This window comes from Colletes latitarsis, chromosome 10, assembly GCF_051014445.1.
Source record: "Colletes latitarsis isolate SP2378_abdomen chromosome 10, iyColLati1, whole genome shotgun sequence".
Classification (NCBI taxonomy): Eukaryota; Metazoa; Arthropoda; class Insecta; order Hymenoptera; family Colletidae; genus Colletes; species Colletes latitarsis.
Window position 1 is genome coordinate 29,524,152 of NC_135143.1, and position 122,053 is coordinate 29,646,204.

Genomic DNA, 122,053 nt, shown 5'->3' on the forward strand with positions numbered 1-122,053 from the left:
TGGTGCATAAATATTCGAGTGCTCGAGTGTTCGAAAGATAGTCGTCGACTATTCGAATAGAGAAAGATTCGACGAGTAGTCCCCACCCCGAACTCGACACATGGTGTGTACGTGTCTACAGGGCGTTCGTCAGCATTTACAATCTTTCGACAAACGATAGTTACGTATGAAACATATCAGTTTCCTGTTCGCCAAATTAAAAGTAAACGTCACGCGTTACTATTCATTGTGAAATTTCGTTAAAAAAAAAGCGAAGATTATCGTTGCAAGTAATTGGCGACAGAGAATCGATCATAGATGGCGTTACATGCTGGACACCCTGCATACATCTGTATGTGTCACATGCTCCCATAGAATCATCGGACTGTGCTCCGCAAGTAACTTTTAACGACGATTTTTCATCGCTGACTAAACCCTTTTGTCCATCTGCGTAAACGAAGTTCGAATGGACAGCCACTCGAGTGACTCTGGCTATTTAGACGTTTAGGTTTAACGTGTGTGTTACTTGCGATCGCGAGAATTTTTCGACGCATCGACGATTGCAGGCAAGCTTACGAGCGTAATCGTTCGGATTTTAGATTTTTTATACTTTTTTAAGCGTCGATCTACAGCTGTACGATCTTAGACGATTAATCCTCCCTCTATTCACATCTTTACCGATCGTTCCGTTTGTTGTACAAAACGTGTATACATGGTGAATATTATATATTCCGGTGAGACGTTTCTTAGTCCGTATAGTTTGTCGTTCGCGCGTTCGTCTTTCATAGAACGATTTTATTCGACGTTTTTAACTCTCCATCGATAGAATGATTGATCGTCATATCAATAGAGGTTATGTTCATTGTCCGTGACCCGTGTGCGAGTCGTAACAACTACTCGATACGCCGCCTAAAGACTGGACAGTGAAAGATATAATCCATGCGTAACGTCCATCACTTTGATTGCACTTTAGAAAGAGGAACTAATAATCTCTGTAGATTACTTATATCGTGTACAGCTCGTAAGATTGTCCTGTCCAATTTGTACAAGAATATTCGGCCAACCGTGGGAAATATTTTAATGGGGGATTCTACGGACCAAAATAAGACGAAAATCAAGAATACCAATTTGTCGATGGAGGCCTCGTTAAAAAGTTATTAACATTTAAAGTTCCGCCCTTACTGAATTTTTTTCTCGAAAACGCGTAGGATTTCAGGAGTATTTGTAACGACCAAAAATGATTGTAATTTACCCCCGCAACCAAAAATAATTTTTCCAAAACGATTTGAAATTTTTTTTTTCACCGGAAAATTTCAACACCTTTTCGAATTTTTTTCTAAAAAGTGGGTAGGATTTCGAGGGTATGTGTAAAGACCAAAAATGATTGAAATTGACCTCCGCACCGGAAAATAATTTTTCCAGAACGATTTGAAATTTTTTTTTTCCTGTCGAAAAATTTAGGCATCTAATTAAATTTTCAGTAATGAATTTTTTTCTCGAAAATGCGTAGGATTTCAGGAGTATGTGTAATGACCAAAAATGATTGTAATTTACCCCCGCAACCGTAAATAATTTTTTTAGAATGATTTGGAAAATTTTTTTTTTACCATAAAATTTCAACATCTTTTCGAATTTTTTTCTAGAAAGTGAGTAGGATTTCGAGGGTATGTATAATGACCAAAAATGATAGTAATTGACCCCTGCAATCGAAAATAATTTTTCCAGAACGTTTTGAAATTTTTGAATTTAATTGTTAATAACTTTTTAACGAAGCCTTCATCAACAAATTGGTATTCTTGACTTTCGTCTTATTTTGGCCTCTAGAATTCCCCATTAAAATATTTCCCATGGTTGACAGAACACTCTGTATGTAAATTATTTAGTTGGATCGCGTAAAGCGCCTGGCATCGTGGCAGTCGAGTACTGCGCCTTGTACGAACTAAGACTTAATGTTTTATCTCGCCCCGTCGTCGACAGTCCTTGTACGCACTGTGATTTTTTTATTTACCGTAAGCGCACGTTGATTTTCGCGAATCGTCGAATTCAGGAAACTCTGGTTTCGTGTCTTGGTATAAACGAAAGGAAAAACGATAAAATAAGAAATGGCGTCGCTCGTAATTTTATCTCTAATTGTATTTGGTGCGATCGCGTCGCTTAAATGTTGATAAAAATTTCCTCGTCTCGATGCGACAAGAATCTCTCGCTCGACCAATTCTACGACTGGCTATAATTTTATTGGTGTGCCTTTCCGTGCGAGAACGCGATGCGATTGGTTTGTAAATCCTCTCTACTTGAAAATGAAATTCGAAGACTAAAAAAAAAAAGAAGAAATTTCAGCATATTGATAGCCAAACTGTTCTAGGACCAAGCATTTTCTACAGGGTGTTCTTGAAATCGAATCTCGCCTGTAGTCAAGACGGAATCAATTTTTCTGCCAAGGTCACTGCCCTTATCAACCCACTGACGAATTTATAAAAAATTTAGAGGTTATTTAGGGGTTTTACGTCGAAGGAACTGACCTCTACAGGGCAATTTCTTCCGCCTCGATTATAGCCCAAAAAACGTCCTATCGCGTCTCCGTAGAATCCTGAATAACATTAGTCATTCCCCTCATCCTAAAAAGTCAGCATTCGACGATTCGTTCCAATAGAAACACTAGATAAATATAATCGACCATCGTCGGTTTAAAAAATAAAATCTGGACGATCAAAATTGCTTTTCTCGACCAGCGATTATATGTATATATTTTCTTCTGTTGCACAATTCCATTAACAAGAGAAAGAACGTATCGCCGATGCTGTCGTTTACATTTAATATAGTTTCTGTCGTTTAGCTATATTTTTTAAGGGACACGATTCGACGATCACAAACTCCCACGGAACATTCATCAGAGTGTCTATCGAGGCGTGGATTGGTTGATCCTTGGTAGCACTAGTATTTTGTCTAGATCGCGGTTTAGAACAGTGCTGTTCCCTTCCTCTGTTGCAATGACTTCTAAAGCTTCTTGGGAGGCTCAGCCTAAAAGAAGGAATTTTTCTATTCGAGATAAGTGGTGGGTTTAAATTTACTGTAATTGATCGTAACAATTTACAATTATAAGCGTTTATTTTAGACTTTCCTTTCGCGTTGTTAGGTATCGTGGAGTGGGGGAAGGGGTCCAAGCTGCGCGGTGCAGCTTGCGCGGAACAGCACCGATTCATTCGTTAAACCGCCTGGCAGCGGAAAGGTAGTTTTAGAGCGCGTGGAAGGTCGTATATTTTTGCATCACAATGAATCAAACAGCGTCGACAGGCACTCTGGCATATGTGACAATAAACATCTACTAATTAATTAATTAATCAGAAGTAAGCGAGGTGGAAAGCTGAGAAAAAGGACGAGAGAAAATGTTACCAGAATCTGAGAGTGTTTTAGTATTATTATTCGCGTTTAAAAATTCTTTTTTTTTTTTAATTACGTCCCTGGGTCGGCGAAATACCAGTGTATACTTGAAATGGCTTGTTGAAGGGGAACGAGTGTGAGGAACGCGTCGAGGGGAAACTGTTAGGACTCTTTACTCTCTGAAATCCTCGTAAATCGTGGTTGCATCTTTCTCGCACGTGACTTCGAAACTTAACCTCAAATGTTTAACCTCTTGGCGCGCGGAGAATATTGATCATTCAACTTGACGATAACCATGAAAGAAAGAATGCATTGAGTCTAATATAATCGTGAAAATAACGCGAGATTGATATTTAAGAAGGTAATGTATTATCCCGATGCCTCGAGGGGTTAAATCTTAGCACTGAAAGAACGTTGTATTAGTTTTATATTGTGTGAGTATTTAAATGGTCGTCCATTTTAAGCAAACTTCTTTCCAGCGATTCCAGAATAAAAATGAACACAGCAAAGCTGTTATTTACAGAGATACTTAACATTATTTTTTGCATTTCTATAAACAGTAGGCATTTTATCACCCTTTTCTAGTAGTTTCCGATATCTGCTTATTTTTGCACTGGACTCGCCAGGAATAAGTTTTAATAAAATTGTTATTAATACTGTTTCTACCAAAAGGCACATTTTGAAATTATTTTAATCGCGGTTTATCAATTTACTTTCCGACTTTATGAAAGTATTTCTCAACGATGTAAGTTTAGTTGTTTGATGCAAATGCAAAGGCGTCGAGAGACACGTTTTGGCCGGAAATGGCGGGGAAAAGATGTTGCAACCACTTTGTTACGACGAGTAAGGAACACGCGCATTCGTTTTTTGTCGAATACGCGTGCAGTGCCTGCGACAAGGTTACGCGACACGAACAGCAGTAGCTTAGGATCGAATTAAAGCAGTGGAACGGAAACTAGAGGTCTAAGGGACAAGCGAACTGTGACAATATATTATATTGCATAAATGTTGTGTGTTATTTACGCAAACCCCCTTTCATCTTGTAAGATAAGTTTGTCAAAGTAAATCAGCTTATTGCCAAGGACGACAAAACGTTTGGAGTGTCGTTAAAAATACAGCTCCTTAAAATTAATCGAAACTTTTTTGTCTCTGACACGGAACAGTAAAATACACATTGAAGACGTTTAAATAGTGATGGGAAATAGCAATAAATGACGAACACTTAATTACATATGCGTCTATATTTGTATAAATACGTATAAGTTATAAATATACAGGGTGTCCGGACAACCATGGGAAAAATTTTAATGGGGGATTCTAGAGACCAAAATAAGACGAAAATCAAGAATACCAATTTGTTGACGGAGGCTTCGTTAAAAAGTTATTAACGTTTAAAGTTCCGGCCGTTCTGAATTTTTTTCTAGAAAGTGGGTAGGATTTCGGGGGTATATATATTAACCAAAAATTATTGTAATTAATCCTCGCAACTAAAAATAATTTTTTTAAAACGATTTGAAATTTTTTAATTTTACAAACTATTTCACCCATTTCTCATCCATGAAAAGAGGTTGCTAAAATCATCTCCGAATTTTCAGGTCAGTATTGCAGTCAGATTGGGCCACGAAAGTCCATAATAAGGTGAAAGGTCTACTCGTATACCTCGTCTGTGGCATAACGATTACGACTGGCTTCTGCTGCCCTCTGCTGACCACTGCTTATATTTCTGACAACGTGTGACGATTACTACTGACTTTTATCAGCCTCCACTGGCCTCTGCTAACTACTGCTGACCACTCCTGTTACTTCTGACAACGTATAACGATTACGACTGGCTACTGTTAGCCTCTCCCAGCCTCTGCTGGCCCCTGCTGACCACCGCTTATAATTCTAACAACGTATAACGATTACTACTGACTTCTGCCTGCCTCCGCTGGTCTCTGCTGACCACTACTGACCACTCTTGATAGTTCTGACAACGTATAACGACTACAACTTGCTACTGCCTGCCCCTGCTGGACTCTGCTTGCCACTGCTTGCCACTGCTAGCCTCTGCTGACCTCTGCTGACCACCCCTGATGCTTCCGACAACGTATAATGATTCCTACTTGTAACTGCTTGACCCTGCTGGACTCTACTTGCCTCTGCATGCCTCTGCTGGCCTCCATTGGCCTCTGCTCACCGCTGCTGACCACTGCTGACCACCGCTTATATTTCTGGCAACGTACAACGATTACTACTGGCTACTACCACCCTCTGCTGACCTCTGCCAACATCTCCCGACGTCAGCTGACCATCGCTGACCAACGCTCACCTCTGCTGGCCTCTGCATGCCTCTGCTGACCGCTGCTGACCGCTGCTGACCACCGCTTATATTTCTGACAACGTATAACGATTACTACTGCCTACTGTCAGCCTCTCCCAGCCTCTGCTGACCTCTGCTGACCACCCCTGATGCTTCTAGCAACGTATAACGATTACAACTTGCTACTGCTTGCCCCTGCTAGTCTCTGAATGCCTCTGCATCCCTCTGCTGACCTCTGCTGGCCCCTGCTGACCACGCTGACCTTTGTTAACAATTTCTAACGTGATGTACATGTATTAAAACTTTGTATAATGTAAATCTATGACAATAAATGATATAATTTCAAAGAATTCTATGTGTTCTCATCACTTTTACCTTTCTTTTCCTCTCCCCATTATTCCCTTAGTTATAAGAAACCGTTTCTCTACTTAAAACTGGAATTCCAAAGTGCCCGGAGCGTTTTCTGAAATGCCGGTGACCTTGACCCACTTTCGAAACTGGGTCAAGGCCAAATCCTGATTCCCAAAGTGCCCGGAATTTTTCTAAGATTCGATGGCCTTGACCCACTTTCGAAATTGGGTCAAGGCCATCCGGATTTCCAAGTTGGCCGGAAGATTTCTGAAATTTCGAATGGCCTTGACCCACTTTCGAAATTGGGTCAAGGCCATCCGGATTTCCAAGTTGGCCGGAAGATTTCTGAAATTTCGAATGGCCTTGACCCACTTTCGAAATTGGGTCAAGGCCATCCGGATTTCCAAGTCGGTCAGAAGATTTCTAAAATTTCGAATGGCCTTGACCTACTTTCGAAATTGGGTCAAGGCCATCCGGATTTCCAAGTCGGCCAGAAGATTTCTAAAATTTCGAATGGCCTTGACCCACTTTCGAAATTGGGTCAAGGCCATTCGGATTCTCGAAGCGGCCGAAAATTTTCTAAAGTTCGGATGGCCTTGACCCACTTTCGAAATTGGGTCAAGGCCATTTGGATTTTCGAAGCGGCCGGAATTTTTCTAAGATTCGAATGGCCTTGACCCACTTTCGAAACTGGGCCAAGGTCAAGGTCAAATTCGGATTTCCAAAGTTCCCGGAACATTTCTAAAATGCTGGTGAACTTGCGAAGAAGGTGGTACGCATCTTATAGGTAAGAGAATGATGTGGAGAGGAAAAGGACGGTAAAAAATGATGAGAATACATTGAATACTTTGAAATTATATCATTTATTGTCATAGATTTACATTATACAAAACTTTAATACATATAAACATATTATATTATATTATATCATGTCAGAAGTTGTCAGCAACGGTCAGCAGTGGTCAGCGATGGTCAGCTGACGTCGGGAGATGTTGGCAGAGGCCAACTTAGGTCGGGAGATGCTGACAGAGGTCAGCAGAGGGTGGTAGTAGCCAGTAGTAATCGTTGTACGTTGCCAGAAATATAAACGGTGGTCAGCAGTGGTCAGCAGAGGCCAACTTAGGCCAGGGGACGCTGGCAGAGGTTAACAGAGGAAGGCAGGAATTGTAATAATCGTTGTACGTTGCCAGAAATATCGGCGGTGGTCAGCAGAGGCCAGCGGTGGCAAGCAGAGATCACCAGGGGCGAATAGTAGCAAGTAGTAAGCGTTATATGTTGTCGGAAGCATCAGAGGTGGTCAGCAGTGGTCAGCCGAGACGAGCAGAGGCATGCAGTGGCAAGCAGAGGTCAGCAGGAGCGAACAGTAGCATGTAGTAATTGTTATACGATGTCAGAAGCATCAGGGGTGGTCAGCAGTGTGGAGCAGAGGCCAGCAAAGGCATGCACAGGCAAGCAGAAAGCTGCAAAGGCAAGCAGAGACTTGTAGGGGCATGCAGTAGTAAGTATTAATCGTCATAGATTATCAGAAATACCTGCAGTGGTCAGTAGCGTTCGGCAGAGGCCAGGAAAGTTCAGCAGAGACAAGCACACGCTGACAGAGATCAGCAAAGACCAACAGAGGTTAGCAGAAGTCAGTAGTAATCGTTATAGGTTGTCAGAAATATAAGCGGTGGTCATCAGAGGCCAGCAGAGGCCAATAGAAAGCAGGGTTCAGTAATTGTCAGCAGTTGTCAGCAGTGTCCAGAAGTGGCCAGCAGTGATCGCTACTACATCACTGCTTAGACGCTATGTTTTGTACCTGTAAAAATCCGACCCATACTTTGTATTAAAATGTCATATAATATTTAGTTCTTCATAATAAATTGACACAATTACCTGAAAACATATGGAGGAAAAACATTATTAATTAATTTCTGCGTCAGTCAACTCCTCTGTTTTGTTCATATTATAAAAATAAGAACACTTCTTATTGGAACATGCTGCAGCGTGCACGATACTGGCGAAGAATGGACTCTCATTTTAATTTATTAATCTTCAATCTTGAAGTATTTTGATCTTGAAAAATCGTATTAATAATATACATACGTACGCTCATACACAGGAATAAAAAAAAATTTCTTTTCAATAATTAACATACGATCAGGGGGTCTTAAAACGTGTATTTCCGTAAAAAAAATTTCACAAAATTTTCTTTCCATTATGGTACTTCGCTTATGTAAGTTTACATAGGTCGGAACGTAAAAATGCCTGGGCAGTCGAGGTTCCAAATCGTACGCCGTCGACGTGAGCTCGGATTTCAGTTGTTCGAGAGCGAGAAGGCAAACGCGAGCTTCTCTCTCGACTCCCACGAGACGGTCCGAAACTGCTTCGGGCAGCTTCGGGGAATCGAGAGAGAGGGCACGCGTCAGTTCGTCCTTATCCACTCCCCGAAACTCCACGAGCTCACGTATGTATGCACGCGTGACCTGGCACAGCGTGAGAAAGTGGAATGAGGCGTCCCCGGTGCATCCGGAGCGCCGTCTGGCGTCTCTGCCGTGCACTATCATTTTACCCCCCCCCCCCCAACTGTGCTCGCTCCACGCAAAACGCGTCTATACATTTAACCTGACTTTTACGATAGCCTTTCACACGAATTAGCGCGTGGCAGCGGGTTAAAAAGGAACGTGGAAGATATACGATATAAATACATTGACAATCTCACGCTGGTGTTACCCGTCGTCTCGCGATTAATTATTCCCGACGACGAGAGCCACCTACCGCCGTTTCAAATCTTTTGCACCTATACAAACACGCATCTACGAACTAACTTTAATCGCTTTACTAGTTACCGTTAATATCGTTACTATCGTACGTACGTATGTACAAAAGAGAAGTTTTCGCACGTTCGCAGAGCTTTCTTGCTTGTGCTTGACAACCATCGAGGTACTTATGCAAGGTCAAACTCCATCGATATTAACTGTGGGTACTAAATAAGAAGAGAACGTTACAGGATCAGCCACGAGAGTCTCCGTACACCCCACGAAAATAATCACTTCGCCTATTACCATATGCAATAATATTAATCGTTCTAGAACAAAATGTACGCGAGTATGAGGCTAACAAGTCTAGTAGATCTAGTAAGAATAGTTAATATTATCTCAAGCGTTGACAAATAAAGATGATATTGTACAAAGTTCTCGTTCATTTCTCGTTTAGCCCCCTAACGCTCGTATTTTTCAGGTTAAGAATGATCGGTTTTTTTTACAATGTTGTATACAACGTGTAATTTGAAAAAAAACATGTCTTATCGTCCCTTAACACGTTCACTGCCAGATCAAATCCGTACAATATTCTGCACGAGTGAAATTTTGATTTTAGATTGTAAGCTACATAACCTAAAATTTGTTTCGGTACTTGTTTTCGTAACCTTATTAAACTTTACAAATTCTATTCAAATTTATTTCCTTCGACGATTTAATTTGAGAATTTATTTTTCTAGTATTCGTAATGGTAAATCCAGTCAAAGTGTTAAACTATTAGATTAAACAAATATCGTTTCTCAAAGCAGTCAGACTCAGGCATGAACGTTAACCCTTTAACACTCATATTTTTTGGGTTAACCAAGAATGATCAGTTTTCTTTATTGGATTTGTTTCTAAAAATGTGGTTTTTGTTACTTACAATGTTGTATCCAAAGTATAATTTGAAAGAAAACAAATATTATCATCTCTTAAACCATTAGATTAAACAAATATCGTTTTTGAAAGCAGTCAGACTCGGGCATGAACGTTAATGCCTTTTTCACGGCGCGTACGAAGACTTTCGTAACCGACTGTACACGGACGCTACAGAGAAAAGGATATGTTTTCTCGAAATACCTCGTCAGTCAGCTTAATCGTAACGAAAGATTAATAATGCCAGGTCCGAGACACTCTCAGATACGAATCAACGAAGAAATTGCAGCATAGTTGAGCCGTCTATTTTGAAAGTGGCGTAAGTCCATTTTCGAACAAAATCGAGTTAGCTACCTTAATAGTTACATTTTTACACGATCGTTTGTGATCAGGGATTACACAAATTATACAGGGTGTTCCACCACCCTTGGGAATAATTTTTGGATTTCTAGAAGCCAAAATAAGACGAAAATCAAGAATATCAATTTGTTGATGGAGGCTTCGTTAAAAAGTTATTAAGTTCCGTCCGAATTGAATTTTTTTTTCGAAAATGCGCAAGATCTCGGGGGTATGTCTATTCACCAAAAATGATTGCAATTGACCCCCGCAATCAAAAATAATTTTTTTAGAACGATTTGAAATTTTTTAATTTTGTCGAAGAATTCCATATCTTCTCGAATTTTTTTCTGGAAAGTGCGTAGGATTTTGGGGGTATGTCTATTGACCAAAAATGTTTGCAATTGACCCCCGCAACTGAAAATAATTTTTCCAAAACGATTTGAAGTTTTTATTTTCCGTCGAAAATTTTCACACCTTCTCGAATTTTTTTCTCGAAAGTGGGTAGGATTTCGAGGGTATGTCTATTCACCAAAAATGATTGCAATTGACCCCTGCAACTGAAAATAATTTTTCCAAAACGATTTGAATTTTTTATTTTCCGTCGAAAATTTCACACCTTCTCGAATTTTTTTCTCGAAACTGAGTAGGATTTCGGAGATATGTCTGTTGACCAAAAATGCTTTCAATTGACCCCTGCAACTAAAAATAATTTTTCCAAGACGATTTGAAAGTCTTTTTTTTCACCCAAAACTTTCAGCACTTACTCAAATTTTTTTCTCGAAAGTGGGTAGGATTTCTAGGATATGTCTATTCACGAAAACTAATTATAATTGACCCCTGCATCCGAAAATAATTTTTCCAGAACGTTTTGAAATTTTCGATTTTAATTGTTAATAACTTTTTAACGAAGCCTCCATTAACAAATTGGTATTCTTTATTTTCGTCTTATTTTGGCCTCTAGAATCCCTCATTAAAATTTCTCCCAGGGATGGCTGAACACTCTGTATACCACCATAGTTATTTTAAATCCCTCCCTTATACACAAACTGGAGAAGACTGAATAATAATTAATAAAACAATATTAATTATAATGTATAAATTATTTAACAAAGAATTAAAGTTGAATATTTTTTTGATTTTACAACACAAAAGTGGATACATTCATTTTTATTTCAAGGGAAATTTAGTTTTCCTATGGACTTGTACTTTCTTAAGAATTGAAAATGTCATTTCATTGATTTTGAAAATGATGCAAGTCTAACCATAGTTATCAAAAACATATTATTTCTTAAATAATGTTAACACATTAACGACGGGGCATTTTTATTAAAACTTTACTATAGGATGATTTCAATAACGTAGAATTCCTTCAACATGTGTATACTAAAAATGTGATAAGCGTTTTTGTAATTAATATAGTTTATTAAAATTTTCAGAAGTTATACGTGGATAATAGAATTTTTTTATTGTCGGAGGAATTACTAGAAACACATTTGTCGAAAAACGAGAATATTCATTTCCCGTCGATAATGTGTTAATTATGCTAATTGGGATGATAAATTTGACACTCTTAGAAACCCAAAAACATTATTCTACTATCTATTAGCCATGTTTTTACATTTAATCCAACGCAACCCCTTCGATATCTCGATTCGAACATAAATGGACATACGCCATTTTCAAAATAAACGGCTCAGTTACGTCCACCGTCGGTTTCAGTGTGATTTGTTTGTCACAGGTGCCTCGAGAGATGCCTAACCTCTGCTCTCACGGTTTCGACATTGCACTTAAAAAGTCGCGAGAAGGTAAAAAACAATTACAAACGGACACCTGCGCGAGGAAAAAAAAACTGGAATGATCTCTTTTACTGTTACTCGCGTTGTAACGGTAAAGCTAGTTTAAAACTAAATAAAAGCTAGTGCAGCAGAATTAGTTTACGGAACCGCGCTAAGAACTCCGGGGGAATTCTTTCTGGACAGTCAACCACAGCCACAGAAATATTCATTCGTAAATTCAAGGAACCGCGCATCACGGAAAGTAAAAACCATTTTTGTTTTCATAACGGTTGACAATGCAAAGAGACCTTCAGATTTTCCATACGAAGGTCCCTACGAAATAGTAAATCGATCGTCAGACGAGGTTTTTGAGGTTATGGTGCAAGAAACAGTTTCGACTGGAAGGTTAAAACGCGTGTATTTCGGGGCAACAGGAGCCGCGGGAATCGGTGTTTCCAATTGAATGAACGTCGGAGACATGAAAATTTCGCGACTTGACAGTCCCAAGTCGCTGGAACGGGAGCAACGTAACGCCATCTACGTTTCGCGAGCGAAACACTTCTTTAAACGTTCCTGTTCCTCTCATTCAGATTTCCGTTAATCTGATACCGCAATGTCGAAACGTCGAAGTTAGACATCGAATACAGAGAAAAATCAAGCAACCCCAGCCCCCTGTTTGACGAGTTTGTTCTCGCCTCTTTTGAGCAAAAGACACGCGCGAGCATCGTCGTCTTTCCTCGTCGAACGCGATCCGCCCGATCCGGCTCGCGGGATTCATAATAAATTAATAAACGGTGTGGAGAACATCGGAAAAAAGAAATCACAGTTGAAAGCGTTGACAAGGAGACCCGCGACATCTATGATCGCCGAGCGGTACCGGCGAACCAAAATGTCGGCAAGGCATCATTGCGAGAGATTGTTCACGAAAGTCGGAAGTGTTTTTTTGACCCGCACTTTGGCGGTGTGACGCGACGAAAGATGAAACTATCGCAGCCTCCGTTACACGATATTCTTTTTCTCCCCCGTTAATAATAATTATACTAGCTTACGATATACGGAGTAATGCAAAATTATATCGCTAAGTTTGGAACCATCTCGACGATTCGAGAACCCTTTTCGCGTTTCCGACGATCATTATTTTCACAAAATTTTAACTTTTTATTTTTAAACTATAGCTTTTAAAAAACCAACTACGGAAATAGACGGACACGTCTGCAACGAATGAAAAGTAATTTTTCCTCTGTCGAATAAAAATTAGAATTTTAGTAATGTTACGGAACGGTTCAGCGATCACACGGTGATTACACAGTAATTAAACAGTCACATGCCTCGAAGATTTATACGATTATGATTAAACGGTAATTACCGTGCGATTACAGTGTAATTACAAGTCTGATTACTTCGAGTCGTTTCTGTTACGAATTTTGTAGAAAATCGAGGACTCTGGAAATCGAACGGTTCTCGAGATCGCCTGCGGTGGTGGTATTAATGATAATTCTACCGCAATTTGTACGAGTGACACGGTTTATCGTGTGCGATTGAAAATTCGCGATTCGATCGACGAATGTTTACGATTTTTCGCGCTTGTGGACCGTTAAAATCGATCGACGCTCCTACGACTCAACGACGGAGCCTTTCGAAACGTTCACCGATCGAATTAAGACGAATGATAGATATGATATATCGCGTTCGATTGATAGGTCGCACCGTTATTCGTGGATTAATTAATAATACGTTTAAATTACTAGATCGTTACCGCTTACTCAGCCATATATCGCCGTTCGCTTTAAATACGCAATAGTAGTCTTCCACCAGAAGATGGCGCAGCGTATTTACATCCCCACTCCTGTTGCAGTCCGCTGACTCACAGGCATTGGTTGAAAATGGTGACAGCCAATCAGCGAACTGTAGCAAAAGTGGGGATGTAAACACGCTGTGCTTTCTTCTCGTTGAAGGACGATATTCTTCTTCCACCAGAAGATGGCGCAGCGTGTTTACATCCCCACTCCTGTTGCAGTCTGCTGACTCATAGGCATTGGTCGAAAGCGATGACGAAGATTCGGTGACAGCCAATCAGCGGTCTGTAGCAAGAGTGGGGATGTAAACACGCCGTGCCTTCTTCTCGTTGAAGGACGATATTCTTTTTCCACCAGAAGATGGCGCAGCGTGTTTACATCCCCACTCCTGTTGCAGTCCGTTGCCTCACAGGCATTGGTCGAAAACGGTGACAGCCAATCAGCGAACTGTAGCAAGAGTGGGGATGTAAACACGCCGTGCTATCTTCTGGTGGAAGGACGATACATAAATATTACTAACGAATGGATTGCCGATAATAAGACGCTACGCTCTCTCTGTCATTGATTAAAATCATCGTGTTTAATTAAATCGAGATTCTTCACACTCCAACTGAAATATATTCAGAAACTATTTTACTTGATCTTTGTTTCAGTCTGCAGTTTCCCTTGACAATCCGTTCGTATTGTATGATAAAATTTGCCTTGGCAATGACGTATGTATAATACAATTCTTCTTTTCTAACAGAAAAATTAAAAAAAACTAAACCGTACAAAAATGTGCGGGAATCGAAGACTGATAAAACGAGCCTCGTTAATTCGGACGATGATTCGTTAAAGTCGAACTTGTGCTTTGCACTTTGGACGTGCATCCCGGATGACCGTCCAATCCGCGGTTTCCTTTGACAATCCATTCGTATTGTATGATAAAATTTGCCTTGGCAATGACGTATGTATAATACAATTCTTCTTTTCTAACAGAAAAATTAAAAAAAACTAAACCGTACAAAAATGTGCGAGAATCGAAGACTGATAAAACGAGCCTCGTTAATTCGGACGATGATTCGTTAAAGTCGAACTTAGTGCACTTTGGACGTGCATCCCGGATGATCGTCCAAAAGCAAAGAGTTAAACTTTTCGGTGCCAAGGTGCCTGTGTGCGGAAAACACCTATAGGCGTTTAGCGTACATGTTCGATGAACATGACTATCGGATTCCCGCACACTGTGCACGTCAAACGTTGCAAACCCTAGCACCGAGGTAATTAGGATAAACTATTACACCCGAGATCGAAAAAAAAGAAAAAAAATGAAAAAATAATTTCATATCTCGCGTCTACAAGCATCTGCGTTTTTCTCGACTTTGTATAAATATATGCTTTCGTGTGTGCGCGCGCGCGCGCCTGTTCGAAACTGAATCACGCTTGGACGCAGACAAGAGAAAGAAAAACAAAGAATCGCTACTCGTTTTGTGCGTATCTCAGGACGGGTTTCTCGTTTAAAATTAGTCGTACTAAATAGGAAGAATTATGTACACGAGGCGTCTGTCGCCCAGACGGCAAATAAATCGTCGGGAAAGCGAAAGCGTCGCCAAAACGCAGACTTTCTAGGCTAAATTGCGTGTCTATTCCGCTAGAGTCTCGTGCGTCGGTGATATCCGAACGACATTAGAACCAATCGACGATCAATATGATTCGAAACAATTAGAGGATCGCAATTTTGAACAATTTAAACATCAGGAATGAAACGAAACAAATACCATACGTATTATTCGGAGACGAAACGTTTAAACACTACTCGCGAATAACACTTCGACAGCCGCTGCTTTTACAGTTCTTTACGGTAATGTATATTTCGCTGGATCATTGAAGTATTTAAAAAATATTTATAAAACGTTGAATCGCGTGGCAAAAAGTAGTTTGGAGGCTTTTCATTGTGTCGAAATTTTCGTGGGACGCGCAGCCATCGAAGTGCTGATGCAGCAAGTAGTATCGTATAGCTTCTGCGACGATGAAATCGCCCATTGATTATTTTGAGCACCGTCGATTGCCTCTAGGCCAACTGGGAAAATATACTGGGGTTTATCGATCAATTAAGGGCACATGCATCGCATAAAGCTACGGATCAATCTTAGACCGTGTTTACCCGTTGCTCGGAATAATCAGTGGACCTCGTGAACCAGGAAATTCCGGCTCCTCTGGCCGTGAACGGATTTAAAAATATTAGGCGTCCCTCTAATCAATTTGAGCCAAAGTATACATTCAGCGAATGAGACTCTTCGATCGACGAATCTTCTGAATTCACGAAAAAACAAAGGAGCGTTCCTTAAATGCAATTTTTTTATGATATTGCGATTTCTACGCGTACACCATCGTTCGATAACAACGTCGCTATACATATGCTCGACACACGCGTGGCAGCGAGCAAACATCCGTCAGGTTCGTAGAGGAAAACTTTGGCCGCTCGAGGCCCCCACTCGCCTCGATTCTGCCCATCGCTCCGCCCACCGCTCCGCCCGCCGTCTCTTTCGCCCCGCCCCATTACTGAATTTCAACAAAATCTCACACGACTCGTTTGCGAGTTAGCTAGGAACTTTGTTAGGGATCGTCTTCCACATTCGATGTCCTATCGTACGCGAATATTACATTAATACCTTGAGCCTGTTATTTGTATAAATCGTTGCTCTCTGATTCAGCCTTACTCGAAGTACAGCGAATACGTTTTAAACTAAGTTGTTCTGTAGGCCCTTTAAAAAGAGAAGCGAAGTTGGAACGAAACAAACGTAAGTTTCTTACGACTCGATCCAATGGTTATTTGCGGGGGGCGGGGCGTATAGTTCGAGGAAACGCTGTTTTCCACTGCACGCGTGAATCGATGGCAAATGTACTTAGACAGAACCGACAAAATCATGCGAAGATCTTTTTAGATGCGTACGCGAATATTTGATTCGATGTGTAACTATATGTGTGATTGCGTATAGTTGCTCGTTCGCAGTAAGAACGACACGACCCGAAAGCCGTTCGATTCTCAGATTCTTACGTTTCAAGGTGCCGTGTTAAAAGACAAAAGCGTACACCGATCGTCCCGGTCGTGTCGTTCTTACCGACAGGGAGCGATATGCGTGACCGACAAACCCGCTTAAGTGTAAATCCTCGCGGATCCGCGAGTCGCTCTCCGCTTCGAAAAACCTGAGTAGAGTGTGTTTGACGTGCTCGTCGACGGGTGGAGCTCGGATCGCATTGCCCCTCCCACTTCCTGGCGTCGGACCGCCCATTCCTCCACGGGCGAGTACCGCACGCGCGCCAACGTTTGCGTGGGAATCGCCGCCAAAGCCACGGGGCAGCCGTTTGTCCGTTCCTGTTTAAAGCAACTTCGGGCAGCATCTTAGCGCTCGTCGGCGTCGCCCGCAGCGTCGACGTCGCATGGACGACGACGTCGGTTGATTCAGACTACTCGCGTTCATTTTGGATCAGCTGGCTGGCATCTCGGAGTTCTGACTCTGGGACAGCTCCAGCAAATGGCACTCCGATAACGGTATCTGTCTTGTGCGGGCGCTTTGCTTTTTCTGGGAACGAAACGATACATATCTTTGTAAATTACCAGAGAACTGAATAAAATCTGCGACCACTCTTAAGTATAAACGTTGACCGATAAAGTAATTTGTAATAAGAGATTTTGTGATTTATTTCGAGCAGCGTGCTTTGCACCAAAGGTCTGCAATAAGCTTAGAGTAAACAGAAGGAGAATTCACCTGTCTTCGAAACGGGAAACAGCCTCTGTTCTCATTGTTAGGTGGAGGATGATTTATCAGTAAATCTGGAGTCGGTGTGTTGTTAGGACCTAGTACGTTCAGCTCCTTAAAACACTCAGTCTCTATCATCTGGAACAAAGAATAGATTTGTTGGTGGAGAAAATAGTAGGCTCTTTGATCGTGGACGCTTTACGTCTTCTCGCGATAAGCGCAAACCGCGGTTTGATGGTTCCGCTTTGAAAGCTAAAACGAGTTCGATTTTAACGAAAGCAACGATAGCGTGTGCCACTTGCTGCCTCTGACGTACGAGAACACTCTAAGCAAGCTATATTTTTCGGCTGTGAGTGGACGAGGCCGACGCGCGGCCGTTTTGGCGTACGATGATGCCAACGATTGACGTGCTCTCTCAACGAAGCCCCAATATAGACGGGAGTAGTTAAAAGGCTCACCTCGTACTGCCAAGGGATGGACACGCTGCCTGTATTGAATTTACTGTAGAAAGTGTCGTCCGTGGCGTCCAGATTGACACCTTTCACGGTCGAGAACTGCTCGATGTCCAATACATCCTTAGCGTAAACTGCGTGCGGCTGAAAGCAAAATTGTTCTACGATAATGAACCCTGCTGAGAGATACGCAAAAGTAATATGTATGCAGTATGTATACAGGGTGTTCGGTTAACCCTGGGAAAAATTTTAATGGGGGATTCTAGAGGCCAAAATAGGACGAAAATCAAGAATATCAATTTCTTGACTGGAGCTTCGTTAAAAAGTTATTAAAAAATTAAATTAAAAAATTTCAAATCGTTCTAAAAAAATTACTTTTGGTTGCGGGGGTCAATTACAATCATTATTGGTGAATAGACATACCCCCGAAATCCTAAGCATTTTCGAGAAAAAAATTCGAAGTGTGAAATTTTACGACAAAATTAAAAAATTTCAAATCGTTCTAAAAAAATTATTTTTAGTTGCAGGGGTCAATTACAAGCATTTTTGGTCATTACACATACCCTCGAAATTCTACGCACTTTCGAGAAAAAAATTCGAGTAGGTGGACAAATTTTTCGACGAAATTAAAAAATCTCAAATCATTCTGGAAAAAATATATTCGGTTGCGGGGCTCAATTACAATCATTTTTGGTCGTTACACATACCCTCGAAATCCTACCCACTTTCGAGAAAAAAATTCTGTTCCAAAAATATAATGTGAGGTTAGGAATGTTACCCTGAAATTTCATGCATACGTTTAAAAAATCATAACTTCTGAACGGATTGAAGGATTTTAATGATTCTAATGATATTCTAGAGCCCCATAAAAATGGTCTGAAAAAATACATTGTATGTAAAATCTACTATGCCTCGTCTGTGGTGAGAACTACTATCGCTTGCACGCAGCTTTTCGCAGATTACTATTCTACAGTCGGAACTTTAAACGTTAATAACTTTGTAACGAATCCATAATCAACAAATTGGTATCGTTAATTTTCGTCTTGTTTGGCCTCTAGAATCTCCCATTAAAATTTTTCCCAGGGGTGGCCCAACCTCCTGTATAAAAATTAATATCTATGACACGCAAGGCATCTTTGTGGACCTTAAAAGTCTATTTTTAATAGCAAGAAACTCGACACAGGCATTTTCCTCCGACGGAAGAACACTGTGCATTTCTATCAGATTCATTCGACTTTTATTAAGAAGAGTCATGCTGCAAATGCAAAGGAAGGGGAATGCCTGATCGTTTGTAAGAAGAGGACAACGAAAAGAGAATCGATTTGAACGACACCTACTCACATCCGGTACAAACGGCGGTTCCCACATACCGGCCTCCACCCTCTTCCAGTTCAAGCACTGGAAGAAACCATGAAGCTTGACTTCCTTGGCGCCGTGTCTGCCGCACTTGCAACCAAGCCTGTTCTTCGGGCTCTTCTTCAACAGCTGTTGACAGAGGCTTTTCGCTTCCTCGGTGAACTTTGTCGAATACCTCTCCATATCCTCCTTCACTCTCCTATCGACCTCCTCCCGCTTCACTTTCTCCTTCCTGGCACGGAACGGGGCCTGGCCTTCTATCATCTCGTACAAAAGACAACCGAAGCTGAACCAATCTGGCGAAAATGTGTACTTCTCATTGTCGATCACTTCCGGAGCCATGTAGCCTACCGTGCCCACTCTTCCCCTCACCATGTCTCCCTCAGTAATCTCAACGGCCAGCCCTAGGTCCGATATCCTCACGTGGCCGTGATCGTCCAGCAGTATGTTCTCCGGTTTACAGTCCCTGTAGACGATCCCTTGGAGGTGCAGGTGCTCCAAACCGCAGACCACTTCGGCCGCGTAGAACCTGGCGCGGTTTATGTCGAAGCCAGGCTCGCCTCCCATGTTGTAGATGTGGAACTTGAGGTCGCCGCCGTTCATGATGGTCAGCACCAGGCACAGAGCGTCCTTGGTCTCGTACGCGTATGCCAGCGAGACCACGAACTTCGAATTGATCTTCTGCAGTATGTTCTTCTCGATCAGTACCATCATCTCTCCTTTACGTTTCTTTATCCGTTTCTTCTCGAGCTTCTTGCAGGCGTACATCTTCCCTGTCGCTCGTACCTGGCAGGCGCATACCTCGCCGAAACCACCTTTACCCAACACCCTGTACATGCGGAAGGTCTTGTACGTGACCGGCTGCGCTTCCAGCCACTTCCACTGAAGGTACCTGGGGACAAACAAAGTCGTTGATAAACAATTTGCTATTGTTAGGGGCCGCTAACTGGGGCGGATGGACGTTTACTGCGTCCAGCGAGTCTTTAACGACCCGTCGTTTTTTGCTCGTAAAGATAAGTCGGAACAGATTGACTCTTTCGTTGCTATTGGTTCTTAGCGCAAACCTGAGACCTTAATAAACGCGTTTATGTCGCGCTGGATTGTCATTTGCTTTTAACGGGACTCTGAGTACGAGGCGATTACAATGTTACTTTTTTAGATAATGGGGCGCAAGGTCGTCGATCTAGACCAGTGGCTCTTGATACATTAGCGCTGGATGTTAATAATGAATTGATAAAGCGCTAGTAACGATGCAGTCTCTTTTGAGATATGTCACGACGGATGACGTTTACTTACAGTATATTGATTTTGTACAGGCGTTATTAAATTTACAACGAAACAATAGCAACAGTCGCTTCAGAAAATTGTATCTGGTACTTTAATTTACAAATGTCCAGTAACTTATAGGCTAATGGTAGGGTGTGTTTGGTAGATGTAGGACAGAAGGGTGTTGCCTGCACTTGGGTGTTCAGGAATTACCTATAGAAATAGAAGCTAGTTTGGAAAGCTGAAAAAGGTTCCCCCGCCAGGAAGTTCTTCACGGTCTGTGCGATCTCGACAAAGAGTTCCTTCCCACCGGTACCAAGACGTTCCTCGCACTGAGCTATCAAGGAGTCGTTGAGGATGTCGACGACCTCCGAGCCCTCTCTCTTCAGGTACTGCTCAAACAGGTCCTTCGCCAACTCGGTGCGATTCTCGTCCATCTCGATCTCGTACTTCTCGATTGAGTCCAGAAAGAGATTGTACCGATGGTAGGATGGCTTTTTGTCCTGGCAGTACTGCCTGAACAACAGTCGCCCGATCGGCTGCTGGTCCACGACATAGCTGTACCTGATGTCTGAACAAAAATAAAAAACAAAAATTAGATCGATCCGACGATTCGTCCTTTTGTCTGTCTGTGCGTTCCCAAATTTATCGGACCACTTTTGAATAAACCACCAAAATACAGGGAGTGTTCGGCCATCCATGGGAAAAATTTTAATGGGAAATTGTAGAGGCTAAAATACGACGAAAATCAAGAATACAAATTTGTTGATGGAGGCTTCGTTAAAAAGTTATTAATGTTTAAAGTTCTATCTGTATTGAATTTTTTTCTCGAAAATGTGCAGGAATTCGGGGGTATGTCTATTCACCAAAAATGATTGTAATTGACCCCCGCAATCGAAAATAATTTTTCCAGAACGATTTGAAATTTTTTGATTTTGTCGAAAAATTAGTCCATCTATTCGAATTTTTTTCTCAAAAACGCGTAGGATTTCGGGGTTATGTCTATTCACCAAAAATGATTGTAATTGAGCCTCGCAACTGAAAATAATTTTTCCAGAACGATTTGAAATTCTTTTTTTTTTGTTGAAAAATTTAGGCAACTAATTAGATTTTCGGTAAGGAATTTTTTTCTCGAAAGTGCGTAGGATTTCGGGGGTATGTGTAATGACAAAAAATGATTGTAATCAACTCCTGCAACTGAAAATAATTTTTCCAGAACGATTTGAAACTTTTTAAATTTATCGAAACATTTCACAACCTTCTCGAATTTTTTTCTAGAAACCGGGTAGGATTTTGGGGGTATAGCTATTCATCAAAAATAATTATAATCGACCCTCGCAACCGAAAATAATTTTTCCAGAACGATTTGGAACTTTTGAATTTAATTGTTAATAACTTTTTAACGAAGCCTCCATCAACAAATTGGTATTCTTGATTTTCGTCTTACTTTGGCCTCTAGAATCTCCCATTAAAATTTTTCCCAGGGTTAGCCGAACATCCTGTATAATAAATAATTTAATAAATGATATTTAGAATATAATAATGCACGAATGATATTAAATTATTCGAGTAATGGTGAAGAATCGTAATGGATGGATTCGATGAAAAATGTATGTTCAAATCTATCGAACCAATGTTGATCAAATCGCCAAAATATAATAAATAATTTAATAAATGATATTTAGAAAATGATAATATATGAATGATATTAAATTATTCGAGTAATGGTGGGGAATTGTAATGGATGGATTCGATGAAAAATGTGCGTTCAAATCTATCGAACCAATTTTAATCAAATCACCAAAATATAATAAATAATTTAATAAATGATATTTAAAAAATGATAATATATGAATGATATTAAATTATTCAAGTAATGGTGAAGAATCATAATGGATGATTTCGCTGAAAAATGTGCGTTCAAATCTATCGAACCAATTTTAATCAAATCACCAAAATATAATAAATAATTTAATAAATGATATTTAAAAAATGATAATATATGAATGATATTAAATTATTCGAGTAATGGTGGGGAATCGTAATGGATGATTTGTATGAAAAATGTGCGTTCAAATCTATCGAACCAATTTTAATCAAATCACCAAAATATAATAAATAATTTAATAAATGATATTTAAAAAATGATAATATATGAATGATATTAAATTATTCAAGTAATGGTGGGGAATCGTAATGGATGATTTGTATGCAAAATGTGCGTTCAAATCTATCGAACCAATTTTAATCAAATCACCAAAATATAATAAATAATTTAATAAATGATATTTAAAAAATGATAATATATGAATGATATTAAATTATTCAAGTAATGGTGAAGAATCATAATGGATGATTTCGCTGAAAAATGTGTGTTCAAATTTATCGAACTAATTTTAATCAAATCACCAAAATATAATAAATAATTTAATAAATGATATTTAAAAAATGATAATATATGAATGATATTAAATTATTCGAGTAATGGTGGGGAATCGTAATGGATGATTTGTATGAAAAAGGCGTTCAAATCTATCGAACCAATTTTGATCAAATCGCCAAAATATAATAAATAATATTTAAAAACTAATAATATACGAATGATATTAAATTATTCGAGTAATGGTGAAGAATCATAATGGATGATTTCGCTGAAAAATGTGCGTTCAAATCTATCGAACCAATTTTGATCAAATCGCCAAAATATAATAAATAATATTTAAAAACTAATAATATACGAATGATATTAAATTATTCGAGTAATGGTGGAGAATCGTAATGGATGGTTTCGATGAGAAATGTGTGTCCAAATCTATCGAACCAATTTCGATTAAATCTTCAAAATATAATAAATAATTTAATAAATAATATTTGAAAAATAATAATACACGAATAATATTAAATTATTCGAATAATGGTGGAGAATCGTAATGCATGGTTTCGCTGAAAAATGTTATTCCACGGCGCGATTAGAGGTTAGGTTTCCACCATTGGAACCTCATTCGCATAATTACGCGTCGCGTTAACGTCCTCGCGAACGAGACTCCCATAGCTTCTCAATTACGTAACATTACGTCAAGAACCGTGGGATTCGTAGATGGGGGATTAATTGTACCGCGAGGGAATTATTCTCGTCGAACTCTCTCGCCTGCCTCTGCATCCGTCGAATGGAAGCCAAAGGGACTCTGATATGATTTCGCGATTACCGATAATCGCGTATGCTTTCAAATTTCTCTACACGCTGGTTCGCGCTGGCAATTAATTTCCGGAACGTCTGCGATACTAATCTCCACGCTACTACGTTTTTTCCCCCAGTTACGAGACAATTAAAATTAATTAATTAGCGCCCGATAAATACATTTCCGTCTAATGCTAAATAGATTCACGCAGCGGACGCACGACTAACGTTTACGATTTATTATCGCGAGGTACAAGTCCTTTCAAGCATTCTTAATCAGATTTCATAAATTTATAATTGAACCCGCCATTTTGATTCGTAATGCCACCCAAACCTAACCCACTTGTTACGCGCACAAAGATTTAGAGTAAAATAAATTGTACGCATACTATTTGTAAGATACTGTCCCGATGTCGAGTTGGCCAGTTCTCGGTATATTTATTTTACTGAAACTCGAGCCATTGGTTCTGCTTCGTGTTTTGGTCGCGGCTCCCGGTCGTTCAGCGGTCGCAACGCAGCGTCACGAATCGAATTCGATCGTTGGGTCGTCGAATTCTCGAGAGGAGGCAGTCCTCGTCGCCCACGGCGACGAAACAACGATCGAGCATTACGGTTTAATTAACTGAAACAACAAAGCCCGACTGCTTCTGTCGCCGAGGGGAGCCAACGATATCTCTGCCCGCTGCTTTTCCTTCTTCTTCTTCTTCGTCGTTTTCCTTTTTCACGACTTCTCAAGTCCACTGTGCCGCGAAATTCGTTGAAACTGTCTACCTGGAACTTTGCGTACGCCATCTGGATCCCATTGGATTCCAAAGAGAGAACAGAACGAAATTTTTTAATCCTACGATAAACGGTCAGAATTCTTCGAGAACTTCGACGAAACGAAATCTCTATAATTCGAAGATTCTAGGAAGGGGGGAATCGTACAGGGCGCGTAATCGGTGTCTGGCCGTTTTGCTATCTTCTCGTCCACTTTACTTTACTCTCGTTTCCTTCGTTTTTCGCATTCCCAGCGCCGCGAGACTCGCTCGACGTGATTCAATAATCCGAGGCGGGGTCAACGGAGAGGTCGTGCGTCGATTAGCCACGGGATTCGTGGGGAGGGGAAGCGTCAGCTAGGATGAAGCCTTATCCGACAAGGAGATATCGTGTCCCAGTTTCAAAAATGAGCCAGTCAACCGCCGGGAAATCACGAGAATCTAGATTCGAAGAAAATACACTGGCGACCGTAGCTTCGAATTTTTCTGGCGCCTCTACGGTATTAATTTAAAATTCACGATCTGTGTGTTTGTGATTTTCGTGCGGGACAAATTTCATTTGGCACTTTGCGTTCCATAGGAACGTTAATAATGGCGATTTAAGGAGGTGTTGCTGTTTAGACTGTCCATTTCACGGCCCTTTCTGTGATTTTTTTTTAATGATAGATAGGTTGTTTTGTACTGAGACTTTGTATATACAGGGTGTTCGACCACCCTGGGGAAAAATTTTAATGGGGGATTCTTGAGGCCAAAAAAAGACGAAAATCAAGAATGCCAATTTGCCGATGGAGGCTTCGTTAAAAAGTTATTAACAATTAAATTCATCAATTTCAAATCGTCCTGGAAAAATTATTTTCGGTTGCGGGGATCAATTACAATCATTTTTGGTGAATACACATACCTTCGAAATCCTATCCACTTTCGAGAAAAAAAATCGGATAGGCGCTGAAATATTTCGGCGAAAAAAAAATTTTTCAAATCGTTCTGGAAAAATTATTTTCGGTTGCGGGGGTCAATTACAATCATTTTTTGTCATTACACATACCCTCGAAATCCTACCCAGTTTCTAGAAAAAAATTCGAGAAGGTGTGAAATTTTTCGATGGAGAGAAAAATTTTCAAATCATTCTAAAAAAATTATATCTAATTACAGGGGTCAATTACAAGTATTTTTGGTCATTACACATACCCTCGAAATCCTACCCACTTTCTAGAAAAAAATTCGAGAAGGTGTGAAATTTTTCGATGGAGAGAAAAATTTTCAAATCATTCTAAAAAAATTATATCTTATTACAGGGGTCAATTACAAGTATTTTTGGTCATTACACATACCCTCGAAATCCTACCCACTTTTTAGAAAAAAATTCGAGAAGGTGTGAAATTTTTCGATGGAAAGAAAAATTTTCAAATCATTCTAAAAAAATTATATCTTATTACAGGGGTCAATTACAAGTATTTTTGGTCATTATACATACCTCTGAAATCCTACGCATTTTCGAGAAAAAAATTCGAGAAAATTGGAATTTTTCGATAAAATTAAAAAATTTCAAATCGTTCTGAAAAAATTATATTTAATTACAGGGATCAATTACAAGCATTTTTGGTTATTACACATACCTTTGTAATCCTACGCATTTTCGAGAAAAAAATTCGAGAAAATTGGAATTTTTCGATAAAATTAAAAAATTTCAAATCGTTCTGAAAAAATTATATTTAATTACAGGGGTCAATTACAAGTATTTTTGGTCATTACACATACCTCTGTAATCCTACGCATTTTCGAGAAAAAAATTCGAGAAAATTGGAATTTTTCGATAAAATTAAAAAATTTCAAATCGTTTTGGAAAAATTATGTTCAGTTGCAGGGGGCAATTACAATCATTTTTGGTGAATAGACATACCCCCGAAATCTTATGCAGTTTCGAGAAAAAAATTCGAATAGGTATTGAAATTTTTAGACGAAATTAAAAAATTTCAAATCACACGAAAAGAATTATATTTAGTTACAGGGGACAATTACAATCATTTTTGGTCATTATACATACCCCCGATATCCCACCCACTTTCTAGAAAAAAATTCGAGAAGGTGGGAAATTTTTTGACGGAAAAAAAAATTTCAAATCGTTCTGAAAAAAATATCGCTAGCTGTGGGGGCCAATTACAATCATTTTTGGTGAATAGACGTACCCCCGAAATCCTGCGCGTTTTCGATAAAAAAATTCAGTAATTGCGGAACTTTAAACGTTAATAACTTTGTAACAGAGCCTCCATCAATAAATTGGTATTCTTGATTTTCGTCTTATTTTGGCCTCTAGAATCCCCCATTAAAATTTTTCCCAGGGGTGGCCGAACACCCTGTATATTTATTCATCTTATAAGCATGTACAATATTTTTTTCATGGAAAAATATTAAAAATCGTGGGAATTATAACTTCTTATTTAATGGCTCTTTTGGAAAAGGTGCTCCCCAATGGCTTCCAGGATTCCAGATAATTTGAAACAAAAGTGGTTGTAATTGGCCCCACAACCGAAAATAATTTTTATAGAATTAATTAAAAATTTTTTTTTTCGTCGAAACATTTAAGCACCTACCCCCTGTCGATTTTCTTTAAAAATTCCTTTTTCATTTTTAGTAATTTTGTTTGACGCCCAACAGAAAAGTTGTCTAATACTTTTTTGTAGGTACCCATGAGCTCTTCTTCAGGAAAAAGTTTCATTGAAATATATTCACAATTGTAGGAGTTATGGCTGTTTGAAAATTGAACCATTTTTATGGGGTTTTTGTAACATTACGGGGTTAGGGAACAATTTTTTCAATATTTTTATAACTCCTACATATTCTATACTAAAATACGCGTCGTTTGCCTTTTTGAACATTGAAATCGTCCAATCCGTTCAGAAGTTATGACATTTTAAAGATTCGCATGAAATTTCAGGGAAGCATTTCTGGCCTGTAATTAGATTTTCGGTAAGGAATTTTTTTCTCGAAAGTGGATAGGATTTCGTGGGTATGTCTATTCACCAAAAATGATTGTAATTGACCCCCGCAACCGAAAATAATTTTTCCAGAACGATTTGAAATTTTTGAATTTAATTGTTAATAACTTTTTAACAAAGCCTCCATCAACAAATTGGTATTCTTGATTTTCGTCTTATTTTGGCCTCTGTATATCTGCAAAATGTCACTACAAAACAACCTACCTGTCGTTAAAAAAAAATCACAAAAAAAGGCCGAAGAAATGACAGCCTAAACAGCAATACCTCCCTTAATCAAAATTGGTTCGATAGTGTTGAAGAGTAACCGCCTAATCTTTATAAAACAAAAGACATACGCGAGCCGAATGCTCGTTGAGCCCCCCCCCCCCCCCTCTCTATTACAATTGCCACTCTGTCGTGTGGTCGTGTAACACGTGGTGCGCCTACTTAAAAATAAAAATCTGTTTAAAATTGTTTAACACGCTTCTTCTAAAAATACTATAAAACCCTAAAACCTTTCAACAGATAGTTATTAATTTAGTATAGCAGCGCACAGTGTGGTGGTTAGGCGTCGGAATCGCTTAAAAATTTAAAAAAACGTACCAAGTTTATCTTTTAGGCCGATGCACTGGGAGATGTGTGGGAACTGAAGTATCTTCCGCCATTTCTTGCTTTTACCCTTGTTGCTGTCACCACCGCCTGCAAAAAAAAAAAAAAGTATTAAAAATTGCCAACCACGTAAAATCATCTGTAATTGGAACTCCAACCGCGCGCATTTCTTTAGGCGCTTTTCGACGGTATACTTCGTCACGAATCCACGAATACTCTTCCCGAGACAATTCGATTACGTTTCGTTGGCAAATGGATCTGCCCAGATACTCGGCCCCGCCCGTGCAATTACGTTTTTGACGTCTAGAACCCTTTCTACGCTTTCACCCTTCGATGTCACCTGCATCCCTCTCGATTCGACGCCTATTCGTGTACTCCACCTAACCTATTTCGGCCATCCGTACCACAAAGTTCAACAAAGTTCGGCAGAATTGTATTTAACAAATAAAACTTGTAAACAATTTATTCGCAACGTTCGTTCCAATTTTATTTACCGACCTACTCTCCCTAATTTCGTTCGTTCTTCGGAGTTAAGTCTAAACAGTATTGGGAGGGAAGCACATGAAATTCGACACTTTCCCCTGGAGGCTTCCTCGAAGTGGACAGTTCCAGGAAATGGCCGAACTCGCAGACAGAATGGGGGGTCTACCATAAGGTCACGCTGGGTTCTATTTTTAGCCGTAGTTTTGACTGGACTAGTCGATGCAGTTTTTTAACCTCTGCGAAACAGATCGAGTTACTTATGCCTCGACAACTCTGCCAATTAATCGTAAAGAAATCTCTCTTCTTCTGAAACAAAATGGACAGCGAACGACCGTTTTTAATCGCACGCTGTGCATAATTTGATTCGTAATATTTGCTCGAGTACATTTCCTTGCCATACGAAGGTATGACATATTCGAAAATATTTGCGTGTGAAATTTCATTTTATCGCTGATGAGTTTCGTTCGTTTTCATTATTAAAATCGAAAATTAATGTTTACTTTGGACCAGTTTTCCCGCCTACGTCCAGCAAACGCTTTCTGCTCGTTTCGTTGGGCGAAAAATTGATCGCCAGGCTGCGTTGTTTTACATTCAAACGCTTAACAAATATTTCTAATATTCCCTGCGATTAAATATGTAACCGTTACCGGGGCGATACAATCGCGAAGCGAATGAATAAATAAAATTCGCGGGCGGTTTTCGACCCGGTCGCGCGAACGGAAAGCGGTTTCGGTGCATAATCAATACGCGAGGCGGTAGTTGAAAATAGTTTCCGAGTTCAACTAACCACAGGTGAAGTGGCACGGTTCCGTTTTCCGAGCCCGTAATTATCAGTTTCCGGAGTTTCGACGAGGCCACCGGCTTAAAGACCCGTAAATTACGCAGCTTTTAAAGGGTTGAAGATGCTACGGAATAATTGAATTCAGATGGCGCCATCGTAGATGATTAGGAACATTAACTTAAACGTTATCGTAGGCTAAGAAACTGTTGAAATATGTGTGGCCGGAATTTTGAAAAACGTAACTGATATAGAGGGTGTTCGGCCTGGAAAAAATTTTAATGGGGGATTCTAGAGGTCAAAATAAGACGAAAATCAAGAATATCAATTTGTTGATGGAGGCTTCGTTAAAAAGTTATTAACAATTAAAGTTTCAACTGTATTGAATTTTTTTCTCGAAAATACGCAAGATTTCGGGAGTATGTCTACTCACCAAAAATGATTGTAATTGACCCCCACAGCTAACAATAATTTTTCCAGAACGATTTGAAATTTTTCTTATTTCGTTGAATAATTTAGGTACGTAATTAGATTTTTGGTAAGGAATTTTTTTCTCGAAAGTGCGTAAGATTTCGGGGGTATGTATATTCACCAAAAATGATTGTAATTGACCCCTGGAACCGAAAATAATTTTTTTCGTACGATTTGAAATTTTTTAATTTCGTCTCAAAATTTCAGTACCTTCTCGAATTTTTTTCTCGAAAGTGGGTAAGAATTCAGGGGTATGTATATTCACCAAAAATGATTGTAATTGACCCCTGCAACCGAAAATAATTTTTTTAATATGATTTGAAATTTTTTAATTTCGTCTAAAAATTTCAGTACATTCTCGAATTTTTTTCTCGAAAGTGGGTAAGAATTCAGGGGTATCTATATTCACCAAAAATGATTGTAATTGACCCCTGGAACCGAAAATAATTTTTTTAGTATGATTTGAAATTTTTTAATTTCGTCTAAAAATTTCAGTACCTTCTTGAATTTTTTTCTCGAAAGTGGGTAGAATTTCAGGGGTATGTGTAATGACCAAAAACGATTGTAATTGACCCCCGCAACCGAAAATAATTTTTTTAGTATGATTTGAAATTTTTTAATTTCGTCTAAAAATTTCAGTACCTTCTCGAATTTTTTTCTCGAAAGTGGGTAAGAATTCAGGGGTATGTATATTCACCAAAAATGATTGTAATTGACCCTTGGAACCGAAAATAATTTTTTTAGTATGATTTGAAATTTTTTAATTTCGTCTAAAAATTTCAGTACCTTCTCGAATTTTTTTCTCGAAAGTGGGTAAGAATTCAGGTGTATGTATATTCACCAAAAATGATTGTAATTGACCCCTGCAACCGAAAATAATTTTTTTAGTACGATTTGAAATTTTTTAATTTCGTCTAAAAATTTCAGTACCTTCTCGAATTTTTTTCTCGAAAGTGGGTAAGAATTCAGGGGTATCTATATTCACCAAAAATGATTGTAATTGACCCCTGGAACCGAAAATAATTTTTTTAGTATGATTTGAAATTTTTTAATTTCGTCTAAAAATTTCAGTACCTTCTTGAATTTTTTTCTCGAAAGTGGGTAGAATTTCAGGGGTATGTGTAATGACCAAAAACGATTGTAATTGACCCCCGCAACCGAAAATAATTTTTTTAGTATGATTTGAAATTTTTTAATTTCGTCTAAAAATTTCAGTACCTTCTCGAATTTTTTTCTCGAAAGTGGGTAAGAATTCAGGTGTATGTATATTCACCAAAATTGATTGTAATTGGCATCTGCAACTAAATATAATTTTTTTTTTCGTCTTATTTTGGCCTCTAGAATCTCACTTTAAAATTTTTCCCAGGGGTGGTTGGACACCCTGTATTTTAGCACAAAGGAACGATACAGAACAATACGATCATGGTTACACCGCGACGGTCTGAACAAGAAGAAGGGTCTGTTATACAAGCGACGGGTAGATCGCCCAGAGACGAAATAAACAACTGAATTATTTACAGTAGGAATACGATAGATGTCGCGATTAGTAATATACAAGGTGTTCGGTCAACCCAGGGAAAAATTTTACTGGGGAATTCTAGAGGCCAAAATAAGGCGAAAATCAAGAATACCAATTTGTTGATGGAGGCTTCGTTAAAATGTTATTAACAATTAAATTCAAAAATTTCAAATCGTTTTGAAAAAATTATTTTCTGTTGCGGGGGTCAATTACAATCATTTTTGGTGAATAGACATACTCCCGAAATCCTACCCAATTTCTAGAAAAAAATTCAAGAAGGTACCGAAATTTTTAGACAAAATTAAAAAATTTCAAATCATACTAAAAAAATTATTTTCGATTGCGGGGGTCAATTACAATCATTTTTGGTCATTACACATACCCTCGAAATTCTACGCACTTTCGAGAAAAAAATTCGATAAAATGCCTAAATTTTTCGACGAAAAAAAAAATTATTAAATCATTCTAAAATAATTATTTTCGGTTGCGGGGATCAATTACAGTCATTTTTGGTCACTACACATACCCTCGAAATCCTACTCACTTTCTAGAAAAAAATTCGAAAAGGTCTGAAATTTTTCGACAAAATTAAAATATTTCAAATCGTTCTAAAAAAAATATTGTTAGCTGTGGGTGTCAATTAGAATCATTTTTGGTCATTAGACATACCCTCGAAATTCTACCCACTTTCGAGAAAAAAATTCAAGAAGGTTGTGAAATGTTTCGATAAAATTAAAAAATTTCAAATCGTTCTGGAAAAATTATATTTAGTTGTAAGGGTCAATTACAAGCATTTTTGGTCATTACACATAACCCGGAAATCCTACGCATTTTCGAGAAAAATATTCGAGTAGATGGACAAATTTTTCGACAAAATTAAAAAATCTCAATTTCATTCTGGAAAAAATATATTCGGTTGCGGGGCTCAATTACAATCATTTTTGGTGAATAAACATACCCCCGAAATCTTGCGCATTTTCGAGAAAAAAATTCAGTACGGGTGAAACTTTAATTGTTAATAACTTTTTAACGAAGCCACTATGAACAAATTGGTATTCTTTATTTTCGTCTTATTTTGGCCTCTAGAATCTCCCATTAAAATTTTTCCCAGGGCTGTATATCATATTTCCAACATAAACATATACATATTGTTGTATTGCACCATAGAAATGAAGGTTACAAAATATATCATATATTCCATACTGCGTTCTCGAACTAACGCTAACCGGCGTGCAGTCACTCTCGCCAACGTATCAGGGTTGCCAACGTCCATCTCCAACAGGCACTATAACGAAATATCGGAACGCGGACCAGGCATAGAATAGACGTTGGAAGCAATCCTTTTTCACATCGTACGTATTTTATTCGAATAAAAAGACGGTTTAAGAAACGAGAATAAATCTTGGAATGAAATCTCCGTTAAATCTATTAGCGTTGGATTTCCCTGGGTTATGCATATACTTCAATATTGTAACAGGAAACAAGATACGCCTTTTTTCACGACGCATGGCTGCGAGGAAATAGCGGCGATTGAAAGAGGGATCCTTCGTGTCTTTGAACTTGTCCCGTTAAAATGATCGAGTGGTTAAATAGAGATATCGGGTTACCACTAGTGTGGCAGTTCTGGGAAATGATTCTTCCAGTTCACACACATTATGCGATTCTATGAAGATTAAACGACCGTGAAACGTTCTAACTTTTACTGTATTTATTAAATAATTTACCTTTGTCACTACATATGTATATAAAAATGGTCAGGTTGGACTGCCATTGCAGTCTACTTTTTCATGGAACAAAGATCTTACATTACTCTAATATTTGTATGTATACTGTTAAGATTTGTACGACACATTGTATTTTGTATAACTGTATGTTATAATAAACAAGAATAATACTGTCTAATTATAATTGATGGGATAAAACAACGGATCGAGTAGAAAACAGAACCGTTTCACTCGATCACGAGGTCAATAAGTAAATCAATACGTACTGACATACCGCAATTAATAAGTCTAATCTATTTCTATTTTCGAATCGAACGAAGTATTCACAGCTATCTGCTTAACCTACTACTCCTGACAAATACAAATGTTTCTCTGTTCCAAGTCGAGATAAAGTTCTATCCATCACCTTTTACAACTGCTGGAACGATTCTCGTGACATCTGGCGTCTTCTCGAGCGCACTATCGACTCTAGTGACGTTGTCACATCGCTGCCTCGCTTCATGCACTCATCTGCGTTAGGGATACTTGCTAATATCGGTGGCAAACGAGGGGGGAACGATGATGGAATGGGAGGAGTGGGGGTACCAGTAGTGGGCCTCACTCCACAAAAATGGGATTCAGTTTATTTTCCTGGCTTTCGCTGCCCATGATTTCGCGACACGATTAAACTGTGCCGCAGGGCTTGACACAAATATTTGACTAATGTCATAAGTCGAAGTCACGAGGGGCGCGGTTCGACGCCCCTGACAGTAAAACGAATTAAATAAACTACTTTAAGAGAACTCACGAACAGAAATCGTTTGTCTTTTATCGTCGATTCCGATAATGGACGTCAATATTTTGTTTAACATAAAAAGCTTTCCGAGCAACGATAATAAATAAAACTTCGATGACGTTGAAATTTAAATACCATAATATTGGTTAGTCTGAATCGTGGCGACCTTTTCCACTGACGTTTCTTTCTACTACAAAGTGTAAGAGATATTCAAGGTGGTCAAGTTATTTCGTTCAACCTGGCGTTCAGGGGGACGAGGTCTGTAAAGAAATCAATAATACTCTCGTACGAGAAGCCCCGTCGAGCGTTCCTTTACACGGATAGTCAGTCGTGCTAAAAATTTCATTTCACATCTTCGATTTATTTCGTCGCAATCAGCCTCTTTTCCGCGCCACGAGTCACGCCGTTGCCGACCACCCTCGCTGAAGACGCGAGGTGCAACTGGGTTAACGTCGTCTTTCGTTCCACGCGATTCAAGCACGCCGGGGATCCAATCGGCTCTCGCTTTGATACTGTTCAGATCAGTTTTCCATCGAATTTTCCTCCTTTTGAAAAACGACGATACCACTAAATTTTCGATATACAGCTTTCACATTCAATCTACGTTTCAATATTGATATTACAATTTCTACAGGGTGTTCGACCAACCCTGGGAAAGATTTTGATGAAAGATTCTAGAGACCAAAATAAAACGAGAATCAAGAATATCAATTTGTTGATGGAGGCTTCGTTAAAAAGTTCTCGAATTTTTTTCTAGAATGTGGGTAGGATTTCGAGGGTATGTCTAATGATCAAAAATGATTGTAATTGACCCCCGCAAACGAAAATAATTTTCTCAGAACGATTTGAAATTTTTTAATTTTCTTGAATTTTTTTCTCGAACTTTAAACGTTAATAACTTTGTAACGAAGCCTTAATCAACAAATTAGTATTCTTGGTTTTCGTCTTATTTTGGCCTCTAGAATCCTCCATTAAAATTTTTCCCAGGAGTGGTCGAACACCCTGTATAGCAACCGAGGGGTCGGTCGAGTGCTTGTGAGAGCGCGATCCCTCTGGTGGCGAGCATGGGAGACGACGCCCACAATGGTAACAAAAATTAACTGATTACTCTATGCTGAGAATTAAATTTTTTCAGTTCTTTAGAATTTTCTAAAGGAATAATTTCTCTGTAACTTGCACTATTTTTATCCGGGAAGTTAATTTATAAAAAAATTTTCAACGTGAATAAATAAAACTCGAAATATATTTTTTTGTGATACCAAAGTAATTAGAGTGTCGTATTCAATTTTTTAGAAGCTTGTGCATATTACGAAACCCGAACCCAGAAATTCGTCCCAGTAATTCGTAACGTAGAATAATCGATAGTGTTTCTTTTCCCTGAGACCAGACGAATTGGCCAGTATTTAACAATCAACCCTCGCGAACGATCGTCAACGAGCTTACACAATCGTCGCGCAATCTTTTTAAAAAGCAATGTTCACGCGATAATAAGGAGGGATCAATGATATACTTTATCGTACCGTTAGGTGCAAACGTGACCTGGTTGCGTTTATACAGTTGAAAAGGAGCGACGATTGTTCCGAAGGGTCACGTTCCTCTTGACGCACATCGAGTCGTACAAGAAATATTAAACTGACAAAATATATATATACACACATGCCTGTGTATAATTTAAACGTATCGTTGTATTTTGCATCTTCTGCATTATTCAAGCGTCGTTGTGTTTATTGTTACAAGGACCATTATTGACGTATTACTGGTTCGAAAATAGTGTCTCGAAACTGACCAAGCCTTTATAAAGATTTACGAAAAGTTACTTTTTCAACAAGCTCGTTTTGCTTCTGTCTTTTTTATTATTACCAATTAACGTTATTAATCTATTTATGGTACGATAGAAAACTTTGCGTTATTTACGAAATATTATTATGCATTTTGAAGAAAATGTCGTTACGATGAAAAACAATTTTAATTTCTTTTATTGGTTTGCTGTTCTGTTCCGGTTAACTGATCGAAGTATATGCATTCCACGATGGAAACCCTCCTTTTCTACCCTCTAGAATCTAGAATCTAGAGTCTGGATTGCGAAAGAAACGCGCGGCTCGACCCTTCGGTGCTTCCGGTTCGCAGATCGAACGAACGACTGCACATGTCGCGGAAATGTAATCAGTTGCTCACGGAGCCGCGAAAACCGTGGCGACACCCTATTCGTTCGCTCGACTTTTTCCGGAGAGGGTTGGGAGGGGGTGGAGGGGGAGGAGAGGGGGCGACGATCGATGACGAAACGCTATTCGAGGAAATTTTCCGCTCGTCTCGTCTATTTTTCCCGTAAGGAAGACCATCGGCTGCTGGAAGTCGAAGGCAAAAAGTAGTGGGAAGCGTACGTTACTTGAATCCGGGGCAGAGTTGCCAGCCACCGGCACAAAATGGCTGCCAGTGACGTAGCAGCTGGGTCGTTCCTCCGCGGACCGTGTATTATACATAAAATCTTACCAAATATAAACAATATCAAACTTTTTTTCGACGAATCAATTCTACATGCGATTGTTCAACGTTATTTATGTATAAGAATGAACTATCTTTGAACGACTACTTTTGGTAGGTTTTTAGTTTTAATTTTAGTATTTCTTTATTTGAAATCACTTATCCGGTTTAATAACTTCTTTTACAACGTATAAAATTGTGACTTGTGTAAAAATATATTTCGTTCTGCTTATGGCTACGCTTGCTTCCCATTATCCGGTATTAAAATGTTTTTTGGTAATGATGACTTATTGCACTATTTGCTAAAGATTTACTTATTTATTTGGAATTTTGACACTTCTGTATTCTTCTAATTTGTGTAACGAGGATGTTAGTGTATTTGAGGACGAAAACCAAGAATATCAATTACTTGACTGGAGCTTTGTTAAAAAGTTATTAAAAAATTAAACTAATAAATTTCAAATCGTTCTAAAAAAATTACTTTCGGTTGCGGGGGTTAATTACAATCATTTTTGGTCATTACACATTAACCCGAAATTCTACGCACTTTCTAGAAAAAAATTCGAGAGGGTGTGAAATTTTTCAACGGAATTAAAATATTTCAAATCGTTCTGAAAAAAATATTGTTAGCTGTGGGGGTCAATTACAATCATTTTTGGTGAATAGACATACCCCCGAAATCCTACCCACTTTCTAGAAAAAAAATCGAGAGGGTGTGAAATTTTTCAAAGAAATTAAACTATTTCAAATCATTCTGGAAAAAATATATTCGAATGCGGGACTCAATTACAATCATTTTTGGTGAATAGACACACCCCGAAAATCCTACGCACTTTCGAGAAAAAAATTCTAGAAGGTGTGAAATTTTTCGATAAAATTAAAATATTTCAAATCATTCTGAAAAAAATATTGTTAGCTGTGGGGGTCAATTACAATCATTTTTGGTGAATAGACATACCCTTGAAATCCTACGCATTTTCGAGAAAAAAATTCGAGAAGGTACTGAAATTTTTCGACAAAATTAAAATATTTCATATCATTCTGGAAAAAATATATTCGGATGTGGGGCTTAATTACAATCATTTTTGGTGAATAGACATACCCCGAAAATCCTACGCACTTACGAGAAAAAAATTCTAGAAGGTGTGAAATTTTTCGACAAAATTAAAATATGTCAAATCATTCTGGAAAAAATATATTCGAATGCGGGGCTCAATTACAATCATTTTTGGTGAATAGACACACCCCGAAATTCCTACGCACTTTCGAGAAAAAAATTCTAGAAGGTGTGAAATTTTTCGATAAAATTAAAATATTTCAAATCATTCTGGAAAAATTATTTTCGATTACGGGGGTCAATTACAATCATTTTTGGTGAATAGACACACCCTTGAAATCCTACGCATTTTCGAGAAAAAAATTCGAGAAGGTACTGAAATTTTTCGACAAAATTAAAATATTTCAAATCATTCTGGAAAAAATATATTCGGATGTGGGGCTTAATTACAATCATTTTTGGTGAATAGACATACCCCGAAAATCCTACGCACTTTCGAGAAAAAAATTCTAGAAGGTGTGAAATTTTTCGACAAAATTAAACTATTTCAAATCATTCTGGAAAAAATATATTCGAATGCGGGGCTCAATTACAATCATTTTGGGTCAATAGACATACCCTCGAAATCCTACGCACTTTCGAGAAAAAAATTCAAGTAGGTGGACAAATTGCAATTCTACAGCCGGAACTTTGAACGTTAATAACTTTTTAACAAAACCTCCATCAACAAATTGGTATTCTTGATTTTCGTCTTATTTTGGCCTCTAGAATCCTCCATTAAAATTTTTCCCTTGGTTGTCGGAACACCCTCGACCGACTTCCCAATATCCCAGTCGTCTATGGCAGGGCCTGCTAGGGCCTTACTGATGGGTCCACTATCAGGCCCCGGACGAAACGCGCCCCCTCCTTTCCTTTCCTGTCCTCCTACGATTCTCACGAGTTTCCACACCGCAGCGACACGCCACCTCCAGCGCGTCGAGTCTTACTTTCGTTTCTCCGGCTTGGCAATTTATCCCCGTCGGTGTTTACGATTACGATGAAAACGGCGCCCTCGCAATTAACCCGGACGGGTTCGCGGTTCTTACGTAATTTACAGCCGGTCGCGTTCACGCTCGTCCCCCTCCTATATCCATACACATTTATAAAGTTCACCGAGGCGATGCGATTACAGACCCAATTGACGTCGTCGGTGCATCACACGAGCACCCATTTACCTACTTTTCAACGTGCCACGCAACAGGCATCGCTCGACGACTCGTGGACGCGCACGGGATCCGCGACGAGGCACTAATGCTAATTAAAATTCGCCGTTTCTTTCTCCCATTTGCACTGTCGATCCTCTAATGGCGCAACACGCCCATGTTCCGGAACGATATCGATGGAACCCGCGCGGAGTTCTATCGATTTCGAATAGCGGCCGACGGCAACCGTGAAAAGCAGTACTTTCCGTCGGCGATATGGCTCGTCCATTGTTATTAGATCGTCGCTGTTATCGCGCAGGATACGTCGGATACTATACAAGTCTCGTTTTTCATCCGACTTTGGCCCTCTTGATAAAGTTTCCCGACGTTTCCACGAACTGTACCATTAAACATCGCCGTGTGCAAATACAAAAGAGGAAAAGGAGAAGCCTATACGGACCAAAATAGAATCATATAAATTCTTGTCTGCCTAAAAGTCTACTAAAATATTAATTAAACCGCTATTATAATAATAATCGCAGATAAAGCTTCCATAATCAGGAAATCTAATTTATTTTCAATTCGTACGTTCTCTTTTCTTGACCGCTAATTCGTGCAATCAAAGGTGGCGCCACTGACGCGATCCCGCTACGAAACTTAACCTCCAAATGTGGCTCGCGTCCCTAAAAATTTCGAGGAGTATCTCGCGCTCGACAGACCACCGCGAGAGAGTTAAGACATCGTATAAAAGAGTCTACCAGTCGTATCCACGTCCTCAGACTGCTCGCCTAATTGATATATTGGACGGCAAGATTGAAAATACCACCATTCTGAGCGGCGCCTCAAAGCTCCGCAGCGTTGCAATCGTTCCTGGGTACGCTCGCTTTTCCTCCCTTGACGTTTATCGCTTCGAACGTTTCTTCGCAATTAGCTACCGCTCGGATTGCGAATATACGGGGCCAGGTTTACGACCACTGCTGCGAACACGTGTCCTTGGACGAACGAGTCTGATTTTATTACGTTTCTGAAACGTCCGTTCGCGGAGAGATGACCGTACTAAATGTACAACGTGCTAATGACTCTGCCGTCGGGACACCCGATCGAATAAATTTTGTCGTTGCTCTATGAATTTATGACTTATGGATGACCGCTTTATGGCCTCTCGTTAGGCAATCACCGAATCTTTCTAATCGAGCGTTCAAAAGTAATATAATATTATTATTACTTTACCGACCGCAGTAGCCTGTTAATCGAATTTCTGCCGGTAACGTAGAACTTATTACCAGCCGGTAAGGTAACCTATTCATTTGTCATGGAAAATGTTAAAACTAAGAAAAAAAAGAATTCTACGTTTCTACGACTGGCTATCTACGGCTGTAACTCTCCGTTTACGGTCGTTGTATGCGCGAATCTACAAGCAAAATGTTAAAATCGACGAGTATCAGGTCTGACGTTCTGCTCGTTAGACCAGCGTGGGTATTCGTCAGTTTTACAACACGCTGCAACTTCTCTGATTGGTTTGCAGTTAGAAGTTAGGCTAATTAGTATTCCGGATGACGGTATATCGCGGTCGTGGGACGCTTTAGGTAAAGGAAAGTTTAGCTTCCTTAACGACGCGACGCCGCCTCGGGCCTAGCGTCGAGTCTGCAATTACCGGTGGCGCGAGTGCGCTCGCGTGCACGGGCGTCAATCCTACGCTTCGTGCACTTTATCGCGCGCGACACAAAGAGCAAGAACGTAATAACGTAAAGTATGCAGTTTAATTAGGGCTCTGTGCCGGTACGCGTTCTCATTAAGCCATTTGCATATAAACCGATGGAGCACGCTCGGGGCCCGGACCGGGCTGAAATCGTCCCTAATGGGAACGTAATTTCGAGCGCGGCGAGTAAATTCGCGAAAATACTGGAATCGCCGGCTTATCATGAACGCGTTAGGATTATGGGAAAGTCCTGTCATATTCCCCTCCGTCGTTAACTTCCATTACTCGAACGTAAAGGTCCGACAAGGGAGGGGGCAAGGCCTGCGGGCCACCGATTTTATTGAAACTCTGCAGACTCGTACATCTAGTCATTATACAGGGTGTTCGGCCACCCCTTGGGAAAAATTTTAATGGGAGATTCTAGAGGTAAAAGTAAGACGAAAATCAAGAATGTCAATTTCTTGACTGAGGCTTCGTTAAAAAGTTATTAACAATTAAATTCAACAATTTCAAATCGTTCTGGAAAAATTATTTTCGGTTGCGGGGGTCAATTACAATCATTTTTGGTCATTACACATACCCTCGAAATCCTACCCACTTTCTAGAAAAAAATTCGAGAAGGTGTGAAATTTTTCGATGGAGAGAAAAATTTTCAAATCATTCTAAAAAAATTATATCTAATTACAGGGGTCAATTACAAGTATTTTTGGTCATTACACATACCCTCGAAATCCTACCCACTTTCTAGAAAAAAATTCGAGAAGGTGTGAAATTTTTCGATGGAGAGAAAAATTTTCAAATCATTCTAAAAAAATTATATCTAATTACAGGGGTCAATTACAAGTATTTTTGGTCATTACACATACCTCTGAAATCCTACGCATTTTCGAGAAAAAAATTCGAGAAAATTGAAATTTTTCGATAAAATTAAAAAATTTCAAATCGTCCTGAAAAAATTATATTTAATTACAGGGGTCAATTACAAGTATTTTTGGTTATTACACATACCCTCGAAATCCTACCCACTTCCGAGAAAAAAATTCGAGAAGGTGTGAAATTTTTCGATGGAAAGAAAAATTTTCAAATCATTCTAAAAAAATTATATCTAATTACAGGGGTCAATTACAAGTATTTTTGGTCATTACACATTCCTCTGAAATCCTACGCATTTTCGAGAAAAAAATTCGAGAAAATTGGAATTTTTCGATAAAATTAAAAAATTTCAAATCGTTCTGAAAAAATTATATTTAATTACAGGGATCAATTACAAGCATTTTTGGTTATTACACATACCTCTGTAATCCTACGCATTTTCGAGAAAAAAATTCGAGAAAGTTGGAATTTTTCGATAAAATTAAAAAATTTCAAATCGTTTTGGAAAAATTATGTTCAGTTGTAGGGGGCAATTACAATCATTTTTGGTGAATAGACATACCCCCGAAATCTTATGCAGTTTCGAGAAAAAAATTCGAATAGGTATTGAAATTTTTAGACGAAATTTAAAAATTTCAAATCACACGAAAAGAATTATATTTGGTTACAGGGGACAATTACAATCATTTTTGGTCATTATACATACCCCCGATATCCCACCCACTTTCTAGAAAAAAATTCGAGAAATTGTGAAATTTTTCGACGAAATTAAAATATTTCAAATCGTTCTGAAAAAAATATTGTTAGTTGTGGCGGTCAATTACAATCATTTTTGGTGATTACACATCCCCCCAAAATCCTACGCACTTTCGAGAAAAAAATTCTTTACAGAAAACCTAATTAGGTGTTTAAAAAAAAAATTCAAATCGTTCTGAAAAAATTATTTTCGGTTGCGGGGGTCAATTACAATAATTTTTCGTCATTAGACATACCCTCGAAATCTTACCCACTTTCTAGAAAAAAATTCGAGAAGTTGTGAAATTTTTCGACGAAATTAAAATATCTCAAATCGTTCTGAAAAAAATATTGTTAGCTGTAGGGGTCAATTATAATCATTTTTGGTCAATAGACATACCCCCGAAATCTTGCGTATTTTCGAAAAAAAAATTCAGTTCGGACGGAACTTTAAATGTTAATAACTTTTTAACGAAGCTTCCATCAACAAATTGGTATTCTTGATTTTCGTCTTATCTTGGCCTCTAGAATCCCCCATTAAAATTTTTCCCTTGGTTGTCAGAACACCCTGTATGTACGTATACATAGCATTATGGGGACAGATGATCAAAAACTTGTTAGATATCCATGATTAAAGTTAATATACGAACCGTTGCAAGAAGCAAAGTCTGTGGGTTTGTTTAGACCGATTTCCATACGATCAGCGCTTCCGACGGCGAGCTGCGCAAGTTCGTAGAGTAACAATTTCGATTCTTCGCGCTACGCGGCGCCACTAAATTCCGTATACCGACACTGTAGATGTTCATTCGCATTAAAAATCTGTCCAATTTGTCACGATGCAATGCGACTGATGCACGGTAAAAAATAGAAGTAGCTTATGATCAACTGTAATCGACTGGCAATAATTTTTAACGATTAATAACGAAAATTCGTTATACGCGCACCGAAAGCGATTTACAAGACCGTGATCGACGAAGGGTGAAGCAGATGGGCAGGATTTTATTCCATTAATAGATAACGAACGGAATCCATCACCGTGTAGCAATTTCAATGCAACGTTTATTCCATTAGTTACTCGGATAAGCTTAGGTTAGAGTAAATCGCGCTGAAATTCATTCGACGCGAAATAATACAATTTCATTTAACAAATTCAGATTGTAATTGTAATGGAACGAGTAACGGGACGTGGCTGCTTACGTTTTACGGCGCTGTTCGGGATTCATCAAATTTCTTTTTTCATTCGTTCTTTATCTAGATAAGAGATTCGCTCATCCCTGGTACATAAAGTTATTCGAGAATCGCTTCTGTTACGAAGACAATTTGGAACGAGCTTAATGAGAAATTATGAGCCGTCTGAGCGTGAAACTCGGAGGCGGATGGAACACGGTGTTTCGGATCTGGAAATAGGAAACGTTTCATGGAATTTACTTCGGCCAAATGCGCGCGCCGGAACGAAATATCATTTGCGTAATTACTGCGTACAATTTCCACGGAATTTCTAACAATTTACGCAGCCGGGTAATCCGGTATCTTGTCGGGGAACTTGTTGATCAAAGAAGCTACGCAATGTTTCCTACTCCGCCCGGAATTCCCTTCAATATTTTATAAACAGTTCGTCCGCGCGAGATTAAAAGTTTCACCGGCGTGTGCAGCGTACGCGAACACTTCCTGTCTACAACATCAAACTTTCCAGCAATTACGAAAGCATCTGTCTTTGGAACTAACCGATTACATTTTTTAATCGAGTCATCCACCAAATTGAATTTCTACTAGATAAGATAACCGATTATTTACAGTTGATTCTTCGCATTTACGAATATTTAAACAATCGGTTATACAGGGTGTTCGACAGCCCTGGGAAAAATTTTAATGGGGGATTCTAGAGGTCGAAATAAGACGGAAATCAAGAATAACAATTTGTTGATGGAGGCTTCGTTAAAAAGTTATTAACGTTTAAAGTTCCGGTGGTTCTGAATTTTTTTCTCGAAAATGCGCAAGATTTCGGGGGTATGTCTACTCACCAAAAATGATTGCAATTGACCCCTGCAAACGAAAATAATTTTTCCAAAACGATTTGAAATTTTTTTTTCCTCGAAAAATTTAGGCATCCTGTCGATTTTTCTTAAATATTCGTCTTTGATTTTTAGTAATTTTGTCTGACGCCCTACGGAAAAGTTGTCTAATACCTTTTTGTAGGTATCCATGAACTCTACTTCCCCCCAAAATTTCAAAGAAATATATTCACTATTGTAGGAATTATGGCTGTTTGAAAATTGGACCATTTTTATGTGGTTTTTCTCATTTTACGGGGTGAAAGAACAACTTTTTCATTATTGTTAGAATTTCTACATATTCTACACCAAAATACGCGTTGATTGCTTTTTTAAACATTAAAATCGTCCAATCCGTTCAGGAGTTATGACATTTTAAAGATTCGCATGAAATTTCTGAGGTGCATTTCTGGGCCTCACATTAGATTTTCGGTAAAGAATTTTTTTCTCGAAAGTGGGTAGGATTTCGGGGGTATGTGTAATGACCAAAAATGATTGTAATCAACTCCTGCAACGGAAAATAATTTTTCCAGAACGATTTGAAATTTTTTAATTTTATCGAAAAATTTCAATTTCCTCGAATTTTTTTCTCAAAAGTGGGTAGAATTTCGAGGGTATGTCTAATGACCAAAAATGATTGTAAGAAACCTCCGCAACCGAAAATAATTTTTTCAGAACGATTGGAAAATTTTCTTTTTCCTCGAAAAATTTAGGCATCCTGTCGATTTTTCTTAAAAATTAGTTTTTGATTTTTAGTAATTTTGTCTGACGCCCTACGGAAAAGTTGTCTAATACTTTTTTGTAGGTATCCATGAACTCTACTTCCCCCCAAAATTTCAAAGAAATATATTCACTATTGTAGGAATTATGGCTGTTTGAAAATTGGACCATTTTTATGTGGTTTTTCTCATTTTACGGGGTCAAAGAACAACTTTTTCATTATTGTTTGAATTTCTACATATTCTACACCAAAATACGCGTTGATTGCTTTTTTAAACATTAAAATCGTCCAATCCGTTCAGGAGTTATGACATTTTAAAGATTCGCATGAAATTTCTGAGGTGCATTTCTGGGCCTCACATTAGATTTTCGGTAAAGAATTTTTTTCTCGAAAGTGGGTAGGATTTCGGGGGTATGTGTAATGACAAAAAATGATTGTAATCAACTCCTGCAACGGAAAATAATTTTTCCAGAACGATTTGAAATTTTTTAATTTTATCGAAAAATTTCAATTTCCTCGAATTTTTTTCTCAAAAGTGGGTAGAATTTCGAGGGTATGTCTAATGACCAAAAATGATTGTAAGAAACCTCCGCAACCGAAAATAATTTTTTCAGAACGATTTGAAATTTTTTTTTTCCTCGAAAAATTTAGGCATCCTATCGATTTTTCTTAAAAATTAGTTTTTGATTTTTAGTAATTTTATCTGACGCCCTACGGAAAAGTTGTCTAATACTTTTTTGTAGGTATCCATGAACTCTACTTCCTCCCAAAATTTCAAAGAAATATATTCACTATTGTAGGAATTATGGCTGTTTAAAAATTGGACCATTTTTATGTGGTTTTTCTCATTTTACGGGGTCAAAGAACAACTTTTTCATTATTGTTAGAATTTCTACATATTCTACACCAAAATACGCGTTGTTTGCTTTTTTAAACATTAAAATCGTCCAATCCGTTCAGGAGTTATGCTGTTTTAAAGATACGCATGAAATTTCAGAGCATCATTGTAGACCTCACATTAGATTTTCGGTAAAGAATTTTTTTCTCGAAAGTGGGTAGGATTTCGGGGGTATGTGTAATGACCAAAAATGATTGTAATTGACCCCCGCAACCGAAAGTAATTTTTTTAGAATGATTTGAAAAATTTTTTTTTCCGTCGGAAACTTTCACACATACTCGAATTTTTTTCTAGAAACCGGGTAGGATTTTGGGGGTATAGCTATTCATAAAAAATAATTATAATCGACCCTTGCAACCGAAAATAATTTTTCCAGAACGATTTGAAATTTCTGAATTTAATTGTTAATAACTTTTTATCGAAGCCTCCATCAACAAATTGGTATTCTTGATTTTCGTCTTATTTTGGCCTCTAGAATCCCCCATTAAAATTTTTCCCAGGGGTGGCTGTACACCCTATATATAAATTGTAATTGATCGCTACAACCAACTAAGAAAACTAATTGTCTACTGCAATTAACAGTTGATAATTTCGAACGTAATTGTTGCATGCAATTAATTTTTACAATTAACAGAACTTATTTATCAATTGCAATTAGCAACTGGTGGTTTCGAATTTAATTGCTACGAGCAAATGATTTTCACAATTAAAGATTTAACGCTGCGTTAATTAATGTATCGTTCCGTTTTAAAAAATACCGATGACCTCGAAATCTAATATTTTGTTGTAAACAATATTATTATATTGCTCTTTGTAATATTTGTCCCTTCAAAACGAACATCAATTTATTTTTTCCATCGTTAAAAAACACTCGAGACGTTTAAGGTGGTCAAGTTAGAAGGGACACCCTGTATATAGTACTCGTCGCAATTTGAGGCATGTGGCAAACGAGAACGAAAGAATGTCTTTATATGCAACAATGTGGCGAAACAATTGCACAAGATGAAACGAAATAAGGAGACGCGAAACTTAATGTCATTCTTAGTAACGTCAATTTGTAGACACACCGTGCGTGTGCTTCGAGAATAGATAATTTTCTTTACGTTACCATTGACGACTAGCATCCGTTGAATTCGTTTATAGCTACTTTCAGGTTGGGAAACACTGCTGTGGATTATAAAAAGACGTGCGCAGCCGCGATTGTTTTCATGTGACATAAAACGTATGTACACACTGATTCGCATGGCTATCGCCGCACAAGTTCCTTATCGTGCAGGAAACGAAGGGGCACAGAGCAAACAGTTCCGGTAGCGACAAGACGAGTAACGCAGGTGCCATCCACTCGTGGTGAAGGTAGGTTAGTGCTCGACAGAGAAGAACGGAAACAAGAATATTACATTATTTATGTTCCATAAGAACCAGTCAGTCGATACGCGCAGGACAGACTCGAATATCGAATTTAAAAACCTAATGTTTACGAGACGCCATTTATACGCAAGCTGTACAATCCGGGAGCAATGTCTATTTATTTCCAGGCCGAGTATTTCAATTTTTAATTAATTTTAAAAGTGTTTTGAATCGCCGGTGACCGTCGTCGAAGAAAAGCGCGCAAAGAGTTTCGACGTAAGCGCTCGAGCGCCCCCAGCATCACTCACCTTCTCTCGCTTTCAGGTACACAGTGTTCGCCACGATATTCTCCAACTCCATCAATTCCAGCTTGATCGGGTTTACGCGGCCGAATCGGGAGGGAGAAACTGGCCGGCCGACGGTCGGGGTGGGGAGGAGCAGCGAGCGTCTCGAACGGAAGTCCGTACGGCTGGTGTTCTTTTCCGGGGTTGAGCACCCTGTCGGGCTCCGGCAGACCAGCTCCCATCTGCGGCCCCAAGACACCACGAGGACCGATCAGTCCCCCTTCACCGAGGACCAAGGACAACAGGAAGGACGACGACACGCTTTCGTCGGACGATTCGCTCGCGCCGACCGGGCTCGGAGTTTTCGAAGGACGTACGAGCCGTGGATCCAAGCGTTTCGCGTCCAAGACTGGAGGAGCAACCTATCGAGCCGACTCGAGTTCGATGGCCCCCTCTGTCGGTGAAAAACCGATGCCGCCGTGCACTTGTCGCTGAACGTTACGCGGTAGCTTGTCGACACGAGGGTTTTCGCTATTCACCGCGTGGTCGATCTTCCGATCAACGTCGAGTCGTGGGATCCAAGAAGTAGCTTCGATCGTCGTTGTTCTTTTTTATCCGCGAAAAAGAGGCTTCATTCGGGGGTGCGGCAGTCGGTAAGTCCAACGGTGTGCACCCTCTTCTTCTGATTGGTCGACGGTCGATCGCAGCGCGACGCGTTTACATCGAGGAATTTACTATTTAATTGCTTCGTTCGCGGAGACGAGTGACCCTTAAATATCAGCGAGATATCGCGCGCTCGTAGCCAACGACAATCGTTCCGGCCGATCCCCGGGGCCACGTTAGCGCGCCATTGTAAAAATGTCACGTGTCCGTGGATTCACGTACGACGGGACGACCGACACACAACACTTGCACGCGCGTACAATGCTTTATACCAGCGCCTTTCACTTCGCCACTTTACAACGACGCCGCGCGGGAAGAGATGCCTGCGCATCCGGTAGATCCTTCTTCGTTGGACTGTGTCTTCGATCACCACCGATTCGAGGATGACTGCGCGAGAACGCCCACGATACCACCGTCCCCCTTTTTCTCTCGTTGTCGCCGAGTCGACTTTGGCGAATCTTTGTTTCGTCTCGTTTATGGAAGAACGGATCGACGATTTCGTTTCAACGAGGCCGTCTTATTTGCGAATTTCCAGCAGTGTCAACGTATCCTGTCCAGCGATCCCCGAGATGTATGTTCTGGAACGAGATTTCAGATTGGCCGTGTTATTAGCGTGAAAGGACTCGCGGGGAACGACAATGGCGTAGTCAACGATGACGTTGACATTTTATTATCGGATTCTTTGCATTCGATCGTTCGACCGTGTTCTTGTTAAACAATTCGTGTCTCGTATGTTGTGCTTGACCAAAAGTTGTTTAATGCTTATAACGTACCTAACCTATAAAGATCGTATATACTTCTAATATTTCTTTGCTGTTACTGAATACCCTCAAAGGAGGGGAAATAGCAAATTGATGGTTTTAGAAAGTTTTGGAAGCTTAATGATTATTGGATTGAAAATTCTAGGGTCTTGTGGGGCAGGGATATGAGGATTTTGCGATCGTTTGCGCCCAGGTCCCTTCGCGACGCAACGAGGCGTGAGCGTATTTGATAAATCACTATGCTCCTCGCGCTTCTCCTGTTTATCTGCCGCGCAAGAGACACGCACTTATCGTCGGGCATTCTACACGCGAAACTGCCAGGCGCACATGTGCGTGAACAGTACGCGCAGCAGGTGCACCAACGGGGATAAAGATAACGACGCGACTAACCGCACCGTCGGCGTAATACCCGACGCGGTAATCTAATAACTTTTTTTTCAGGGCTCGATTCCCACCGACCCAGTCGTTTCCCTCCGCTATTTGCTATACAGGGTGTCGTGCGACTCGGATACAAGAACTATCCGTACGTAGTCCCATATTCGTGCACCACATTCTCTCCCCGTAGAAAAAGTCCTGTTCAGATTCATTTTCATCGAGAACCAACTTGCTGAATGAACTTGCACGGGGCCTGCTAGTGGACTCATCAGTGAGACTTTCTAGAAGGCCCTGCCTTAGACGACTGGGATATTGGGAAGTTGGTTAAGGAATGTATATTGGGAAAAATTTTAATGGGGAATTCTAGAGACCAAAATAAGACGAAAATCAAGAATACTAATTTGTTGATGGAGGCTTCGTTAAAAAGTTATTAACGTTTAGAGTTTCGCCCGTAGAGAATTTTTTTCTCGAAAATGTGGAAGATTTCGGGGGTATGTCTAATGACCAAAAATTATTGTAATTGACCCCTGCAGCAGAAAATAATTTTTCCAGAACGATTTGAAATTCTTTTTTTTTTGTTGAAAAATTTAGGCAACTAATTAGATTTTCGGTAAGGAATTTTTTTCTCGAAAGTGCGTAGGATTTCGGGGGTATGTGTAATGACAAAAAATGATTGTAATCAACTCTTGCAACGGAAAATAATTTTTCCAGAACGATTTGAAATTTTTTAATTTTATCGAAAAATTTCAATTTCCTCGAATTTTTTTCTCAAAAGTGGGTAGAATTTCGAGGGTATGTCTAATGACCAAAAATGATTGTAAGAGACCTCCGCAACCGAAAATAATTTTTTCAGAACGATTGGAAAATTTTTTTTTTCGTCGAAAAATTTAGGCATCCTGTCGATTTTTCTTAAAAATTAGTTTTTGATTTTTAGTAATTTTCTCTGACGCCCTACAGAAAAGTTGTCTAATACTTTCTTGTAGGTATCCACGAACTCTACTTCCCCCCAAAATTTCAATGAAATATATTCACTATTGCAGGAGTTATGGCTGTTTGAAAATTGGACCACTTTTATGGAGGTTTTCTCATTTTACGGGGTCGAAGAACAACTTTTTCATTATTGTTAGAATTTCTACATATTCTACACCAAAATACGCGTTGTTTGCTTTTTTAAACATTAAAATCGTCCAATCCGTTCAGGAGTTATGACATTTTAAAGATTCGCATGAAATTTCTGAGGTGCATTTCTGGGCCTCACTTTAGATTTTCGGTAAAGAATTTTTTTCTCGAAAGTGCGTAGGATTTCGGGGGTATGTGTAATGACAAAAAATGATTGTAATCAACTCCTGCAACGGAAAATAATTTTTCCAGAACGATTTGAAATTTTTTAATTTTATCGAAAAATTTCAATTTCCTCGAATTTTTTTCTCAAAAGTGGGTAGAATTTCGAGGGTATGTCTAATTACCAAAAATGATTGTAAGAGACCTCCGCAACCGAAAATAATTTTTCCAGAACGATTGGAAAATTTTTTTTTTCGTCGAAAAATTTAGGCATCCTGTCGATTTTTCTTAAATATCCGTTTTTGATTTTTAGTAATTTTGTCTGACGCCCTACGGAAAAGTTGTCTAATACTTTTTTGTAGGTATCCATGAACTCTACTTCCCCCAAAAATTTCAAAGAAATATATTCACTATTGCAGGAGTTATGGCTGTTTGAAAATTGGACCACTTTTATGGGGGTTTTCTCATTTTACGGGGTCGAAAAACAACTTTTTTATTATTGTTAGAATTTCTACATATTCTACACCAAAATACGCGTTGTTTGCTTTTTTAAACATTAAAATCGTCCAATCCGTTCAGGAGTTATGATGTTTTAAAGATACGCATGAAATTTCAGGACATCATTCCTAACCTCACATTATATTTTCGAAAAAGAATTTTTTTCTCGAAAGTACGTAGAATTTCGGGGGTATGTCTATTCACCAAAAATGATTGTAATAGACCCCTGCACCTAAATATAATTTTTTTAGTATGATTTGAAATGTTTTAATTTCGTCTAAAAATTTCAGTACCTACTTGAATTTTTTTCTCGAAAGTGCGTAGGAATTCAAGGGTAGGTGTAATGACCAAAAATGCTTGTAATTGACCCCTGCAACTAAATATAATTTTTTCGGAATGGTTTGAAATTTTTTAATTTAATGTTTTAATAACTTTTTAACGAAGCCTCAGTCAAGAAATTGATATTCTTGATTTTCATCTTATTTTGGTCTCTAGAATTTCCCATTAAAATTTTTCCCACGGTTAATCGAACACCTTGTATAGCAACGGGGGAGTCGAGCGCTTGTGAGAGCGCGACCCCTCTGGTGGCGAGCATGGGAGGTGACCCTTTGCTGTACAAAAAACGATGTTAAACTCCTTGTTACTTGAATTTGACAGAGGACCAAATGTCACATTCCGATAGGATTAAGGTTAATTACACATCTCTCGTCCACTCGGAATAAAGAAACAAAAACAGCAGTACGAATGATTCCTATTGCAAGTATCCCTAACGTAAGACTGATGGTATCCTAGTCTGGCACAAAGTATCCTACTTATAACAGAATTATATCTGGAAAGCATAAAATTAATTGGTCTCATTATGCTTGTATTCCATTCCAATTGAGTCACAAAGTTGCACCTGTAGTCTTCGAAGGAATCTAAAATATTTACTCGACCCAATAGTTTTCCCTCTGTCGAAGTTAAAGGAAAGATGAGGTTTGAGAAACACTGCCATAAGGAAACACTCTGTCCCCGTCTGTATCAACAATTCTCGCCGCACTCTGTACACCCCCGCCCCCTGACCCAAACCAAGCCACTCACGAGTAGAGCCACGGAATGGACTCCCGTTGAATTAGATTCAAACTGGATGGATTCTCATCAAAGTGGATCTTACGGCTTGGCTGCATTACACCGGTAAATCCTATTAAACTGCGACAGCTAACGAATGGGTAACCCGACGCGAGCTCTAAATTAAGTAACGAACGAAAAAAGACAGGGCGGAGGGGGACGACGAGATGCGACGATCGTTAGGGGTTTCGAAATGCTTTTTCTCGGTGACGCGATTCCTGTTTCGCGAAACCGGATTCGGAAGCGGCGAGCAGCGCCGATAACGGCGGGGAAAAATGTCGCCGCAAAGGAAACGACCGGATGGTCGTCTGTTTCCCATTCCGCTATCTTTCGACCGACAAATATCACTGCTGCTTTGATATAGAAAAATGACGTAAGTACACCGAGTGCGCAGCGTGACATTTTTCTTTCATCACTAAACTGATACTTTTATTATGGATTCACCTTGCAAACTACTCGAACGTAAAGCGAGATTAACGTAGCTAATGTAACCACTCGTGGGAGGACCAGGAGGATCAAGACCAAAATAAAATTTGTGTTCGTTATTCGGAGATAAAAGCTCGACTTTCCCGTCTTACGTCTCCCATCTTTCTCGACCTATTCGCCGTGTCCTGTCCAGGTTTCCCTCCTATCCCTCCGCGCCACGAGGTGGCGTTAGCGTTCGTTACGCGCGAAATGCATTACGGGCTGACAGCGTCGCGAATGCTTTTAACGGATATCCAACGTTCCTGCATACGAGCAACAAGACACCGCGATTGATCGATTATTGGCAGTTTCTATTTCCGCGCATAATCTGCCCGCGTGCCAGCCGACGGGAAACAAATATCCCCATGACTATTCGTTCCCGTGCGCTCCTGAACGTTCTCCACCGCGGGCATTTTGTTTCCACGGACGCGACCGACGAGCGTTTTCAACAGTTGTCACGGACGAACGGGGTGGGGGTTGCTGTTAAACGCCCACGTTGCGTAAATGCATCGCGAGAACAGGACGAAGCTTTAAGATCGGACTTATTATTTATGAAACGTGCAACTTTTTCCTCGTGCCGGGAAATACACGCCACAGCATCCAGTCCGGCCGATGATTAATGCGACCGAGCCCGTTGTCGTCGACTAGACAAATTACTTTCCACGAGTTTCTACAGTTTCTTTTTTTTTGCTAGCTATTGTACAAGGTGTTCCGGCTACTAATGACAATTCTTTTAATGGGTGGTTTGTACGGACCAACGTAAGACGTTCGAACGAGAATAAATAGATTTTTAAGCAACGATGAGCAACATTTTTGGAAAATTTGCTGCTTTTTAGTTCCGCGTGGATACACGTATACCTTCGATCAATAACTTATCGATAATCGATAGCAGCGCCTGTACTTTAAAACGCTTAGAATGAATAAAGTAGAATACAAGTAAATTATTGAATTGTGTCTGTATTTGTTATTATACAGGGTGTTAGGACACTCCTGGGAAAAATTTTAATGGAGGATTCTAGAGGCCAAAATAAGACGAAAATTAAGAATACCAATTTGTTGATGGAGACTTCGTTAAAAAGTTATTAACGTTTAAAGGTCCACTCGTAATGAATTTTTTTCTCGAAAATGTGCAAGATTTCGGGGGTATGTCTATTCACAAAAAATGATTGTAATTGACCCCCACAGCTAACAATATTTTTTCCTGGACGATTTGAAATTTTTGAATTTTCTTGAGAAATGTCTCTACTTACTCGAATTTTTTTCTCGAAAGTGCGTAGGAATTCGAGGGTAGGTGTAATGACCAAAAATGATTGTAATTGGCCTCCGCAACCGAAAATAATTTTTCCAGAACGATTTGAAATTTTTTAATTTTACCAAAAAATTTCAATTTTCTCGAATTTTTTTCTCGAAAGTGCGTAGGAATTCGAGGGTATGTATAATGACCAAAAATGATTGTAATCGACCCCCGCAACCGAAAATAATTTTTCCAGGACGATTTGAAATTTTTGAATTTTGTTGAAAAATGTCTCAAACTACTCGAATTTTTTTCTCGAAAGTGCGTAGGAATTCGAGGGTAGGTGTAATGGCCAAAAATGATTGTAATTGACCATTGCAACCGAAAATAATTTTTCCAGGACGATTTGAAATTTTTTAATTTTCTTGAAAAATGTTTCTACTTACTCGAATTTTTTTCTCGAAAGTGCATAGGAATTCGAGGGTATGTATAATGACCAAAAATGATTGTAATTGGCCTTCGCAACCGAAAATAATTTTTCCAGAACGATTTGAAATTTTTTAATTTTATCAAAAAATTTCAATTTTCTCGAATTTTTTTCTCGAAAGTGCGTAGGAATTCGAGAGTAGGTGTAATGGCCAAAAATGATTGTAATTGACCATTGCAACCGAAAATAATTTTTCCAGGACGATTTGAAATTTTTTAATTTTCTTGAAAAATGTTTCTACTTACTCGAATTTTTTTCTCGAAAGTGCATAGGAATTCGAGGGTATGTATAATGACCAAAAATGATTGTAATTGGCCTTCGCAACCGAAAATAATTTTTCCAGAACGATTTGAAATTTTTTAATTTTATCAAAAAATTTCAATTTTCTCGAATTTTTTTCTCGAAAGTGCGTAGGAATTCGAGGGTAGGTGTAATGACCAAAAATGATTGTAATTGACCATTGCAACCGAAAATAATTTTTCCAAAACGATTTGAAATTTTTCAATTTTCTAGAAAAATGTCTCTCACTACTTGAATTTTTTTCTCGAAAGTGCATAGGAATTCGAGGGTATGTATAATGACCAAAAATGATTTTAATTGACCCCTGCAACCGAAAATAATTTTGCCAAAACGATTTGAAATTTTTTTTTTCCGTCGAAAAATTTCACATCTCAAATTTTTTTCTAGAAAATGCACAGGAATTCGAGGGTATGTATAATGACCAAAAATGATTTTAATTGACCATTGCAACCGAAAATAATTTTTCCAGGATGATTTGAAATTTTTTAATTTTTTTGATAAATTTCATTTTCTCGAATTTTTTTCTCGAAAGTGGGTAGAATTTCGAGAGTATGTCTAATGACCAAACATGATTGTAATTGCCCCCCGCAACCGAAAATAATTTTTCCAGAACGATTTGAAATTGTTGAATTTAATTGTTAATAACTTTTTAACGAAGCCACTATGAACAAATTGGTATTCTTGATTTTCGTCTTATTTTGGCTTCTAGAATCCCCCATTAAAATTTTTCCCTAGGGTGGCCGAACACCCAGTATTTGTGTTATTTAAATAATGAGGGTATCGATAACTTATTTATACATTATATTTGTTGCATTATTTATATGCATAGATATTTTAGAAGCCGAGAACATAAACAAAAACGTTATTACGAGTCAATGGCTCGGTAATCGTTGCGTTCGTTGATTAAACTGCCAATTTCCTTATCTCGATTTGTGTACGCTCGTAAGCGTGTGTTCGTTCCAATTCAGCGAAACCTAAATTTCCTAACCTATCGACGCGACTGTTTCGAGAACGTCGAGAATTATTCCATAGAACGTAACCGTGTAATTGATAGATTGTTCCCCGTTTCGGTGTTGAGTATCGAATACCCGACTGTCTCCTAAAAGAAGAATGCACACGATAGGACATACGATACCGCGTTCGAAAAGCTTTTCGTTCCAGTATTACTGACAAACCTTGCGCTGTTCGTATTTTGTTCCGCGCGTGCCGTCGGGACTTTTATCGTTGCTTTCTGACGCGCGTTGATCGTTGCTTCCTGTTTGACCGACGATTATGTATTCACGCTGATACGGAACAATTAATATCTCTCCCTATTTTTTTTCTAAGCTGCCCTCTGTCTTTCTTCGTTTCTAATTTCGATACGGATAAAACACGTTGCTACAGTTTTCCCCGGGACATTTTTTCATATCGATACTTTCATATTTGTATTAATAATTAGACTGCGAACTTTAAACATGAAATACGTACGCTAAACATATGCAAACAGCATGCAATTGTATAAAACGAAATACTAATATTGTTAGATTAATTTACGAAATATATTCTACATTCATTTTGCATACAATTTCCATATTAATATACGTCGTAAATGCATAAAATTCGTAGTGTAATAATAATAATATTCGAATACAGTAAATCCTTTCAGATTATGTTCAACCATACGAGTGCCCTACTGCTCAAACGTTTTACTATTTAAACAGAATATATCCTTAAAACAGTAATATTTTTCTTATCAAAATATTGGTACGTAACTGTAAAAATTAGTTGCGACAAGAATTTAATATGAATGCAATTTTACGTAAAAATTGAAAATTTCCTTGACCGAACAGCAGAGATGGGCGAAGTTTGATTCGAATAACAGACGAATAAAAATACACTGCAATAATTTATTTGCGATGTTTATTTACTTGCACAGTTGTACAGATAAGTTTCAACAGTTTTTTAAGTCTCTTAGTTGAAGATCAGTCCCTGTCAGTGCTACGGATACAACTAATCGAGAATCTTAATTATAAATAAAAAAATCTCGTGACACGAAACTATTTATTTCGTTTCATTATGCACGTTTTCGGTAATGGCTTGGGAGGAGCAAGCTACATGCGTGCCAAACGTATACCGATTTGTTCGATCAAATAGTTACACGGATAAATTGTTTTATAATTTAAATTCTAATAAAAGAATCGTTTCTGTTCCAGTCGTTATTTTTCTGTATGTAAGAATTCTGCCCACCTCTGACTGTTCGTATATGCGCTCCCAAGCCCTAAATGTAACGAGAGGATGCTGGAAAGCTCGCGAACGAAAGGGGCGATTGAATGAGAGACAATGAACGCCGATGGCAGCGCGGGCGAGTTCATTGAAAGGGTACGGGCGAACGAGCGAACTTTTGCCCGCGAATCGGGAGACATTGCGGCTGGCGACGCGAGCGATGCGTGGCTCGCGGCACAAACCGCCTCTTGTGCGTGTGCATCAAACTGAAAAATCAAACGCGAGAAGAGAAGGGGACCCATTGTCTGCCGCAGACTGGAAACACTTACGTCGCTGGATTTCGGTCCCGACAGCTTTGATACCGATCACCCACGCGTTCCGTCTCCCCCGGAACAGCGGGAGCGATCGTAAAGCCAACCGAGCGCTAACGCGGCGACAGCGACAATGTAAATAGACGGTGGACTCGGTGCACAACGACGAGGTCGTAACACCTGCTCGACCATGAACTTGGAAACGCACGGGCGAAGAGTAACTCGCTGGGGGCTTCACGGGGCGAAGCCCGCCGAAATATTCTCGTGATCGCGGTCACGTTTCGATCACGAGACGCCGGTTGAAAACTGTCACGCGAGCCCGGGAGACGGGAGGTTTCCCCCTCGGTTCGAGCGTATCGTTTCCGACCGTACGCGCGCGAGTCTCTCGGGCAAGGCTGAGAAAAAGGAATACGAGAGAAAGCAGGGACGAAGAAAGAGACGCGGTTACCGACGGAGCGGCGCACGGTGTATAAAGCACGTCGCCAAGGCACGAGCCTCGGTGCGACGTCGTTTTCGTGAAACACGAGACGGGCGTAAACGATCGCACCAGACGCTTTCTACGAGAGGGTAGGGCGACTCGGGGGCGGAGAAGGGAGTAGCACGTACGGTGTCGGTACACCCGGTATAATGTAACACACCGATAGCAGAGCACCGCGCGGTCGTAACAGCGACACGAAGAAAGCGCAATGGCCGACCGCTGCACCTCCGCTGGTAGCTTCGATCCTTCCGTGGCCACGAGGAAAGGCTCACACACTTTTGCATCCGTTCCGTGGCCGACACACGCGCACGACACGCCTCGTCCGAGTCGACGGGGCCGCGATGACACGCGGACGTCTTTCAACCGTTTCACGGGACGGTTCGTATTGGTCCGATCGTATGAACCCGCTGCCACTCGCGCCAGACCGCCGCGCACCGTCCCGTCCGCTGGATAAAAACCGACTGACTGGCATGCTCCGTTTCGAGCCGCGATGCACCGCCGCGGATGATGAGAGGTTAGGTGGGGCCGGGGGTGGAAGGGGACGCGTCGGGACTCCGAGCCGACGCGATGCATCCAACCCGATTGGCGCGACAGAGACACCGATAGACGCGCGGACGACTCCGATTGGGCGTGGTAGAGTCCCTAGGCTCGTCTTCGGATACCGACTGCGGGTGCGATCCTCGCGGACGCCATGTTTGCTAGGACGCTGGCGCGGTAGATTTGAACGCAAAACCAGATTTGCATCGTTCGAAAACATCAGAAATATACCCGTACCACCGAATATTCTTTTCCGACCATCGAGTCTCACCACCATTAATAATGTTTTATCAACTTATCTTTAGACAAGAAAGTGAAAAGTTTGATGACGTATATGTGCGTCATTCGTATCCTGGAACAGAATCTGAATGACGCGTGATTTCATTTGGCACCAATGTGTTGAAATTTATGTACAAATATTTAAACAAGTGTAACGAACTCGATACTTCTTTTTATCTTGACCCTACGTAATATGTATCTCCATTATTTCCGACGATACAAAGAAACGTGTAAGGGAAAAATTGCATAACAGTTCGATTTTTTAAAATGGCAATAAGACGAATTCATGTAGGTATTAGTATCGTGTTGTGTTCTTATATTTTCTGTAACGATTACTATAATGATTCCAGTTTTCGTTGAAATCTCAATATTGCCGCGCATTTTTCACGCCTCTCGCGGACCGACGCTAATTTCGAATCCCGTGCCGCTCGCGCTAAAATTACCCCCCTTCTCGAGCGCAAAAACGAGTAATCTCAGAAGTCGACGCGTGCAACAATGCATCTGGAGCATCGATCACGCGTGTCATTAATGGTTGCGGTTGTGGTCAGAAGGGATCGAGAACTATAATTCACCCGGAGTGCGTATACGCGATGCAGCGCATTATGCGTTGGTACACGATTTATGCGATGTCCATTCGTCGCTGGCAAGACAAAAACCACGATTCAATTTTTATCCGTGGATATCTCGTCGTTCTTGAGCTTCGACGTAGAGTAATAAGTTTCAGCAATATAACATTTAACTTACATTTCATATCATTTTTCTGTATTATAGAAAATTTTTAATTATTATCAGAAACAGATCACGTTCGCCTTATCAATTTTTCAGGATTTCGTAGTTAAGGATTCTTACGTCTCTAATACCATATCGATTAGATGTTATAGTTTTTCGAAGAGAGAAACACTCCTTAGTCGGTTAAATAAACTGCTAGTTTCCAAGCTTGACGTTAGATACCGCCACCAAATTCTGGCGACCGACACTGCAGTTATCTACTCACTTTCGAAATCTGTGTATTTGTGATTTGCCTGTATCTCCTGCTACGTTTTTCCAATCCAGACGAAACTTTGTTCGGTTGTTGTTTATGTTCCGACGGTAAGTATAGGCTATGCAATTTTTGAAAATATTATCCATAATTATTATTAAATTATCCTCTTTCTGAACGAAAAAACAAATAAGCAGAGGACAGATCAAAATTCTAGAAACGTATAATTCGGTTTACGTATCTTATAAAATATACGTCGAAGTAAAAAGTGCCTGAATATTTTAGAAATGCGAATTTACAATTTTATTTATAAATAAACTAGCAGTATCCTAAGCTTGTATAGAATTGTTAGTCAGTGCTTCCTTGTGTACAACATTTTTCAGAATTTATCACTGGAATTTAACGGTACCAACTAGTGAACAGTAACAATTACAATACAACTGACGTCAATGAATGTTGAAGGACAATTGCTGAGTCTTAGCATTAAACGGGAGGACCTTTGACTCCCCCACTACGCACACAAATCGTGACCCATTCACTTTCCACGCTACACACGCAACCAACACACAGAAAGTAATTTATTTCGAAAATTATACCGCTAAACCTAACCTACGTTTCGAATTTCGCTAATAAAAAAAAATCATTAACGAAACAGGCGGATCCAATTGCATTCATACCGGTCGCTTAATTTTTGTAATTCACCGTTGTAAAAATAACAAACCCCTTTCCACTCGGGGTGGCGTTCTCTATGGAAATGTTCCTGAAATTGCAAAAGCAGAGGGATTGCCGCACGACTGGATGGAAATGTAAATACTGTTTTTTTAAACTCCTCTGCCTTCGCTTCGCAACAACCGATGCAGCGCAAACAAATATTTAGATTAATCGATAACGTAGTGGGTATTGTTATTGAGGGCTGTTATGCTGCCTTCGGGGCAACCTCTCTCATTTTCCACCCCAAAGTTTCTGAAAATACTAGGGTGGTCCTCAAAAGCTTATTCGTATTTTTGACATTTTATAATATTAAAAAAAAAAAAAGAATGCCTAAGTAATGGTCTTTTTTTCGCTCGTTCAGGTGGTGTTCCCTCTCAAAAGGAACCCCTCTTCATCCCCCCATTCACCGAGTGACGTGCCTCATATCGGAAGTATGTCAAGAATTTCGCCCGTGGGCCGTTTTCACTAATAGCTCGCGATAATTGGTTCGCCGTGTTCGTCGCGGTTACGCCACGAAACGAACCGTGTCAAAAGCTGCCTGTTACTTGAATTATAAGGATTTTTTGCCACGTCCTCGTCCGGCTGACGACGATGAGGTCACGATCAACTGGAGAACGGCGAAAAAGTTTCACGTCGTCGCGATAAAAAATTTATTTAACCAATCTTTACGGTAAATTTACATTATTTATTGTCTACACGCGTTAAACTATAGTGGATTGCTATTGAATGAAATGAAATTTATATTTGGTGTATCATATTTCTACTGTTTATTTAAGATTTGTAAGTTGATTTTGAAGACAGCCGCCATTAATCTGTACGAGATTCCGCGATTTTGTAATTACGTCGCACGATTGTCGAATTGTACCAAACCGATTCAAATTTGCATTTTACTCTCGATTAATTCCGATTAACGAGACTTTGTTCTCCCGGCGATACAGCAAAATTTCGTTTTGAAACGGTCGCTAAACCGATTCCCTGTTTAATCCCGCGCCATATCCCACTCAATCGATCCCAATCAACTAGCGTCGACTGTATTTTTATCCTCGTTAATCTAGATTCCACTGCGCCGAGTCCAAATTGACAAACTACCGCTGTATTTCGATCGCGTCCAGCAAACTTTGATCAAGTCCAGCACTGTTGGTCAACCCTGTACGAGAATGGTAATTTTTTTTTTTTTTTTGTAACACCCGTAACAACGGGGTTGCAATCCAATATTTGGTTGAAACAATTACTCGTGGACGATATTAAAAAGCACTCGGCCAATTTGAAAATATAAATACAGTATTATACAGGGTGTTCGGCCATCCCTGGGAAAAATTTTAATGGAAGATTCTAGAGGCCAAAATAAGACGAAAATCAAGAATACTAATTTGTTAATGGAGGCTTTGTTAAAAAGTTGTACTGAATTTTTTTCGAGGTAAATATAAATTTTATTAGTGAGAATCACGAATATTCTTCACTTTTTACCTTAAACGAACTTTATCTTCCAAACCTAACCCAGACCAAAACGATATAACTGTAAATGTATATCGAAGATTCCTCGGACAACTGCAATGCAATTTTACACAAAATTCTCGCAAACGACTTAACTAAATTACAACTAGTAGCAACTATTATACTTAAATGGCCCTCTACGCTAGCGCCGCCAGTGAAGAAACGATAAAGCTCAACTAGTATATCTAGTGTTCGGCCATCCCTGGGAAAAATTTTAATGGAAGATTCTAGAGGCCAAAATAAGACGAAAATCAAGAATACTAATTTGTTAATGGAGGCTTTGTTAAAAAGTTGTACTGAATTTTTTTCGAGGTAAATATAAATTTTATTAGTGAGAATCACGAATATTCTTCACTTTTTACCTTAAACGGACTTTATCTTCCAAACCTAACCCAGACCAAAACGATATAACTGTAAATGTATATCGAAGATTCCTCGGACAACTGCAATGCAATTTTACACAAAATTCTCGCAAACGACTTAACTAAATTACAACTAGTAGCAACTATTATACTTAAATGGCCCTCTACGCTAGCGCCGCCAGTGAAGAAACGATAAAGCTCAACTAGTATATCTAGTGTTCGGCCATCCCTGGGAAAAATTTTAATGGGTGATTCTAGAGACCAAAATAAGACGAAAATCAAGAATACTAATTTGTTGATGGAGGCTTTGTTAAAAAGTTGTACTGAATTTTTTTCGAGGTAAATATAAATTTTATTAGTGAGAATCACGAATATACTTCACTTTTTACCTTAAACGAACTTTATCTTCCAAACCTAACCCAGACCAAAATGATATAACTGTAAATGTATATCGAAGATTCCTCGGACAACTGCAATGCAATTTTACACAAAATTCTCGCAAACGACTTAACTAAATTACAACTAGTAGCAACTATTATACTTAAATGGCCCTCTACGCTAGCGCCGCCAGTGAAGAAACGATAAAGCTCAACTAGTATATCTAGTGTTCGGCCATCCCTGGGAAAAATTTTAATGGGTGATTCTAGGGACCAAAATAAGACGAAAATCAAGAATACTAATTTGTTAATGGAGGCTTTGGTAAGAAGTTATTAACAATTAAATTCAAAAATTTCAAATCGTTCTGAAAAAATTATTTTCGATTGCAGGTGTCAATTACAATAATTTTTGGTGAAATCTTGCGAAAAACTTTTTAACAAAGTCTCCATTAACAAATTGATATTCTTGATTTTCGTGTTATTTTGGCCTCTAGAATCACCCATTAAAATTTTTCTCAGGGTTGGCTGAACACCCTGTATACCAAAGAATACTGAATCCAGAGGACACGTTAATACGAGATTTGTCACTAGCGCTGGATCTTCGGGTATTTGACATTTGGATTTAAAGCGGGGTGTTGGTACACCCACACCTCGCTCAATCCAGGGTTAATTTTCCTTCGATCCTCCACGCCTCTTTCACCGTTAATCCGAGCTTTCGTCCGTGTTTCGCTATTCTGCAGAATCTTATTAATCTAGACATTAATTCCGCCTTTTAAACGCGATCTCGCCGCGCCCCTGGCGTGAAATTGGCTACGCGAACTCTTGTTGGTTCGGCCAAGCACGAAAGTCCGTTTTCGCGCTGCAGAGTTGCCAGTCATATACTTTCTGCGACGGGGAAAACTAACCTACTTGTACCAAATTAATATTTCATTGCGTTCGAATAAAATTTAATCGATAGAATTACCGCAGTCTATCTATTATTAGGCGTGGTTCGGTCTGTATTCCGATCGTTAAATAAAAAATAAGTGGAAAAACTATTTTTCGGTCGCGTTATAAACGATCGGTGCAACGATTGTGCAACGACGAACGATACGAGCCGGTGTATCGAGTAACGACAACCACGTTCCGCAGGCCGCAGAGGCTTTCTAAGCTGCGGATCTTTTTCTCCAGATCGAATTGCCTTTCGTTCGCCCTGATGACCGACGACACTCGAGTTCATCTCGGTTTCGTCGACGACAGTGCGTTATTTTAACCCTCGAGCCGCGTGAAGATTATCCTTACGAGATTCAGTTGTCTCGAAGTCTGTTGGTCATCGCGAGTCTCAATCCTGATTTCGTAAAACACAAAAAAGAGATAAAGCTTCGACATTCGACACCAGCAGATGTTTATACACGGCGACGTCACTGGCCTCGAAATCGCCTGAGATTTTTTTGCCGAGACGACCGTTGGTCGACAATCGAAAAAAAGGACAGCGAACGAGAAGAAAAGCATTGTCTTATATACAGACCGTCTCTGGCACCCCATTCCACATCGTTTTTTAGACGTCGTCTTTCACGCTTCACTGGGCTCCAAGGGGGATCCCCCTGGTTGGAGTTCTGTCTCGAAACGTGTCCCAACGCGTACGAAAAATATTAGATTCCTGAACGTGCAGTTGACTCCTTAATCCATTTGCATCATAAAGAAATATAAAACAAGGCCCATATCACCATTATATTTAAGTACAAAAATGACTACAAGTAAAAAAACTTCATATTTCAGGAAAAATAAATTGCATTCTAGAGGCCAAAATAAGACGAAAATCAAGAATATTAATTTGTTCATAGTGGCTTCGTTAAAAAGTTATTGACGTTTAAAGTTCCGCCGGTATTGAATTTTTTTTCTCGAAAATGCCCAAGATTTCGGGGGTATGTCTATTGACCAAAAATGCTTGTAATTGACCCCCGCAACCGAAAATAATTTTTCCAGAACGATTTGAAATATTTTAATTTCGTCGAGAAATTTCACACCTTCTCGAATTTTTTTCTCGAAAGTGGGTAGGATTTCGGGGGTATGTCTATTGACCAAAAATGCTTGTAATTGACCCCCACAGCTAACAATATTTTTTTCAGAACGATTTGAAATATTTTAATTTCATCGAAAAATTTCACACCTTCTCGAATTTTTTTCCAGAAACTGGGTAGGATATCGGGGGTATGTCTATTCACCAAAAATGATTGTAATTGATCCCCACAGCTAACAATATTTTTTTCAGAACGATTTGAAATATTTTAATTTCGTCGAGAAATTTCACACCTTCTCGAATTTTTTTCTCGAAAGTGGGTAGGATTTCGGGGGTATGTCTATTCACCAAAAATGCTTGTAATTGACCCCCACAGCTAACAATATTTTTTTCAGAACGATTTGAAATATTTTAATTTCGTCGAAAAATTTCACACCTTCTCGAATTTTTTTCCAGAAACTGGGTAGGATTTCAAGGGTATGAGTAATGACCAAAAATGATTGTAATTGACCCCCGCAACCGAAAATAATTTTTCCAGGACGATTTGAAATTTTTAAATTTAATTGTTAATTTTTTAAGCCTCCATAACAAATTGGTATTCTTGATTTTCGTCTTATTTTGGCCTCTGGAATCCTTTATTAAAATTTTTCCCAGGGGTGGCCGAACACTCTGTATATGGGTGACAAGATTTACCATTATGATACTAGAAAAATAAATTCTCAAGTTAAATAACGAGGGAAATAAATTTGAATAGAATTTGTGAATTTTAACAAGTTTACGTAAATAAGTACCAAAACAAATTTTAGGTTATGTAGCTTACAATGGTTTAAAATCAATCGTGCGGAATATTATACGGTTTTTGATCTTGCAGTGAACGCGTTAATCGATGATTCTTTAATTTTTAATCCTCGTTCGAGCATGGGAGTAGAAACGATTAATCGCGACGAAGCTTAAGAACTGACCGATGATCCCAATTACTTCGAAACCAGCCGTTCGCAATCAGAGCACTTGAAACATGATACTGGAACGTCTTCGAGGGGGAAAAAGGGTCCGGGTTCGTAAGAAAGAACGTTCGATCATGAGAATCCACTGTTCCGGCGTTCCCCATTGAACCCGCGGAAATCTGGTACGCGCGTCGCGCGATGCCACGAGTCGTTGAATCATCCGCGTCTTCTACGGGGCCACGAGGCGGAAAAGAAGAAGGAAGGGAGGCTAGAAAAAGCGATCCGCCATGTGGGCCGTCTGAACTTGCATCGCGGACGCGTTACGCGAGGGATCGCGATGCTTGTCCCGCGACCAGTGCGAATATATCGTATTGCGTGATCGGTGCAGAACACGCATCAGTAGCCCGCGGAACGGTAAACGAAATACACGTGCTGCGGTTTCGATCGTCGATCCAGATTCGTCCCTAGACGCGTGGAAAAATCCTCCGTCGATCGAGGACGCGTTCTTCGAGGAAAGGTAAAAAAAAAAAAAGAAGCTTAGCAACTTCGTATCTACAAGCATAACGTGTTTGCTCGACCAGGCCCCACATGGCCCCCCATATCGCACAAAGTGGCAAACTAGACTGGCGAAACCTTCCACGGGAATACGAAATAACAAAATCGGGAAATATTATAACCAAATATTAAACTTGTTAAAATGAAAGAAATGGAAAAATTCCCGTGACTAGATTTGAATATACAGGGTGTCCGGCCACCTCTGGGAAAAATTTTAATAGGGGACTCTAGAGGCCAAAATAAGACGAAAGTCAAGAATACCAAATTGGTGATGGAGGCTTCGTTAAAAAGTTATTAACAATTAAATTCAACAATTTCAAATCGTTCTGGAAAAATTATTTTCGGTTGCGGGGGTCAATTACAATCATTTTTGTCCATTACTCATACCCCCGAAATCCTACCCACTTTCTAGAAAAAAATTCGAGAATGTGTGAAATTTTTCGACGAAATTAAAAAATTTCGAATCATACTAAAAAAATTATATTTAGTTGCAGGGGTCAATTACAAGCATTTTTGGTCATTATACATACCCTCGAAATCCTACGCACTTTCTAGAAAAAAATTCGAGAAAATGTGAAATTTTTCGACAGGAAAAAAAAAATTTCGAATCGTTATGGAAAAATTATTGTCGGTTGCAGGGGTCAATTACAAGCATTTTTGGTCATTATACATACCCTCGAAATCCTACGCACTTTCTAGAAAAAAATTCGAGAATGTGTGAAATTTTTCGATAAAATTAAAAAATTTTAAATCATCCTGGAAAAATTATTTTCAGTTGCGGTGGTCAATTGCAATCATTTCTGGTCAATAGACATACCCCCGAAATCCTACCCATTTTGCTAGAAAAAAATTCGGGAAAATGTGAAATTTTTCGACAGGAAAAAAAAAATTTCGAATCGTTTTGGAAAAATTATTGTCGGTTGCGGGGGTCAATTACAATAATTTTTGGTGAATAGACATATCCCCGAAATCCTACCCATTTTCTAGAAAAAAATTCAGTACAATTTTTTAACAAAGCCTCCATCAACAAATTAGTATTTTTGATTTTCGTCATATTTTGGCCTCTAGAATTCCCCATTAAAGTTTTCCCCATGGGTGGCCGAACACCCTGTATATTATGTTTGCACAGATTAGATTGTCAAATATTTTATGCTGGCCTGAATGTTGAATAAAAGATTCTGATTTACGAACGAATCTGAGATTTTTATTTGTTATTCGTGAAATGAAATTTGTTTAGTTCTGCAACGGAAGGATTTATATGCGAGTGTTTGGCGAGGAATGAAAGAGTCTGGTTCTCGGAAGAACGATGACGGACGCGTAGCTCGATCGGATCGTTATCGCGATTCCGAGCAGGGAATATGGTACTTGTAATCGTGCTTGGTAGAAAAATGAGGCTGGGAATGAATTGGAAGCTGGCTCTGTTCGGTTTGTCGATTACGCTGATTCTGTTGGACGTTTGCGTCGCGAGCAACAGCACCTGGGACAAAATACGCGAGAAGAAAGCGCGGATCGTGAAGAAACTGAAGAAGGACTTCCGCAAGCTGAAGAAACAAGATGGCGCGGTGAAGCTGGTGGGTGGCGAGCACGGTCACGAAGGTAAATCGAACGAACGATGACTTTGTTTAATGATTTTTTAATATTGTTTAAACGAGTACAATAGAGGACGAAGCGTGAAAAAAATTTATCTCGTCGTTGCCTGCGTTTAAAGACCAGATCGATTAATACTATATTTGTCCCGTACAGACTAATATTCCAATTATTATTCGAAATCGTTTTATCGGAACAGTCGAATTCCTATTGGGAATAAAACGAAAGCGTATTGGAGTTTGAAATTTTTACACTTTTAAATTGAAAAAAAAAATAGAGAATCTGGTCCTGGCGACTGCTATGATCAAACGATTCGAACTCGAAACTTTCGGATTAAATGGAACGTTTCGAGGGATTTAAAAAATATCTCTCGATCGCTGCGATTTGATGCGGGAAAATCGATGGGGAAAAACGCGATACGAAGTTCGAAATTCGAAACTCCCGCTTTGATGAGGACTAACGGTAAAATAATAGTGTCGGGTAGCGAGAAAACGTGAACTATACAATGGTGCCCCGGTAATATTTTGTTGTACGATCTTTCGATATCGAGAACGATCCCAAATTACAATATTGAGATAAATAGAGATTCACGAGGGATATCGAAGATAAATATACTGGCATATGTTCGGTTAAAAGTGAAAAATGTTGAAAATAAAGTAACGCCTGTTTCGAGTCGGTCTAATTTGAAAATTGGCGTTCGCGTCCACCCTTTTCCATCGGTTTTGTGCAGTGTGCGGGGAATTGGACCATTCACGGTTGCGCCACGATTACTGGAACACCCTCTATAAATCTCCGGCGCGAAAACGGGAGTTACGTGAAACGTTGCGGTTTTATCCGCCGTTCCTCGGTGTACGTTGTGCAATGACGATTAAAAAGGGGTCAACTCAGAGGATGATTTATGTCAACGACTATGTGTCAGCGTAGTAAACGTTACGTAGGCACAGAACCGCGAGTCATGAGATGGGATGGTCACCGTCAAATTGGACCATAAAACAGGATAGAATTCGTCCCAGACGTTCGCGTGTCAATTTTTATTGCCCTCCATTGGGCATATTACGGTCCATCGCTGTCATACTTCTACTGTTTCTCCAATTTTACACGTATTCCCAAACAATCCGTAACTCTCAACTAAATGCTCGTTATTTTCAAAGTCGAATCCAAAAAGGGGAGGGGGGGTAAAATATGTAAAAATGTATTTTTTCAATCCCTTTTCGTACGATTTGATAGTATCAACCATGGGAAAAATTTTAATGAGAGATTCTAGAGGTCAAAATAAGACGAAAATCAAGAATACCAATTTGTTGATCGAGACTTCGTTAAAAAGTTATTAATGTTTAAAGTTCCGCCCCTTCTGAATTTTTTTCTCAAAAATGCGCGGGATTTCGGAGGTATGTCTATTCACCAAAAATGATTCTAATTGACCCCCGCAACCGAAAATAATTTTTCCAGAGTGATTTGAAACTTTTTTTTTTTGTCGAAAAAGGGCACTTAATTAGATTTTCGGAAAACAATTTTTTTCTCGAAAATGCGTAGGAATTCGGGGGTTTGTGTAATGACCAAAAATGATTGTAATTGACCCTCGCGACCGAAAATAATTTTTTTAGAACGATTTGAAATTTTTTTTTTCCGTCGAAAAATTTCACATCTTCTCGAATTTTTTTCTGGAAAGTGCGTAGGATTTCCGGGGTATGTCTATTGACAAAAAATAATTGTAATTGACCCCCGCAATCGAATATAATTTTTTTAGAACGATTTGAAATTTTTCAATTTCGACGAAAAATTTATCCATCTACTCGAATATTTTTCTCAAAAATGCGCAGGATTTCAGGGGTACGTCTATTCACCAAAAATGATTCTAATTGACCCCCGAAATCGAAAATAATTTTTCCAGAGAGATTTGAAACTTTTTTTTTTTGTCGAAAAAGGGCACTTAATTAGATTTTCGGAAAAGAATTTTTGTCTCGAAAATGCGTAGGAATTCGGGGGTTTGTGTAATGACCAAAAATGATTGTAATTGACCCTCGCGAACGAAAATAATTTTTTTAGAACGATTTGAAGTTTTTTTTTTCCGTCGAAAAATTTCACATCTTCTCGAATTTTTTTCTGGAAAGTGCGTAGAATTTCAGGGGTATGTCTATTGACAAAAAATAATTGTAATTGACCCCCGCAATCGAATATAATTTTTTTAGAACGATTTGAAATTTTTGAATTTCGACGAAAAATTTGTCCATCTACTCGAATTTTTTTCTCAAAAATGCGCAGGATTTCAGGGGTATGTCTATTCACCAAAAATGATTCTAATTGACCCCCGCAACCGAAAATAATTTTTCCAGAGAGATTTGAAACTTTTTTTTTTTGTCGAAAAAGGGCACTTAATTAGATTTTCGGAAAAGAATTTTTTTCTCGAAAATGCGTAGGAATTCGGGGGTTTGTGTAATGATCAAAAATGATTGTAATTGACCCTCGCGACCGAAAATAATTTTTTTAGAACGATTTGGAATTTTTTTTTTTCCGTCGAAAAATTTCACATCTTCTCGAATTTTTTTCTGGAAAGTGCGTAGGATTTCAGGGGTATGTCTATTGACAAAAAATAATTGTAATTGACCCCCGCAATCGAATATAATTTTTTTAGAACGATTTGAAATTTTTCAATTTCGCCGAAAAATTTGTCCACCTACTCGAATTTTTTTCTCAAAAATGCGCAGGATTTCAGGGGTATGTCAATTCACCAAAAATGATTCTAATTGACCCCCGCAACCGAAAATAATTTTTCCAGAAAGATTTGAAACCTTTTTTTTTTGTCGAAAAAAGACACTTAATTAGATTTTCAGAAAAGAATTTTTTTCTCGAAAATGCGTAGGAATTCGGGGGTTTGTGTAATGACCAAAAATGATTGTAATTGACCCTCGCGACCGAAAATAATTTTTTTAGAACGATTTGAAGTTTTTTTTTTCCGTCGAAAAATTTCACATCTTCTCGAATTTTTTTCTCGAAAGTGGGTAGGATTTCGGGGGCATGTCTAATGACCAAAAATGATTGTAATTGACCCCCGCAATCGAAAATAATTTTTCCAGAACGATTTGAAATTTTTGAATTTAATTGTTAATAATTTTTTAAGCCTCCATAACAAATTGGTATTCTTGATTTTCGTCTTATTTTGGCCTCTGGAATCCTTTATTAAAATTTTTCCCAGGGGTGGCCGAACACCCTGTGTAATGCAAAACGAATAATAAAATTAATTTTACAGTTACAAAACGATATTATCTACAAAATGAACGCGCAATTTTCGTAAACGAATCTTACTTAGCGGTTGCCAAACTGGAAGCAAGTCGTAACCTTCGCGTCTATAACTGCTATGCTGTTTATGCCAGTGATTTTTAACCACTATGAACCTTGAACATTACTACACTGTGTTGCAAATGTTTGATGACAGATCCGACGAATTATTATTTTTCATAGGCAACTTAATTTTGGCAAATATTAACTATAAAGCAGAATATCACAAATACGTGACAGCGGCCGATGATGGCTGACTGAAAATATACACTTTTCCTGTTAGCGACTGATAACAAAAGTTAATATAATTTTTGTGTGTGCCGTAGAAATTTAGCGATTAACGTAGACGTGGAATTGTACCGTGTAATTTCCGCGGTGCTCGGTAAACTTTGCCGCTAGTTAACGGAACCGGAAAACTGTAAAGCCATAATTCGATTGGTGTGCAGGAAACGTGGAAATACTTCACGACGGGAAATGGGGCGGCGTGTGCGACGACGAATGGGATTACTTGGAGGCCAATGTGGTTTGCAGGCAATTAGGCTTCGACGGTGCAATTAAACCGACGACGAACGGTCACTTCGGCCAGGCCAGAAGTGAGATAATATTGTCTCATCATTCCAGTCAATACTTACACCCCTGTACGCCATAAATGCAATAAATAGGATCGTTCCCGCCACGGTGGAGGAACGTCGCGAGCAATTGTCACGAGCAAGTTTGAAAATTTTCTGTCGACCGAGCATACGGCCAGTGATTTCCAAAATATTTGCAAGGCACCAGCCTTCCTCGATTAAAAAAACAGAATAGATAATTATACAGAATGTCGAACGAACCGGAAGATACGAATTCTTCATTGAAAAATAAGTCGAAAAGTTCTTTATCGTTTTGCAATCCGAGGCTTCGTTTTCGAGATACAAGCGGCTAAAGTTGATCGATCGTCTCCCGGCACGCGCCATTTGCATGTCAGCTGATTATGCCGCGCATGCGCACAGGCAGTTTCACTTAAAAACTTTGAACGTTCGTATCTCGAAAACGAAGTTTCCGATTGTAAAATGGTAAAGGACTTTTCGATCTTTTTTTGCACGTTTTGTCTTGTCCCACTATTTTTAAACATCCTGTATAATGTGGGACTAAAATCACATTACAAATGTCTATACTAAACGATTGAAATTTTTCTATCCTTTGGGGTGGCGCCCACCACTTTGGAAAACACTGGTATACATGTTGGAAAACCTCTGTTCAATACTCATACATTTACTGCATGAAGCTAATGAAGAATGCCCTCGGGTGATGTACTGGACAGAAGAGAAATCCGTCTTTTTGTCCATAAATTGCATTTTCACGACGGTAATGTTATTATTCATTACTTTATACGAAACCCTGGCCAATATTGAAATACACTGTTCGAAAATTCTGATCACTGAATTTGAATTCTACCCAGGGGCATTCTCTTCAGTTCCCCACTATATCTGTCCGTTTCAACCTCCGTACGTTTATAATGGGAAAATCCATTGTGGTCCAATGTTGAAGCCACTGCTATTATTATTGCTACAACTATTAAACGTCTTCTTCTAAAATTCATGTTACTACGATAAAACCTAACATTTATTTTGCATAAAATTATTAATGAATTGTTAAGTGGTCGTCGGAGTTTTTCCAGTTATTAATGGAAAGAAGTACGATGCACGGTTTCGTACACGATTCCCCTACGACATCGGTCAACGCAGAGAACGCAGTGCTTCGCCATAATCGATCCCATTTCCCGACCACACGGTCCATTCTGCAAATTCCTCTCGAAGCGACAGAAATAGCATTCCGTTTCGAACATTTATTACCACGGTGCAAAAACACCACTCAGCGACCAGTACATTTTCCAAAGCGAGCTAGAATTGCGCAGTGGCTTCTGCGTCGGACCGCGGAGGGTTGCGGCTAGCGACGGGCTTTCGCAAGTTTTCGAACAAAAGTGAAATGTAAATTACGAGGTTTTCCATTTTCCAATGAAACGTTTAACAGAAAACGTCTTTCGCTTGAAGTCACTTGTTGGAGATTCGGTAATGGTAGTCGAGACGTTAATGAAATATTTCTGAATTTCGAGAAATCAACGCTACTTGGTAGGTTATATGCGACTTGCAAGACTTGCTGGAGCCAACCACGGGAGCTCGAGGAGTCGCGAGCTTCAGTCCCGTCGCTAGTTGCGGGAAGGGCGACGGGGGGTCTAAGATGTCGGGGGGGGTAAAAAACGTTCCAGGAAGATATTGGATGGACAATGTGTACTGCGACGGCAGCGAGGAGGAGCTCTCTAAATGCAGGTTCGACGGATGGGGCGCTACCGACTGCGAGGGCAGCGAGGCGGCCGGGGTAATTTGCGCCCGTGGCGAACAGGATCAGGAGGGGGAGGAGGAGACGATAACGCGGACGAAGCCCAAAAGGAAGCCGGAGAAGTCGAGGATCAACGATATCCATCAACAAGGTGTGGCGATAAGGCTGGCCGGTGGACGTGTCCACTCGGAAGGCAGAGTCGAGGTCAAGCTAGGAAGCTCAGGTATTTACTCGTGTTCCTGGAACTACGATGCCCTTTGGTATCTCGTAGTACGAACCAGATCGAGAAGGATAGATCGTTGGAAGTGCAATCCGTAACACTTTGACTGCACGTCACCCATGTAAGTCAAAATGTTAAAGGAAAATAAATTTTAATGGGCTTCATAAATTTTAATGAGGATAGGAAACTAATTACTAGGACAACTTTCAAGTTGTGCAGCTTGCAATTGACTAATATCAAAGTTTTGGTCTTGTAAACAAGTTTAGGCTTCTAGACTGGCAGTCAACGTGTTAAACAGTGATTCGAATGGAAGATAGTCTATAAATTCTGTCACGTATAGAGAATCTATTGTAACTTCGATAGCTTGATCTTTTTTTACTTTGTGCCTCCCTTCTTTTTAAGACTTTCGTTCTTGTTGGCTCTCGTTTGCCCTTTTCTGAAGAAGGAGGTCAAGCTAGAAAGCTCAGGTATTTACTCGTGTTCCTGGAACTACGATGCCCTTTGGTATCTCGTAGTACGAACCAGATCGAGAAGGATAGATCGTTGGAAGTGCAATCCGTAACACTTTGACTACCACGTCACCCATGTAAGTCAAAATGTTAAAGGAAAATAAATTTTAATAGGCTTCATAAATTTTAATGAGGTTAGGAAAGTAATTACTAGGACAACTTTCAAGTTGTGCAGCTTGCAATTGACTAATATCAAAGTTTTGGTCTTGTAAACAAGTTTAGGCTTCTAGACTGGCAGTCAACGTGTTAAACAGTGATTCGAATGGAAGATAGTCTATAAATTCTGTCACGTATAGAGAATCTATTGTAACTTCGATAGCTTGATCTTTTTTTACTTTGTGCCTCCCTTCTTTTTAAGACTTTCGTTCTTGTTGGCTCTCGTTTGCCCTTTTCTGAAGAAGGAGGTCAAGCTAGAAAGCTCAGGTATTTACTCGTGTTCCTGGAACTACGATGCCCTTTGGTATCTCGTAGTACGAACCAGATCGAGAAGGATAGATCGTTGGAAGTGCAATCCGTAACACTTTGACTGCACGTCATCCATATATGGGTGACAGAACTTTTAACAGTGGAACTAAAACGATTAATTCCTAAGCCGAGATGTTAAAGGAAAATAAATTAAAATGAGCTTCATAAATTTTAATGAGGTTAGGAAAGTAATTACTAGAGCAACTTTCAAGTTGTGCAGCTTGCAATTGACTAATATCAAAGTTTTGGTCTTGTAAACAAGTTTAGGCTTCTAGACTGGCAGTCAACGTGTTAAACAGTGATTCGAATGGAAGATAGTCTATAAATTCTGTCACGTATATAGAATCTATTGTAACTTTGATAGCTTGATCTTTTTTTACTTTGTTCCCCCCTTCTTTTTAAGACTTTCGTTCTTGTTGGCTCTCGTTTGTCCTTTTCTGAAGAAAAGTCGTCTGTCGCTGTGTATACAGGGTGTTCGGCCACTCCTGGGAAAAATTTTAATGAGGGATTTTAGAGGCCAAAATAAGACGAAAATCAAGAATACCAATTTGTTGATCGAGGCTTTGTTAAAAAATTATTAACGTTTAAAGTTCCGCCCATAATGAATTTTTTTCTAGAAAATGCGCAAGATTTCGAGGGTATGTGTAATGACCAAAAATTATTGTAATTGACCCCTGCAACTAAAAATATTTTTTCCAGAACGTTTTGAAATTTTTTTTTTCCGTCGAAAAATTTCACACATTCTCGAATTTTTTTCTCGAAAGTGGGTAGAATTCCGGAGGTATGTCTAATGACCAAAAATTATTGTAATTGACCCCTGCAACTAAAAATATTTTTTCCAGAACGTTTTGAAATTTTTTTTTTCGTCGAAAAATTTAGGCGCCAAATTAGATTTTCGGTGAGGAATTTTTTTCTCGAAAGTGGATAGGATTTCGGGGGTATGTGTAATGACCAAAAATGATTGTAATTGACCCCCGCAACCGAAAATAATTTTTTTAAAACGATTTGAAAAAATTTTTTTTCGTCGAAAAACTTCAACACCTTCTCGAATTTTTTTCTCGAAAGTGGATAGGATTTCGGAGGTATGTGTAATGACCAAAAATGATTGTAATTGACTCCCGCAGCTGAAAATAATTTTTTCAGAACGATTTGAAATTGTTGAATTTAATTGTTAATAACTTTTTAACGAAGCCTCCATCAACAAATTTTTATTCTTGATTTTCGTCTTATTTTGGCCTCTAGAATCCCTCATTAAAATTTTTCCCAGGGGTGGCCGAACACCCTGTATATATCTACCGGTGTCGAATTTCGTCTCCGCTGAACGAAAAACGAACAGGTCACCCTAGAGGGATGTTTATCTTAAGAATCATTAACGCAAATCTAACTGCAATTTAATACGTTCACTGTCAGACCGAAAATAACATTCTGCAGGACTAAAACTTTGATATTGGGCTATTGTCAGCAACATAACCTGAAATTTATTTCTATCAACTATCACCCAATGTCTCATAAGTATATAGGATGTTCGGCCACTCCAGGGAAAAATTTTAACGGGGGATTCTAGAAGCCAAAATAAGACGAAAATCAAGAATACCAATTTGTTGATGGAGGCTTCGTTAAAAAGTTATTAACAATTAAATTCAAAAATTTCAAATCATACTAAGAAAATTATATTTAGTTGCAAGGATCAATTACAAGCATTTTTGGTCAATAGACATATTCCCGAAATCCTACCCACTTTTTAGAAAAAAATTCGAGAATGTGTGGAATGTTTCGATAAAATTAAAAAATTTCAAATCATTTTGGAAAAATTATTTTCGGTTGTGGGGGTCAATTACAAGCATTTTTGGTCAATAGACATATCCCCGAAATCCTACCCACTTTTTAGAAAAAAATTCGAGAATGTGTGGAATGTTTCGACAAAATTAAAATATTTCAAATCGTTCTGAAAAAAATATATTTAGTTGCGGGGGTCAATTACAATCATTTTGGGTGAATAGACATACCCTCGAAATCTTGCGGATTTTCAAGAAAAAAATTCAGTACCGGCGGAACTTTAAACGTTAATAATTTTTTAACGAAGCCTCGATCGATAAAGTGGTATTCTTGATTTTCGTCTTATTTTGGCCTCTAAAATCCCCCATTAAAATTTTTCCCAAGCCTGGCCGAACACCCTGTATAGAAGACCTATTCGATCCTTGACTAGGTTAGAAATCTTCAAAAAGTGAAATATCGTCGTGGGTTGCCTGGTTTTGAAATCGTCGCTTAAAAACCAAGTTGGAAAACGTAGGAAACGTAGAGAGGATCGGTGAGGGGACTCGACGGAGTAATTTTGCTTCAGATTGGGGTGTTGTCTGCGGCGACGGCTGGTCTCTGTTCGAGGCGGCGGTGGTCTGCCGCCAATTGGGCCTCGGCTACGCCTCCGACGCCGTCCAGACGAACTTTTTTGGCGGCCAGAGGATGCCGATGGCCATCAGCGGAGTACAGTGTCACGGGGACGAGAAGAGTCTGACCGAGTGTCTGCACGACAGAACCGTGGACTGTCCAGGTGAACGAGAAGTTACGTAACGAAACGACGGGTGTCGAGAACTAGGCCAGACCGTGGAAAATTATTTTTCGATACCGGGTTTCTCGTTTTATCGAGCACCCCGTTCGCTCGGGGTTTATTAAGAAAATCAACCCGGTGGATATCGCGAGATAAAATTGCGTAATTCCACTCGACAGGAGTGGCCGAGAACGTGGCCGGCGTGGTGTGCCACCGTGAGATGCCCGACCTGGTGTTCGACCACATCGAGCTGATGCGAACCGCTCATCTGGAGGACAGGCAACTCTATTGGCTGCAATGCGCCATGGAGGAGAACTGCGTCGCGTCGCAGGCCTACCAAGTGCAACGGGAGTCGGAAAACTGGCACCTGGAGACCAGGAGGCTGCTTCGATTCACCGCGAGGATCCTGAACGCCGGGACCGCCGACTTTCGACCCTCTGTTCCTAAACACCTCTGGGAATGGCACATGTGTCACATGTAAGCGACAAGCAATTAAGCAGTCTCGAGTCCTCGACAAATTCCCATCGATATTACAAATTGTCGAGTGACCTATTAGAGGTACTGTATCAGAATTGAAATATTAATTATTAGGGGACTAACGGGGGCACAAATAGACTCGAGACTGAAAGCACCCTAATTTCCTTTCCCCTCGTTAACGCAACATTAGTGTCTTTCTTGTCGTCCTTTAGGATCGATATACTCTATTCTAAGAAGAATGTAATGATAACCATATTTTTCTATTTAGAAAATAATTGTTTAAACCCTCTTCAAATTTTCACTCGTTATGCGATATCCGTGTAGATAGCAGCTTAGGTTTCCGATTATATAACCCCGCCTATTATTTTCAAGCACACTCGGAGGAAAGTTACACGTAAGTAGTTTCGAATCCCCGAACAATCGATGGCTTAACTCGCGATTTCGAGGATCGTGAGATCAGCCGTTCGAGATTGAGAACCGCGAAGCCAACAAAGTATACAGGGTGTTCGGCCACCCCTGGGAAAAATTTTAATGGGGGATCCTAGAGGCCAAAATAAGACGAAAATCAAGAATACCAATTTGATGATGGTGGCTTCGTTAAGAAGTTATTAACGTTTAAAGTTCCGCCAATACTGAATTTTTTTCTCGAAAGTGGGTAAGATTTCGGGGGTATGTCTATTCACCAAAAATGATTGTAATTGACCCCTGCAACTAAATATAATTTTTCCAGAACGATTTGAAATTTTTTAATTTAGTCAAAAAATTTCAGCACCTATCCGATTTTTTTTCTCGAAAGTGGGTAGGATTTCGGGGGTATGTCTATTAACCAAAAATCCTTGTAATTGATCCCTGCAACTAATTATAATTTTTTTAATATGATTTGAAATTTTTTAATTTTGTCGAAAAATATCAACACCTATACGATTTTTTTTCTCGAAAGTGGGTAAGATTTCGGGGGTATGTCTATTCACCAAAAATGCTTGTAATTAACCCCCGCAACCGAAAATAATTTTTCCAGTACGATTTGAAACTTTTCAATTTCGCCGAAAAATTTCACAGCTTCTCGAATTTTTATCTCGAAAGTGGGTAAGATTTCGAGGGTATGTCTATTCACCAAAAATGATTGTAATTGACCCCTGCAACTAAATATAATTTTTCCAGAACGATTTGAAATTTTTTAATTTAGTCGAAAAATTTCAGCACCTATCCGATTTTTTTTCTCGAAAGTGGGTAGGATTTCGGGGGTATGTCTATTGACCAAAAATCCTTGTAATTGATCCCTGCAACTAATTATAATTTTTTTAATATGATTTGAAATTTTTTAATTTTGTCGAAAAATATCAACACCTATACGATTTTTTTTCTCGAAAGTGGGTAAGATTTCGGGGGTATGTCTATTCACCAAAAATGCTTGTAATTAACCCCCGCAACCGAAAATAATTTTTCCAAAACGATTTGAAACTTTTCAATTTCGCCGAAAAATTTCACAGCTTCTCGAATTTTTATCTCGAAAGTGGGTAAGATTTCGAGGGTATGTCTATTCACCAAAAATGATTGTAATTGACCCCTGCAACTAAATATAATTTTTCCAGAACGATTTGAAATTTTTTAATTTAGTCAAAAAATTTCAGCACCTATCCGATTTTTTTTCTCGAAAGTGGGTAGGATTTCGGGGGTATGTCTATTGACCAAAAATCCTTGTAATTGATCCCTGCAACTAATTATAATTTTTTTAATATGATTTGAAATTTTTTAATTTTGTCGAAAAATATCAACACCTATACGATTTTTTTTCTCGAAAGTGGGTAAGATTTCGGGGGTATGTCTATTCACCAAAAATGCTTGTAATTAACCCCCGCAACCGAAAATAATTTTTCCAGAACGATTTGAAACTTTTCAATTTCGCCGAAAAATTTCACAGCTTCTCGAATTTTTATCTCGAAAGTGGGTAGGATTTTGGGGGTAGGTCTACTCATCAAAAATGATTGTAATTGGTCCCTGCAAGCGAAAATAATTTTTCCAGACCGATTTGAAATTTCCTTTTTTCGACGAAAAATTTCAGCAGCTACCCCCTGTCGAATTTTCTTAAAAATCGAACACCTTGTATATCGCCATAACCGAGGCACCCGGGGAAGTATAACGAGGAAAGTTCATGAAAACACGGACCTTTTTCGTGTTTCGTCCTCCGTAAGTTGGCCAGCCTGGGCGCTCGGGTGTTCCGCTAATTCTTTCGACGAATCTCGCGCGTCTCCGAGGAAATTGGACTCCCGAACTTCAAACTTCGCGCAGTTCTCGCTATCTCCGGTTGCCCCGGCGAGCAGCTTTTATAAAACTCTTTCCAGGAAAGGAAGGAAAGTAATATCGGTCCGGTTGTGTTGTTAGTTTCCAAGCCGTTTGGCGCAACGCGGCCCGATTTTATCATCGGCAGCTTTGCAGAACAGCCGTGTTCTTGGAAGTGATATCCGGTTAATGCTTTCAACCTTCCTGCTTTTTATGTTAACGTTCTTGTACGTACTTTCGAGACACGTAAAATCCTTCATTTTACACTACGACGTTCTATAAATGTCCGTTTTGTACGCGTTTTTACCAACAAACAATTAACGTAAACTTCTAATTTCTAACCTTATTCTACTCTCTGCTTTCGTATATAAGCATAAAAACGATTATTAAAAGATTCGAAAGCATAAAAATTAATCATTTTTAGATTACGATCGCGAGAGTGCTTGCAACATTGAGGTTAGGTAAACGTTTAGATTTTATGTTTTACGTTAAGCTACGTAAATCAATTAACAAAAAAGAAACTTTCCCGAACATCTCGACAGCAAAGCTTCGAAGAGGCTTTTAGACGCTTCGAACGGCTTAAAAAGTAACCCGAAGAACGTTAAAGCTCGAGCGCTAAGAAGTAATTGGTTACGACTTTCTGGCAAAGAAACATCGAGACTCCTTTCAAAGGCACGATCCGCTAAATTTCTCCCTTTTCCAGAAGAAAGAAGGATCGAAAGTGTGGAAGATACGCCTCTGTTGTTCTCTCGACGTAAATATGTAGCTCGAGTACACAAACCACCGCGACTTTTACAGGGCCGTGTTGGCAGGGGGCTATTCCTCCATACAATACAATTGGTATATTATATTAACACTAGGTTTACGGACACTCGTTGCGCATATTTTTATTATAATTGGCTACGTTGACAGTTGCATTAAAATGCAGTTTTTCCTTTTAATTAGAGGATACATCCATATCATTACATCAATTCAATTCAACATAAATTGCTAACAAATAATATTTATGAGTCCTATAACGTTAAGTTTAGAATCTGAATGCGTCACATTGACGCGTATCGTAAACCTAGTGTTAACACGTTCGTTAAAACCATTCCGTTGGATATAGGTATTGTATCGACGTTTTCATTTACCAGCAATTTGGCAAAAATTTTATTCGAAACGAAAATTTTTATTCGGTTTAAAAATATAGAGGGTGTTCGGTTACCCGTGGGAAAAATTTTAGTGGGAGATTCTAGAGGCCAAAATAAGACGAAAATCAAGAATATCAATTTCTTCACTAAGGCTTCGTTAGAAAGTTATTAACAATTAAATTAAAAAATTACAAATTGTTGTGGAAAAATTATTTTCTGTTGCGGGGGTCAATTACAATCATTTTTGGTGAATACACATACCTTCGAAATCCTACCCACTTTCGAGAAAAAAATTCGAGAAGGTGCCTAAATTTTTCGACGAAAAAGAAAAATTTCAAATCGTTCTAAAAAAATTATATTTAGTTGCAGATGCCAATTACAAGCATTTTTGATCATTACACATACCCCTGAAATCGTACGCATTTTCAAGAAAAAAATTCGAGAAGGTGCCTAAATTTTTCGACGAAAAAGAAAAATTTCAAATCGTTCTAAAAAAATTATATTTAGTTGCAGATGCCAATTAGAAGTATATTTGATCATTACACGTACCCCTGAAATCGTACGCATTTTCGAGAAAAAAATTCGAGTATATACTGAAACTTTAAAACGAAATTGAAAAATTTCAAATCGTTCTAAAAAAATTATATTTAGTTGCAGATGCCAATTAGAAGTATATTTGATCATTACACGTACCCCTGAAATCGTACGCATTTTCGAGAAAAAAATTCGAGTATATACTGAAACTTTAAAACGAAATTGAAAATTTTCAAATCATACTAAAAAAATTATATTTAATTGTAGTGGCCAATTACAAGTATTTTTGATCATTACACATACCCCTGAAATCGTACGCACTTTCGAGAAAAAAATTCGAGAAGGTGCCTAAATTTTTCGACGAAAAAGAAAAATTTCAAATCGTTCTAAAAAAATTATATTTAGTTGCAGATGCCAATTACAAGCATTTTTTATCATTACACATACCCGTGAAATCCTACGCATTTTCGAGAAAAAAATTCGAGAAGGTGCCTAAATTTTTCGACGAAAAAGAAAAATTTCAAATCATACTAAAAAAATTATATTTAGTTGCAAATGCCAATTACAAGCATTTTTGATCATTACACATATCCCTGAAATCGTACGCATTTTCGAGAAAAAAATTCGAGTATATACTGAAACTTTAAAACGAAATTGAAAATTTTCAAATCATACTAAAAAAATTATATTTAATTGTAGTGGTCAATTATAAATATTTTTGGTCAATAGACCTACCCCCGAAATCCTACCCACTTCCTAGAAAAAAATTCAGTACGGGCGTACAAATGAGTACAAATTGTTATTCTTGATTTTCGTCTTATTTTGGCCTCTAAAATCCCCCATTAAAATTTTTCCCAGGTGTGGTCGAACACGCTGTATAATACTCAAATCGTGTCAATAAAGTAAATGTAAAAATTGGTCCTATCTCCATCGTTAGATACACACACGTTCTACAAAGATTCGCGTTAAGTTACCAAATAATTTCTATGGACAGTTCGTACCTTTCGAAGAGTCCAACTTCGGTAACAATGTTTTCGTGGAACTTCTCTGGCACGGAGTTTCCCAAGCATTCGTTGTATCTGCTCTCATTAGGAGTTGAAAACTATCGATTCGCTGCATATAGGATCCACGACGCTTCTGGTCAAAACGTCGCGACGACACTGCGTACCGAAGGGGCTCTGTTGTTTATATACACTTTGTCCTTACGTCGAACGAAGGATAGGTTAGCTCGTTTCGTGAACGCACTATCTGTTCCGGCGATCGAGATCTTTCGTCGCCGGCACATATCGCGCGAAATCATCGAAAATTCCGACCGTTACTCGTCGCTGGCGTACTTTAGACTGAACTCGCCTCGCGTACAGTAATTCCACGTTATGGGTTTGTTAACGACAGGCATTACCACTCGATGGAAGTGTTCGCAACGTTCGACGTGCTCGACGGGAACGGGACTAGGCTCGCCGAGGGCCACAAAGCATCTTTTTGCCTAGAGGACAACCAATGTCTGCCTGGTGTCAAACCGAGGTAAACAATTGGTCGCGTAACCTGACGCCGCCTTGCGTTTACGTACAGTTCGAGTTTTAATCGATTTTCGTAAAATTCCATTTGAGTATTACGTACAGTAGAACCTTCGTTGTAAAAATTTTCATACGATAAAACAACAAGCTTTTAGAACGAATTTAATTTAACAATCCAGATAGAATTAAATTAAATTCTACTGAAATTACTAGAAAAATAAATGAACTTTCCGAAGGATTCCGTAAGATCTGATTTATCAGCGAACCGAGTCTAGTAATTCTCGTTAGCGATAGATTTTTTCGCACGAATCGAACGTCTCTATTCGAAGGCATTTTTTTTTTGTTTCTTTTTTTTTACAGTCCTGACGACGCGTGTAATTGACGCGCTAATTAAACCTCGCACGGTACACGATTTCAGGTACAAATGCGCCAATTACGGTGACCAAGGAATTTCTGTGAACTGCAGCGACGTGTACAAGCACAATATCGATTGTCAGTGGGTGGACATATCCGAGCTTCGGCCTGGACAATACACTTTCAAGGTACGGGGCGTGTTTATGTTACCTTTATTAACGCTGTTGCCGTCGCGCGAATTATTAAGAAAAACTCCGTCACGCGGCTGCACACAGCGGGCCTCTGACGATGGAACGAGACTCGATGCACGTGTGCGACGATATCGGGTCCTTTGTGAACCCGTTATCGTTTCTCGTAACAGAAGTATGTAAACGTAATCACGTGCATACCGAAACGATCAGAGGCAGTCAGCCGACATCGAAACTAAGCGCCTTAAAGAAACATAATAAGAGATTCAAATGCAGTTAACCGGGTATTCCCACTCAGGGACGTCGACTTTAACACGTTCACTGACAGATGGTAACAGTAGAATATTTTGCAAAAAATTTTTATTTTAGGCCATTGTAAGTTACATAACCTAAAATTTGTTTCGGTACTTATTTTTGTAACTTTGTTGAAATTCACAAATTGTATCCAAATTTATTTCCCTCGACGTCTTAATTTGAGAAATAATTTTAATGGGAGATAGTAGAGGCAAGAATAAAACGAAAATTAAGAATATCAATTTGTTGATGGAGGCTTTGTTAAAAAGTTATTAACGTTTAAAGTTCCGCCCGTACTAAATTTTTTTCTCGAAAGTGCGTAGGATTTCGAGGGTATATTTATTGACCAAAAATGATTATAATTGGCCACCGCAACCGAAAGTAATTTTTTTAGAACGATTTGAAAGTTTTCGTTTTCGTTGAAAAATTTAGGAATCTTCTCGAATTTTTTTCTTGAAAATGAGGAGGAATTCGGGGGAATGTGTAATGACCAAAAATGATTGTAATCGACACCTGCAACCGAAAGTAATTTTTTTAGAATGATTTGAAATTTTTTTTTTTCGTCGAAAGATTTAGGAATCTTCTCGAATTTTTTTCTTGAAAATGAGTAGGAATTCGGGGGTATGTGTAATGACCAAAAATGATTATAATTGGCCACCGCAACAGAAAATAATTTTTCCAAAACGATTTGAAAGTTTTCTTTTTCGTCGAAAAATTTAGGAACCTTCTCGAATTTTTTTCTTGAAAATGAGTAGAAATTCGGGGGTATGTGTAATGACCAAAAATGATTGTAATCGACTCCTGCAACCGAAAGTAATTTTTTTAGAACGATTTGGAAAATTTTTTTATGGCCAAAAAATTTCAGCAACTACATGAATTTTTTTCTCGAAAGTGGGTAGGATTTCGAGGGTATGTGTATTCATAAAAAATGATCGTAATCGACTCCTGCAACCGAAAGTAATTTTTTTAGAACGATTTGAAAGTTTTCTTTTTCGTGGAAAAATTTAGGCACCTTCTCGAATTTTTTTCTTGAAAATGAGTAGAAATTCGGGAGTATATGTAATGACCAAAAATGATTGTAATCGACACCTGCAACCGAAAGTATTTTTTTTAGATCGATTTGAAATTTTTCTTTTTCGTCGAAAAATTTAGGAATCTTCTCTAATTTTTTTCTTGAAAATGAGTAGGAATTCGGGGGTATGTGTAATGACCAAAAATGATTATAATTGGCCACCGCAACAGAAAGTAATTTTTTTAGAACGATTTGAAAGTTTTCTTTTTCGTCGAAAAATTTAGGAATCTTCTCTAATTTTTTTCTTGAAAATGAGTAGGAATTCGGGGGTATGTGTAATGACCAAAAATGATTATAATTGGCCACCGCAACAGAAAGTAATTTTTTTAGAACGATTTGAAATTTTTTTTTTTCGTCGAAAAATTTAGGAATCTTCTCGAATTTTTTTCTTAAAAATGAGTAGGAATTCGGGGGAATGTGTAATGACCAAAAATGATTGTAATCGACACCTGCAACCGAAAGTAATTTTTTTAAATCGATTTGAAATTTTTCTTTTTCGTCGAAAAATTTAGGAACCTTCTCGAATTTTTTTCTTGAAAATGAGTAGAAATTCGGGGGTATGTGTAATGACAAAAAATGATTGTAATCGACACTTGCGACCGAAAGTAATTTTTCTAGAACGATTTGAAATTTTTGAATAACTTTTTATTGAAGCCTCCATCAACAAATTGATATTCTTGATTTTCGTCTTATTTTGGTCTCTAGAAATGCCCCATTAAAATTTTTCCCAGGAATAGCCGAACAGCCTGTATAGAAAACCTATTCCATCCTTGACTAGGTTAGAAATCTTCTAAAAGCGAAATATCTAGCTTCATAACCTAACATTTGCTTCAATACTTATTTCTCTCAACGTCTCCATTTGAGAATTAATTTTTCTTCATCATAGTGGTAAATCCTGCCATATATGGGTAACGTGGTAGTGTTGAGCGATTTTTAAAAACGAATAAAATTCTGAGAAATTATTGAAATCTTTCGACGTGGAAACTTTTCTTTGGTAATGAGATATCCGCCTCCCCACTTTGGGGAGCATCGATCCCCTTGAATAAAAAAAAAGAATAAACGGCTCCTGGTGCGTAAAGCTTGTTCGAGAAGCCGGGCAATCGCGATACCATAGGAGAGATAATCGAACGATATTTACGTTTTCAGGTCGCAGTGAATCCGGAGTTCAAAGTGGGCGAGATGTCGTTCGACAATAACGCAGCGATTTGTCGTTTGCTCTACACGGAAACTTTCGCCACTGTGCACAGTTGCGTCATGGGTCGGCCTTGACACGAGCCGTTATAATAATGGCGCGCTGTGATTCGTCGAGGGGGGAGGGGAGGAAAAGCGCAAAAAGAATGGAAGAAAAACCGAGGAACCGAACCGATGCCCGTTCGTTATCGTCAGCTTGTTAATTAAAATCCATCTGCTTTTCGCGCGACGCTACGTAAACAATAAATCTCGCTCGTAGTAATCGTTCTGTGTCCTTAATTGCCGCGCCATTTCGGTCACAGTTGTCGAGGAAAACACTCGACGGAATAACGGAGGCGTGCGCTTTCGTCGAGACTTTGCTGTTCTTCGATATTCGATAGAGCGCGAATACGAAAACCGATGTCAACATTTTCTTCGTCTTAAAGCCCTTCGAATACTCGAGACCTCGTTGGGTCGAAAAATAGAATAATTTTTTCGAATTTATTCTATAGTTTTATGGAATCCGATTTAGACCATTTTCAATGCAAGGGAAAGCTTGTATGGACGATTAGCTTCATAGCAATATAATAATAATTACAGGGTGTTCGGCCACCCCTGGGAAAAATTTTAATGGGGAATTCTAGAGGCCAAAATAAAACGAAAATCAAGAATACCAATTTCTTGATGGAGGCTTCGTTAAATAGTTATTAACAATTAAATTCAAAAGTTTCAAATCATTCTACAAAAATTATTTTCGGTTGTGGGGGTCAATTACAATCATTTTTGGTCAATAGACATACCCTCGAAATCCTACGTACTTTCGAGAAAAAAATTCAAGTAGGTACTGAAATTTTTAGGCGAAATTAAGTAATTTCAAATCATACAAAAAAAATTATAGTTAGTTACAGGGCTCGATTACAATCATTTTTGGTCAATACACATACCCCCGAAATCCTACCCAGTTTCGAGAAAAAAATTCGAGCAGGTACTGAAATTTTTCAACGAAATTAAACAATTTTAAATCATACTAAAAAAAATTATATTTAGTTACAGAGGTCAATTACAAGTATTTTGGGCCATTACACACACCCCCGAAATCCCACCCAGTTTCGAGAAAAAAATTCGAGCAGGTACTGAAATTTTTAGGCGAAATTAAAAAATTTCAAATCATATTAAAAAAATTATAATTAGTTGCAGGGGTCAATTACAAGGATTTTTGGTCAATACACATACCCCCGAAATCCTACGAACTTTCGAGAAAAAAATTCAAGTAGGTACTGAAATTTTTAGGCGAAATTAAATAATTTCAAATCATACAAAAAAAATTATAGTTAGTTACAAGGCTCGATTACAATCATTTTTGGTCAATACACATACCCCCGAAATCCTACCCAGTTTCGAGAAAAAAATTCGAGCAGGTACTGAAATTTTTCGATAATTAAACAATTTTAAATCATACTAAAAAAATTATATTTAGTTACAGGGGTCAATTACAATCATTTTTGGTCAATACACATACCCCCGAAATCCTACCCAGTTTCGAGAAAAAAATTCGAGCAGGTACTGAAATTTTTAGGCGAAATTAAGTAATTTCAAATCATACAAAAAAAATTATAGTTAGTTACAGGGCTCAATTACAATCATTTTTGGTCAATACACATACCCTCGAAATCCTACGTACTTTCGAGAAAAAAATTCAAGTAGGTACTGAAATTTTTAGGCGAAATTAAGTAATTTCAAATCATACAAAAAAAATTATAGTTAGTTACAGGGCTCAATTACAATCATTTTTGGTCAATACACATACCCCCGAAATCCTACCCAGTTTCGAGAAAAAAATTCGAGCAGGTACTGAAATTTTTAGGCGAAATTAAACAATTTTAAATCATACTAAAAAAATTATATTTAGTTACAGGGGTCAATTACAAGGATTTTTGGTCAATAGACATACCCCCGAAATCCTACCCAGTTTCGAGAAAAAAATTCGAGCAGGTACTGAAATTTTTCGACGAAATTAAAAAATTTTAAATCATACTAAAAAAATTATATTTAGTTACAGGGGTCAATTACAAGTATTTTTGGTCAATACACATACCCCCGAAATCCTACGTACTTTCGAGAAAAAAATTCAGTACGGGCGAAACTTTAAACGTTAATAACTTTTTAACGAAGCTTCAATCAACAAATTAGTATTCTTGATTTTCGGATGGCCGAACACCCTGTATAAGTAGTAACGAGTCTACAGGATTTAAATTGTACAATATTTTACATTTGTCAATGTTTGAAGATGACGAAAACCTGAATAATGTTACGCAGCTTGCTAAAAACTTCACCGAAGTTAGATATTAAAGATCTTGTATCATAGATCTAAGTTCTTAATGTGCTTTTTCAATCATACAGTACTAACTAAACCGATCATCTGTATCTTCTTGAATAAACTTGATATCACTTTAAGTAGAACTGTATTATTCTATTCCTATCCTAACCTGAAAGTATTAGTCTATTCAGAGATAATAAAGACAGAGGTTGAGTGTCACTGGTTTAAGTTCACCGCTGTCTTGTGGTGTCACTTACAGTTTACTATCTTCCAGTTTAATTATAGACTTTAAATGAATATTTAGAATACAGCGAGATAGAGAAAAACTCTGTAAAGGGGTTCTTGTATGCTAAGTGGAGTATAGAACTAGTGCACACACCCTTTGATGTCCAAGGCCCCACATTCTGAATACGTGACTTTATTAAATTCTTTGAGCCCTCCTTATCGTTATTATTAAAATTGTTCACCGGAAGAAAATAGTAGATCTATAAACGAAAACGTGAAATCGATCTACAAATAGTAGATGAGGATGACTTCAGCAGTTTCAACAGTTTTATTGCAACGAGCATGTTTCGTGATTCTACTTGCAGAGAACTTGCAAATAGGCGATAACAATTATCAAGAACGTCGTTGGTTAATAATAAGACATTATGCAAGAAGACGTACACGTTGCCGTGTGTGGGGGGAGAGTTAAGCTAGATAATAAAGCATCGATAAATTGGTACGAGTTGGAAAGTTAGGGCCCATGGAGGGTTAAGATGGTATGGATCGACGCCTTGGACGCGCAACCAGCCAGGCAGATCGAAGCCGTCGCAGGACGACCTCCTCGTCGGTGATGCTCGCCGCGCACGGAATCTCAAGTTTTGGAGTCTAGGACCGAATTTATAGACATTGACCCGCGCGCGCTATCCTCATAGTTTGTTCTAGATTTGAAGCCGCAACTACGCTAATAAATGAACAATTCAGGAGAGAGGTTCTTCGTGTACCCAGCGACTCGGTATAGCCTCGTGCACGCGCCTAGTCGATACTCGGTGTCCTGGAATATCGCGACTGGCTCTACGAAGAGCTCTTCGAAAAACTATGAAGCTGGACGAATGGAAACTTTGAAAAAAAATATTCGATTCAATTTTTTAATTGGAAACATTTGAAAATAGAAGTCATCTTTCTCAATGGAGGTATAGCTGGATCGATGCACTAGTGATTTTTGATCATTACGTTTTATAGGTTAGATTTCACCAAATTAAAGTTCCAGACTTTAATGTAGGTCGTTCTTTTTTTAGATAAGGAGCCTTGCGCCCCCGTGTCACCTTCGATTACGATTGCTCATAATCTGATAATTAGAAGCGGAGACTTCGCCGTTTCACCTACATTTTCCTTGTCGCGAACACAGGCCTTGGTTGCCAATTAAGTGACAATATCCGATAGTTTTCAATAATCGTAATGACTACGATTCTTTCTTTTTAACTCCTTAACGCTCATATTTTTCGGGTTAACCAAGAATGAGCTTCTTTATTGGATTTGTTTCTAAAACTGCAGTTTTTGTTAATTACGATGTTGTATCTAACGTATAATTTGGAGGAAAACAAATATTATCATCCCTTAAACCGTTGGATTAAATAAATATCATTTCTCAAAGCAATCAGACTCGGGCATGAACGTTAGGGGGTTAAACGCCGTTTTGATCGATTGTACCACAATAGTAATAATATTAATATGTTACTATTCTACCAAGATAGTGCACGATAAGAAATATAGAATATACCTGGGAAAAATTTTAATGGGGGATTCTAGAAGCCAGAATAAGACGAAAATTAAGAATATCAATTTGTTGATGGAGGCTTTGCTAAAAAGTTATTAACGTTTAAAGTTCCGCCGGTACTGAATTTTTTTCTCGAAAGTGGGTAGAATTTCGGGGGTATGCGTATTCACCAAAAATGATCATAATCGACCCCCGCAACAGAAAATAATTTTTCCAAAAAGATTTGAAATTTTTTTTTTCCGTCGAAAAATTTCATACCTTCCCGAATTTTTTTCTAGAAAATGAGTAGAAATTCGGGGGTATGTGTAATGACCAAAAATGATTGTAATTAACCCCTGTAACTAAATATAATTTTTTTAGTATGATTTGAAATTTTTTAATTTTGTCTAAAAATTTCAATATCTATTCGAATTTTTTTCTCGAAAGTGGATAGGATTTCGGGGGTATGTGTAATGACCAAAAATAATTGTAATTGACCCCCGCAACAGAAAATAATTTTTCCAAAAAGATTTGAAATTTTTTTTTTCCGTCGAAAAATTTCATACCTTCCCGAATTTTTTTCTAGAAAATGAGTAGAAATTCGAGGGTATGTGTAATGACCAAAAATGATTGTAATTAACCCCTGTAACTAAATATAATTTTTTTAGTATGATTTGAAATTTTTTAATTTCGTCTAAAAATTTCAGTATCTACTCGAATTTTTTTCTCGAAAGTGGATAGGATTTCGGGGGTATGTGTAATGACCAAAAATAATTGTAATTGACCCCCGCAACCGGATATAATTTTTCCAAAACGATTTGACATTTTTGAATTTAATTGTTAATAACTTTTTAACGAAGCCTCCATCAACAAATTGGTATTCTTGATTTTCGTCTTATTTTGGCCTCTAGAATCCCCCATTAAAGTTTTTCCCAGGGATGGCTGAACACTCTGTATAAGGAAAAATAATATTTTTCAAATTCGTTGAAGGCTTCGAAAAGTTCTGCACCAATTTTATCGATACGAGTATTTTAATAGACAGAAGTTCACTGAGGTTAAATTTCTGACGCCTAATGCGTACACCCACAATTAAAAATTAAAACTTCGCTACCCCCTACACATCTAGATAACGTTACTTCCAAAGTGGCCATTCCCGATTTTACAAAAGTATCCTCATCCATCTTCGACCCCCCTCCCCTTCAAGCTTATCAGTCTCCATCGATTAACGAACAGATTCTGTCTTCTAAATTTCAATTCCCCTCGAAACAAGTATCCGTGACGTCCTTTCGGGCGTTTTAATCTCGCAGAAAGCAATCTCCATTCGACGAACTGCCAAAAAACCGATTACCCCCCCGTCAGCTATCGCGGGAAAATGAAATCCGAAAAGCAAGGTCTCGTCCGCGGAGCGTCGTGATTCCGTCCGGCCATCGATTTCGATGAAACGGAACATCGAACTAGGTTAACTCTTTTATTAGACAAAGGATCTCGCGGGGCTGTCGCGTTCGATCATAGAGAAGAGGGGTCCCTGTCGATTCCGCCATCGCGATACCAGCGCGGCCTAGCCTCCCGTCAAGAAAAGACCCCGGCTGTCAATTAGATCGCATGTGCCGGGCTTAAATGGCTGCAGAACGCACAACGTGACCGAACGTATAATACGTTTAAAAAAGGGGGAGGGTCAGAAGTATGGCTTCCGTGTTGGTCACTGTCGTGTGCAGTGCGCCAGCTGCTCCCTTCGTCGCGGTCGTGAAAGTTTCGCATCGGTGCGTCGCCGAAAACGCACCGTCGTTCAGTCGCGCCCTCGAGCCAGGACACGACGCGACGCCCTGAGGTCCGCGATCCACGACCACCGAATCGGTCCACCGAGTCCAACTGCGAAACAGAGAGGCTGCGATTGTCCGGGTGGACCTTGGGCCACGCGCGCTGCAACCGTTGCTAGATACCTGCTTGGTAAACAATGCCTGACTCATCGAGGGGAAAACCAGAGCTCGATACGATGGACGAAATGTAGACGGTTCAGATAAAGTGGACATGGGACGCGCGGGACAGTCCTCGAATCGCCGTTAGACTGCATCTGGAAATAAGTTGACGGGGTGTCGAGTTACTCGCGAGCCGTGGGCTGAAACTTGAGACGGAAGATGGCTGATTCTGGAGAGTTCAGGAAAAGGACATTGGGGACTTGGAACGAAGCGTTAGGGTTCAGTCACTCGTGAGACGTAGTCTGGAGGTTTCAGAGGAGTCACCTGTTACTCGTAGAGAAAATTAATGATATAGTCTAGAGATATTCGAAAACTTCTGTTGGAAACTAAGGTTTGATCATCGAATCGCTGCTAGGCCACCGCGCGTGGACGCGATTGAGGTTAATCAATCGGCGGACAGGTGTGCCAACCGATCGAACTTCGATAGATTGGCAGAGTCCGCGAGTCTCCGGGGCCCGGAGTTCCAGAAATAATCAGACCCAACCTAGACACTTTGGAAAGCACACAGTTCGTTCCGGGTATTACCCGTGTCAGAGTTCCCGTCGCCAAGTGAATCGATAATGGTGTATCGGACGCCAGGGGTGCAACAAGGGTTGCGAGGCTCGAGTGAATCGTCGTAGCCGAGACCCCAGATTGGTGTGGCAAAAGTGCAGGTCGCTATTAACGTGAAATGTTGGCGACGATAGTCGTAAAGTGGAAGGAGAACGTGTTCCAGGGCGATCGTTGGTCCAACAGTGGGTCCCGTCACGCGATTTAATGGATTCGATCGGAGTTAATGCGCTGCCCGGCGAGTCACGCTTCCGCGACGGATACTTGACGCTGTGAGCGACGCGTCCTGCGTGTCCTGGCGTCGTTTGCGAGCGTCGATCTCTTGGCGGGCGATCCCGGTGGTCCCTGGGGGATCGGTAGACAGGAATCATGGCTCCTCTTCTCGGTAGGAAGATCTGGCGGGGTTGACGCGACCGGAAGTCGTCCGACGATGGCGTTCGTTGTCCCTGGAATCGTGTGAGAGCGACTCGACTGCGACCAGGGGCTTCTAGACCACCCTCTTCCCCCCTTGAATGGGGTATCGATTAAACACGAAACAATGACGGGAACCTGTTCTCGCTGGAGACTTTGCACGAGCCGCGCCATGTTCTTCTGAGAGGAGGACGAGTGTGTCTGTTGTGTCGCGCCATCTGTTCTCGATGACAATCATGTTGGCCAAGGTCGTGATCTTGCTGAGCGTCGTGCGATTCGCGCTGTCGCTGGAGGACCGAACCACGTGCGCGAAGAACCGTAGCATGATCGAGATCCCCGGCGACGCTGTTCTGTCGTGTAAGAGGGGCACGGTAATGCACGGTTTACTTTCGTTAGATCTTCGGACCCAACAATGAAGGTTATGCGTAATTTTGATTCAAAAATGGTACCGATGCGTTCTTCAGGCTTCCCCGATTAAAACGAGTCCAAACACGACATACGTCAGACTACTTTTAATTTATTTAATATATATATGCAATATTACGATATTAGTTAAATGCGATCCGATTTATGTGGTGTTTGGACTCGTTTTAACCGGAAGAATCTCAGAAATGCATTGGTATCGTTTTTAAAAAGGCTAGATGAAAAATATAGAAAGTAAATATTGTTCTTATTCCACGATTATTGATCTTCTTACCGTATCTCTTTGAACTGCGTGTGCCGTTCGTTTCGTTCTATCGATTCTCTTTCTTCTCTACACTGGGTCAAGTTCCGTTTAGCTCGAAAAGGGGAAGGGATTGGGGGGGCATGAATAGTAGAAAGTAAACCGTGCAATACATTATCAAAAGGGTTAAAATTCTTCGATTTCTTTGTTTTTAAATCGTCCTGTACACTGTTACGTTTAATTGCGAATAGACATCGGTTTGTAACGTTGATTTTAGTATTCCTGGACATCAACCATGGACCCTATTGCAACATCACGTCTGCGAAGGGTCTCCAAGAAATGTCCACGGCGTTCTACGTGGTACACGCTCTGAACAAGTACGAATTCGTACCTGGACTTCCACTAGGTATATCAACGTTCGATAAAAAAGATAAACAGAAACTTTCACAGTCCTCGTTTAACATCGAAAACGCAGGAGATCCTTCTTTAGCTTCGAACAATTCTTAAACGACCCTAATGTCACTTTCAAGTCATCGTATCTATTCCAATTGCGCAGGGTTAAAAATCTTCGACACCTGCCACGACGAGATGACGGTATACAAACAGTCCCTGCAAGCAGCAGTGGACTCTGACTGCACAGATCGTTATGAATTGGGGATCCTGCTGCCAACGGAATACAGCACGATCCTGGAGCCACTTCGTAATTACAGTATACTGCCCATCAGCACGTACCACGAACAGAATCTGACGAAACCGTTGCTGAATCTGTTGGTGCACTACCTGAGCACCAGGTTCGAGAGCATCGATCTGTTGTTGGTCGAGTCAGAGTTTGCGTTGAATTTCTTCCTGGACGCCACCAGGGAGGCTGGTGTCTGCGTGAAGAATTACGCCAAGACCGTGGAGCTGGACGAGAACGACACGGAGGCTGTCATCGCCGTGATTGGAGGGAGAAACGAAGCTCGTCAGTGGATCGAACGGGGCGAGAAGCTGCAAGGGCCTAGGAAAACGTGGATCGTCCTCCCCCTGGATGGATCGAACGTCGATGGTGAGAATTTTTACTTTTCCTATAGAGGGATGTTCGACCACTCCTGGGAAAAATTTTAATGGGGGATTCTAGAGGCCAAAATAAGACGAAAATCAAGAATACCGGTTTGTTAATAGAGGCTTCGTTAAAAAGTTATTAACAATTAAATTCAAAAATTTCAAATCGTTCTGGAAAAATTCTTTCGGATGTGGGGGTCAATTACAATCATTTTTGGTCATTACACGTACCCCCGAAATCCTACCCCCTTTCGAGAAAAAAATTCGAGTAGATACTGAAATTTTTAGACAAAATTAAAAAATTTCAAATCATACTAAAAAAATTATATTTAGTTACAGGGGTTAATTACAATCATTTTTTGTCATTATACATACCCCCGAAATCCTACGCACTTTCGAGAAAAAAATTCTTTATCGAAAATCTAATTAGGTACCTAAATTTTTCGACGAAAAATAAAAAATTTTAAATCGTTCTGGAAAAATTCTTTCGGTTGTAGGGGTCAATTACAATCATTTTGAGTCATTATACATACCCCCGAATTCCTACGCAGTTTCGAGAAAAAAATTCGAGTAGATACTGAAATTTTTAGACGAAATTAAAAAATTTCCTAATCATACTAAAAAAATTATATTCAGTTACAGGGGTTAATTACAATCATATTTTGTCATTACACATACCCCCGAAATCCTATGCAATTTCGAGAAAAAAATTCCTTACCGAAAATCTAATTAAGTGCCTAAATTTTTCGACGAAAAATAAAAAATTTTAAATCGTTCTGGAAAAATTATTTTTGGTTGCGGGGGTCAATTACAATCATTTTTGATCATTACACGTACCCCCGAAATCCTACCCACTTTCTAGAAAAAAATTCGAGAAGGTGTGAAATTTTTCGTCGGAAAAAAAAAATTTCAAATCATTCTAAAAAAATTATTTTCGATTGTGGGGGTCAATTACAATCATTTTTGGTGAATAGACATACCCCCGAAATCCTGCGCATTTTTGAGAAAAAAATTAAAAACTGTCAGAACTTTAAACTTTAATAACTTTTTAACGAAGCCTAAATGGAGAAATTGGTATTCTTGATTTTCGTCTTACTTTGGCCTCTAGAATCTCTCATTAAAATTTTTCCCATGGTTGGCTGAACACCCTACGTATTTAAAATAATATTAGTTTAATTTAGCAATCGAGACGTCTATAGTCGACGCCATACTTGTTGCTTCGGAAATAGTCGCGTTTTAAAATGGTTGTTCCTATCGCGAAATCGAGAAAATTGATTTTGTAAATGGGATTACGGTAATTGGATTTTATTCAGTCCTCCCAGAAATCGGTTTAAGTTCGATTTAGCCGGGCTTGGGCGCATTTAGAGTAAACGAGGAGCGTCTGATCCGTTTAAGAAAGGTACGAGACCCGGGTGGAGTTAATCAAAAATAGATAGAAACACGTTCATTTTCCAGACCTCGTACCGCCAGGATCGTACGTCGTGAGGACGCCGCCATTCGACCTGGACCCGCTGCAGGACGTCACCTCGACGGACGATTTCCTGTCAGCGACCGGGAACACGGTGATCCACTCGTCGCACCTTCTCGGCGTCGGGAAGGCGGTGTTCGAGCTGGCGCAGGTTCTCCAGGACCTGCAGAGACGGAACTGTCACCGCGGAATGGAGACATCCTGCGTCCTGCCCCGCTTCAACCCCCGCGCCGGCTCGGAAATACGAAACTCCGACGTTTACAACGCCCTTCGTATATTGCCCAAGCTGCACTCGATTAAATACATCGTGGCGATGAGGAGCCAAACCGAACTGATCGACATGGCCACCTACAGGGTGGAACCGGCCAACTTGAAATTCAGGATCACCCCCGAATCGAGACTGCCAAAGATGCCCAAGCTGTGCCTGAAGAAGTACGCGAAAAATTGCGAAGATTGCTTGAACTTTAAGAGGAGAGGCCTACGCGGTGTCACCAGAGGTGCGTACCCAAAGCGGCCATTTTGGTAAATTCTTATTTCGATGGAAAACAAATTTTATTCTCGTCAATTTAAAAATGATTATAAGATGACCTAACACCGATGCCCCCCAAAGTTTGACACTCACAAAATCTCTGATTTCGATAAAATTATCTCCAAAACAAAGTAATTTCGGCTTAAAAATTAATTTGTTTGAACACCATAGTGACAGTCAAAGCGTTAGGTATGAACAAAATTTGACGAATAAATTAAAGGGATATCCGCTAAAGCAAATGTGAGGCTCGTCGATCTGACGGTAGTAACGTCAAAGAACTTACGAGAGGGCTTACCATTCCGGGGAACGACGGGAAACATAATACCGAATTGTCGCGTCCCGGTCTCTCCGGGTAGTACAAAAGAAAATTCTCATTAGGGGGATAATTTGATAATTAGAGAAGCGCAGCTCCGTCGAAAGGAGGAGAGGGTCGATACTACGCCCCCTCGATAGGGGCAAGAACGGTTTCTCGATAAAACGACTAGGTACTCGGGAACAAAACGGACCAACTAATGTCCCTGCTCGTTACAGATACACTCGACAGGGGTTTATTAAAGTCGGGCAACTGGATACCAATTTTCCTGACGGTGGCGGTGTGCGGCACGTTCGCCTGCGGCGTGATTGCCGTCTTCATTATCTACCGCTTCATCGCGGAGGACGTTCTCGATGGGAATCCCGCTCTAACGATCGTCCTGATACTGGCGAACATTGTCACTCTACTGACGGTCCTACCGTTCTGCATGAACGACTACTACGTGGGCGCCGAGGCACTCAACTCAAGAAAGATCCTCCTCACCACGCTTACCTTTGGAATCGACTTCTCCGTGATGCTGTCCAGAGCGTTCTTTCTGGTATTCTCCAAGGGCGGTGTATTCACGGCGCACATCAACGGATATCTGCAGGGTTTGATGGTGTTCTTCATGTTCGGTGTACAATTCGCCATATCGATCATGTTCTTCATTCTCAGCGACGAGGACTCCAGCGTCGTCGTCAGGAGCCTCGTCTTCATCGGCCTGCTAGGTAAAGTTTCTTGTCTGGTTTTTATTGTTTGAGAAACGCGAAAACGGATCGTTAATGGATGATATACGATCGAGCAATTGTATTAACTGCAAAGGCTTTGTAAGATTAATGGAAGAAAGCACAATGAGATAGTTCGCTATTACGATCACTCTGCCCGTATGCGGTCGAAACACGACTGTGAAGATGGCCGTGAACTTGGCCACCACGAGGCATCGATTGGCGGGCCCATGATCGATGCGCGCGCTTGTCACTTATGAGCAGATGCCCAATTTCGGTCTTGAGCGCATCTTTCTATGAGCCAGACGGTCTCCTGTGCATGCAGAATACGTGCCTGGGAGGTGCTGCCATTAAACGCCCTGGTGGGCCGAGTATTAATTATTCCTTGAACATCCATTAATTCTTTCATTCGCGCGTTTCGAGCCGTCACGTCGTCGGAATGAATTCAATTGCCCGTCGAACAACTTTAACACGTTAACTGTCCAAAGTTTCCCTCTACATTTGTTCACAAGTATTTCTTCCATTGTAAAGAAAATTAAAAGAAAAAAATATTGCCAACACTACGCACTGTTCCCAAGCGGGCACCCATCCAAGTATACATATACTAAATGCGCCCAAATAATGATTCGAAGATTAGAAGCACACGTCCCGATGATCTTTCTATTTAATAAACTAACCTACAAAAATTCCTGCAGAGGCCCTAAAACTACACCGTGAATAAAAATCCAATCTTTAGATCGGAGTCTACTAACCATTCCTACGAGCTCATCGTCCTTCCCCCCCCCCCCCCCCCCCCGTAGATCGAAACAGCCCTTTATTTGTACTCATCGTCGCAAAAAAAAAAAGGAAACACTTAACGAAACCGTGCGTTTACGTTTTCAATAAAACCATAAAATTGTAGTAGAATTTATCACGGTCGTTCGAGGACCCTCGACGTGCCACGGTCAAATCCCCCGGGGGTGTTTTTGATCAAAGTTTACGAACAACGTCGATAAAAACAATTCCAGGTTACGATATATTTCTGCTGGTGACGCTGTTCGTGGTGTGCTTCTTTATCGCCCGACTGCCGCGCAATTATCGCGAAGGGAAGTGTTTCTTCGGGACCTCCATCGGCCTACTGATAACCTGGGCCATCTGGCTGACCTGTTTCATCCTGGTGGAACCGGAATGCCGCGACATGGTGGTCTCCTTCGGCATCATCGCCACGGCGTACTTGATCGTCATCGGAGTTTTGATCCCTAGGACCTACTACATGATCACGCACCTGGCCAGAGGAAAGGAATACGGCCAGAGATTCGGGTCGACGGATCTGGGCCCCGATCCGAGGATAAACACGATTATGAGGCAGGTCAGAGCAACGACTTGCATCGGTAGGGTTGCCATCTCTTCGGGTTTTATGGTTCGAGGCACCGTTTTTAACGTCACGACGTTCGGAGACGAGCATCTCCTGAGAGATCAGCGACTGCTCGAGTCGCAACGAAGTAAATTGTCCGTGCAGAGGCTATCCCCTCCATAATTGTAACTTAATAGAAATCTGCACGCTCGCGCCCTCTGTCCTCCCAGCGGCGAAGCTGCTTGGCATGGCGTAAAGATACGGAATCACGACTGTTCTATAATTAAATTTTCCATTGTCGGATTTTCAAAATAGAAAATTCATTATTTGAAAATATGGCAACCCTACGAATCAGCCATGTTTGAATCCCACGATACGTGTTACACCTTTTTTTCTTTTTAAACATAACCTGTACGTTTTTGTAGCGACGTAGCTTGTAAGAATTTGTTCCTGCTCTCCCTGTATTTTTCCCTTTCCCTTCATTTACTTTCCACGTAGAAATATATTTTGTTACATCCCGAAATATCTCCTTTTTAGTTGAATAAAGTGCTTATGTTTCTGTTCTGACCACTATTTTATTTACCTCGTAATGCTTCTAGCGTATTAATTTAGAATTCTTGTTAGTAATTTCAGTACTCTTGAAATATGTGAAGGGGACAATATTTCGAACAACAAAATCCTCATGAATAACATAAGAGTTAGTGAAATGCAATACATACCATAAAAAATAGGTGGTTGTTCAAAATGTTGACCTTGACACATTTCAGGGTTATCGAAGTGAGAACCCAACTCCCAATCGAATAATTAAAACCAAAAACGTTCAAAATTCTTTTCATACCACAATACTCTTCTTCGTCGAAAAAATACGACCTTGAGAAAATTTCCTTGTCATAATGTTTGATGCTTTCAAGCGAGTAATGTTTCCCTCGCCATTTTTTGATCGTATCAAAGACTAGAGTCAGGTATTGAAACGGTCCGCATGAAAGGTATTTTCTGTTGCGCAGACACGGCCGTTTTACGATTACGTGCACCCCGCCGGAGGAAGCGTGACGAATTTGCAGGTAGCCTCCGCGTACCCGAACTACTACGGTAGCTCGAGCCCGAACCAAAAGTACCTGGCCCAAACCAGGAGCCCAGACACGAGGAGGGTCCCCGGATACAACAACTACGGATTCCACACGGAGATGCGAGAAGTGAATAACGCTTACAAAATACCGCAAGTCTGCATCGAGGATGCGGACGTGAGACTTTTTTACCACTTTTTACCCCGGGACCGCGTTTTTCCCCCACATTTTTCTCGTAGCTTCGAACGGTTGCGCGCAAGATTCGCATACTGGCACGCGTATCCGTTCGAACGACTGTTCGCGGCGCAGTATTGCCTCGCTAGTTGCATCGCGCGCCGCCCGGATACATGCAACGAACTCGTTACCCACCATCTGTCTTTCAGATGTAATTTTGTTGTTAGTAGAACATCTGAATCTTACGTCAGTTTGGAGCTTCGTAGAGTACCTCGCTTCTTGCATCGATTTGTGTTAGGGATACTTGCAAAAAATCTTGAAAATTTAGATTCCTGGGAAAAATTTTAATGGTGGATTCTAGAGGCCAAAATAAGACGAAAATCAAGAATGCCAATTTCTTGATGGAGGCTTCGATATAAAGTTATTAACAATTAAATTCTAAAATTTCAAATCGTTCTGGAAAAATTATTTTCGGTTGCGGGGGTCAACTGCGATAATTTTTGGTGAATAGACATACCCTCGAAATCCTACGCACTTTCGAGAAAAAAATTCAAGCAGATACTGAAATTTTTAGACGAAATTAAAAAATTTCAAATCATACTAAAAAAATTATAGTTAGTTGCAGGGGTTAATTACAATCATTTTTTGTCATTATACATACCCCTCAAATCCTACCCAGTTTCGAGAAAAAAAATTCAAGTAGATATTGAAATTTTTAGGCGAAATTAATTAATTTCAAATCATACTAAAAAAATTATATTTAGTTACAGGGGTTAATTACAAGCATTTTTGGTCCATACACATACCCTTGAAATCCTACCCAGTTTCGAGAAAAAAATTCCCTACTGAAAATCTAATTAAGTGCCGAAATTTTTCGACGAAAAAGAAAATTTCAAATCGTTCTGGAAAAATTATTTTCGATTCCAGGGATCAACTACGATAATTTTTGGTGAATAGACATACCCATGAAATCTTGCGCATTTTCGCGAAAAAAATTCAGTACGAACGGAACTTTAAACGTTAATAACATTTTAACGAAGCCTCCATCAACAAATTGTTATTCTTAATTGTCGTCTTATTTTGACCTCTAGAATCCCCCATTAAAATTTTTCCCAAAGGTAGCCGAACACCCTGTATGCAACGATCGCTCCAGCTGAATACGAACAGTGGAGGGAGTGATTCGTTGCAAGTATCCCTAACGCGAATTGGTGCAAGAAGCGAGGCAATACCATAGGCGTTTTAGAAGGGTCGTTCAAAGTCAAATCGATCGCCTTTTTCTTGGGGAATAAGGTAATCGATTTAGCGTGGAATGTGGCGAAAAAGAAAAATGGCGTCGGTTCGAAGTTACCGTTAAGAACTGAAGAAGTAACGTTTCCAGTCAAGAACGAGCCCTGCGGAAAGGAGCAGCGTGAATTCCGCGTACGCCCGACCCAAGTGCAACCGGAAGAAGAAAACCAGGGACGAGAAAGACTGCATAGAGACCGACGTCTACGTCGAGAATAACCACGGAACCGTTCGCAGATCCCACGACGAGATCTATCCCGCGAGATCCATCAGTCCCAGATTGGCGCAAATGGAGGCGACCATCCGCGAGGAGGACGAAGAGGACAACGTAACGAGGATAACGCGATTCTGAGACTCTAATCCGCCAGTGTTCGTATTGTAGTCACGCGCCGCATAGAGAACTGTGCTCCCGTTGAAATAAATCCTTTTGGTTCGAGTGATCGAGTGGCGGACGGAATTATTTTTTTTCTTCTTTTATCACTTAGATTCCAGCTTTATCGATTTTCATTCTATCGACCTAACTCTATCGTCTTTGTGCGGTCGCCTCCCGTACTCACCACCAGAGGGCCACGCTCTTGTCTCTCTCGCAAGCGCTCGACCGACATCTAAGTCAAGGCTCGCTAGCATGTCTTATCGATAAGTTTACTGTCCTCCATCTCTCATCAACAGGACTTCATCTTTAAATGGCTTCTCTGATCGAAATAACTCGCGAAATTACCCTAGTTTATAGAACATATTCCGAGAGTCGACGTAAATTTAACATCGAACCGGAAACTTGGAACCGTTCAATTTCCCGATGCGCTCGGACCGTCATTATCGACTTAATTAAAGTACAAAACGAAGCGACACCGTAGCGGAGCCCTTGTGCGACGGAAGGACTCCGCAGAGAACCAATTTCGCGTGTTCCCCTCTGAAATTGCATTACGGGACGATCGTAATTCCGCAATCAGGGCACAGGTGTACGTTCCGTTGGAATATCGATGACAGTGACGCAACCGGAAACCCGCAGGATTCCGCCAACGATCGAGACCCGAACGAAGTAGTTGTCCACAGTACCAATTAAAAAATAAAAACCAATTGAACGCCAAGAAGACATCGATTCTCGAATATTATTACAAAAAGATATTCTAATATAAGAGGGGCTGGGTGCTTCGAGAGGACACAATAGACGGGAAATTCGATTTTCCTAAAACTCTTCGCGCGCCACGGTAAGAATTCCACGTCCTTCGAGTAGTTTTCCACGCCATGAGGCCACCCGTTGGAAAATAACGAACATCCAGGGGTGTCTGGCGGTGGACGATAAGCGGCCATAACGGGCGATAAATCGAAAAGTGCATCGGCTCGTGAAAGGGCCCCTGGTGCTCGAGAGCGTCACGGACTCGCAGATTCCGAAAAAGCTTCTGCGCACAAGGACTCCGCCGCGAACGCTATAAAAGCTCGATCGGGACTGGTTCGCTTTCCAGTCACGTATATACACCTCTGTTTCTCCGTTATCGGGAGCGGAATTTCGAAAGGGTTGCTCCGCGAATCATTCCCGCGACAGTCGATATTTCAGTTTTATTTTCTTCGACCATCGTTCGAGCGATAACAAAATGGGGAAAACAAACCGAGAACTCGAACGGTAGCGACCGCCTCGAAGAACTGGACGCTGGTGATCGTTTGTCGCGCGCCTCGCTTCCGGAATCTCGTTTCGACGGCCACGATGACGATGTTCGAAAATATGAAGTACTCCCGGCTCATCCCCGTCGCTGTCGTCTACCTGAGCCTCTTCCTGGATAACGTTTTGCTCACGGTTGTCGGTAAATACTATTTGGATGCCTCCACTGATTTTTCTTAAAAATTCTTTTTTTATTTCTGATAAATTTATTGTAACGTTATGGGGAAATGTTGATTCAGACTTTTTTGTAGGCCTCCACGACCCCCACTTCATAAATAAATTTCAATAAAATACACTCACTATTGTGGGAGTTATGATCGTTTGAAAATTGGACCATTTTTATGATGTTTTCGGTAAAGAATTCTAATAAATTTGTTTTGAAGTTCTAGGGAAATGTTGATTAATACTTTTTTGTAGGCATCCATGTCCCCCACTTCATAAATAAATTTCAATAAAATACAATCACTATTGTGGGAGTTATGATCGTTTGAAAATTGGACCATTTTTATGATGTTTTCGGTAAAGATTTCTAATAAATTTGTTTTGAAGTTCTAGGGAAATGTTGATTAATACTTTATTGTAGGCATCCATGCCCCCCAATTCATAAATAAATTTCAATAAAATACACTCGCTATTGTGGGAGTTATGATCGTTTGAAAATTGGACCATTTTTATGATGTTTTCGGTAAAGAATTCTAATAAATTTGTTTTGAAGTTCTACGGAAATTTTGATTAATACTTTTTCGTAGGCATCCATGACCCCTACTTCATAAATAAATTTCAATAAAATACAATCACTATTGTGGGAGTTATGATCGTTTGAAAATTGGACCATTTTTATGATGTTTTCGGTAAAGATTTCTAATAAATTTGTTTTGAAGTTCTAGGGAAATGTTGATTAATACTTTATTGTAGGCATCCATGCCCCCCAATTCATAAATAAATTTCAATAAAATACACTCGCTATTGTGGGAGTTATGATCGTTTGAAAATTGGACCATTTTTATGATGTTTTCGGTAAAGAATTCTAATAAATTTGTTTTGAAGTTCTACGGAAATTTTGATTAATACTTTTTCGTAGGCATCCATGACCCCTACTTCATAAATAAATTTCAATAAAATACAATCACTATTTTAGGAGTTATGATCGTTTGAAAATGGGACCATTTTTATGACCACACATTATGTTTTCGGTAAAGATTTCTAATAAATTTGTTTTGAAGTTCTAGGGAAATGTTGATTAATACTTTTTTGTAGGCATCCATGCCCCCCAATTCATAAATAAATTTCAATAAAATACACTCACTATTGTGGGAGTTATGATCGTTTGAAAATGGGACCATTTTTATGACCACACATTATGTTTTCGGTAAAGATTTCTAATAAATTTGTTTTGAAGTTCTACGGAAATTTTGATTAATACTTTTTCGTAGGCATCCATAACCCCCACTTCATAAATAAATTTCAATAAAATACACTCACTATTGTGGGAGTTATGATCGTTTGAAAATGGGACCATTTTTATGACCACACATTATGTTTTCGGTAAAGATTTCTAATAAATTTGTTTTGAAGTTCTAGGGAAATGTTGATTAATACTTTTTTGTAGGCATCCATGCCTCCCACTTCATAAATAAATTTCAATAAAATACACTCACTATTGTGGGAGTTATGATCGTTTGAAAATTGGACCATTTTTATGATGTTTTCGGTAAAGAATTCTAATAAATTTGTTTTGACGTTCTACGGAAATTTTGATTAATACTTTTTCGTAGGCATCCATGACCCCCACTTCATAAATAAATTTCAATAAAATACAATCACTATTGTAGGAGTTATGATCGTTTGAAAATGGGACCATTTTTATGACCACACATTATGTTTTCGGTAAAGATTTCTAATAAATTTGTTTTGAAGTTCTAAGGAAATGTTGATTAATACTTTTTTGTAGGCATCCATGCCCCCCACTTCATAAATAAATTTCAATAAAATACAATCACTATTCTAGGAGTTATGATCGTTTGAAAATTGGACCATTTATATGACAACACATTATGTTTTCGGTAAAGAATTTTTTTCTCGAAAGCGCATAGGATTTCGGGGGTATGTATAATGACCTAAAAGGATTATGATTGACCTCCTCAACCGAAAATAATTTTTCCAAAACGATTTGAAATTTTTTTTTTCCGTCGAAAAATTTCACACCTTCTCGAATTTTTTTCTAGAAAGTGAGTAGGATTTCGGGGGTATGTCTATTCACCAAAAATGATTATAATTGACCTCCTCAACCGACAATAATTTTTCCAAAACGATTTGAAATTTTTTTTTTCCGTCGAAAAATTTCACACCTTCTCGAATTTTTTTCTAGAAAGTGAGTAGGATTTTGGGGGTATGTCTATTCACCAAAAATGATTGTAATTGACCTCCTCAACCGAAAATAATTTTTCCAAAACGATTTGAAATTTGTTTTTTCCGTCGAAAAATTTCACACCTTCTCGAATTTTTTTCTAGAAAGTGAGTAGGATTTCAGGGGTATGTCTATTCATCAAAAATGATTGTAATTGACCTCCTCAACCGAAAATAATTTTTCCAAAACGATTTGAAATTTTTTTTTTCCGTCGAAAAATTTCACACCTTCTCGAATTTTTTTCTAGAAAGTGGGTAGGATTTCGGGGGTATGTCTATTCACCAAAAATGATTGTAATTGACCTCCTCAACCGAAAATAATTTTTTCAAAACGATTTGAAATTTTTTATTTCCGTCGAAAAATTTTACACCTTCTCGAATTTTTTTCTCGAAAGTGCGTACGATTTCAAGGGTATGTCTAATGACCAAAACTGATTGTAATTGACCCCCGCAACTGAAAATAATTTTTTCAGAATGATTTGAAATTTTTTTTTTCGCCAAAAAATGTAGACACCTGCCCCCTGTCGATTTGTCTTAAGAATTCGTTTTTGGGGGCCCTTTTCTTCCCTTAGCGGTCGTCCAAAAAGAATTTGGAGCCGGGGCATTTTATTGAACGGAAAAGGGACATCGATCAAGGCGATTTCGAAGCACATGGGTAGATTAGGGCTTTGGAAATCCCACGCAAAAACAGTCTCTATTCATTTTCGCTTACGACGCGCGCGAAATCCTTGGGATTTTCTACGTTTCAGTGCCGATTATTCCCGATTACCTCTGCACCATCGACGAAAACTCGACAACTGCCGAGAACGATGAAAACGGACGAGTGGGATTATTGCTGAGCTCGAAGGCGTTGGTACAATTAATACTAAATCCAGCGGTGGGCACTCTAACTGGTACCTTGGGATATACCAAGCCATTGTTCCTCGGGAATCTAAGTCTCCTGCTGGCAGCTATGCGTAAGCTTGCTTCTTTCTCACCTTCAAATCGTGCCCGGACTAATAACCCTAATGCAAAGCTTCGATCGACCGTCTGCAACTATAAGAATCGATAAATTCGAATTCTCTGCAACACTTTTACAATATTGCCTTAGCTCCTTGCCCTGAATTGCTATTAATTTAAAATATTAATATTTTAACTGTATAATTTTCTAAAAAAGCCAATAAAATGTATTATTTGATATCGATTAGTGGCTTCGAATTTTTTCCAGCAAGAATGTTGCTAATTTTAATAAATTCCACGCGTCGATCGATGAAGCACAGTTTATTTGTGAAAATTTAATTTAATCTAGTACGATCCCCATACTGAACGTCGAGTGCAATAATGGTTTTAGTGTTCGCGTTTGGGCAGACTTACGAGGTCCTCTTCTTGGCCAGAAGCGTCCAGGGGATATCCTCCGCGTGCATAGGAGTATCCGGGATGTCGCTGGTAGCCTCTCAGTACCCGGACGAAGAGAAAAGGTCGAAGATCATGGGCTTCGTCCTGGGAAGCATCGCTCTGGGCGTTCTGGTGGGGTATCCCATTGGCTCGGTGCTCTACGATCTCGAAGGAAAAATGGCGCCCTTCTTGCTGGTGTCCTGTTTCATCGTAGTCGCCATATGTAATCTTACGAATCCCTCTCCCTCGATAAATTTTTCGAAATACCAATTTGATATTATAAAATGTTAATTTTCAATATTTGCAACGTTTCAGGTTTGCAGATTTTAGCGCTGGACATCGAGACGAAGGTCGAAGTGAGTACAACATAGACGAAACGAGTGACTTTTGTGAATTTTTCAAAGCAGAATTGTTAGAGATATTCTACTTTAAATTCTACAAAATTTGAAGAATCGAAATTATTCAAATTTGATTGAATAGTTATGGTCCTATACGTAATGATTTAATTTGGAGCCTCGATTTATATTTTTGATATTCTCCAAACTTACGGTTACCAAAAGCATTGCAAACAATTCGAACGGAAAGCGTTCCTTCTCGCTGATAAATAAAACAGGGTTCACTCCAGTCGCCATTTTAAATTATTCATCTTATACATTATTCCACTGTACACCGCGTGATTTAAATAATGTAAATAATTCTGCAGTCTAGGGAACAAGAAACGTCCTGGACACACCTGCTCTCCGATCCGCATATACTCATCATCTTCGGAGCCATATGGTGCTCGACCTCACCAATGGCAATCTTGGAGTCCTGCTTGCCAATATGGCTGCAAACTCGCATAAAACCGGAGGTTGGAAATCATTTTCTAATTAATACGTACATACGCATCTATTAAAAATATATAGTATTCATATGTCCAGCCAATGCAGAAATCTATCTTTGCAAAAATGGTACTTTCCCATTTTTAACATCAACAGGAATCTTGTATTATCCAGTATAATTGCTATTAAAAATATTCAGAGTATCCATGGGGGCCAGCCAATGCAAAAATCTATCTTTACAAAAATGGCACTTCCCAATTTGTGGTATCAACACGAATCTTGTATTTTCCAATATGATGGATATTAAAAATATTCAGAGTATCCATAGGGGCCAGCCAATGCAAAAATCTATCTTTACAAAAATGGCACTTTCCAATTTGTGGTATCAACACGAATCTTGTATTTTCCAATATGATGGATATTAAAAATATTCAGAGTATCCATAGGTCTAGTCAATGCAAAGATCTATCTTTGCAAAAATGGCACTTTCCAATTTGTGGTATCAACACGAATCTTGTATTTTCCAATATGGTGGCTATTAAATATATCCATAGGTCTAGCCAATGCAAAAATCTATCTTTGCAAAAATGGCACTTTCCAATTTATAATATCAACACAAATCTTGTATTTTCCAATACGATGGCTATTAAAAATATCCATAGGTCTAGCCAATGCAAAAATCTATCTTTGCAAAAATGGCACTTTCCAATTTGTGGTATCAGCACGAATCTTGTATTTTGCAATATGATGGCTATTGAACATATTCAGAGTATCCATAGGTCTAGCCAATACAAAAATCTATCTCTGCCAAAATGGTACTTTCTAATTTTTAACATCAACAGGAATCTTGTATTTTCCAGTATAATGGCTATTAAAAATATTCAAAGTAGCCATAGGTCTAGTCAATGCAAAGATCTATATTTACAAAAATGGCACTTTCCAATTTGTGGTATCAACACGAATCTTGTATTTTCCAATATGATGGCTATTAAAAATATTCAGAGTATCCATAGGGCCAGCCAATGCAAAGATCTATCTTTGCAAAAATGGCACTTTCCAATTTGTGGTATCAGCACGAATCTTCTATTTTCCAATATGATGGCTATTGAACATATTCAGAGTATCCATAGGGCCAGCCAATGCAAAGATCTATCTTTGCAAAAATGGCACTTTCCAATTTGTAATATCAACAGGAATCTTGTATTTTGCAATATGATGGCTATTGAACATATTCAGAGTATCCATAGGTCTAGCCAATACAAAAATCTATCTCTGCCAAAATGTACTTTCTAATTTTTAACATCAACAGGAATCTTGTATTTTCCAGTATAATGGCTATTAAAAATATTCAAAGTAGCCATAGGTCTAGTCAATGCAAAGATTTATCTTTGTAAAAATGGCACTTTCCAATTTGTGGTATCAACACGAATCTTGTATTTTGCAATATGATGGCTATTGAACATATTCAGAGTATCCATAGGTCTAGCCAATACAAAAATCTATCTCTGCCAAAATGGTACTTTCTAATTTTTAACATCAACAGGAATCTTGTATTTTCCAGTATAATGGCTATTAAAAATATTCAAAGTAGCCATAGGTCTAGTCAATGCAAAGATCTATCTTTGCAAAAATGGCACTTTCCAATTTGTGGTATCAGCACGAATCTTCTATTTTCCAATATGATGGCTATTAAAAATATTTAGAGTAGCCATAGGTCTAGTCAATGCAAAGATCTATCTTTGCAAAAATGGTACTTTCCAATTTTTAATATCAACATGAATCTTGCATTTTCCAATATGATGGCTATTAAAAATATTCAGAGTATCCATAGGTCTAGCCAATGCAAAGATTTATCTTTGCAAAAATGGTACTTTCTAATTTTTAACATCAACAGGAATCTTGTATTTTCCAGTATAATGGCTATTAAAAATATTCAGAGTATCCATAGGGGCCAGCCAATGCAAAGATCTATCTTTGCAAAAATGGCACTTTCCAATTTGTAATATCAACACGAATCTTCTATTTTCCAATATGATGGCTATTAAAAATATTCAGAGTATCCATAGGGCCAGCCAATGCAACGATCTATCTTTGCAAAAATGGCACTTTCCAATTTGTGGTATCAACACGAATCTTGTATTTTCCAATATGATGGCTATTGAACATATTCAGAGTAGCCATAGGTCTAGTCAATGCAAAGATCTATCTTTGCAAAAATGGCACTTTCCAATTTGTGGTATCAACACGAATCTTGTATTTTGCAATATGATGGCTATTGAACATATTCAGAGTATCCATAGGTCTAGCCAATACAAAAATCTATCTCTGCCAAAATGGTACTTTCTAATTTTTAACATCAACAGGAATCTTGTATTTTCCAGTATAATGGCTATTAAAAATATTCAAAGTAGCCATAGGTCTAGTCAATGCAAAGATCTATCTTTGCAAAAATGGTACTTTCCAATTTGTAATATCAGCACGAATCTTCTATTTTCCAATATGATGGCTATTAAAAATATTCAGAGTATCCATAGGGCCAGCCAATGCAACGATCTATCTTTGCAAAAATGGCACTTTCCAATTTGTGGTATCAACACGAATCTTGTATTTTCCAATATGATGGCTATTAAATATATCCATAGGTCTAGCCAATGCAAAAATCTATCTTTCCAAAAATGGCACTTTCCAATTTATAATATCAACACAAATCTTGTATTTTCCAATACGATGGCTATTAAAAATATCCATAGGTCTAGCCAATGCAAAAATCTATCTTTGCAAAAATGGCACTTTCCAATTTTTAATATCAACACGAATCTTTTTTTCTAATATGATGGAATTTCAGAGTATTTAAAAAATTTCTTTGTTGCAGAAATGGCAGCTAGGAACAGTGTTCATCCCAGACAGCGTGGGGTACCTGATCGGGACGAATTTCTTCAGCATGATCGCTTATCGCTACGGTCGTAGCAAAGTCGCAGTTTTGGCCATGTTGGTCGTGGGCATAAGTGCCATTTTGATTCCGTCGGCCAGTACCATGTCGCAGCTGATAATCCCACACTTGGGAATGGGCCTGGGAATCGGAGTGGCTGACGCAGCTCTGGTGCCACTGTTGGCCAGCTTGGTGGACCAAAATGGCGACTACGGTCCCGTTTACTCCATTCAACAAGTGGCTGTTAGCCTGGCTTATTCGCTTGGTAATTAAATCTTTTCATACTAGGAAATTTTGTAAAATAATTTACAGACTTTATATCGAATCTAAAATTTCTTGAAAAAAAATTATAGGAGCCAAAATGTCCATCAAAAAATGACGATAGCCATTTACTAATTTTTTGATGGGTGTTTTTGAGTCCTCATTTTTGACTCCTTAATTTGTTATGAAATATTTCTTCAAGGGCCAATTTTGGGAGGCGAAATGGTGAAAGCGATTGGTTTCCAATGGGTGATGGGGATCATCGGGCTGATAAACATTGGCTATTGTCCACTGTTAATATATCTAGCCCTCGAAAGGAGGAAATTACTGACGCAGGACGAGGACAAGAGGGATTACGACACTTTTCAGAAATCGGCGACCAAGTACGAGCGATTTCACGACTCCGACGACGATCTTTGATCGCTCGTGTTGCTCCAACAACTTCAATTGTTCGAGCAAATTAAAGAGAAGACATTTATGCAAATCCCTCGAGAAATTATCGACGTTGCAGAGCAACAAAAGTATTTTAAAGTATTCAAAAGTATTTAAATATATATATTATTGTCATTTATACAAAACAGTTGTTCTTCGAAGAGATTTACCATAAGTTTAACCATTCCAAAAATTGAATAAATAAGTACAAAAATAAATGGTATCGATGTTGAACGGATTATTGTTACAAATCAAATTTTATATAGCTCCATATCACTGTATATTAACTATTCTAATAATTTTGTTATTTGTGTAAACGTAAATGAAGAATAAAATTTTTATTTCTAACGAGGGCTACTGCCACCTCGAGAACGTTGAAAGGGAATAACAATCACTGTAATTATGCTCTAGGGGACAAGAAAAATTAATCGCAAGTATCGATAGGGAAAAATAATTTCCTTCGAGAGAAAAGAGCAGGGTAATTAACCTTCAGAGGTTCGTATCAATTACCACAGCCGCTCCACGTTGAATTCATGCCTCGAGAACGTTCAGAAACAACATTAGCAACATCATTGTACTTCCACTTAACTGTACCATAGGGAGTAACTCCATCCTAAGTTATAACGAAGTAAATTACCATCTCCCAAATTACTAAGCAATGTCCCGAGGCTGTTAGGCGAGCCACGACAGCGTCCAAGGAAGTTTCCTCAGCTCTGAGGAAGCCAAGACATTAACGGAATTTCGAAACGTCGCTGCTGACGAGGTCCGAAACGTATCGATACGTTCGAACAATTGTCAAAATTTCCATTTGGAACAAAAGATAACTAGACTACTAGAATTTAAAGATTACTAGACTGTGGATATTTATGCATTTATGGGAAATTTTAATTCGGAAAAAAATACACAATGAAAGGGGCGATCTTTTTCTTGAAAATGCGTAAGATTTCGGGGTTATGTGTGTGGCGCTGCTTCGACGCGGTGTGGAAACTCGTGAGAATCGTAGGAGGATAGAAAAAGAAAGGAAGGGGCGCGTTTCGTCTGGGGCCTGCTAGTGGACCCATCAATAAGGCCCTAGCAGGCCCTGTTTTACTGGGATATTGGGAAGTCGGTCGAGGAATGTATATGACCCAGGGAAAAATTTTAAGGGGGGATTCTAGAAGCCAAAATAAGACGAAAATCAAGAATATCAATTTGTTAATAGAGGCTTCGTTAAAAAGTTATTAACAATTGAATTCAAAAATTTCAAATCGTACTGGAAAAATTATTTTCGGTTGAGGGGGTCAATTACAATCATTTTTGGTGAATAGATATACCCTCGAAATCCTACCCACTTTCAAGAAAAAAATTCGATTAGGTACTGAAATTTTTCGACGAAATTAAAAAATTCCAAATCATACTAAAAAAATTATATTTAGTTGCGGGGGTCAATTACAATCATTTTTGGTCATTAGACATACCCTCGAAATTCTACTCATTTTCGAGAAAAAAATTCGAAAAGGTTGTGAAATTTTTAGGCGAAATTAAAAAATTTCAAATCATACTAAAAAAATTATATTTAGTTGCGGGGGTCAATTACAATCATTTTTGGTGAATAGATATACCCTCGAAATCCTAGCCACTTTCAAGAAAAAAATTCAATTAGGTACTGAAATTTTTCGACGAAATTAAAAAATTCCAAATCATACTAAAAAAATTATATTTAGTTGCGGGGGTCAATTACAATCATTTTTGGTCATTAGACATACCCTCGAAATTGTACTCATTTTCGAGAAAAAAATTCGAAAAGGTTGTGAAATTTTTAGGCGAAATTAAAAAATTTCAAATCATACTAAAAAAATTATATTTAGTTGCGGGGGTCAATTACAATCATTTTTGGTGAATAGATATACCCTCGAAATCCTAGCCACTTTCAAGAAAAAAATTCAATTAGGTACTGAAATTTTTCGACGAAATTAAAAAATTCCAAATCATACTAAAAAAATTATATTTAGTTGCGGGGGTCAATTACAATCATTTTTGGTCATTAGACATACCCTCGAAATTGTACTCATTTTCGAGAAAAAAATTCGAAAAGGTTGTGAAATTTTTAGGCGAAATTAAAAAATTTCAAATCATACTAAAAAAATTATATTTAGTTGCAGGGATCAATTACAATCATTTTTGGTGAATAGACCTACCCCCGAAATCCTACCCACTTTCAAGAAATAAATTCGATTAGGTGCCTAAATTTTTCGACGAAAAAAAAAATTTCAAATCGTTCTGGAAAAATTATATTTAGTTGCAGATGCCAATTACAAGCATTTTTGATCATTACACATACCCCCGAAATCCTACACATTTTCAAGAAAAAAATTCGAATAGGTGGACAAATTTTTCGACAAAATTTGAAAATTCAAACTCATTCTGGAAAAATTATATTCGGCTGCGGGGGACAATTACAATCATTTTTGGTGAATAGACATACCCTCGAAATCCTACCCACTTTCTAGAAAAAAATTCAGTAAGGGCGAAACTTTAAACGTTAATAACTTTTTAACGAAGCTTCCACCATCAAATTGGTATTCTTGATTTTCGTCTTATTTTAACCTCTACAACCCCCCATTAAAATTTTTCTCAGGGGTGGCTGAACACCCATAGCAATCGAGGGGTTGCAACTAAATAGCAACCCTCTGGTGGCGAGCATGGAAGGTGACGCCACATATGTATTTACCAAAAATGATTGCAATTGACTCCTGCAGCTAATAATAATTTTTTTAGAACGATTAGAAACTTTTTAATTTTGTCGAAAAATTTGTCCACCTACTCGAATTTTTTTCTCAAAAATGCGTAGGATTTCGGGGGTATGTTCGTTCACCAAAAATGATTGTAATTAACCCCCGCAACCGAAAATAATTTTTTAAGAATGATTTGAAATGTTCTGTTTTCGCCGAAAAATTCAGGCACCAACCCCCTGTCGATTTTTCCTAAAAATTCGTTTTTCATTTTTTATAAATTTGTTTGACGCCGTATGCAAATTTTGTTGAATAGTTTTCTGTAGGTATTCATGAGCTCTATTTCATACATAAATTTTAATGAAAAGCACTCACAACTGTAGGAGTTATAGTCGTTTAAAAATTACACCATGGCTCCTCTACATAGCTATTTAATTAATTCTATTAATAGAAATATGAATTTTCCCATATATCAGTCTATTTATTACGTTTCTTATTATTTTATTTTGAAACGATATGTACTCAAGAGGTTCACAAAAAAGAAAAATGGGGTTTTTTGAAATTCATCATCCTTGTTTCTTGCTAAAAAAAAATTTGTTGATCCCTGGATTACGCGGTATAAAATGGGGAGATCGTACCGTTTCGTCGAGATTTTTATTTCAATCCGTAGGGGGAAAGCTTTCGAGATGACGTTTCCACGTTACCGGAAACCACGTAGCGCGGACGAGGGAAAATTGCACACGGTTAACGCGGTTCAACCGCGGCTCGCGCAATGAACGGAAAGCGTGCTCGAGCGGCCGCAGTCAAACGACTAATTATCCCTTGAATTGCTCGCAACTAAATTACCGTGTGTAATTACACCGGCGTGACGGCGATGCAAAAGTGTTTAGGTATTTTAATAACGATATTTTTCCGAGTCGGATATCCCGTCCCGTGCTAAAGGTGTCCAAATACGAGTTTAAATCGAGTCGACTATTACGAAAATTTTTATTTAAAAAAATGGAACACCGGAATATCTTCCAGTAGCAACGAAACGAGTAAAAGTTTAAGTATAAAGCAATTTCAGCGCCCACGATGATATCGTCGATGTCCCGAAAGGTTGAATGTCAACGAGCGCCTAAAAGTAGGCCAGAGATGGTTAAAAAGTTTATTCGATCGAACGATCAAATATTATTTACATATTTCGTGGAATATTTAATTTTACGATTGAATTTCTTTATTTTTATTCCATTACGAAATTTAAATTTCCCATAAATGCTATAATTCTGAGTGAAAATCTGATTCTATGGATCGAGCTATTGGCATTTAACATCGCAATTAGGATTCGTGATAAAAAAGAATGGTAAAAGAAGGCACGATCGAGACCGGAAACGGAGTGTTACGGGCGATACGGAAACGGTCGATGCTCGATATTAATTCCATTTTCGCGTGCCGGAGGAACGTTAAAAGTTAACTGGCGATCAGAACTGGATTAAAAATTGAAAAATTAGAGTAGAAAATGTATTTACGACTAAGGTTCTTTAATACACTGGGAACGCATTTACGCCCAACGACAGAGGGAAGTTAAAGCAAAAAAAAATTATATTTAGATCGCGTGGTTACGTCACGTATACTGGTACGTTACATACAAGGTTGAAAACTAAAAGTTGCGATAAAATTTTTAATTCTTTAAAGCTGATAATCGCGCTCATTTTCTGTGTATTCAAAGTTGGAGGTAAAAGTTGCGAACTGTACAAAGGCACCTAAAATAGGTCACCGGAATAACTGGCCCACTTTTTAAAAAAATATATCCAATATTACGCGGAAAATTTTTGTCAAAATTCGTCAATTTTTTTCTTGAAAATGCATAGGAATTCGAGGGTATGTCTATTCACCAAAAATGATTGTAATTGACCCCCGCAACTAAATATAATTTTTTTAGTATGATTTGGAATTTTTTAATTTCGTCGAAAAATTTCAGTACCTAATCGAATTTTTTTCTTGAAAGTGGGTAGGATTTCGGGGGTAGGTCTATTCACCAAAAATGATTGTAATTGATCCCTGCAACTAAATATAATTTTTTTACTATGATTTGGAAATTTTTAATTTCGTCGAAAAATTTCAGAATCTACTCGAATTTTTTTCTCGAAAGTGCGTAAGATTTCGGGGGTAGGTCTATTCACCAAAAATGATTGTAATTGATCCCTGCAACTGAATATAATTTTTTTAGTACGATTTGGAATTTTTTAATTTCGTCTAAAAATTTCAGAATCTGCTCGAATTTTTTTCTCGAAAGTGCGTAAGATTTCGAGGGTATGTCTATTCACCAAAAATGATTGTAATTGACCCCCGCAACTAAATATAATTTTTTTAGTATGATTTGGAATTTTTTAATTTCGTCGAAAAATTTCAGTACCTACTTGAATTTTTTTCTTGAAAGTGGGTAGGATTTCGGGGGTATGTCTATTCACCAAAAATGATTGTAATTGACCCCCGCAATTAAATATAATTTTTTTAGTATGATTTGGAATTTTTTAATTTCGTCGAAAAATTTCAGTACCTAATCGAATTTTTTTCTTGAAAGTGGGTAGGATTTCGGGGGTATGTCTATTCACCAAAAATGATTGTAATTGACCCCCGCAACTAAATATAATTTTTTTAGTATGATTTGGAATTTTTTAATTTCGTCGAAAAATTTCAGAATCTGCTCGAATTTTTTTCTCGAAAGTGCGTAAGATTTCGAGGTTATGTCTAATGACCAAAAATGATTGTAATTGACCCCCACAACTAAATATAATTTTTTTAGTATGATTTGGAATTTTTTAATTTCGTCTAAAAATTTCGCAATCTACTCGAATTTTTTTCTCGAAAGTGCGTAAGATTTCGAGGGTATGTCTATTCACCAAAAATGATTGTAATTGACCCCCGCAACTAAATATAATTTTTTTAGTATGATTTGGAATTTTTTAATTTCGCCTAAAAATTTCAGAATCTACTCGAATTTTTTTCTCGAAAATGAGTACAATTTCGAGGGTATGTCTAATGACCAAAAATGATTGTAATTGACCCCCGCAACTAAATATAATTTTTTTAGTATGATTTGGAATTTTTTAATTTCGTCGAAAAATTTCAGTACCTAATCGAATTTTTTTCTTGAAAGTGAGTAGGATTTCGGGGGTATGTGTAGTGACCAAAAATGATTGTAATTGATCCCTGCAACTAAATATAATTTTTTTAGTATGATTTGAAATTTTTTAATTTCATCGAAAAATTTCAGTACTTTCTCGATTTTTTTTCTCAAAACTGGGTAGGATTTCAGGGGTATGTCTATTCACCAAAAATGCTTGCAATCGACCCCTACAACTAAATATAATTTTTTTAGTATGATTTGAAATTTTTTAATTTCGCCTAAAAATTTCACAACCTTTTCGAATTTTTTTCTCGAAAATGTGTAGAATTTCGAGGGTATGTCTAATGACCAAAAATGATTGCAATTATCCCCCGCAGCCGAATATAATTTTTCCAGAACGATTTGAAATTTTTGAATTTAATTTGTTAATAACTTTTTAACGAAGCTTCAATCAACAAATTGGTACTCTTGATTTTCGTCTTATTTTGGCCCCTAGAATCTCCCATTAAAATTTTTCCCAGTGTCGGCCGCACACCCTGTATATAAAACAAGCCTGAAATTGGTTTGAAACATAGCTTGAATTTTCAGTCATTTTTGATAATTAATAATTGTACATTTCCAATTGAATAATGAATATTTGCGAGGATCCACGGACGTTGAATTCTTCGAGAACGTGCATGCACAAGATTCCCAAATTCCCAAATTCCGCCATGATTGTCGCGGAACAAAGGGACAAATTAGCACGCGACGCTAAACAAGGACCGTTACCTCAACAGTGGGTTTCCCTGCACAAAGGACGTTAGGCTAATTGCTCTGCGATCGAAACAAACTCTGCACCGCAGGACAACGCAAGAAGCACCGTCGAAGGGTCTGCTTGCAACGACAGCGTTGAAACTTGATAGACGCGTAACGAACTAGTCTCACCGGAATGATAATCACCGTTCGTTTCGCGGGATTCTCCGGGAGGAACGAGAAAAGCCGATTGTTCGTGGAAATAGGATTGACAATAAGTCCCACGACGGCTGTTGCATAATGCACTCGAGTCACTGTTCATAATTTACACTTACGAGACGAGCAAAACCCGTACAACGAATAGCGATTCTCTGAACGTTCGAGAAAAGGAACAAATTTACAATTTTAAAACATTTACAAGTTTGAAACGAATAAAGTGTTATAGGGCACTAGGATCTACTCTGAATAAACCCGAGAACACACACGTAATTATGTAGTACTGTATTTACTAGGAAAAATGTACATTGTTGCATTGCAACGCGGCGCGTGCACATTCCACGTGGTCCCGGCACAAAGTGGTTAGGTTAGAAAGAACGCGTACGGTTGAAAGGAGGGAAACAGGGGAAACAAGAAGAAACGCGTGATTGGTTCTTACCGCTAGAGCGGGCTCGCGACGCACCAATAAACACACGGCGAAAAAATCGCCAGTATTAAACTCTGTCTAACCTAAAACTGTCTAATTTATAACATTTTTATTAAATACAGGATGTGGTATTATTTATTGCTTAAACACTGATTCTTTCGACTCGATCGATTTACGAACGCATGCAAACATAACCTCGGTTTACGCGATCCCTGTCGAACTTAATCTCGTGAAATCGGATCGTTCCCGTAAGAACATTGAACCGTGCTGGTAGGACGATGTTAACGTCACCGTAATCCCGTAATAACGCTGGTTAAATTGCGCTCCATAAATAGAAAATCGATGCTCTCGTGGGTCTGATCGCGGTCGAAACGAAACACGAGCCCGAACCTTCGCGAAGAACGAAGTCACTTTCTAAATTTAGAGCTAACCTCGGAGCGTTGAAAATTTTATTTCGTAAAAATGTTCGAGCGTAATTCGCGACTCGATGTCAGGAAATCCGAAATTCGAGGACGAGACGCGAGGAGACGTGCGCGATGCAAAGAACGTCGCGCACGGACGTGCCCGAAGTCACTTACCGAGCCTCGCGAATCATAACGACAGTGGATTTATTCATTTTCGTGGTGTACGTGAGGAGACTCGAAGGGACGAACGGGAACGATGCCAGCAGGCGAGCACCGACGCAGGAAGAGCCGGATAAAATCAGCAGGCATTCAGGATTCCGATTAGAATTTGAGGAGGGCGGGTCTACTTATCTCCTTCCAGTTCCCGTCAAGCCTCCCCCGCCCCCCCTTCGACTTCGTGTTCCCTTCGTGACGGCTAACGAGCCACCTTACCCCCCGGATGCTCGATTCTATCTTCCTCTTTTCTTTCTCTTCTTTTCTTTGCCTCGCGAAGGCTGTCGCTGGAACGTCCTGGAGTGTCGAGTTTGGACTGTCCTCTCGGGAAACGTCTTTTATACGTAAACGAGATACCGATAAAAAATGAAACGTCCAAGTGTCCCTATATCGGTGGTTCTTAACGGTCCTTCATAAAATTTTATTCTTTATAAAATGATCCCAAAGAGCTAGTATATCTAAAGTACCAACAAATCGCTTGGTTCTGTGGAACCTGTCGTCTCCCGTACTCGCCACCAGAGGGCCACGCTCTCGTCTCGCTCGCAAGCGCTTGACCAACATTTGCATATATAGAGTGTTCGGCCATCCCTAGGAAAAATTTTAATGGAGGATTCTAGAGGCCAAAATAAGACGAAAATCAAGAATACCAATTTCTCTATTTAGGCTTCGTTAAAAAGTTATTAACGTTTAAAGTTTCACCAGTCCTGAATTTTTTTCTCAAAAATGCGTAATATTTCGGGGGTATGTCTATTTACCAAAAATGATTGTAATTGACCCCTGCAACTAATTATAATTTTTTTAATATGATTTGAAATTTTTTAATTTCGTCTAAAAATTTCAGTACCTACTCGAATTTTTTTCTCGAAAGTGGGTGGGATTTCGGGGGTATGTCTATTGACCAAAAATCCTTGTAATTGACCCCTGCAACCGAAAATAATTTTTCCAGAACGATTTGAAATTTTTTTTTTCGTCGAAAAATTTAGGCACCTAATTAGATAGATTTTCAATAAGGAATTTTTTTCTCGAAAGTGCGTAGGATTTCGGGGGTATGTCTATTCACCAAAAATGATTGTAATTGACCCCTCCAACTAAATATAATTTTTCCAGAACGATTTGAAATTTTTTAATTTAGTCGAAAAATTTCAGCACCTATCCGATTTTTTTTCTCGAAAGTGGGTAGGATTTCGGGGGTATGTCTATTGACCAAAAATCCTTGTAATTGACCCCTGCAACTAATTATAATTTTTTTAATATGATTTGAAATTTTTTAATTTCGTCTAAAAATTTCAGTACCTACTCGAATTTTTTTCTCGAAAGTGGGTGGGATTTCGGGGGTATGTCTATTGACCAAAAATCCTTGTAATTGACCCCTGCAACCGAAAAGAATTTTTCCAGAACGATTTGAAATTTTTTTTTTCGTCGAAACATTTAGGCACCTAATTAGATAGATTTTCAATAAGGAATTTTTTTCTCGAAAGTGCGTAGGATTTCGGGGGTATGTCTATTCACCAAAAATGATTGTAATTGACCCCTGCAACTAAATATAATTTTTCCAGAACGATTTGAAATTTTTTAATTTAGTCGAAAAATTTCAGCACCTATCCGATTTTTTTTCTCGAAAGTGGGTAGGATTTCGGGGGTATGTCTATTGACCAAAAATTCTTGTAATTGATCCCTGCAACTAATTATAATTTTTTTAATATGATTTGAAATTTTTTAATATTGTCGAAAAATATCAACACCTATACGATTTTTTTTCTCGAAAGTGGGTAAGATTTCGGGGGTATGTCTATTCACCAAAAATGCTTGCAATTGACCCTCGCAACCGAAAATAATTTTTCCAGAACGATTTGAAATTTTTTAATTTAATTGTGAATAACTTTTTAACGAGGGCTCTGTCAAGAAATTGATATTCTGTATTTTCGTCTTATTTTGGCCCCTAGAATCCCCCATTAAAATTTTTCTCAGGAGTAGCCAAACATCCTGTCCCTAATCTAATAGCCAAACAATCCCAAAGAGCCGAGAGGACCTCCAATATTTCCCCAAACCTGATCATAACTGGTGCACTTCACCTAATTACGAATATAATTATTCGAGAGTAAAATTCGCCAATAATTTCGGATTAAAGGCTCGAACGATTCCCGGAGGCAATTAGCTCGTACGTCGAATTCGACCTTTCGAGATTTTCCTCGTCAACCGTGTAAAACTATTTATGTTAACGCGCTTTTTCACGCCGGTCGAGCACAATTCCATTCGCGTTTTAAATATTCATAACGCTCGAAGGCCGAGTAGGGGCCGGGCAGTTCTTAAAACGGTATTTTAATCTGAATGCACACGAAACACTCTTTAGCCTCTAATTGAAGCACATCGACGACCAAAGACCCTCGACGATCGAGTGCTGGCAGCGAAGAGCGCCCGCCCGTTCGTGAATTTAATCAATGAATTTGCCACCTGACATCGGATCGCCACTTATCCGGCAGTATAAACGAAGACCTCCGCGGAGCGGACATCAAACAACGCCTCTCGCGACGCGCGTATTTACGACAGATAACAGAGGGTTTTACGATTTTCTTCGCAGCCCCAGACGTTAAATCCGGCCGCGCGAACAGCCTCGTCGTCGCGTTCGTAAAATATTTACAAGCGATACGTTCGTTGCGTGAAACGCGAAACTTTTATTCCGGCCGAGGTCGCTTCTTCAATCTCGATTTGGCCGTGATCCAACGATCCCCCGAGTAAAGCCCTTCTCCCACCTAACCGACGCGATCGCGCTAAATTATCACTCGCCTATTGTCTACATGACGAAACTTTGAGCCGCTCGTCTACTTAAACGATACGATTATCGCTCCACGATCTCCTGTACGTTGTATGTTCGAGCCATTTGCCTATCTGAACGACGAGATCGATGAAATTATCACTTCACAATCTTTTGTACGCTGTAAGCTCGTGTCTTCCACGTAGACGACCCAACAGATAATAAAATTATCGACAATCTCCTGCGCGTTAAACGCTCGAGATGTTTGCTCGATCAAACAGTGTAATCGATGGAATTATTGGATGACGATCTTCTGTACGTTGTATGTTCATAAACGATACGATCGATTAAGTTATTACTCAACAATCTCTTGTACGTTGTATAGTTTCATTTGCCTATCTACGCAAAGTAATCGATAAAATTATCATTTCAAAATCTTCTGTACGTTGTAAGCTCGAGTCGTTCTTCCACGTGGACGACCCAACAGATAATAAAATTATCGACAATCTCCTGTGCGTTAAACGCTCGAGATGTTTGCTCGATCAAACAGTGTAATCGATGGAATTATTGGATGACGATCTTCTGTACGTTGTATGTTCATAAACGATACGATCGATTAAGTTATTACTCAACAATCTCTTGTACGTTCTATAGTTTCATTTGCCTATCTACGCAAAGCAATCGATGAAATTATCATTTCAAAATCTTTTGTACGTTGTAAGCTCCAGTC

At 38.9% G+C, this 122,053-nt stretch overlaps 4 protein-coding genes across 8 annotated transcripts; 3 read left to right on the top strand and 1 right to left on the bottom strand.

The window, feature by feature from the left end:
• Positions 1 to 16,521: 16,521 nt before the first annotated feature.
• On the bottom strand, positions 16,522 to 57,586 carry Gprk2 (G protein-coupled receptor kinase 2). Of its 2 annotated transcripts, XM_076775029.1 has the most exons (8): positions 57,304 to 57,586; positions 47,006 to 48,222; positions 27,899 to 27,994; positions 20,598 to 20,955; positions 19,104 to 20,010; positions 17,769 to 17,906; positions 17,320 to 17,448; positions 16,522 to 17,133 (listed from the first exon to the last, which is right to left on the bottom strand). In XM_076775029.1, exons 2-8 carry the CDS (start codon positions 47,055 to 47,057, stop codon positions 17,038 to 17,040), a joined length of 1,776 nt encoding a protein of 591 aa, XP_076631144.1. In that variant the 5' UTR covers positions 47,058 to 48,222; positions 57,304 to 57,586; the 3' UTR covers positions 16,522 to 17,037. The 2 variants fall into 2 exon arrangements, 1 of the variants encoding a protein (XP_076631144.1); XR_013080493.1 differs by lacking the exon at positions 16,522 to 17,133 and having other exon boundaries at positions 19,100 to 20,010.
• Positions 57,587 to 65,093: 7,507 nt separating this feature from the next.
• LOC143346688 (lysyl oxidase homolog 3B) lies at positions 65,094 to 87,757 on the top strand. Of its 2 annotated transcripts, none has more exons than XM_076775031.1 (9): positions 65,094 to 65,342; positions 66,618 to 66,976; positions 70,690 to 70,836; positions 72,489 to 72,782; positions 76,095 to 76,301; positions 76,478 to 76,775; positions 82,115 to 82,243; positions 82,655 to 82,778; positions 85,291 to 87,757. In XM_076775031.1, exons 2-9 carry the CDS (start codon positions 66,739 to 66,741, stop codon positions 85,411 to 85,413), a joined length of 1,560 nt encoding a protein of 519 aa, XP_076631146.1. In that variant the 5' UTR covers positions 65,094 to 65,342; positions 66,618 to 66,738; the 3' UTR covers positions 85,414 to 87,757. The 2 variants fall into 2 exon arrangements, 1 of the variants encoding a protein (XP_076631146.1); XR_013080494.1 differs by lacking the exon at positions 65,094 to 65,342 and having other exon boundaries at positions 66,532 to 66,976; positions 85,291 to 85,915; positions 87,543 to 87,753.
• A 3,337-nt stretch (positions 87,758 to 91,094) lies between these two features.
• On the top strand, positions 91,095 to 101,319 carry Boss (G protein coupled receptor bride of sevenless). 3 transcript variants are annotated; one of them, XM_076775026.1, is made up of 8 exons: positions 91,095 to 92,662; positions 93,247 to 93,375; positions 93,526 to 94,014; positions 95,466 to 95,975; positions 96,539 to 97,027; positions 98,032 to 98,372; positions 99,362 to 99,598; positions 100,974 to 101,319. In XM_076775026.1, exons 1-8 carry the CDS (start codon positions 92,533 to 92,535, stop codon positions 101,229 to 101,231), a joined length of 2,583 nt encoding a protein of 860 aa, XP_076631141.1. In that variant the 5' UTR covers positions 91,095 to 92,532; the 3' UTR covers positions 101,232 to 101,319. The 3 variants fall into 3 exon arrangements, with proteins under 3 accessions (XP_076631141.1, XP_076631142.1, XP_076631143.1); XM_076775027.1 differs by having other exon boundaries at positions 99,362 to 99,550; XM_076775028.1 differs by having other exon boundaries at positions 99,362 to 99,550; positions 100,979 to 101,319.
• A 151-nt stretch (positions 101,320 to 101,470) lies between these two features.
• LOC143346690 (synaptic vesicular amine transporter) lies at positions 101,471 to 110,868 on the top strand. Its single transcript, XM_076775037.1, has 7 exons — positions 101,471 to 102,678; positions 105,692 to 105,898; positions 106,273 to 106,539; positions 106,632 to 106,672; positions 107,020 to 107,166; positions 110,010 to 110,331; positions 110,530 to 110,868. Exons 1-7 carry the CDS (start codon positions 102,582 to 102,584, stop codon positions 110,745 to 110,747), a joined length of 1,299 nt encoding a protein of 432 aa, XP_076631152.1. The 5' UTR covers positions 101,471 to 102,581; the 3' UTR covers positions 110,748 to 110,868.
• Positions 110,869 to 122,053: the final 11,185 nt, after the last annotated feature.

Bases quoted from the DNA above. Each gene is read 5' to 3' on its own strand.
- Gprk2 (XM_076775029.1), bottom strand. From the start codon at position 47,057: ATGGAGTTGGAGAATATCGTGGCGAACACTGTGTACCTGAAAGCGAGA. The intron at 27,995-47,005 runs GTGAGTGATGCT...TTTTTTTTGCAG, and splicing joins GTACCTGAAAGCGAGAGAAG to GCGGTGGTGACAGCAACAAG. The intron at 20,011-20,597 runs GTAATTCCTGAA...GTTTGTCCCCAG, and splicing joins ACTAGCTTCTATTTCTATAG to GTACCTTCAGTGGAAGTGGC.
- LOC143346688 (XM_076775031.1), top strand. From the start codon at position 66,739: ATGGTACTTGTAATCGTGCTTGGTAGAAAAATGAGGCTGGGAATGAAT. The intron at 66,977-70,689 runs GTAAATCGAACG...ATTGGTGTGCAG, and splicing joins TGGCGAGCACGGTCACGAAG to GAAACGTGGAAATACTTCAC. The intron at 72,783-76,094 runs GTATTTACTCGT...ATTTTGCTTCAG, and splicing joins GGTCAAGCTAGGAAGCTCAG to ATTGGGGTGTTGTCTGCGGC.
- Boss (XM_076775026.1), top strand. From the start codon at position 92,533: ATGACAATCATGTTGGCCAAGGTCGTGATCTTGCTGAGCGTCGTGCGA. The intron at 95,976-96,538 runs GTGCGTACCCAA...TGCTCGTTACAG, and splicing joins CCTACGCGGTGTCACCAGAG to ATACACTCGACAGGGGTTTA. The intron at 97,028-98,031 runs GTAAAGTTTCTT...AAACAATTCCAG, and splicing joins CGTCTTCATCGGCCTGCTAG to GTTACGATATATTTCTGCTG.
- LOC143346690 (XM_076775037.1), top strand. From the start codon at position 102,582: ATGACGATGTTCGAAAATATGAAGTACTCCCGGCTCATCCCCGTCGCT. The intron at 102,679-105,691 runs GTAAATACTATT...TCTACGTTTCAG, and splicing joins CGTTTTGCTCACGGTTGTCG to TGCCGATTATTCCCGATTAC. The intron at 105,899-106,272 runs GTAAGCTTGCTT...TAATGGTTTTAG, and splicing joins TCTCCTGCTGGCAGCTATGC to TGTTCGCGTTTGGGCAGACT.